At 38.1% G+C, this 144179-nt stretch overlaps 1 long non-coding RNA gene across 1 annotated transcript; it reads right to left on the bottom strand.

Moving 5' to 3' along the window:
* Positions 1 to 75985: 75985 nt before the first annotated feature.
* On the bottom strand, positions 75986 to 127594 carry LOC308063949. Its single transcript, XR_013928124.1, has 3 exons — positions 127564 to 127594; positions 98676 to 98731; positions 75986 to 98180 (listed from the first exon to the last, which is right to left on the bottom strand). It is a non-coding gene; the product is annotated as an uncharacterized lncRNA (long non-coding RNA).
* Between the last annotated feature and the right edge of the window lie 16585 nt (positions 127595 to 144179).

The following is a 144179-nucleotide window of genomic DNA, read 5'->3' as shown; positions in this document are numbered from 1 at the left end:
TTTGTATTTATAGTTAAATATGTGACGGGTGCGGTTAACCAGAAAAAGAATGACAAAAAATGTCTTTCTTAATCTAAAAGAATATACAATTCTTGATCATGTTTAACCAAAATTCTAATACTTGGGAAAATATTTTTCTAATAAGCAGGACTGTACCTCCTTCTGCTCTCAAATACACTAATTAAACCTAGTGTCCTCCATACAATCATCTGAGGAAAGGGAGACAATACTCTAGGTCCACAGACATAAACTACAGCATGCAATCCTATCTTCTGAAGTACTGAGAGCAGGAAGGCTACTTTTTCCTCTTGCTGGTGAACATGTAGATTTTACTGTGTTTGATGTCAGGCTTACTTTATACCTCTGAAGGAGAATTCTACTTAGAATATTTTAAATACCATTTAATACCTTTCGTATCTGCAAAATCAGTTTCTGAAAACTTGCTCTTAACTTGGCAAGTGGGAAATGGTTCTAAAAAACTCTAGACATGTATCTGTACAACTCTGATTTCTGCTACAGAGTGGTATTAACAGTTCTACAGAACTAGTAGTCAGTGGATTCAGAGTTTCAGTCAGAAATGCCCGATATCACTGAAGTCACCATAGTAGAATTAATACCTAGGTGCTGAAGTCAATTCCTCTATGTCCCATCAGTGGTATGCATCGCTAAAGTATTTCAAGGAATCACATTTGCTTTTTTATGCATTGTTCAGTTAAAGGCTACAATCAGCACATTTGATTTTTTAATACAGTATACTAATTCCTAATCCTATGGCAGATATGCCATTACTTGACTAAACGTCTTTCAAACTGTCACAATCACTGCCATGAAATATCTACAGTTCAGTGATAATAATTCATACTTATATAATACAATTCTTTCCAAGTATTTTATAAGACCCCTGAAATGCAACCAGTGTTACAGTGGAGAATGACATTCAAGTTATGTTTGAAAGTCACACAAAGAAAGCAGACAAGTTAATTTTTGAGAAAACCAAATGCAAACCTCTACCCTTAATAAGGACAGTGAAGACTTTGAAGTGTGGGTCAAACAGGAACTTATTTTTCAGCAGATCCACCAGAGTCCTACTTGGTAAACCATGCAGTATTAATTTACCTCTCTCTGAAAATGGAAATGCTGAGGAATTAATCAATGGTCCCAAAGAGAAAGAAAAATATTAAGTGTTTTAAATCAATGCCTTTCAACAGTATATTCAGCCAGAAATAGATATATTGTTAATCTGCCTGGTGAGACATTGGCAGGTAAAAGCCATATTTTTAAAGGTATTTATGTACCTGGAAATGCAGAAAGGTGTCCATTGGGCTTTTCGAAAGCACCTTCATAAGTACCAGATTCTTTGTAGGGGTTTGAATACTGTGGCTTTGATAGCCTCCTGAAGGCTGTGTGAATATTGTCACAGAGAAATGGGCTCTACATTCTGAAGAAAAAAAAATAACCAAACCAAAAAACCACGGGGTTCACAAATGGAGAAAAAAAAGCTACATTTTAAATCTCTACAAACTGAAGTGATAAAATAAAATCTTCTAATCTTTAAAGACGCCTAACACTTAGAGGAAGATCATTTCAATACAGAGAGTATTATTTCTCTGTCTGTGCCATCTCTGGTGATAAGCTGTCTGTAGTTTAGCTGAACCTTTTCTGAAGTCTTGCTTTCTCCTTAGGCAAAAGTGAAAAAGAAAACCAACCAGAGGGCAGGGATGACCTACCTCAGCTCTGTTTTCTATGGAACAATTGCAATCATATCACAAGGTTTTACCATTATAGGAAGTGAAATAATGGAAGAAACCCAAATCATCAAATAAAATACACAGACATTAGATATACACTAGACTTTTCCAGATGGTAAACCAAACTCTCAAGTCATTTAAATCAGCACAGATTCATTAAAGCCAACACACTTTGTTATCATACACTTTTCATCACTGGAGAGGGTTCTTGAAGAAAACAAAAATTACCTGTACTTGTTTCATAAGCCCTTGGCACTTCTGAAATGCTGTAAAGAACTTTATTAAAATGAGACCAAAGTCTTCTCTCCCTGATCCTGGAAAAGAATAACAAGGCTATTTAGCTGTCCTTCTTAAAGTAACCAAACTGTATCACAGGAAAAAAAAAAAAAAACAACTGTAAAATTTCATAGCAGAGGTGAGTAGAGCCAAATATCTTTCAAAGAACAGAAAATCATGTAAAAATTAGCTAGACTCCAAGTGTTCATGAAAACAACTCATGTCTCACAAAATCCCCTCCACCCTAGTAAGTACATTTCAGGTTTTTACTGCCTGTCAGTCCAATGCATGCTACGTAAACTTGCCTTGCACAGATTTGACTTGTTCACTCTTTTACAGAGCTAATTTAAAACCATGCCCACTCTACAAATTTTCCAGCAGGACAGTCAATAATCTACTAACCTGATATGTTGCTTTACAATTTATCACAAAAAAAGACAATGAAGTTAAATGCAGCAGAAGCATGCAGACAGTCCCAGCAGTTACGGTTCATTGGTAGCGTGTTCTACAGCCCAAACTAAAGATTTGTAGTAGATCAAATTATTTTTCTTTCATATTCTGAGAAAAGTCTACTAAATTACACATATTTTGACACCTGTAACTCAAGCATAAGAGAGACAGCTAATGAATGAAACCAGATTTTTCTTACGGCTTTCTTGGAGCTTGCCTATCAGTAAATAAGTTACCAGGGGTTTTTGCCTTTTCTATTGTATTAAGTGAATGCCTCATGCAAAGAAAATGCCAGTTTCATGCTCTCCATTTTATACTTGAAAACAAAAAAAGAATATGCAGGAGTTTTTACTGAGGCAAATGCCAGTTTGCTCATGCAGGCAAGCAGTTCAGCAATCAGACAAAGCAGACAGCTGCAGATTGGTTTATGAGGTGTGGAATGCAAGAACAGTCATCATTTCTTTGAATGGCACCTATTAACCATCTCCTAACAACTTTTTAGTCTCCATGGACAACCTCTGAGAAAAAGCAATGACTTCCAGTCTGACTGTCCAGGTTAAAATGCTAGTTTGAAAAGCAGCAGCAACCACAACCGCTGCCTTTTATTGAATGAAACGTGTCTGAAGGATCATGCTAATCTGCTAACAGATGCCTCACATGATGGATGTGGCAAACAGAGAAAGACTTTCATAAACTGCAGAGCAAGGCCATGACTATGCTCAGATGCCAAATGTAGTTTAGATATGAAGACAAAGAAATGTGGAGCCGCTAAGCATTTTTATTCTTTTTTTATTATTATAAAATTCATATAGATGTTCATGGAAGAAAGAGAACCAGCTCTGTCTATAAAATCCTCAGAATATTGTGGAATATCTAATTATTTTCCCTCAATTTGGTCTAGCTAAGAGGTGTCCTCAAAAGGGCTCTCTCCTGACACATGATCAAATGTAGGTTAGCTCAAGAGGAAAAGGTAAAAGTTAACACAAATCAGAACATAAGATCATTAGTAGTTAATCCCACAACAAACTGACATTTTAATTCATTCCTTTCGTGAGATGGCTTAATTTACTGCATACCTCAATAGTGGTTTTCTCTCAAAATCATGGGGATATGGTCTCCGTGAGATGTGGTGGTGCTGTTCTTACTGAGTATATGCTAGTGCCACTTGTCTTGTTATTCAACTGGGAAAGAAAAAGATGCAGGAAAGCAAATGTAGCTTTAGGTGAACCTTGATATAAGGACAAAAGGGCCCGTACTGCCCTGCTTCTGCTTGCTTCTGTAGAAATCATGAAAAAGAGAAGAAAATAGCAGGCAGGAGGAAAAAGGTGCTGCAACAATGAGGTCAATGATTATATTTATGATATTTACAGGTTTAGCTAAGTTAAGCTAAAGATAGCACTACATTATTTTCCAATAAAGACAACAAAGAAAGCAAACAGATGCATAAAATACAGCAATATAAAATGTTTTTAAATAAAGTAATAAACTGCTGAAAGGATCAAAGTTTTCAATATTTTTGAAGTGCTTATATTGATATTTCATTTGCAGGAGGTAACAACATTCCTTTAAATCATTGAGAGTAATTGAACTGATGTGGCTGTAGGTTGTTTGCTGTTCTGAGGATTAAATATAGGAAATGTAAGTCACCATTCTATAGTTAATGGTCCCATAAATAAATAAAGTCCTATTCTGCTTGACTTCTGTGGGTGAGTATCAGAATACAATTTTTTTTTTTTCCTAAATAAAGTGGAATCAAATAATTTAAAAGTTTATACACTTGCTAGCAAGATGTACCTCATGTCTGCTTACAAAAACTAAGTAGTTCAACGTGTCGTACTTTTACAGTACCGTTTGCAAAAATTACATTCCATTGCTGCTCTTCCTGATTGGCTATAAAAAACATGTACAGGATTTACACAACATCGGAAAGACCTTGACAACATTACTTCAGATGTCCAGATGATGTATAACAAAAATATTTACAGCTTTACTTGCAAAACCCTTCATGCAATGCTGAATATTTCTGTGCTATACTTTCTGCTAAGTGTAATTGAGAACATGCTTGCATTAATGTTGTCAGGATTCCAAAACAGAATAAAAAAACCCACAGGCTCTTTAAAATTGCATGAGTACTTAAGTATAAAACTAGATCAGGATTCTGGAAAGGAGACATAATAGGATTTCCTCTACGGATCCCTGTGAAGATGTTTTGGGAAGCAAATGGCTTTTCTCCAGAGCTTGTAAATTAGATCCCTTAAATCATATCCTAACATTTATCACTACTCCAAATTGCCACCAACTCCCAATGCCTTTCAAATCAGTAATTTTTGAAGTAATGTAAATAGAGTTAAAGAACCCAGATGAGGTGCTTGCTAGAGACAGAAAAGGGACACCACTCTCCATTCACATGCTGAAACTCATATGTAATGGTTTATCTATTCTGAATTCCTTGAATGTTCTACAGTTTGCCTATAATGCATATAGTTTCAAGGACACTGGAACTGTTCTGAAGAACAACGAGACTAGGGTAGCACATTTTAAGCAAAATGAATATTGGCTTACTAGAGTTGCAGTAACAATTTTATTCTGACTATACTTTTCTGAATGTAGCAACCTCATTCAACATTTATTGCCCCTTCAACTGCTCAGAATTACGGGAGCCAAAAAAATGCACGTGTTCACGTTTAAGCCATTTTCACCTCCTAGAAGGTGATCAGCAATAAACGCAATACAATACTGTTAACACACTGCAGAGTTCAAAGTTAATCCTTTATGCACCTGTAGATACAAAGCAGCAAAGGATGCAGAAAAATAAGTTTGCAAGAAACCCTCTTTTACTGGATAAAGAATAGATAAAAAAATAAAATTCATAGATAATAGATAATAAAAGTTAATCGATTTAATGTTTTAGTTTTCTGTGTTATCCAACACAGATAACTCCTGTACAAGGTCACTCTGGATAAATCAGACACAATCTAAACTGTCTATCATCATCTTGCCAGTCCTCAGTCTTCCTTTTTTGAATCTGAACCCTAGAAGAATTCAGTATTTTATGATTTATTTTTTTAACATAATGCTAGAGAAGCAATTATGAATGTCACTGTCACAGCTGATATCTGAAAGTCTGGCGTTTTTGGATCTTGCTGAATATACATCAAAGTTCTAGAAATTAATTCCACCTCTCTTGGGTGGTATTCCACAGCTTAACTTCTCCCAGCATTGATCTGAGTCACAGTAAGATGTTGGTCATGACTATTTTCTCAAACATATCTACAGATTTAAAGCTATATGATGTCACAGTGATCATCCTTTCAAAACAAGAAGCAAAACATGAATTCCTGAAAGGTAGGAACATCTACAGAACTGTGTGACAGCTTTGATTTTCCCTTGAACTGAGCTAACCTCATTCCTGGAGGTAAAGCAAAAGAAAACAAAGCAAAACAAAACAAAACCCAACACCCCACTCGGCTCACTGTACATGATGTTTCCCCATGTCTCTTGCAGTCTGACTGTCAGCTTTCCATTGATTCATCCCTCATAGCCTTTCCTAATCTATTCATGCCACCTCCCCTTTTCGAAAGTCTTTGAAGTTTCAGATCTCTGCTGAACCCAGGCATAGCCCTAGGAAGAGTACCCCATTCCATCCTGCACAGAGCCAGTTTGTCTCCCAATAGCCCAGCAGCCACTCATATCTGAAATTCTTTGAAGTTATATACTTTAGGCTGCCTTATCTGTGCCGTTGTTCTACCTTCTCACTCCTTTAACAACGTTGTTGCCGCTTCCCATGATTTAACTCTACACATTCAGGTTAGCAACAGCAAAACTGAATTGAGGAGTCATAGATAGTCAACACTAGATTCATAACAAATTCTCAAAGTATATATTTCCAGCTTTATAGCTTGGATAGAAGAAAATGCATCCTGCAAATGCCAATTAATACATTTTTTTCAGTTCTAAGTAGTTATTTAAATTTTAATCAAATGAAGCAGAGCAAGATTAATTTTAAATACACGATGCTTTGTGACTCAAATTTATTGACACCAATAAGATGCTTATAGCCCTTAAAATATTTTCTGGAAGCTATGAAAAGCCAGGCCTACTTAGGATGTAAATGCTTACCTCGCTTAACTGAATGGAAATCACACCAGAATTTGGGCCTCTACGTTCCCTGTATAATGCACAAGAAGACTTAGGTCTCTCAGAAGGTGACCCTGCACTATTAATAGAATGTTGCTTGGAGTACCCACCAGAAAATACCTCACCATGGAGTGCTTATCTCTGTGACTCTAGGGACGGTCCTTCCAGTTCTGGAAGCAAGGTCTCCTTGTGAGGACAAGGACATACCTTTCACACAGCTGAGGAGAACTTGTTTTCTTTCAGAACAGAGCTGCAGCACGGTGGTGTTCCTATGCATACCGATGGGTAGCTTTAAATGGCTGTGGCTGAGCCAGTTAAGTCAGGATCCCTTTCCAGCCAAGTGACAGAAGGAAATATTCGGAGGAGTTGGCTGACCTGACATTCTTTAGACAGTTATTCTTCCATAAGATGAATCACATCCTGAATGTGCTATCCATTTACTGATGAGGTAGTCGAGCTAGTTGCCACCTAAAAAGTAGGCACCTAGAGTTCAATTAAAGTAACCCCCCACCTCCGTCCTAGTGACTAGAATACTTTGTGAAGTAGAAGATCCTCTCTAGTCTGAATGGATTCAAAGCCATGCAGTGCTTCTCCAGGTGGCTGCATGCCCCCCATGCCTCCAACAGAATCTGTGCTGTTGTGTAGAAAAGCACAAAATGCAAAGGCCAGTCATCTGAAAGGCTCCAGGGAAAGCAGTTTTGTCCTATACTCTGATCTTAGCATTTGCTTTTATTTTGTTTCTCTTGTTCCTACCCTCCACCCCACCCACCTGCCCCTACTAAATATAAACACATAGCTCTATAATCAAGAATCAAACCCAGGACTCCTTTTTTCTTAAGCATCACCTACTGGGTAAGTGTATTAGTCCCAAGTCTGTAAAGTAAAAGATAGTCAGACTGCCATCACTTCTCCTCCAGAAGCTAGTTATTTAAGGAAAATAGCTAGGAAGTGATGCTGACAGGGTCCCAGTTCAGTAGCTCTGTGGTGGAATGACATTCAGCAAGAAGTTCCTCCTCCTCCTCTGCCAAGCCAAACACTTTGCCATTATTGTGTGTCACTTCTGACTTCCTAGCATAGGTGAGAACCACGTTGTCCATTCTGGCCTGTGCAAGTGACAAGACTTTATGGATCACACCTGGGGGACTATCTAGTGATGAGAAAACAGCTAGATGCCTTTTGGTTTAAGCAGTTACTGTGTGAGCAGAATTTGAATCACGACTTAGATTTAGGTGTCAGATTCCTGTCTAGAGCCCATTTTAGATAACTGTGATTTTTTTCCCTAATGTTTCCCAATGACAAACCAATATATCATAATACAGTTGAAAAGTTTTTAAAAGACTGATTAACTAAATCACAGTCTATACATCATTTAGGATAAGTTTCCTAGTAAATCTCTTCAGACAATTCTTCTAGCTTGATTTACATAAAACTGTCACATGAAAATGGTGAGGCTTGATGTGCATCAATCAAGTTATTAAACAAATATTTTCACCTATTTGTTTTACTAGTATTTTGATTATAGAACTGTAAAAGAAGGTGAAAGTTATCTGTAATAGCATTGTTAAAAGCAGAATTTGGAACAGATTTTTAACAAACTTATTAAAGTGCAAGAATCAGGTAAATTTTGCTGTTATAGTAAATTTTGGCATGAAACTTCAGAATTTTACTGTATGATTTCAACATGGCAATCTACACTAGTGAGAATGTAAGATTAATTTTTACTTTGATATTTAGACTAACCAGATTTGGGGAGCAAAAAATTCGCAAAGTGACCAAACATAAAACTCAGTATACATAAAGGAGGGAAGCCCATTTTCTAATCTGTAAGGAAAAATCAGTTAGGCATTGCCTAAGAAGTTATTTGGCAGAACTTTTCAATTTATCTTTGGTCCAAAAAGAAAAAACTCCACTTTGTTTACGTACCTCCATTGGCCATGCTTCACAAATAAATGAGACTGGTAAAAATCTTATGCCTGCCAAGAAAGAACCCCCTCTTGATTATTGGCATTTCAATGCAATTACAGAATTCAGGTTTAAAAATTAGACGGGATGATAAAAAGCACATTCTTCATAAATATTTAACCTTCTTCAGTATGACAGTAATTATAGTGTGGAGCTCAGTAGCTGCATATTCCATTTAAAAGATCTGTCATGCCTTCCATTCGAAATGCTTCTTTTCAAAGGTTTGCAATGCCAAGATAAAAAGAAAACTCCCCCAAGGTGGAAACTTGGAATAAAGTCTCAGCTTCTAAAAATTATTATTAATGGTAGATTCTGAGGATGAGAGAGTCTGTTTGAAATATAGTGAGATTTTACAAGCACTGCTTTCTTTTCCTGAGCAAAATATTTAATAACATTGGATAGTCTTTACATTCTAAAAATATCTGGGAAAAATCGCAAAATATTTTCAAAATGGAAACACTAATTTTTGTTAAATGTTTTTTGTTTTGAACTGTCCTTTGATCTTACTGGTAACATTTCATCCTTTTAAAAAGTACTTGAAGTAAAGTTGAAGTATTTGGTGTTGAATACAATTGGTTTAGATTAAATGAAATGTTTTTTTTTTTTTTGCAGAAATTCCAGATACCTTAAAAACTATTATTCACTCAGCTTTAGATCGGTATAAATACATTTTGATAGGTAAAACCATGTTTTCATATTATAGAAAGCTAGTGAATGGCTTTGAAGAAGGTTTTGATAATGCCTAACTGGAAATTCTAAGTTGTTTTATTAGGGGAAGGTAATTCATCTATTTGAAGTTTGGTGGGGATAAGGTGGGAAGAGGGAAAGTGCTAAACCTCAGCCATGCTCATGGAAATGTGGATGTGAAGATTAAGCAAAGTGAACAAGTGAAGATAACGGGTCTTGTCAGGAGATGGTGATATTTGTGGCTGTGCTGGCACCCAGGCATCTGACCGAGGCTTTCACTTGTGATAGAAGCAGGTGTGTAAGTCTCTTGCCAGGACAGAGTCTTGTTTTGGTACTCAGCAGCTGCAGTCAGAACACCTTAGGAACACTCTCCCTTTCTCGCAAGGAGGGAGTGGGAGCAGTTCCCAGGAGCTGCTTTCCCATTCTCTGCCCACACAGTGTGGATAAGAAACTAGGCTAGTTTGTGCGTGGGTGGTTGGTGGGAAGGAGGTAAAGACAGACACATATGTTTATATGGCACTTCATCGCTACTGGAGGTCAGTCAGGTTTGGAGCCAAGCTGCTGCTTATGCAGCTTTGAAAAGCTTCTTCTCTGTCCTTGAAGCTGAACTGTTATTAGAGGCAAAATTCCTCTCCAGCCTCATGGCTGTATCAGCGAAGAGTAACTGCCAATATCTCTATAAGATGTTGCATACTCCTCTTTAAGATTAGTCAAAGAAATGCAGTTGAAACTCGAGTTTCACTTCAGACTCTCTTAAGCACTGAAACATTTAATGAGAAGTTCTTTATGCTTCACTTCTTTCTTCTGCTAGGCTTTTTCTAAAAAATTAAGAACTTGGGTGTTCATAATGGTTTTAGCTCTAATTACCTGTATGCAGTCATGGACTATTTATATTCATTTACATTGCTTTGCATTTATGGCACTGTATTCCACTTCATTTTTGTCACTCTTATCAATTAGTTAGAATGAGGATTTTCTGCAATTCTTGACAGTCAGCTTCAGATTTGTCTGTTTTAAATTTAAATAATTTAAATAATTCAAAATCATATAAAAACTTTATTATTTCCCTATTCATCCCTTTTGTGGATTTTCTGAATATGCTACATAGGATATCTTAGAATATACAGTTCTATTGTCACAGCCAAGCATACACTCCTACCCTTCGTTCCATAACTTTCAAACAGTTGCTGATCTATGAGGCAGCTTTTCTTTTTTTCCTATGACAGCTTCATTTCAACAGTATTAGCCTGACCATCCTTACTGATATGCTGTTAACTTAGTAGATATGTGAAATAGGACTTCCCCCTACCCAGTGACTCTTCCTTCAGATAATATGTAACCATTTCTCTACTAACTCTAGTACACAGGGTACTCATCACTCAATATAAAGTGTATTTAACTGGTTAAGTTATAAAATTTGTATTTTTACATTACCTCTGGGAGAACCCTAAACCTTTATTTAATATAAGAAAAGATATCAGAGTCTGGGTGGTTATTCAGCTGAGTAGCCTAAAATGTGGTACAAATCTACACATTTGTCTAGTACAGAAGCCAGATTCACTGACCCTTGGTTTCTCAGGATCCTTTCTGATTCTTCTGAAGGTTTGCATTTGTATTAAGGTTGATTAAGCAATGGATGATATACCACAGTCATTGACCAAATTCACTTCACTAGGTCCTATTTCCCTTCCTAGTGCTCTAAATTTACTGCATTTCAGAGATGGAAAGAACAGCAAAACCAAGGAGTGAATAATAAAATAATAAAGGAAAGAAGTCTAGCCATTCAGAAACAGAAATAAAAATTAAGAAAAAAAAAAGGACTTAAATGGGGAAGAAGTATAAATTTTTCAAAGATACTTTTTTCCCCCAAGAGCAATATTCTACTGAAGACTGTTCTATTCCCAGCGCTGTGTAATATATAGAACTCACCTAGAAACTCACTGCTCTACTTGCAACTCCATCTTCTTTCTAGGGTTACAAAATGGAAGGTTTGAGGTACTCATGTTTCCTCTTTCGAGGAACTCATGACCAATAGGATTGTCATGCAACTTTATTTAATAACACCTATGAAAAAAAGAACTTTTAAATAAAGTAATCTTCATTCACTGTTATAAGATAGATTTTTCTCAAAAATTAGACCATAAATGACAAGGTGAGGCTTGAAGCAGGAATCTGGATGAAAAATACACTTGCAAATAAACAAGCAGGCCATAAATTCATAAATTTTAAAATATAAGGAAAAATACGTAAGCTTCCCTCAGGAAGACATGGTTATCTAAGGATGAATCTGTCATTATTGGGACAGGGCTACCTCTCTTTTATGCATTGTGCTTCTTCTTCACTAGTATGTGTCAGGTTTTAACCTCTTCACATAACCATAGTTGTCAAGTAACAAAGATGATTCCCTCACATGTGCCTTCAAACCTCATGTCTGCATTCACCTACACTCTTGCCAAATTCTTAAGAAGAGACATGAGAGTAAAAAGGTTATGGCCTAGTATTTTTTTTTAAGAAATCCTAGTCATTAGTGAACAGATAATTTTTGTGGTTTGATTTTGAGGCAGAAGACATTGATTCATTTCATTTGGCTATTATATAAACTGTTAAAATGAAGAATTCACAATAAATGAAATTTATTTTACTGAAGTTCTTCATGTTTATGTGAGCATAATCATGTATGAACATATACGAGTCCATAATTTAAGGCTTTTTGCAGTTCAATAGTCTGAGCTGCTCTATAACTCTTGCAATGAATGAACTCTCTCAGTGTCCATTATGGGATGATATTGGAAGACCATAAATACTTGATTGTCTTTGTCCTTATCCTCTTTCAGTAGTGAACACATCATCAAAGGTAAAATTTACACAACAGCTCAGGCTTAAGCACCAACAGAACTGAAAGGCTATGTGTGAATGTCAGAAGACTCTGGGTTGATACCAACCATGAGCATTCTGAGACAAAAGAATACTCTAGAAAAGGCCACCTCTTCCTTTCCGATACAGATGAAGGTATTAATTAGTTTCATTTTAATATGAGATACAAATCCAGATATGCCACTTATGCAGTAAGTTCTATCCTGTCATGTGCACTAAAATAATTTCTCTATTTCTGTAGATTGGAAGTTCTGCCCCTTTTCCTTCCAGGACAAGACAGGAATCCTGCTGCAGCAAACTCTCCAGGATCATTATTATGCAACCTACTCTCTGCATCTCACTGCTTCTGGAATAGTGATCCTTGCCTTCTCCTGAGCACAGCCTTCAAAAAACCATGAACTTGGCATGATCCACCTCTTGGACTTCACTGCTGCCATGCAGTCTGAATATGCATGGTGGTGTCCTAAGGTACCCAGGATGCATGAGCATGACATTCACCACATGTACTAGAGGGTTCAGCCACGCTAGGGGTATGTTTACAGGTATGGGTTCAACATACTGTGTTGAAAATAATGCAAACTTAAAAAATTGCTATGCCTATGTCCCACTGTCATTTAAACCTCCTGTCCTCACCTCTGCACTGCAGTTTATTCTCTCTTCGTGGACCTCCTCCATTATCCTCATATAGCATGTGCCACTAAAACTGGTTGCAGGCCTTTTCTATGGATTAGATCACTAAAATGAACTGAAATTTTTATCTCTCCTTGGAAATATTTCTTTTTTAAATCATTTTTTCTTTAAACCAAGCACATTTTCAAGGAGCAGGTGACAGTTCCATGCTCTAGATAAGACTGTCCTAGCCAAACCCTTATGGAGATACTGTTCTTGACTACCTTCAGAAAAAAAAAAATTAACACCATGATTATAATTAGCCAACTATTAATCTTTAAAGAAGGCTCAAAGAACTACAGGATTTTGACAGATAAAATGGAATTTCATAATTAAATCTCAGTTTGAAAGGCAGAAAGGGTCCACATGTAGGCAGCAAACAGAATAATATATTCTTCATTAATTTATCGCCATGTAATAAATAACAAATATACCTTCAATAACCATTTATCAGTGAAATGCCTGCCCTATTTAAAGCAAACACTTCTAACTGGATATGCATAAGTAGAAGAAAGGTACTGTCAGCAAGCTATTCTGAATCTTTGTGATAAAAATGGATGGAGAGAGGGCAGAAGGGAGGGGGCAGAAATGGAAATATTGTAAATTATTAGATGCAATTCTATATGATACATATTATCAGAATGATTCACATAGCAAGATAATAACTAGAAATAAAACTCTAATCATCCAGCAGCAAAGTAGAGAATGTTGTTGCTGTTAAGAATCCTGAAACAGAATCAAAGAAAGAGGAAAATAAAGAAAATGGAAAATTTGAATAGGAGTGCAAAAGACTGCAAACTAAAAATAGAGGTGTGATGGGTAAAACTACATCTGAAGATTGGAGAAATGAGGGAAAGACACACCCCCTCCTTTCCAAAAGACTTGCTGATTTTTTTTCAAAAACTCTGTCAGGCTAGAATAGAAATGGGAGGTTACACTTTGTGGTGAAAGCCACAGAAAAGGATACAAAATAAGAGCTCTAGTGTTAGCATACAAAGCATCTCAGCCCAAGTCTATAAAGTTTCACAAATGAGATTTCCAACTCAACATAACCAATGCCTGTGTGTCAAATTAAATATTAAATGTTGAGTCCTCTGTTATCAGGAAATAATTCGGTGCCATTGACTTCAAATAGAGATGGAGCAATTAACACCAGCACAGAACCTGGCCTGATCCATTAGTGTTTGTATTAGCAAGGGGAAGCACAATTTCCTGTTAATTGGTGACAAATTTACAATAACTCTGACTGTTGCAGCTCAGAAAGTGGAAGATGAAGCAAGAACTGCAGAGCAGCTGGAGGAAGCTCATTTTATGAGAAATGTGCTTCTTCACGCGCCTTGCAAAAGCAATACCACTGCTAATAAACTTAACCATGTTTTTACATGCATACATTGAGTATATACACACTGAGGAAGGACCAGTCCTGTCCAGATAGCTGAGAAACACAAACATATTCAGGAAGGACAAAGTTTTCTTTAAGATGTTAGTTAACACATGTTAAATATATTCCTCAAATCTCAGCTAACTTCCACTGGCTGAACACTCATGGTGACAAATGCAGTGAGTCCTGGTACCTTGAAACTCCAGATGTGAGAGGTTTAAACTCTGTTAGTCTGTTTAAGCCTGAAGGTGGCCATACACTAGGGGTTCTGTCCAAAACTTCTGCTTCTTTCATTTTGGTCTGACCAAAACAGTAACCCTGACTGAGTGTCTATCCCTGCAAATTACTGGAAAGTGAGCTGAGTTGAAGCTCTGCCCATCCCACCTACAAAACATGTTTTTCAGTGATCTTCCCATTCCTGGTAGTTAGCTAGACATTTTTCCATTGGACTGTTATACCAATGTATAAGTGTTCTACAAGAACAGAATGTGATGAGCCATTTGACAGAAGCAGGTAGGTTTCCTACAGAGGACAGCACACTTTACTGGCAGGTCACCGAGCTTCCCAGCAGTGTGCCAGACAAGCTAAACACAGCCACAAATCTGACAATTGCAGAATAAAAACTAAAGCCATGAACAGTAGGGCTTTATTGCTGCCTGCCATGGAGTTGGAAATCTTTTGCTTATGGGACTTGAGTGAAGCCAAGACTGCCATGCTAATAGAATAATAATTTCCTTTTAAACAAAATACATAAATATCCGTAATGGGAAAAAATAAGAATCTGAAAAACAGAGGATGTTAATCAACCCTTACAAATAGTTGACAAGGTATGGCCTTGGGAAAAGGAATAGACACCATAAATAAGTCAAACTAAGAAATAACAAGATAAGCTCAAGGAGAACGGAAGGGTTAATGAGACCAAACAGACAATTACTTGAACCATGTATGAACTGTCCTAATTAGCATACTACAAGGCCTGCTCTTGAGCAAAAAAAGCCCCCTACTAACAAAGCCCCCTCCCCACAGAACATGCAGGGTGAAAAGAAAGAATACTGTACCTTTAAATGGAGATGGGGCTTGTAAGAACCAGTAAGAATTGTGACCAAATGCAAGAGTAAAGCATTGTTCAAAGTGTAGAAAATATTTTACTATATATTAAGAGGTGTGCTAGCTTTGTGGATTTACCACCTGTCACCATCTCTGCAGAGACATGCAATGAACAAATATCTCAGCTTTGTGTGTGGATTAGCCCTTGCACACCGGATGAAGAACCCAGAATTGGAATAACAATGCTGGCTGGATGTGGCCAGGGATATGTAAGCCACCAGGATTGTGGTGTTTTTCAGGGAGCTTACGGAAGTTCATCAGCAGTTTCCTTTTGAGAAAACTGTATAAATGATTCTTTGTATTTTCATTTCTTCGTAAAGGCAGAAGTTCAATACATTCCTTTCTAAAAAAAAAAAAAAAGTCATTATTTTGTTCAAAAGCGGAAACATTTTTTAAACCTTCTGAATCTCCTACTGAATGGAATTACACATTGCAAAAAGCCTCAGTACATGAGCACCCAACCATATTATTAAGCATCCTGAGAATCTGTGAAGCTTCAATGTCTTTGCTGGTTTTGACCCAAAAATACCTTCAAAAAATTAATCTTTTATTGGAGAAAGTTCTACAGAAAACACAGAAAGTGCAAACAGGCAAATTATTAACCTGTAGAAGTCAATACATATATTCAACTTTGCTGTTTCAACAGGAACTTTTGTACAACAAAGGCAAAGTTCTTGGACTGGATCAAGGTGTTGGGACTGCACATGATGCAGAGCATAAACCTCTCCCATTACCACCTATGTCTGCTGTGGTCCATGGATGGTGTAGGAAGAGCAACCACTTCAAAAAAATTCCTTGAAAAAAAGAATCAAAATGCCAAACCTCTGAATAAAATAAACTTATGAAATTGAGCAAGGGTTGTTTAGAACTGTTTAGACCATTAAAGTTAGGGGGCCTACTCAGGATAGAAAATATTACATTCCAAATACATGACCTGTTCATTCTTTCTTTAATGCATGGAACAACTGTCTCATTCCAACTCCCTGGGAACTGGCATTTCATCAGTGGTTATTTCTTACAACCTCCACATGAAAATCTTCTACTTTATATAAACAATTAAATATTTATTGTACATCAGACTAAATAGTTCAGCATATAGATCACACACTTGAAAATACAGAAGGCCAAGTATTTGACTTTTTAAGAAAAAAGCTTATCCTGGAGCATAAAAATATTTTGGGAGGTGGGGAGTGGGAGAAGGGAAGTTGCTCAGAATTATACACTTCCTTCAAGAACTGTCATTGGAGCAAATTGTCAATTTCCCAGTGAGAAGGTTTGTTGCAGATATTGAAGTCATTCCACTACTAAGATCTCCATCTCACATCAGTCCAGCTAGCAGACAACTCAGGGACTTGCACCGCGAGGTTGTCACTTCCCTATTCCTTTGGTAGCTCACCAAAAGCCCAGATCTCTCTTAACTCTTGATTTACCTGCAAACTTGCCTGGGCTGCCAGGCTTCCCTGCTAGGCTACTCATGTCTTGAGTAGGAGTTGCCTGCACATGCCAGCCGCCTTACAGAGAGACCCATAATAACACTGACAGAGAGTGGTCAGAAATACATTAAGAGCTCCATGTTGGAGTTTCCTAAAATACAATATTTCAAATACTCCCACTGTACAGGAAATCTCAGACCTCTTATTTTCTGTTCAAGTTAGGAAGAACATTAAAAACCAGAGAAAGGTCCTGGGGCGGTAGACATATAATCCTCTGCACTGATTTACTTTTAAACTTCATTTCCAACTCTGAAACCCTTTCCCTACAAACAGATACTCAAGCTCTGCCATTACTTAAACAGGTCAAAAAAATGATCCACTGATGTCTTCCATTATAAACAAACCCCTTCATATTAGAAGGTATGGAAGAAGAGAATTAAGTTCTCACAGCTTACTTTTTGTCTTTGGATTCCTCTGGGGACCTAATATTAGGAAACATCTTTATAATCTAAAATTACTGTTCCTAAAGTGTGCATGATAAATGTATCAGTGATGTTTTAGAAGATATTTTACCTCATTTGCTTCTTCTAACAACAATTTGTCAAAAAACAGAGAAGAGTCTGCTGAAATGCATAGGCTTTTGGGAGCCAGAAACACCGTCTAAGAAGAAATTAGCAAATAAACTACATGACGTTAACAGGTGCTGCACACAGCACATCTACCAACAACTAGGCAAGCTGAGTGAACCCAACAGCACTGAACATGAAATCTGCACCACAGTGCAGAGATTTAACACCCATGTGAAAAAGCAGACACGGGATTGCCGATGATGATGATGTTGCATGAAGGTTTTGGCTTTGGTCAGAATTTTGAAGACAGACACCCATTTTTCAATACATTTTAATAATCTCTAGTGCTAAAACAAGAGCAGTTTCATTTAAATTATGAAGAATTCACACCAAAAAAAATAATATTTAGGAACTGTGAAGTCATGTGAGATGCCCTTGGACACAGAAGAAAGTTAATCTTCAGTACTGGGGAGTTTTCTAAAACAGCTGAAGACTAAAAAGTTCAACAATACAAGCAACTGTTCCTTTGATTGGATAACAGCATTTACAAGAAGTCTTCTAAAGCCAGTGCTCTGTATGCTGCCATATTTCCTTTGTTTAAGTTCAGTGTGATCTCTGTGCACAGTGTAAACACAACACGAACATAGTATTGATAAAAAGGAGATGTTATGTCCGGCAGCGTCACTGGATTCCCTTACAATAGCAACAATTTACTTAGAAGGCGGCCCCCACAACAACCACAACATACTCACTGTGTACCAATTCTAAATCCCATGTGCAGATACTCAGTGTCTTTGTAATTTAACCTCAATTTCACCATCATGAGTCCTGCTTGTCTTTTTTGAGTATTTATATCTGCCTGGCAAATAGCCTCACTGGAACGTTGTTTGTAAGCAAGGGAGAAACTGGGCATATGTAAAACATCTGACATCCTCAGGATGAAAAATACTTGCTTCTGAAATTGCTTTTCATAGCAAAAAGTGCCCCTCTAACAAAATAAAATAGCTGAAATGGTTTGCAACCCCTCCTTCCCTATGACTTCAGAGGAAGCAATGCACATATTTTGCTATTGGGTCACAGTGCGTCACATGAGATGTGTAAACATCCGCTGTATATTGGCGTTGTACTTTACGTAACTGTGCCCTTATCCTCAAGCAGGGTTCGGTCACCACAGCAAAATAAAAATCACAGTCATAATAACAGTAAAGCAGCTTTGCTTACTGATACTATACCGTGATGTAATTTGGGCTGTTTCTGACTGTTTGATGATGAAAATACCCTTCTGCTCCTACCATTTCAATAGCATTGAATAAGGTCATCCTTGGCAAACAGAAGGGATCTGAAATAATATTTGTAGTGAGGTATTAACTGTAGTATAATTTAGAAAAAACCACCTGAACTTTACAAAACTGCCCATGATTTATAATGATTGTATATCAAAGGATGTCAGGGGAGGGAATGCAAATGAGACTGTGAAAACTGAAACAAAGACAGAAGAATAAAGAAATAAAGATAAAAAGAGGCAACCTCACTGACAGAGTTCCTGGGGCATTAGAAGAAAAACAGCACTTGCACTTTATCAAGTGATTAAGCTCAGATACTACTCATTAGGGAGACTCCAGCTTCCTGTACAATAACATTTTGCACTTGCTAAAAGTAGAGGTGTATTTTCCATTAAGAGTTAGTACCAAGAGTGAGGATACATCCTCTTAAGACTCACTTAAAAAGCCCAAACTTGAGCACCTGTGTACATGAACTATCCCTTTTAATGTGAATGAAACTACTTAGGGTTTCAAACCTTGGCATGTACATAGTGTTGAGCTTTTGACAAGCTTGTTCATGTTTTATATTAAAATCCTGTTATCAGAAGAAAAAAAGGGATCACACCTTAGATACTTAGTTAAGAATTTATTGTCGGTCCAATTGATATTTTAGCATGTAATCAAAAGACAACATCTAGTTATATTTTGCCCAGGTAAATTATACCAATGCATACGTCTTGAATTATCTAAGTATTACAGAAGAACCCTCTTTATACTGCAGGAACTTATAGACTACCTTCCTAGTACCTACCCCTTTTCTCTAATGCTACTAGCACTCTTTTAATGCTCCTCTAGGTCCTAAAGTCAACAGCTCTGGTCTTCTGTAAGAAGGGGACAGAGGAGCCTTACTCGAAAGAACTTGAAAGCAACCTTATTTCTTTGACCCAGTTAATAGAAAAGGCTGATGTTTATTACCAACTACATCTACACACTTCTAAAACAAGGTAAAATCAGCTCAGGCTAAGACAAGCCCAGATAAGTACTAAGACCCTGCACCCCTAGGTCAATAAAAAGCCACAGGCCACAGACTAGTAAGGGCAAAAATTATTTTTACTGGGCTGCATATATCATTAATATATCTTGCTACAACAAGACGCTAGCCTACCAACTGTTACTATGAATATATGAACCCTAAATGTAATGGAATTAAAAGTGATGCATGCAAACCTGCTATCAGAGCTGTTTTGAAAATCTTTTACCACATCAGAGTGCCAAAGCATTAGTCACATTTCTTTCACATCTGACATGTGGCTGATTTCTAGAATTGCAGAACTGTGTCTGTTATTTCAGTATTGCATAAATATTTGACATCATGTTTCTAAGTATTAAGTATGTAGAATAAGATAACTACTCCTGAAATAAGATGGCTTTCTTAGTGGAAACTAATGTCCCTCTTAATTATTTAGGACTTTTGAAGAATTATCACCTGAAAGTACAAAAAGGAATGGAAAAAAAACTACTTGGATTTTTGAAAAGTCTAGGAGAAGATATTCGGGAAATTAAACTGCTTTGAGTAATGGATACAGCTTTCCCATTGTAATGTAATGACAGATTATGTGCAGAAAGGGTTAGTGATTAGCACAGCAGATGTTAACAGTGTTGGAAAGATTCAATGATGTAGTTTATTTACAAATAATCTAAGAAACAAGTAAATAACAACGCTTGCAGAAGACAAGAATCTGCATATAACTGGATTGAGACAAGTTAAAACTGAAGAAAATTTACATGGCTTTAACAAAGGTAGCCAAAAAGACACTATAGATTCAGGATCACATAACCACAAAATTTGATAGTATAATATATAATCCGTGATACTATGAAAACTCTCTTTTAATTTCCTGCTCAGATTCAGGATAAGTTTGCCCAGAGCAATATTCTATATAATTGATCTTTACAGCTCTAGAGTGTAATATTAGTCACTTAGAGAAAAGATACTTGATGATAGTGTAAACATTGCAAATATAAGAAATAAAGAAATGTTCAGAGAAAATATACCGGTTGTTAATCAATTTTAATAACTTTTTTTGTTATTAGGGAAAATGAATGGGAAATTGCCAAACAGACATAGAAGGAATTAGTGTTATACTGTCTCTTGGACTTGTCTCTTGGATGAATTTTAAATAATAAACACAAAGAGGCCAAGAATGTAGTCATAGGGCAGTTATTTAAAGAGTAGACTAGAGCAGCCATGTGAACAGGCACGATAAAAGGCTGGTGAGCTATTCTAAATGTTATTTGTACTCAAAGTTGAGCAGTAAATTCTAAGGTTGTTGACATACTGAATTTAAATATATTAGATAGGCATTCTGTAACTGAATTTATTGCTGGTAGCCAAATTCCTTGAGTTATGTCAAGACCAACTCTCAGCTTCAGGCTTGACTTAATACTTGACATTTTCAAGTCGTAACTCCTTGAGCAGTACCATAAAATACAGGGCTAAAAATGCTTGTGTGGTGTTGTAGTATCTCAGGTTTTCTATTTCAGATTGCGTCTCAAAAGTGAACTTGTTAGTGCTGTGGTCAGGAATAGAATAACATGTTGGACTGACTAACCCAGAGATTTTGGTTCAGCTATTCTTAAGTAATTGACATGAACAAAGAGATGACATTTTGTCTTGAGACTACCAACACATGAAACATGAAACACAGCCTCTCAGTTACATCAAATTTCATCTGACATTTTAAAAACACACCATCTACTTCAACTCATCTCAAATGGTCTGCAAATAGCAAGATATACCTACAGAGTAGCCACCTTGCAGTCTAGGGTTTATAAAAGATAGGGGGGGGCGTTGTTTTGTTTTGGGTTTTGTCTTGTTTTATTTTGCTTTGGGTCTATGCTGAAATAAATGTGCAGTTCATGGAAGTTTGGCTTTTTATGTTTCTGTTCTGCAACACACAACATGAACATGAAAATGGAACAAAAATTTTCCCTTGCAGAGAAGTCCAGCTGCATACCAGATTGTGTTATCAAGAATGTAGACAACAGATTATGGGAACTGACAGTTCTGACTTACTTGACACTTGTGAGACTGCATCTGCAGTACTCTGCAATCCAGTTTTAGGTTCCCTATGGTAAGAAAGATGTTGACATGCTGCAGCAGGTTGAGGAGATAAGCCACTAAGATAGACAGGGAGTTTAAGCACATGGTTTATGGGAAGAAGCTGAAAGAGCTGTGCTTGTTCATCATTAGGAAGAGAAGGCTTAGGGGAGATCTGACTGCTATGCACAAATACCTAATGCAAGGGTATAAAGAAGATGGAGGTACAGTTCCTTCACGAAGTGAAAGGACAAGAGGCAATGGACACATTCTTACCTCAGTGAGAATCTTGTATTCTCACACACTGACATAATAGCCAAAAAATGAAGACCTCTAAAATTCTGAAATGTTTTTTTATATTAAAAAAATAAATAATGAATTAGCTTACTATTTTTACTATTTTGCATTCTTCTAGAATGCTCATTCTCACACTGAGAGATGCATACCCCAGATTTTATCCCATACTCTATGTGGAGATGAAGGATTTTGAGAAGTTACAAGTGTTTAAAGATTGTTGAAGAGCATCAATTTTCAAGTGTATCAACAAGAGAAACAAGGACATAAGATCCAACAGTGTGGAAGCTGAAAACACCTCACTTGGAAGCAATAAACCTACCCCATGGGAAAACAATTTCTTTGCCAAAAGCTGCACAAATTGAGGTCTTGAGAATCAGAAGTCAAATAAGCACAGTCTTCAGTCTAATGCTAATAACCAGTTTGTATTGTTGGGGACTCAGGGAGGATGAAATCCCTTTGCTTTTATTAAAAGAACCATCTTACTGAGTGAGCATTTTATCAAGCTGTGCTTGATAATAAAAAGAAAGTATGAAAACCTGCATGCAACAACTCAATAACAATCCTTAGCTCATGGATAGCTTGCTTCATCTCATGGATTCAAAGAACTTTACAAGATAAACAGTATTATTTCTCACTTTGAAACATAAGAAACTGAAGACACCAATGGTAAATGACTTGACAAGACACCAACATATCTTGGACTTAGACCTGGCTTCTCTGAATATCAGTCCATTGCCAAAGCCACTAATGAACACTGTTTCCAACTGCCTGGCAGTATGTTCGGAGCATGCCACTATAACTGTATATATTTTGTACGTAAAATAATAAACTTTGTGGTATTTTTTTTTTTAACTTGGGGGAAAAGAAAACCCACCCTGCTATGGTCAGCTTGTGTTCTAAGATGTATGCAAATTGGCTGATGTTATTAAGTCCTTTAACATTTATATATATATAATTGTTGAGTCTCAAGACTTTTCTACTTATATAAACAGTCACTTCATTTCACAGTTTGTCCTGTCAGCTTCCTCAAGGCCTGCTTTGTATCTTGGCAAGAGTTACTATATCCCCAAAGGAACTGTTGATTACTCTTTTAAATGGAGCTGCCAGTACATTGCTGTAGATGGACTTTGTTCCCCTTTATAATTAATTTGAAATTAGAACATTCAGCAAAACTGTAAATGCAGTGTGTCTCATTTCTCAATGGGAAGGTATTTGCAGTGAGTGTACTCCATGTTTTGCCATTGTGAATGATATCAGCACTGACTGAAGGTATCAGAACCGTAATGTGTAAAACAGAGGAGACTGCCAGGTGTTACATTTGACTCCTCTTTGAAGAAATGCGCTTTAAGTCCGGATCTATCCAAATGTAAACTTAATTAGCAAAGTGCCTTGCATGGCTAGAATCACAATATTAGAATATGCTGAGTTTTATGGATTCTTGTGGGAATTAAAATATCTGAGAGAGATCTTTAAATTTCTTTTCTACAGGGAAAGACATGAGATGCAGAAGAAGAAAATTACCATCTACCTACTATAGCTAGCATTATTATAAGCAACAATAATGAAGCAACATATAGTAGATCAAAAAGCATCCTTGTCTGCACCCTGAAAGGATTAAATTCACCTTGCTGAAGAGGATAAGAACAAAGTTAATGTACCATATAATCCCCACATAAGTCCAAAAAGCTGTGTTTTTTCAGTTGCTTTTCAGTCAGGAAGGCGAGAGCAAGGATACCACTTTTGGAGCAAATAATTTATATCTTTGATTTAACATGCATGCTTAGATTCAGGGAAAGCACACAGCATTCATCCTGACAATTGTTTTGCAATGCATAATAGACCCAGACGAGACATAGAAGACCCCTTAAAAGGTTAATTTCTTCCACTTACCGTATTTCTTAAGCCCAAATAAACAGATAGCATATAGTCAGCTACGTGTGTGCTTTGCACAGTTGACAATGTCCATGCTTAAGATTATGGTGGTTTGCTTAAAACTACTTGTGAGTAAGCTTTTGCCATCAATACTGGGGTTGACCCTGAAATCCTAACTTAACGAAAATCCAACAAGTGCCACTGTGATCCAGCTGCTAAACCAGTACCCAAACTAGATGACCCATTGGTTTTGTGTGGTATATAGGGAAGAGGTGTTAGGAAAAGCCTTCCCACAGTTAGGCAGTAGGACAAGGCAGGACAACAAAGACACACACTCTGAATTCTGATAGCAAGACTGTTTAGAAATAATATGGGATGAGTTACAATCATTTCCATGCCAGGTCAAAATGGTCAGTTGGCTAGAGAGAGAGCATAGCACTCCAAGGCTCAAAAAATATTCACTCTGGTTGCTTCTCACTGGCTCTTTACAGTTTCTGCAAGGACAGACCTTTCCTAAGGAATCCAGAAAATTACTGCATCCAACATTTATGATTAATGAACCACCTGCTCTCTGCTGAGCAACCTTCATTAATACATTTTCCTGGTAAAGGAACTTCTTTAGTCTCCGTGAGTAAACTCACAGAAGATTTTGTAGCTATTCCCAGTTTTCTAGAATGTCATTTGTGACCAAATTATTGTGATTGGTTTAGCAATGTACCTGCTGTCTGTTGCTGTCCTCCCTTTACCCCAAAGAACCCTGTTTACCTAAACAACAGCTCCCTGCTTCCCTGCCCATCCTTCAAAGGCACAGGAAATACAGTAAATACAATGTTCAAAACCCACCCTCTGCTTACATTCCATTGGCAAAGACAGTTCTGACAATGTTAGAAGACAAGTAGTCCCTTCTCCATTACTTGGAAAAAAATGTCACAAGCTTTGTATAATATCTACTAGTTTAAGTCTTCTTGCTGAGCTCAAATTTGGTCTCATCCTATGCTACAGCTCAGCTGCAGTCCTCCTCAAGCACCAGCATTATAAACCACAAATTCTTAACCATTGCCTCTCTGAGGTAACAGGGACAGTATGATTTCCCAAATCCTAGTCTCCTGTTTAGGGTGGGTGGTCTGTCTGTCCCAGGCAGAACTTTTGTCTGTTCATCTGCTCACATTTATTCCTTCTCTCTCTCTTCTTTTCTCAGATTCAACCCATTTCTTATGTCTCCTTTGATGGCCAACTTTCTCTAGGAACCAAGTGACATTTTTTTCTCTCCCCGCCCCCCCCCCCCCCCCTCAAAAATATTGGGTTCTGGAGGTTTTTGGCTGAAGCAAAAAAAAAAAAAAAAAATACAAATTGGTGGGTTGGATTTTATTGTTGTTGTTGTTGTTGTAGTCTGCTGTTCCAGGAACAATGAATCTCCTCTCTGTGGCAAAAACTGAAGTATTACATGACTATTCTTACAGGTCAGTGAAAACAAGGGGAAAAAAGTAACACCTGAAAGGATAACTACTAGCAGGTGTGTATCTGCTGAAAGCCATGTGCCTGTTGCCTGATTTCTCTTTTCACTGGATTTTGAGAGCAAATACTTGGATGAGAATAATTATAGGCAATAACTCTAGGTACATTATGCCTGAGTTATCTGCCTTCTCTAGAACTGTTGAGAAATTTTAATGCCAAAAATGTGTATATTTATTAAATGCTTAAATAATTTGTTGATGTATTCACCTTCCAAAAACTTCATGAGTAACAACATTAAATGTTGTATTGAAATAGGATAGTTTTTATTGTACCATGATCAGAGGTCTGTTTCTATACTCTGCTAGTGATGTCAGCTAGAAGCAAATCCTGAATATACTGAACTTGCTGTGAGTCCTTCCTTTGATTTTATCAGTCCTGATGAAGGCCCACAGCTGGTGACAAAAGCATGGTCTCTTTCTTAGGCAGGTGTCTGTAACACACTTAAACAACTAACTGTAGCTTAAGCTACTGGTCAGAACACCCTGAAGAGTAGTTTTTCCTCTAATGCATACAATTCACAAAGCGAGTGCATGGAATACTACTGTTTAACAATGTAACTGTCAGATGATGAAACTGTTTACAGTTACGTGAAAATTAGTCCTTAGAGTTAATTTAAAATAACATAGTTCTGTGTCAATTTCTGTACAATTTTGCCAGCTAGTTATACTTTACTGTATAGTTGTACATTGATCTTTTTCAGTAGCTTGCTAAGAGAAATCCAAACAAATCTCTTCTTTTGGTTTGGGGGGTGGGGGGTTGGGTTGAGAATATGTGATAAACTGTTAGATGGTATCTTTATTCCAGACTATACACTGATTGAATAAATGACCCAAGATAATTGGGAACTTGGTGTTGATAGAGGTGCCATCTTTTAAATATAAATCAGAAATGGGGACAAAAACATAACAGATGTTAAATTTTCATAAATATTTGTGTGACAAAGGTAAAGAGAGCCATAAGGCAGGTGCATGCACAAAAACACATGCACAATTGCAGTTAGATTATGCAAGCTATTATTATGATTGCAGATGCAAATGGTAAGTCAGATGTTTAACAGTTCAGTTACTCATATAAGTACTGTTTTCCTAAGCAATGACATTCTATATATGTAAATTGAGAAGCAATCTTATTTGTTAGTGTTATACTCACTTTTCACAGGGGTAAATAACTACCAAAGATGAAAGGAAATAGAAAATCATGGTTGCAAAGTTGAATGGCATTAATTATTGGTGGCACTACAGCTCATTATATTGCAAAATCTCTTTCTGATTAGATGTACATTCAATAGGATACATGACTAGAGAGAGGGTAGGAAAGGAAAAAGGAAAGGAAAAAGGAAAGGAGAAAGGAAAGTGAAAAGGAAAGGAAAAAGGAAAGGAAAGGAAAAGAAAAAAAAGAAAAGAAAAAAAGAAAAAAGAAAAAAAGAAAAGAAAAGAAAGAAAAGAAAAAAGAAAAGAAAAGAAAAGAAAAGAGAAAAGAAAAGAAAAAAGAAAAGAAAAGAGAAAAGAAAAAAGAAAAGAAAAGAAAGAAAAGAAAAGAAAAAAGAAAAGACTGCAACAAGAAATATTTTAAGGCTTCTGCAAAGATAATAAATGTCCATTACCATGGTCTGGAATCTCTCGGACAGAAAGACCTCTTCTTGGATATAAACAGCTTCCATTACATTGCTTATTTTTCTGTCAGGAACATATGTATTGATATACAACCTGTTTCAGTAAGAGACTGCTAGTGAGATAAGAATGTCTTGCAGTCAAAGACAACATAAGTAGGGATGCCTCTTACATTTAAGATATATCTTTAAGTCAAAATACTATGCATATTCAGCCACACAAAAATCCATGCTATACTCAAATGCAGGCCCCAGTGCCTGGGGTACAAATAACTATAAAGATTTCAGTAAAATTTTCATCTCCATGTCTTTCATATGTTTCCTGAATCCCTCCATGTGCCTATCCTCTGAAAGCTTCTTCGTACTGTCACTCTGGGTGCTGCTCTGAGCTTGCCTTCTCTCAAAATGCCAAACCTAATTCAAACTCTAACCTTAACATGAATCTTAAACCTAACCCTAGAGCTGGGGATGGGGCTTGGCCTTAGCCCAGGACCCTATCCGTGGCAAGATGAAAAGATTCTCAGGAGAGAAGTCCAAAGCCCAGCAGCTTGCTCTGGCAGCCCCTTTTCAGCCCCATTCAAGTTACAGCTCCAGACTTTTTCATTCTCTCAACAATAAATACAAAATATACCCTAACTTCAGCTCAGGAGCTGCGAGAGACAGAACCTGGAGTGGCAGCTGGAATGAGACAGAGATTGGTGATATGGGCTCAAAATAAGCCAAGGTAGTGTCCTGGGTATAGTGTTAATGTGTAGTGCTAAGACTGGGGAAGAGAAAAAGAATAAAACTGCAGTAGGAGCAAGGAAGGAGTGGAAGAAGCAATGGACCGCAAAAGCAACTCTTCCCTGAGAATTATTCCTCTGTGTGGCTGGGAACCTTGGTCTCAGGCTCAGTGTGGCTCTAGGGTTAGGATTAGGGTTAGGAAAGAGTCAAAGCAAAGATCTGCTTGCAGATCCCATGCATGCAGTTGGCAATGGGCTGGAAAGGGGCTCTGAGATGAAGGTGCAGGCTCCAAAAGACTTCTCTCCTCACAACTTGTTCATATCAGACATTGGGATGACCTTTAAGAAAGGCTCTGCTCTTGTACTCACTGGTTCTGTGTTTTTGATCCTGCTTAGTGTTATGTTGAGTAGACTTTGGGGAGAAAAGAAGAGCAGTACTATAATTTTTATTCACACAATCCCAATAACAATTTCTAGTCTAGTTTAGCAAGGAATTTCAACATGAAAAGTATATAATGAGGATGAACAGGAATTATTTAGCATAATAACACTGGAAATATGTAAAGTGATGGGCTTGGGGGATATGAAGAGGGAGAAGAAACAGTGAAAAGAAAGTTTAGGCTGAGTCTTATGAAAAAAAAATTCTCACATTAAGATCCATTAATCAGCTACACATGTGGAAGTGCTCCTTATGATATTGAGTAAAAGACGGGATGCTAAAAATTAAGCATTTTACAGGGAATATTTGACATGGCTTAATAAGTCTTTCCATTAATTATGTCTCTTTAAGAAAATGCAATGTTTTCACACTCCATGTGACATTTTGAAAATAATATCTTTGGATATTTATCTAAAAACAGATACCTTTTATAGGGAATAAAATTCTTTGTCTGTTTTCCACTGCCTTTAATAGGTGCTGAAGACTACTTTCTCTGCTCAAAAATTCAGAATTTTAAATTTTCTCTGATTCCCTATTCACAATTTTTTAGGCTTTTATGGTAGTAAGGACAGTTGTCACTGATTGAACAAATCTAAAGATCGAAAAGCTTAAAATATCAGGGACTAGAAGTTCTAAACAAATTCATTTCTGAGCAGAGAAAGAAGGGATTAGTCTCAAGGGAAATTTAAGTAGAAATTTAATGCCATCAGGATTATTGGAAGTATTGTTTCCACAATTAATTTGTAAAGGAAAGAAATGCTTCCTGCCTGATTTATCATATTTCAGGTGCATTTATGGTAATAATTATGGGTGCCTGCCTTTGTATTCACATGGATTTAAATACTTGTATGCTGTTCATGATACCATCATTCAGCATTGTTTAATTTTATATGCCAAAACCTGATAAAGTTTAGTTGTTGCCTGTACTTTGTCCACCTGCTGCTTATCTGGACTCATCTGAAAAAGATTCAGTGCTGTTTCTGTAAAAGAGGCCTTACCTGGCATGCATGGAATAAATTATGTGTGTATGTAATGAGACCAAAAGACCATGATTCTTTTAGAGACCACTAAATGGCAGTTTTGGCTAAGTTCTAGTGACTCTTCAAGACAAATTGCATACTACAGGAACTGTGCAGGTGTCTGGAGTCAACACAGCCAGCAAGCTGGAGCCTAACTGCAGTCTAGTGTTTAGGTCCCTCAGCCAGGAAGAAAACTTGTCCAGTTGCCACTGGCTGAGAATCACCTCTTCTTCCTCCCTCTTCCTACCTTTTCATTATAGCTTTTTGTTCACACTGGGGCACCCACTGCTTTGCTTGCACAACCCTTAACTATTAACCAGCATCAGGCAGTTGCCCTTATCAAAGCATGCTCCAATCAATACTAACAGCATCACAAGCAGGCAAAAGGGAGTCAGTGTGTTATAATGACAACTACATAGTTACTATGGGGAAAGTCTTACATGGGAACCCTGTTGCATGTAAAGGACACCCAGGAGAGGGTGGATATCTGGGAACAGCTTCCTCTCCCTCTTTGGCTTATGCTAGATGGCCTAGGACTGAAAGGGAAGCTTTACTCTATGTCCTCTTTTACTTTTTCAGTTTTGCTTTCTTTTTCTCCCTGAAGTTATTTTCACCATTTTATTCAATGTATACCATCAGCTATAAACCCTACTAACAAATCTCTGTGCAAGAGAATCTATCTCAGCATCTTCTGTGCAACAGATTCTTTACTTGGACAGGGCCAAGTAGTGATTTATGAGGCTGAATATGCCCAGAATGGTACTGTGTGATGTCAGTCACACAATAAGGTAGTGTTCCCCACCTCCTCAACAGCTTGGAGTGGACTCCTCCTAACTTTCTTCTCTAACCCCTGAAGCTTGCTGCTTGGAGGACTGCTTGGAGTGTCAGTTCATGTACCCTGAGTTTGAGGCAGGCTCACAAGTCTCCACAAGGTGATTATACAAAAGATTCTCTGTTCTTTTTGAACTCCTAATGTTCTTAGTAACTGATGACCACAGGTTAGGAGTACCTCCTTATGGATTCAAACCTGTTTACAAGTTGCATAAGAACTTTGATGCTTAGCTCAGCCAAGACCTTGTGAGCCTGTGGACACCATCAGAAGCTTAACTGCCTGCAGTCAATTCAGTACAGGGAACAAAGGAAGGGGTTTGAGACAGTATTCTGAACCCACCATGTAAATTCTGCTTAAAATGTACATCAGGACTTGTGCCTCTTATGCCTTCCAGTAAATGGGGACTTTTCTTTCAAATCTTATTTATCTTGGCATTTTAGATTTCGCTAGAAGGCTTTTTCCTTCAATTAAGCGATTTATTGAGTGGTATCCCGTTGGAGGATGGAGCAAGGGTGTCCTAAAAGCTATTGCACTACCAATAGTAACGATAATTTATACCATTAAGTAGTTCTTAAGGCACATTATCTTCACACACAGAATTGCATTTGTGTGCTACTGAATCTGAAAAGACTTGGTTAAAAACTCTAGATATTTGTTTTTGGGAATCACACAGTTAAAAAAAAGAAGAAATATCATTCATATTCATTGTAAACCCCACACATTCAGTTACTAAGTAATTCAGGAATTGCATTTCCTAGGTTAGACTAGTCTGATTTTTCTTCTCTTCCATCACCATGGCAGAATTATATCACTGAAAGTACACAAGAGAAGAGGTTATTTCTTCTGTTGCTTTGAAGTAATTCTCTGAGTGACATGACTAATCCCAATAAAGATTCCTGATTTATAAGGCAGAATTAGAGATTACGCTTGTCATTGGAGTCCAAGGGATGTGTAAACTCCACTTTTTGTTTGTAACTCACGCAGGTCAGCCTTGCATTAATTCAGTCCTGTATTGATAGCACTGTATTTATGTAAGGTAGATTTCCACCACCAAATATTTCCCAGGGCTCCAAAAAGCATCATGATACCTATACCACCACCATAGACTTTTGCTGCAACTAGAGCTAGTTATTCCACTTCTGACACAGCTGCAACCATGTTCTCTTGTACAGCAAAACCTTTAAATATATTTTGAATATTATTGATGTGTTAGAATTATGTATGTACATCTACATGAGGAAAAATGAAGCAATGACATTAATTAACTTATCTAGTATCACAGATAGACCATAGTAGAAAAAGGTTTTAAAGCTCCAGTCTTATAAACTGAATTGTTTCACACTAATAAAATGGCATGAGGTAGAGTCAGGGCAGTAGCTTCTACAGTACTGATGAAGAATAAGAAGAATCATGAACTTAATAGCCCAGCAGCTATGTTGTTTCTTTTGATATTATGTGAGGTACATCATATAAATGAATTAATTCTTGTTCAGAAAATCCTTTTAGAACTTACAGCTCTTTGTTGTTTTCTCTTGATGCAGCTCTTTTTTTCTGAGTGCTGGCAGCAAAGTGAAATTTACTCAAATCCTGATGGCTGTGTGTAGCTGGTGCTTCAGTGAGCAGAATTTGAGTAAATTCTTTGCTGCCAGCACTTGAAGCAGAACATACAGGGTTTCCAGGGAGAATGTCACACGTGGGAATGAAAGAAAATACAGATGGCCAAAGGCAACCTAAAAGCTGAGTTATGAGAAGGAAGAATCGGAGCGGGAAGAGGAAAGAAGAAAATTGGAACCCAAAGAAAGAAAGGAGAGAAAGGCAGAAGCAGCCAGGACACAGGAAAGGGGAAGTGCAGTGAACTTCAGCCAGTGCAAGTAATGACAATTCTGCATACAATATGGTTATATTTCTATCAACTATAGCCGAGCATCCGGTTTGTAAACACAAAGGGAAGGGATAATTATTTTTAAAAGTGAATAATCCAGATTTTTAATTTATCTTGGGTCATCACTGTATCCCATTTCCTTTCTAATTCTTTTTGTAAATGTAGTAGTTGCTTTTCCTCCTGTTGACAATCTCTGAAGAAGACACAGCCAGAAGAGAGACACTTCCTTTTAAGTGAATTCTTGAAGTCTCCGTGTAGGAAAGGTACACTCAATAACTAACTACCTACATAGTAAAGCTGCTAGAACATTTTAAGAAGATGGAAAACTGACAAATCTGTTTCAACAAAGTTGTCAGCTGCAAGTTCCTGTGATCCAAGGTCTGTGAGGAGAGAACAAGACAAAACTTGACCTGCCTCATTCTAAAAAACAAAACAAAACAAAACAAAAAAAACCAATAAAACCAAACCCAAACCAAAACAAACCAAACACACAAAAAAAACCACAGAAAAGAAAAAATTATTAAAATCTATTTCCTTCTAAAAAAAATTGAAAAGTTTTGAATTGATTCTAACATGAAATTAAACCAGATTTTGAACTCTAATGAGCTGCTACAAAACAGCATTGTTGTCCCCTAGTCACCATTCACATTCTTTGGGCTAGCTTCAAAACTATTTCCACATTAGCAGGTTCACTGTATAATTTCCCTGCCCAGTATGGTGAGAAGAGGGACCCTCTCCTATCCCTTTAGTACAGAGAGGATTTCAGTTTATAAAATTAATTGTTTGCTTGAAAACATGCATCTAATCCAAATATTTGTGCAATCCAAAATAAATTCACAACTGCAACTCACTGTGTGTCACTGAGCTCTATGGCCCAATTTTAATGGAATACTTAATGAAGCTGATGTGCATATTTCCATCCCACACATACAAATTCATCATGAGAATGATTGCTTTCAGCAAACAGAATACCACATGCAACATTATAAATTTAGATATACCTTCTTGAAAGGAACAAAGTGAAGCAGGTAATAACAAGCAGAAAATCTGCCTGAAATGCAGGCCTCAGAAATGTCCTACCTTTGTAGAATTAGAATGTAAATTAAAATGAAGAGTGGAGGGGTAAAATAAAAAAAATAATAAAATTATTAAAATTATGCATCAAATAATTCAATCTGACAATCTGAAATCTTAAATCACTATTACGATCACAAAATGGTGGAGTTTTCCATTCTCAGAGAAGTAAGGAGGAGTGTCAGCAGAACTGCCACCTTGGACTTCTGGAGGGCAGACTTTGGCCTGTTTAGGGGCCTGGCTGACAGAGACCCTTGGGAGGCAGTCCTGAAGGGCAGAGGGGTCCAGCAAGGCTGGACATTCTTCACGAAGGAAATCATAAAGCCTCAGGAGGAGGGGTGGAGGAGCTCACCAAGCTGCACTCCATCATTTATCAGCAGTCCTGGCAAACTGGGGAAGCCCCAGAAGACTGGAGGTCAGCCAGTGTGACACCCATCCACAAGAAGGGCAAGAAAGTATAGAATACAGGGAAATACAGGCCTGTTAGCCTGACCTCCGTGCTAGGGAAGGTTATGGAGCAGGCCTTGAGTGGCAACGTGCAGCACGTGCAAGATAACTGGGAGGTCAGGCCCAGCCAGCATGGGCTTATGAAAGGCAGGTCCTGTTGGGCTGACCTGATTTTTTTCTGTGACAAGATGACCCGCATAGTGGATGAGGGAAAGCCTGTGCATGTTGTCTACCTGGGCTTTAGGAAACTCCTTGACATAGCATCGTCTCTTACAGCATTCTCCTGGAGAAACCGGCTGCTCATGGCTTGGATGGGTCTCTTTTACTCTGGGTGAAAAGCTGGCTGGACAGCCAAGCCCAAAGAGCTGTAGTAAATGGAATTAAAACCAGCTGATGGCCGGTCACAAGTGGTGTTCCCCAGGGCTCAGTACTGGGGACCGCTCTGTTATGTATCTTTATCAATTAGGTGGATGAGGGGACTGAGTGCACACTCAGTAAGTTGCAGGTGACACCAAACTGGGCAGGACTGTTGCCCTGCTTGAGGGCAGGAGGCTCTGCAGAGGGACCTGGACAGAATGGAGCGATGGCCCGAGGCCAAGTGTGTGCGCTTCAACAAGGCTCAGTGCCGGGGCCTGCGCTGGGGTCACACCAAGCCCACGCAGCGCTGCAGGCTGGGGGCAGAGCGGCTGCCAAGCTGCCCAGCAGAAAAGGGCCTGGGGCAGAAAACGGCCATCTGCATACGAGCCGGCAGCGTGCCCAGGTGGCCAGGAAGGCCAACGGCATCCTGGCTTGTATCCAAAACCGTGTGGCCAGCAGGACCAGGGCAGCCACCATCTCCCTGTACTTGGCACTGGTGAGGCTGCGCCTCGACTACGGTGTTCACCTGTGGGCCCCTCAGGACAAGGAAGACACAGAGGTGCTGGAGCGTGTCCAGGGGAGGGCAACGGAGCTGGTGACGGGTCCGGAGCACAATTCTTAGGAGAAGCGGCTGAGGGGACTGGGGTTGTTTAGCCTGGAGAAAAGGAGGCTCAGCGGGGACCTTCTCACTCTCCACAACTACCGGAAAGGAGGCTGTAGCAAAGCTGGTGTCGGTCTCTTGTCTCAAGCAAGAAGCAACAGGATGAGAGGAAATGGCCTCAGGTTGTGCCGGGGGAGGATGACGGTGGCTGTTGGGGAAAATTTCTTCACTGGAAGGGTGCTCAAGCATTGGAACAGGCTGCCCAGTGGAAGCGCTTGAGTCACCATCCCTGGAGGTATTTACAAGACGAGTAGAGGTGGCACTTGGGGACACGGTTTAGTGTGGACTTGGCAGTGTCGGGTTACGGCTGGACTTGTTGATCCCAAGGGTCTTTTCCAACCTAAATGATTCCATGATTCTAGGTTCCCTCCACTTGGGACCTCAGGTCCCCATCACCTCAACAAGAAGCTTGACACAGAAAGGGACTCTGGGGCACAATTCCCTCCCTCTTTTCACCTCCAGAAGGCTTTGGACGGGAGGCCCATCAGATGTACGGTCCTGCACATGCTGAACAAACAGAAACATGGCACCCATGTCGGTCTTGGTGGATATTCAGCAATGCTAAAGAAAGCTTCTGAGCTGTCTGGGTCTCAGGGCGTGCACTCGTGCAGTACAGGCCACGTTTCTGGGAAGCAAGATGCAGCACGCTGTACAGAGGGCTGTCCTGAACCATGGAAATCTCTCAGGGGAGCGGAGAGAGGCGGTCCCCGGCGTGGCCTCTCCAGCTCCTTCGCTTGCCCTTGCAGGGGGCAACTTGGTAACCAGAGACAGGAGCCGCAGGATCTTTCCCACCTGCACCAGGGACACAACTCGCATTTGGCTTAACCGTCAGTGTCTGCAGGGCTCAGTCCTGCCCCGCCAGAAGGAATCCCAGAGGAGCACAGGGAGGAGGAGTTTTGTCTCTGCCCAAGGGCTCCTAGCTCCTCTTTTCAAGACAGCTCGCAGTCAGACCACCTGGCCCAGTGCACCTCTCTACATAAGTCAGGGACATCCACCTGCAGTCCCCGTCTTCATTTCAGTTTTGGGGGTGTCAGCTCGCTTGGTCAAGAAGCCCCTGGGGACTTGCTCCCGCCAGGCTGCTTTGTTCTTGGTGCCATGCCCAGGACTCATTGAGTCGGGCGGTGGGGACGAAGGCTGGAACTTGCTGGGTGGGTGATGTTGTCCCGGCGGCTGTGACATCACCAAGGACGTGTCACAATGGGAGCTGTCTTCAGGGACATCACCAGGCAGCCCCACTGCAGTTTGACTTGGGCGCTCGGTGAGTGCAGCACGCAGGGGGAAGGCTGGGCTGGGTGGGGGACGAGGCAGATGCCCAGGGCCTTTCTAAGCCAGAGCGAGAGGCGAGCCCCTCAGGGCAGGGCACGGTACCGCCCTCGGGGCTGGGGCAGAGCTGCTGGGGGCTCCCGCTGGTGGCAGGTGCCCAGAGCGGCTTTGGGGATGTGACGGGTGCCCGTGGCTCCATGGGATGCTGTCCTGTGGCAGGGATGGGGCCTCGGGAGACTCTATGGGGACAGCCCGCGGCTCCCGTCGGTACAGTGCTCACAAACCCTGCCCTGGCTCCCTCGCACCTCCATCACCCCCTCTCCTACCGGCCCCAGCTCCAGGCGGCTCCTGCCCTGCTCCCCCAGCCCCGCGCTCCCTCCCACCCAGCCCTGCTCAGCCCCCTTTTCTCCCACCTCCTCTAGGCCATGGCTGCGGCAATCGCCCTCATCCTGGCTATACTGGCCATGCAGCCCATGCAGAAGGGCCTTCACCACGGAGATATGGCCACGGACGAGCGGATGCGGCAGCGTAAGGCGTATCTGGATGAGCAGATGACTCACATGATGCAGGAGGTTGACCGGAGCAGGGGCATGGAGGAAGCCACGATCCTTCCCGCTTTGCAGCAGTGGCCGCTTTGGATTGTTGCTGGAGCCCTGGTGCTGCTCGCTAGCGTCTGCTGGCTGGTCAGGAAAATGAAGCTTGCCTCTGGCAGCCACAGTGAGCAGGACAGAAAGGAGGATGACAGGGAGGAGGAAGACGTCCATGGTGCACACAGCGGTGTCAGCTCTATGGCTGTGTCCACCCCACCGCCAATGCAGGACCTGCCTGACACGTGCGAGGCCCTGATGGAGCTGGTGGGTGACCTCCTTAAGGCCTGCCAGATACTGTGCAAGAGGAGTTTCATGCCAGAGCTGTACACAGCCACTGGGGAGGACGGTGCCCGTGAAGCCTGGAGTGTGCACGGGAACAGCATCACCTACCGCCTGCCTGTGTTCCTGTGGCCACCCCCCGGGCACTCTTTCACCCTGGAGCCGGACACCGCGGGGCAGCTGCCAGAAGAGCAGCCCAACATCCGTGTGGGGCTGGAGTGCGTGTGCTTGAGGCAGCAGCTGCTGGGAGACACACTGTGCTTTCTCCACCACCTGGAGGACCAGCTGCCGAGATCCACCAACGGCCGGAGAGCCACACTGCTGTCAAGATGCTGCTTTGCAGGCACATGGCAAGGCGCACCCAGCAGGAAGATTCCCACCTCAGAGGTCTGCAGCTCTGCACCTGTATCCTGGTGGTCACAGGCTTTTCCACCCGTGCCTGCGACCCTGAGGATCTCCTCTCTCCTCTCAAGGGTGGGGCCCGAGGGACAACTGTGGACACTTGGCACAGAGAATCTGCTCACCCCAGAGACTGCCTGGGGAGTGCGTGCCGCAGATCTGAGCAAGCTGGGCACGGACATGACACCGCCCGAGGGGAGCTCGGCATCACCGGAGAGTGGGGAATGTCCGCCGGTCCAGCTGGAGATGCCACTGCAGCTGAGGATCCCGTTATCACCTGTAACAGCATGGGACCACCCATCCTGTTGGAAAGAGCTGATCCTCTCTGGGACCTTTGCATGATGTAAACATGACAATAAATTTAGTTTGTTTTAACCAGCCGTCTGTCTGTGAGTGTCTGTGCAACACTTTGCTGGGGCATGCGGGCGGGTAGCAGGTTGCTGCCTCCTCAGATGCAGAGGCAGCGGGGCGGCATTTTGAGGTAAGCAAGTAGCACCAAAACAGAATGCTTCCCCTGACCCCTTTTCCCTTTCTTTTTGCAGTTTTCTGCTCTGCTTCCATTTTAAGGGCAAGGTGCCTCTGTGTGTGTATGCTGGCTGAGAGGGAGCCAGACCTTTCTCAGCAGTGACCACTGACAGCACGAGAACCAGTGGGCACAAATGAAAAGGCATGAATTTCCCTCTGAACACAAGCAAGCATGTTCTGACTCTGAGGGTGCTCTAACACACAGACTGCCCAGGGAGGTTGTGGGGTCTCCAGCCTCTGAATGTCACCTGGACACAGTCCTGTGCAGCCTGCTCTAGGTGCCTGAGGGGATTGCACCAGATTGAGCAGAGGGGTTGCACCAGATGAACTTGGGACAAACCCACCCCTGAGAGCCCAACAGCATTGCCCTGGGGCCACCCCTGGGGAGGTGGACATCGCAGTCTCCAAGTGCTGAGCCCTCTGCACAGGGAACAAGCACCATGAGCGCGGAGCAGGGCTCTGGATGCTCTGCTTGCTGCACCCGTAGGAGGCCTGGGCACAAGCCAATGCAGAGCAGCAGCTTGAGAGCTGGAGGCACAGTCAGGGCAGGTGCAGGAGGGAGGAGCGTCCTGCAGCACGTCCCCTTCTGCACCCCCTCATCACCCATCACAAATGCCTCTTGTGGAACACTGATCTCTCACCAGCACAGCAAGAGCAGACGCCTGCCTTCCTGTGGAGAGGCCCTGTCCCACCACAGGGATAGACACCATCACCGTCGCCCCCCCCATCAGTGTCATGAAGGCACCATGAGCACCGTCACCTCTACAAGCACAAAGGCCAGCACCAAGGGAGCCGATCCATCTCACAGGGTGGCAAAGCAGGGCTAAACCATCCATGGGCCACGTCACCGTCTCTCATGCGTGCCAACTTTGAATTCCTTTGGGAGGCCTGCCTACAGTCACAGGCACACAGAGCGAAGAGATGTCTAGGAGGTTCCTGGAGTGTGTGGAACATGACTTCCTGACACAGCTGGTGAGAGGGCCAACTAGGGAAGGCGTTACGCTGGACCTGTTGTTTTGCGACAGAAAAGGACTTGTGGGTGACGTGATGGGTGGAGGCTGTCTTGGGCACAGGGATCATGAAATCACAGAGGTTTTGATTCTCAGAGAAGTCAGGGCAGGGGTCAGCAGAACTGCCACCTTGGACTTCTGGAGGGCAGACTTTGGCCTGTTTAGGGGCCTGGCTGACAGAGACCCTTGGGAGGCAGTCCTGAAGGGCAGAGGGGTCCAGCAAGGCTGGACATTCTTCACGAAGGAAATCATAAAGCCTCAGGAGGAGGGGTGGAGGAGCTCACCAAGCTGCACTCCATCATTTATCAGCAGTCCTGGCAAACTGGGGAAGCCCCAGAAGACTGGAGGTCAGCCAGTGTGACACCCATCCACAAGAAGGGCAAGAAAGTATAGAATACAGGGAAATACAGGCCTGTTAGCCTGACCTCCGTGCTAGGGAAGGTTATGGAGCAGGCCTTGAGTGGCAACGTGCAGCACGTGCAAGATAACTGGGAGGTCAGGCCCAGCCAGCATGGGCTTATGAAAGGCAGGTCCTGTTGGGCTGACCTGATTTTTTTCTGTGACAAGATGACCCGCATAGTGGATGAGGGAAAGCCTGTGCATGTTGTCTACCTGGGCTTTAGGAAACTCCTTGACATAGCATCGTCTCTTACAGCATTCTCCTGGAGAAACCGGCTGCTCATGGCTTGGATGGGTCTCTTTTACTCTGGGTGAAAAGCTGGCTGGACAGCCAAGCCCAAAGAGCTGTAGTAAATGGAATTAAAACCAGCTGATGGCCGGTCACAAGTGGTGTTCCCCAGGGCTCAGTACTGGGGACCGCTCTGTTATGTATCTTTATCAATTAGGTGGATGAGGGGACTGAGTGCACACTCAGTAAGTTGCAGGTGACACCAAACTGGGCAGGACTGTTGCCCTGCTTGAGGGCAGGAGGCTCTGCAGAGGGACCTGGACAGAATGGAGCGATGGCCCGAGGCCAAGTGTGTGCGCTTCAACAAGGCTCAGTGCCGGGGCCTGCGCTGGGGTCACACCAAGCCCACGCAGCGCTGCAGGCTGGGGGCAGAGCGGCTGCCAAGCTGCCCAGCAGAAAAGGGCCTGGGGCAGAAAACGGCCATCTGCATACGAGCCGGCAGCGTGCCCAGGTGGCCAGGAAGGCCAACGGCATCCTGGCTTGTATCCAAAACCGTGTGGCCAGCAGGACCAGGGAAGTGATTGTCCCCCATACTCAGTATTGGTTAGTCTGCACCTCAAACACTGTGTTCAGTTACAGGCCCCTCAAAACAAGAGGGATGTTGAGGTGCTGGAGTCCAGAGGAGGGCAACAAAGCTGGGGAAAGGTCTAGAGCAGAATTGTTATGAGAAGGAGTTGAGGGAACTGGGGTTGTTTAGCCTGAAGAAAAGGAGGCTCAGGGGGGACCTTCTCACTCTCCGCAACTACTGGAAAGGACGTTGTAGTGAGGTTGGTGTTGGTCTGTTCTCCCAAGTAACAAGTGATAGGACAAGAGGGAACAGCCTCAAGTTGCACCAGGGGAGGTTTAAATTGGATATTAGGAAAAGTGTTTTCATGGGAAGTGTTACCAAGCATTGGAACAGGCTGCCCAGGCAAGTGCTGGAGTCACCATTCCTGGAGGTATTTGAAAGATGTGTAGAGGTAGCACTTGGGGGCATGGTTTAGTGGTGGAATTTGCAGTGTTATGTTAATGGGTGGACTTGATAATCTTAAGGTTCTTTTCCAGTCTAAATGATTCTATGATTCTCTTTAGCTGGTAGACTTCTACCTAGCTAGTAAATTAATGGGGTTTAATTGTTCGCTTTTCATCCTCCTCTATCTGAAAAGTAGGATCTAATTTGCAAGCCATTTCCTTTTCAAGTTAGTTGAGGAACAATGTTTCTTAATTTTTTTCAATTTTCACTGGCCAAATATATTCCCATACATCCCTGAAAGTTTCAGCCAGCAGTGTCCTGGATGAATCTCATTCTAGAAAGGGGATTAATTTGTGCTCTTTCTCCTATCACTTTTAATTTATCACTGGATGTTTCATTTAGAGGCTTCAAGTTCCCAAAATGTTCATAGAGGTTTAAATAAGACTAGTGTCCTTCCATTGATCTCCCATGACTCAGTCATTCAACCTTTTCACCTAACTAGATATAGCTGAAATATACTTTTCGTTCATGCTGCTTTTCCAGATATTTTTTTTTTTTCTGGTGAGATTGCATACCATAGAAGCAAACACACACACAAAGAAACGGGAGAGTTTCTTATCTACAGTAAGTCAGCAAAACTTACTGAAGTTGACATATAAGGCCATTTCCAACAGCTAGAAATTTTGTACATACCAAAACATCATTTGTGAGGCAAGAAGTCAAGACTGATTCTATTTGCTGTTTCTCTCATGTCTTCATATTCTCCATTCCTACCAGCTTTTAAGGCTCACCTGTAGTATACATGATACCATTTGGGATAAGAAGTAGCATAAATAAACACTCTTCCTTTGACTTTTATCCTGGAAAGTGAATGAACTTGGAAGGAATTCCTGTTTGGTACAGCATATGCTACACAACATGCTACAACAGTCAGCCCAGCACTGCAGAGGGGCAAGCCCAGTCTCTCATCCCAGTGAAGCAGCAGCAGTTCTGTTCAGTTCCCAACCTAGAGCTGTCACCTGTGATGTGAGCAGGCCCATCAAAAAAGTAATGTCAGAGCAAACAACCCAGTCGAGCAAGGGTGCTGGGTTTTGGGGGCAGGGAGTGGGGGAAGGGGGTGCTCTTCCTTCACTTGGAGGCATTTCTAATGCATTAGTGGATGCGCAGGAATATCTGTCAGGAACAGATCCAGTCTTTATAGCATTCAAGTGATGGAAAAAACTCTCTACTCAAAATAAACCTGTGATTTATTATTCACTCTGTTAAAAAAAAAAAATCACATCATGTTTGTAGTCTGAATTTATCTCACTTTAGCGTCCAACAATTTGCTTTGTCTGCTAAATTTAAAAAAGCATCTGCTCAAAGACTTTTTATTCCTTATGTAGGTACTTTCATAGGAAGACATCTCTTGAATTCCTTGTTCCCACGTCAAACAGGGTGAGTTTTATTCTTTTATTATAAGCAGAATATTTCAGACCTTGACTAATTTGTATAGCTCTTTTCTGAACCCTTTCAGGTTTTTCAGCCTCACTTTAAAGGTGCAAATATTAACTCTGAAGACAGAGTTCCATTAATCAGTGTAGCTGGCAATGTCCTGAATCAATAATTTTCCTTTGAAGAATGCCAATTTGCTGAAATCGAACAACTATAGTAATGCATCTGGTGTGTCAAATCTTTCAGAAACTGTCTGCTTTTCCCTCAGCTAGGCTGTTTGGCTAGCTGCTGCAGAATCAGAACCTATGGGGTTCTGATACCACCACCTCAAACCTCTGCAATTTCTTAATGGCAAATTGAATTGTACCCTCAAATTCAGCAAGAAGTTCCTGCTTGGTGATAAGAAGTGAGACAACTCTGTCTCACTTCCTGGAAGGAAATAGGATTTTTAAGTTTTCTAATCTAGCTGGTCCCCACCTGGACCAAAGTAAGTGCCAGAAGTTTTCCTGGGATATGTACCTTGGTTTAAACCTGATGTATAATCAGGTTTGCCATCACTGCTGTACTAGTTGTTGGTGATTACTGAAAGATGCTTCATTCTTTTCTAGTATCTGTGATACCAGCTTTTAAAACTGCACATACCAATGGGCTGAGGAGGTGAGCAGTTTGTTCAGAAGCTGAATACCTCTTACTGATATGAATCTATCTAATCAAAGGTTACACTTACCTCAGACTTAAACAGGAAATAATTTTGAATTTCCCCCTGGTAAATAAGGAATGCATCAACTCTATGGATAGGAAAGGTGATATATCCAGTACTTCAACAGCTGGTAACAACTCCCTCTCCTGATGACAAATAAAAGTCACTTTGATAACAAAAGGTGTGGTTCCATAGGAATTTCTCCTGGTAATATCTGGTCTAGATCATTCCTTCTCACTTGCATGACTACACCATGAGCCACCAGAGTAAGCCACAAGCTATGTCACAGTGCTTTGCTGTTAATGAAAAGCTAGGACCATGCAAACTCAGCTTCAGTTTAATTTAAACTGCTCTGGAACCACATTTTCAGACTGTCTCTCAACCAGCTTTTTTCTGTAACAGTGCCTCGGCGTTAATGGTTTCACCTTTTTCCTCCTCTGATGACTTGCTTGTACCTTATCTCAGCACTGGCCACTCAGTTGTACCAGTACCTGTTTGTGCAGCTGAGCAGAGAATCAGAGAACTGGCCAGGTTAAAAATAACTCGGCAAAAAGAAAATGGTTTTCATCTGATCAGTTCCCTGATCTGGCTCACTCTGCAGTTGCCCAAAGAGTGGTAGGACCAAAACTGGGATGAGAGGGAAGAATGAGAAGAATAATCAGCCTGAAGGAGACCAGACCACTACCACTGAATGAAGTGCTGTAAACTTACAGCCTCTGTGAGAACAAATTCCTATGATGTTTCTGCAGCCATGGAACTCTGAACTTTATTCCTTCAATCAATATATATTACTAATTAAAATTACTATTTCTGACATGTATACTAATGAGGCTATTTTGCATAGGTTTCCTGTGGTTCAGGTTGTGAACGGCTCTGAGTCAAAATGTCATTGAATATTTGAAGGTAAATTCCTTCTGGGTAGGTTATCTGTTCTGTTGTCTTGGTTTCAGCTGGGATAGAGTTAATTTTCTAAACTAAGATTAGAGTTAATCCAATCTAAACCTCCCCTGGTGTAACTTGAGGCCTTTTCCTCTCATCCTGTCTCTTGTTACTTAGGAGAACAGACAGACCCCCACCTCACTACAACCTCCTGTCACATAGTTGTGAAGAGTGAGAATGTCCCCCCTGAGCCTCCTTTTCTCCACGCTAAACAACCCCAGTTCCTTCCACTGCTTCTCATAAGACTTGTGCCTCAGACTCTTCACCAGCTTTGTTGCCCTTCTGTGGACATGCTCCAGCACCTCAACAACCTTCTTGTTTTGAGGGGCCTGCAACTGAACACAGTATTTGGGGCGCAGCCTCACCAGTGCCATAGCTGGCAGTCTTTTTAAGCAAGTCCTTAGCTGGAGAGTTTGGTTCTTCTTCATTACACTTCATGCAATTTTAGACCCACTCTGAAATTAGAGGAAGTGTACTTTGTGATTTAAATGTCTACTGGATTGAGTGGATCCAGTTGAGGTCCAAAAAAATTATCGGAGGAATGAAACACCTCTCCTATGACAAAAGGCTGAGAGAGCTGGGGTTGCTCAGCCTGGAGAAAAAGGGGGCTCTGGGGAAACCTTGTTGCAGCCTTTCAGTACCTAGAGTGGGCTTGTAAGAAGGATGGGGACAAACTTTTTTGTAGAACCTGTTGCAATATGACAAGGGGTAATCATTTCAAACTAAAAGAGGGTAGATTTACATTAGGTATAAGGAAGAAATTTTTTACAGTGAGGGTGGTGAAACACTGGAGCAGGTTGCCCAGAGAGGTGGTGGATGCCCCATCCCTGGAAATGTTCAAAGTCAGATTGGATGGGACTCTGAGCAACCTGATCTAGTGGAACGTGTCCCTGAGAAGGGAGGGGGGTGGTCTAGATAGGATTTAAAGATCCCTTCCAACCCAAACCATTCTATGAATCTATGAACTTGCAGAGTTAACTCGGCTCCTGTCAAAATCAGTAGGAGTTAAGAGCACTTAGCACTTGAAGGTAGCTCATACAATCAGCCCGACTGATAGGGCATTTCCCTTTGTTACACTATTTGTGTGAGCTTTGATGCAACTAATAATTGTTACAATCACAGAATCATTCAGGTGGAAGGGATCTCAGAAGGTATCCACTCTAACCTCCTGCTCAAAGCAGGGTCAGCCATTAGATTAGATCAGATCTGATCAGATCATAATACTGAATACCAATTCAGCTGTGGTTGACATTTTCTTGTTTCTCATAGTGTTTTCCAGGATTCTTTACCAGTGGAATGTAGGGTGGCTCCATAAGCAATGCCTGGGCTGTATAACTCCATTACATAGTCTCAATATCTAATTATAACCTGAATGTATTGAGAAAATCATGCAAATCACGCATAGACTGTTTTTCTCTTGAGCATTTTGAAAATCAGGATTAATCTGCCTGACATGTGCATGATTTTCCATGAAGTTGTGTTGGAATATAAACCCAATGTAACCTAATGGCTAACAAGTCAATAGCAAGGAAAGAAAATATAGCTGAAAGCTATAAATCCCTTGGAACATGAAATCTTTCACACTTTCAATTCTTTCAGTCTCTCTTTTGCTTTCCTCCTGTCCAGTTTAAAAATAACTTTCTGGTGGGGGATAAAAAAAAGAACATTAAAAGAAGCCTAAAGAAACATTTATATTTCTCTCTTCAAAGTATCCTTTTCTGGTCTTACCTATTCAATTACACTCTTAACTCCCACATGCTTCAGTTCCCTACCTTCTTTCAATGCAGTTTCAGCAGAGATTTCTGACACTGGATTGAAAGCTACCTTGAGTTGCTCTAGCGGAGTCAAGTCTAGAGTTACATCCCTGCCAACAAATTAATTGCATGTGGGATCAATCACTACCATTAAGGCCAACTGGCACGGAACAGCCCATGTTCCTGTTACTAAACACTATTCTAAGGTGCATAATGATATCTGAACTAGCTATTGATAATGGTCCCTGACCTAGACTAACTTCTGAGTAGTTGGTTCATGGTAAATATTTGAGTGCATAAAGGTTGAGCTGGGCCAAAAGCTTGCCAGGGGATGTTTTGGCAATATAACAGTACATACATTTAGACTGTGTTTCTGGGAACAGAACTTGGGCATGTCTATGTTATTAAACAGTGCCAAGGAAATGTCAAAACAGCAAATAAAAGGGCTGAGGAGTATACTTCTGTTCATGTTCCTGTTTACTGCTTTTGAGTTTTGGCTGAAAATTGGCTGCTACACTTAGGAAAAGTTGAACTCAGTACAGACCTGGTAGCTTCGGCTGTAGTGCACTCAGGCCTTGTCACACCTTACCTATCCAGACACCATGAGCCTGAACTAAGACCTACAATAAGTATGAGGAGAGGCTGAGAGGACTGGGTTTGTTCAGCTTTGAGAAGGCTAAAGAGAGCTTTTAACTGCCAACAAATATTGAACAGGAGGATGCAGAAAGGATAGAGCCATATTCTTCTCTAAGTACGCAGTGATGGGAAAAGATACAAAGGAGACAGGTTGGAAAACAAGAAATTCTATTTACGTGTAAGGAAGAACTTCTCCACCAGAAGTGTGGCCAAATACTGGACCAGGTTACCCACAGAGGATGCATAATCTCCATCCTTGGAAATGCTCAGAAAATGGATGGACAAGCTTTGAGAAGTTTGACTTAGATCAATCTGCTTCGAACAGCTAGATGACTGTCAGAGTCCCTTTCAGCCTGAATAATTCACTTATTCTACAACTAAAGAAGAGAAACAAGTCTTTCCAGGTCCTTTCATAAGGAAGACCTGGAGTCTGGGAGAAAGTAGCTGTTAGCATGTGCTTGAAGTTTTATAATATGGTGTTCTGTTTTGAGAGCGAGCAAGAAAGCATAGTCCCATACTTTAAATGGCTTGGCTGGTAGGCCAGTGTTTTGGGTTTGGAGGCATTTTTTTCTCCCACGAAAGCACAATGAAGACAACATAAAACTAAACTGCAACCAGTGCAAACCTACGCGCTAACTGTGATACAGCCGATGCATGAAAAAGTTCTATGTTGTTTTACTGAAAGGGATTTTTTTTCTTTATCTTTTAACTTGTGGTTTTAGTTTTCTTCTTCTATAAGATTTCACTTCTGTGTATATAAGCTTAGTCTTCTCTGTTGTTTGGACTGTTAGAACTCTCTAATGCTCCTTTTGGGATTAGAGCTCTACCATGTACATCATATTTCCAAGCTAGCCTTCATATATTTCCATCTCACCAACTCTCCAGCTATTTCCAAATCTCATTTAGAATGAGGCATCTTTCCTTCTTTAAATCTTCATTCTTTTCCCTGCCTGCACTCACTGATATTTGGGATACAGGTTTTTGTTTGCTTGTTTATTCCCTGTGGTAGCCTCTAAAATAAAGCATTGATTCTGTGGTTCATGAAATTGCCTCAATAATAGTCCCAGTGGGCCCTTTTTAGCAAAAGCAATAGTCTACAGAATGAATCCTATTGTATGTATCCCAGCACCCAGCCCTCTTCAAAGCCCTCCCTCAAAAAGTCCTGATTTGGAGCTTATTCCTTTCAGGACATTCTTAACTTCCACTGCCATGAAACTGGCATCAAATCAGAATTTAGATTTTAAGCCATGAAGTCTGATAAACACTAAGTCTTCACTCACTTTTTTTCATGGGCATTCATTAAAAATATTTTTAAGATGCCACTACTGAAATATACTCCCCACTTGCAGATATTGCAGTAATTATGCAGCACTCTGGTGCCAGTATACACAACAGAGGCCCTCCCTCAGGTCTATGTTTTGTGCCATTTACCAGTACATTTTTCATTATCATTTATTTTTACTAGCAAACCCATCCCTGACTGCCAGTCAGCTTGCATGTAGACAATGTGCTGCTCCCCCAGACAAGAAAGTTAGATGAAGAATTTTAAATAAGGTGTTCTAAAAGTCTTTACCATTTAACCTGCTTCCCAAAGTGGTATTGTGGGTAGTTGGAGTGCATCTACCTACCTGATTTTCTACCTGGGACTGAATTTCAACCAAGCACAAGTATCTCTCCAGTGGTGATAAACAGCCTTGCCATTCATTTACATGCATTCTTTATTCATTCAGATCCACGCAACAGATTTTTTTTGTCTCCAGTTTGGAACATGGTTTGACTGAAAAAGCTTTGTTCATCTTAATCTCTAAACATCTGTTCAAGTTTTTTCTCATTCTTGGTCCCCATCTATTAGAAATTCTATGGGCACTCTATGGAAAATTTATTGTATCTTTATCAAATAGGAGAGGGAAAAAAACCCCAAAAACCAACAAACAAAACTACGAAAAAACCAAAAAACCCTACCAACTTTCTTTGCATCAGGCAAATTCAGTTCCATATAACAGAATCAACTTGAGGCCAGTTGAATCAAATGCTGATTAAGTCTGGAAAGACACAGTTTAAGATGAATACAGGTGGTGTTCAGGCCTCAGTGCAAAAGTGAGCATCATCTATTATGAATATTTGTCTTGAATCATTATGAAGTTTGTCTATTAGTAACAGATCTAGGTCAAATGTTCCCAAGAGCTGGGCTGCTAATGAAACAGGTTGAAATCTAGTTTTGTTTTCATTATACATTTCCATACATTTTTTATGAAAGCTTGTGCATCATCAGTAGAAAACCTAGCTCAGCCTTTATAGTAGAAGTCCTCATCAAAATGAGATTTAAATGTAGGATTAAGTTTATTTGGCTTTAATATATCAACAAACTTTTTGGTTTTGTTGATTTTTTCCCCCTGTGGGGAGTGGCATCAAGTGGCATAAAACTTATATGCATAAATACCTAAATACTGTGTGAAGGACTGAGCCAAGAGAGGTTGGTGAACTGGCTATGTGGGAAGAACTGAGCCAAGAGAGGTTGGTGAACTTGCTATTGGTGGCTAGCCAAGGGACCCCTGCTACTTCATCTTCCTATTTCACAGTGGAACTCGGAGACAAGTTGGGAGCTTTGGGAGCTATTATCATGCTTTTCCCTCTGTTTTCTGAAATGTGTAGTATCTATTTTATGGTTTTAATCATATAATGATTCTGGTATTCAGCTATTGCTACTGTTTCAGTTAGCACTGTTCCTATTTATGTAAGGGATATTGTTTTTATAAACTGAGTGCTCCAAAACAGAACCATATATGCAACAGGAAAAATGAGAGCCCATGCTACCATGGCAAAACCTAGTGGTAGACAAAACCCATTAATTAGCTTTTTGCAATAAGTGCCCAAGGTATGACATTTCAGAAGAAATGATGGGGAGGAGGGGAAGTGTACTAAGTACAGTTGGTCCATATGTGAAATCTGGCAAGTTGCGTGATACCATAATACAGGACAAGATAAGCTATTGAAAAGAGGACAGCAAGGTGAGTCACAGAAAGAAGCGATGTTTTCTGCCACCTGGCCCCCACTCCTCACCCCCAATAGTGAGATTTCCTGTTTCCTACATACCTTTCCTTCAACCAAGAGAGAATTTCTTTACAATCTTGGAAATTGGTGTTATTTTGGAAAGCCTGTTCAAATGAATGAAATTTGAACTTGCTATTAGCATTAGAAAATGCTTTCTTTGCCTTCTGTTTCTTTTCAGTTACTGCTATGATCATATCTGTGTCCATTGGCCTCTACTTGGTAACTCATCTGGCTTGGATGTTGCTATGGTAGCCAATACTATTTTCATGAAAGTACATGACTTTTTCAGCATGTTTCACAGATATTTCCCAAAGCATTACCTGAGCCAAACATAAAACTCTTTCGTAACTGATAAAAATAAAGCACATCTTAGTCTGCTCAAGCAGCAACTGATAGATACATGTGATGTGCACCCGTTATACTAATTTGCTAACTCTGGCCAGTATAGATCTCTTTCTCATTCTGTGGAGGTATTCCCACATGCCGGGAGAAAAAAAAATTGAGAGATAATCCAGTCTTTGAGAGACCTGACAGTTCTTCCAAAAGCATGGAATTCTCCCCTGGATGGAGGTAAGACTAACTTCAAAGCCACCTCACCACAGAAAAAAAGTGAAATTAAAGAATCCAGTATTACAGTATACTGTTCATTGCATACAGCATTGAGGACTTGCTTCATAATGAGCAAGGAATTAAGTGAAAGAATATGAAACACTCAAAAGGAAAGCATACAAGTATAACAAAGCTGCTCACAAATATTCAATGTGTCAAAAATGTTCTTTCTCTGGCCCCCATAAAACATAGAAAGTTCTAGACTGCTTTCAGGGATATGAGAAGAAAGCCATCAAACAGAAAATAAAGTCACCAGCAAACCCCTCAAGTACAATGATCCAAATGTCATTTTTTAATTTTTTATTGAGTTTAATTTATCTAGCTTTTTTTTTTTTTTTTTCACCCATTAAGCACTGTGCTAGGTAAAAAGACTGGACCACAGAGTCTCCTTCTCTTTTAAAGGAGCCACAATAGCTTTTGATAACACAGTTTTGACCTTATCTGATTTTTACAGCCTATTTGCTATTTCTAAAGTATTATTCATTGCCCATTATTATACTAATAAAGTTTATTATCTTTTATAAAGCCGCCAATGGTTACATGCTTGAATGGCCCTCAAAAAAGAAAGTTATAATGACAGAACAAGGTAAACATAATAAACCATTCTTTGTTCTCAAAGTGTATTTGTGATAATGGGCCATTACCTTTTATTTATTATTCACATAAATGTATGATGGGATTTGTACCTTCTCTGGTATGAACTGTCTCATCTTGTAGGGACCATCCAAGTTTTTTTGTAAACTGTGCTTTGAATTTTGGGTCTCTTTACTAAGAAGATAAAGAATGCTGAAAAAAAATCCTAAATTTTTCTTTACTATCATTTTTGTAGCCTCAGCAATTGTATGTATGTACAGTCATCTGCATGCTAAACTCACTTTTCCTAGTTCACATCGAGCGAATACAATACTACCAGCTTAAGTCACTTAGACATATAATAAACAGGCAGAAGATTTTAGAAGGTGAAGAATGGTACTGGTTTTTTAAATATTTTCTTAAGTACTGCTGAAATTTAGTGAAATGTCACCAGATCCATAGTTCTGTACCAGAAGCCAATATTAGACCTTGTATGCATGCAACACGGGGGATGGAGAAGAAGTATAACTAAAAAAAAAGAAAATAAACATACACGGTGCATGTAGTTCCCATATCATAATGTCAACTTCTGTCTTGATACATAGAATGATGGAATCATAGAGTGGTTTGGGTTGGAAGGAACCCTAAACGTCATCTAGTTCCAACCTCCCTGCCATGGGCAGGGACACCTTACACTAGATAAGGTTGCTCAAAGCCCCATCCAGCCTGGCCTTGAACATTTCCAGGGATGGGGCATCCATAACTTCTCTGGGCAACCTGTTCCAGTGCCTCACCACCCTCACAGTAAAGAATTTGTTCCTAATATCTAATCTACCCTCTTTCAGTTTAAAACCATTACCTGTTGTCCTATCATACATCCCCTACTATGTCTATATACATGTCTATGTACAATTTATTAGCTTCCTCTAAGTGTTTTTTGTATAGCTATATAGCAACAGACAACCTCATTCTTTGTCATATAAGTTCTTACAATCTTTATTTTAGTTATGTTAAGGTCTTTTTCCACTGAAGTGTCTTAAGTATCTGTATTAGCAACTTCTAAACTGTTTCTTCAACTGAGTCAAACAGATATGAAACACTGGACTGAAGTTCCATCCAAACCACAAGATCTTCCCCCTTCCAGTTCCACTGGTGAAAAAAACCCCAAAACTAAACCAAACCAAAACAAATCCACAATAACAAAATAATTCAAACTAGACACACAGCTCAAAAGAGACTTTGTATTTCATAAAGGTCTTTTTCTCAGTAGTATGAAAAATCAGAAAGTAGATTTTTAATCCAAAATCTAAGTCAAACCTGTAAAAAACACCTGAGAAAAGTCAAAGCTATCACACTAGACATATGCTTGGGCTGTTTCTCAGCAAACTGAGATCTTCCCTAACATCAATAGACCCCAGGAGACATCACAAATGCAATAAAACTCAGCTCCACAGTGTATATAATCACATTTACCCTGACCTTCTTTACTCCTAAACCTCTTCATGTTTCCCATGTTCAAGTAGTGGTGCAGGATGGACTTGTGAATAAGCAAGTAATGGCTCAGAACAACTCTATGCTAAGTACATTTTGCCATTGAGCTCACCGTTATCAGCTTTTTCTGACACCAGCATCTTAACACCATTTTCATCGGCTGTCATACTGAAAACCAGTGTTAAAGACAGGTAAGTCACATCCTAATTTGAACAAACACTTTTCAGCAGCATTTTGTACAACACAGGCCCAAGTGCTAAAGACCTCTGATGTAAATTTATATGGAACACTCATCAAATGCAAGACAATAATTTTTTACAATCAGAATATTGATACAACAAAAGTGTACTCAGAACATAACTTCATATAGTATACATTAGTCAGCCAAGAAACACATTGTAAATTATTCTTGGCCTAAGCTTCTAAAAATCTTGTGAAGGTTCAGACTGCCTTCCTTTGAAAAGCACATGGTATTTCTCTGGCTAAAGTAGCATCTGTTAGCTGGAAAGAACTTGGAGGGGGTTATGATGTTCCGGTAATATTTTCTTATTCATGTTAACTGCATGTGTGCTTGTTCTCCCTTTAGAGGTAGCCATGGGAGATACCTCATCATACAATTAATTTCTATTTAACATTGCGGTAGTACATTTATTTTTCACTAGTATTTTTGATGCATAGTACGGAGGATAGAAGGCAATATATTGTCTACCTGATCAGACAGCATGACACACCCCACAGAACTTCAGATATTCTCTCTTTGGATCTGATTGTGCCACAGAACACATTTTAGAGTATCTTTCTATTTTCTATGTCTTGGAATAACAGACTATCTGCTTCATAATCTTGTAAATTGTTCCAGTAGTTAAGTACCCTAACTATTAAAAGTTCACCCCCTAGACACAATCATCACAGTCAAATTCTACCCTAAGTAGGTAGATAATCTAAATTAAACACTTCAGTCTCTCACTATTATTTTCCTTTTAGATGCGCATCAGTGTTCCTCTTAATTATTGTAAGCTAGTCTCCCATATGCTAAGTAGCCTCTAACAGGATCTGAGACACACATAAATCTGCTCATTATTATAGAAAACCAATATTATTTTAAAATGTTTCAGGCTAGTAAGGACAGAATAGCTTTGCATTGTTCTTATCCAGGGAACCCAAAATAGAAATGTATATTATGAAATCAATATTCTTTGAAACAACATGGCTCTGCTTCTCACTCCACTGTAATTACAGGTAGACAGCAGGGAACACATAGCTGCTCTGCCATTTTTTGTCAGTAACTGCTTACCCAAATGATGGTACAGTCTCATAATTTGCACATGAATTATTTATGTTTCCATTATTATGCCAGTTCTGCAAATATTCAAAAAGGGACGCTGACTGGCAAGGTTCTCATAGATGCTAAATTTCTTTGTCAAAGGCCAAAAAAACTGCCAACATTTATTAAAAAAACCCAATAATTTAAAGACAAATAGTTGTCAGCATTCATAAACTATTTCATATAAAATCCCTATTCATCACAATCAATCCTAACTGTAATATAATTTTAAAAAAGAAAAAATAAATTAAAGCAACTTACCAAAGCTGTAAGTTCAGCGTGGGACTACACCTGACTGCATCCTCAGCTCCTTACAGGTCCTTTCTAACACCACAAAATTCTGCTTAGGAAATTTGTTAGGAAATCACAATCAGTAAGTTTCAGTTTCTCAGACTGAAGGTCTTATTCTGATTCTAAGCAGTAATGGTGAAGAACTGTGTGAGCCGAACAGCTCACAACACTGATGGTTTCCATTTATAGAGCTATAATCAACATCCTTTGGGGAAAATGCCATTGGAATCCCAGAACCATCCAGGCTGGAAAGGGCCCTGGGATGCGCTGTTCAAAGGAAGATAAAACACTGAATTCAGACCAGGCTCAAGGCTTTTTCTAGTCTGGTTCTGAAATGTTGTATCCAATGTACAGCATTTCCAGGCCATGTGTTCCAATTCTTCATTATTTTTATGGGGATTTTTTTTCTTTAGATCTGGTTTGAACCTCCCCTGATTCAATGTGTGACCATTGTCTCTTGTTCCCCTGCTGTGCACCTCCTTAAAGATCCTGGCTCTGTCTTCTCAGTAACACACACCCTCAAGCATATGAACTGCATCCTCTGTTTTGGTGTCACTTGCAAACTTGATGGGGCTCCATACTATTTCCAGGTCACTTATGAAGATGTTAAGTTAGGTCCCAGAATAGACCCTGTGGAAATTATAGCCAGCCTTCCGGTAACATAGAAACTATTGACTACTAGCTTTTGAGCCCAGTTTTTAACCCATTCATTCTTTGTAGCCTTTTATTTTGCAGAATGCTAACCGAGGTCAGTTTTAATATTATTTAACTCAAAAGAAAAATCTCTGTGGCTGTCAATGGGGAGTTTATTTCCTCCAAATGACTACATGCTAATTTACAATGCAGACTCAACTGCTGCCTGGCTGCTCCAAGGACTGAATAAGTATGAAAATGACCCTAAGAAGACCTAAATTCATCAAATAAATGTTTAGGAAAGTGAAGGTTTCTGATTTTTCATCAGCTTATGACTTCAAATTATTTTTCCTATCATTTAGCCAAATGCAGCATGCAAAGATCTGAATCCAACAGATCATACATGCAGAGTATGTAAAAAACTTTGGGGTTCCCTGTCCAAATAGACAGAGTACCTTGAAACTGAGTCAATAAGGCTGAAGAAAAAACATTGAAAGGAGTGAAACAAGTGAGCTGGACTTTGCATACATGCTGAAGGTTGCATACCAGTTTTGGACAGCTTAACCTCTCCTGCAATAGCAGAAGTGTATGAATTAATTAGTGTTAATTGCCTTGACCAGCCTCACCTGAGACTCCCACCCACACACTCCTTGCCTGTTAGCTCAGAATCCTCATATATGCTGAGGATTGGACACCTACTCCTTACCTGAAGATATGCTGTAGGTAAACATGCCTTCTACTGCTGCTGAGCTTCCTTAGTGACTGAACTGACTTACCATCTTGCTTTTGTTAGGTGATCCTTGAACTGTTCAAAACCTGCTGCTGTCATTAGTCCTGCTCCCTGCTTGGAGATGTGGAACTGTTCCTTAATTAGTGATGCTATAGTCCCTGGCCAGGTTGCCCTGCTGTGACCCCTGGCTGATCTTCCCTTCTGAAGCAGCCCCACTCTCCTTGCTCTGTGACAAAGAGTAAAGCCAATGCTCTGGTGGTCTACACAGTGTGACCACTGTACATAAGAGTAAGAGGGAGTTAACAGTAGAAACTTATTCGTCTTCTGACAGCTGTGTGGAGCTGGTGCTTCAATGAGAAAAAATAGCGTAAATTCTTCTTTGCTGCTAATACCTGTGGAGTAGAGCATACAGAATTTCCACAGATACGTTTGGGAATGCAAGAGAATTCAGATGGATGAAGGCAAGCTAGAAGATAAGCTATGAGGTGCAAGAAGGGGAGTGGAAAGAAAAAAAAAAAAGAGAGGAATTAGGATCTAGAGAAAGGAGGGAAACAAGACCAACACCGATGGCATTCAGGAAAGGTGAAGTGTCGTGAACTTCAGCCACTTTCCCAGACTTTTTCTCCTATCTGCAAGTTAATCACTGCAATATCTTTCTTCCCCCACAACCACCCCCACCCCCCACCCCGGCCTCCAGTTTCTCTCTCGCTGTGGAAACTCCTATATTTTGGCTCTTGCTGCCACTATGTAATTTCGGATTTTTCTTGAGAATCAACACAGCTCCAGCTGATGGGTTGGACCCAGCATATGCTTGACAAAGACTACTTTCCAGGGCGAAAACATGCATTGTGACTTCAAGTATTTCACTCTGCATTGTCTTGGAGGGTAGCTCTAAGAAGACCAATTTTCCATCAGCTTTATGCCCAGCACTCCTGCACAGCAAAGTTTATGGAATCAAGCTTTCAGGATAGCAATAGAGACATTCTCTTCTGCCCAGATTAGTAGTGCTGTTTAGGTTCTTTTTCTAGGCCAATGTGCTGAATGCCTGACAGATCCACTGAACTAACATTTGCTTTTACGTTCTATCAACACAGGCAGAATAATCAAGAGAGGGAAAACTGAGGAATAGAAGTCCCTTAAAATATCTCCACTTTTGGAGAGTATACAGCATTCCATCTCACATCTAACAATCTAATAATGGGAAGAAAAAATTAATTTTGAATAGCACATCAGCAAGTCCAGGAAATCCTATCCCAAACCCAAGAAATAAAGAGATTCCATGGGCCACTCAGGACTTCACTTATGTGAAAGACAATGCCAATGCCTATCTAAAAGAACAGTTTCCAGAGGGGCTTGCAAGCAAATTTTGTTCTAACTTGCTAGCAGTGGTGTAGTGGTATCATACCCTGCTTGCATGGTACAGTGGTGTTTAGTAATTTACTTCTCCGAGAATAGCTGGGAATCATTCAGAAGGGGTCTTCTGGCCAGGGCCAAGCCTTTCTTCTAGGTCACTGACTGAAGGGCCTCAAACTGGCTATTGGGGGAAGCCTTAGGCTTTGCTAATAAAGGCAGACATGTAGAGTGATTTCACACAGTTATTCATAATTCACTGTGATGAATGACAGCCTGAAAGCTGGAGAGAGACGTATAAACCCCATGTTTTTTACTAACACATTTTTCATCGCAACTAAAATCAAATTAGTTCAACACTGACCCAAAAGTGCATATTCTCTGATACTAGCCAGAACTTCATCTTTATTCCAAGCAGGATGGTGACAGGCTTCCTTGTTTCTGCGTATGCCTAAGAATTTGCTTTCCAATAAGAATTCTAAGTTCAAATAACAGTATGACACACACAGACCTTGGTGCAGAATATTTGCTTTCCATTTAACAGGTTTTTCACTAGAAAATATGTAACCTTATCCTATCACTATGGCAGTGAGAGAGTATGAGTCTTATCTATTCTCCACATGCATTGCAGGATGAAATAAAGCCAAGCAGGAAACCACCTCTTGTGGTTTAGGCTTTCTTTGCTCTGCATTCTGGTCACAGAAGAACCATACCAGCTCCTAAACACCACACCCAGAGCAGCAAATCAACACCCACGAAACAGCACAGAAATACACACAAATCTTTCAGTGCCATCTAAAACCAGAAGCAACCAAGAAGTCCTTACATGTGGGAAAATACTCACCTGTCTGTCAATGCTAATAGATTAATATATCTCCAGCTTTCTATTAAAACAAGGGAGAAGACATGCTTGGATCTTCATTTATCCCTCCACGTTGTCTTGCTATGAGATGTCTTGGAGGAACATTTAGTAATCAATACACACAGTTTCTCTCCTCATTTCCTTTTAGTGCACTTATTATGAAAGAAAAAAAAAATTGGTTTTTGTTTCACTTTGCTATGCTATGTGAAATGAAGAGGACACAGAAGTCTGCTTGTAAAGATTCATGCAAACCTGTAAGTAAACTCAAGACCAGGAACTCAGTAGGTAAGCAAAGGGTGACCCTATCCAAACAAGTAGATGTGAAATCTGGTGGTCAAGGGAATAACGCTGGGTTTGTACTCATCATTTATATGTCTCCAGAAACATGTATTTACCTATCTCTGGAACATTTTTAGTGTTTTCTCCATGGTATTTAAAGCAATATATAACTCTCTGGAAATGGAGGGTAAGTACCCCTTATATCTGAAGCAATGTAATACCACTCTCACTCAGCCACCCACTCTCCCTGTAGTTCAAGTCATCTGAGGGACAGTTCTTATCTCTATGCAACATCCTTGGCCCTTCCTCAGTTTGCTGGTGAGCTCCATCCTGCTCCTGTTACCATGTCACATTGAGAACTACCACCAACAGTATGTAGGTGCCATAAAGCAGTCACCAGAAGACAGCTTTTAGGTAGAGAAACAATGTCTTTGAGAACCACTTCAGAAGGAAGCATCTGTCAAAGGTAAGCTTACTCTTTCCTGCTTTCCATGACACTTGTTTGACTTTAAGTAGGTTTCCACTGCTTTGGCAGATGGTGCAAGCATAACAGCAGCACAGAGAAAAATCAGCTGCTCAGTCTCAGAAGCTGCACATATGCCAGCACATACTTTACACAGAGTCAAGTGGACAGGTCTTCCCCTTCGAGGTGAAGTATTTTTCACTTGGCTGCAAGTGAATTCTGTCTTAAAATCCAGTCAGGTGAGACAACTAGTTTAATAATGTAGCACACATACATGCTTGTGTCAGCAAGACTTAAAAGAGCAAGACGAATTATTTCTGCTACATGAAAACTGCACGACAAAGGCCATGCAATGCCAGGATGCAAGAAGAGAGGTGAGGGGTTTGGGGTTTTTTTATTACTGTTATTATTATTTTTAATGACTCAGAAAAATAAACAGAAAATGTAATGGACATTTTCTAAGTAGAGCTCGTTCTTGTTACATTGTTCGCCGAGAGTGTGGTAGTGTTAAAAAGCTATTCACAGCTGCTTCACATTCACACTATGCTGTCATTGAGCACCGTTACTGGGCTTCTGGGAACTCCTGCAGATAATGACACATGCTTCCATTTTAGATAGAATAGTCTGCATGTTAGAATAATCTGTATGTTCTTGAAATACACAAGAGAGTACATCAATTAACATATCCCAGATATTAATCCATAAAACATGCTTGTATTCTAGGGGTCGATTCATTGTTTTTAAACACTTATTCATTCTGCTTGCATTAAATCATTGCTTATTTAATAAAAGATTAGCTGGTTTATTTAAAATACAAAAATCAAAGAGGGAGAACTTCCAAAACTCCTGAGAAACAGAGGAATTTTTACTGGGGAGACAGGAAAGTGAGAAGGTAGAGGTTTTGCACAGCTTCCATTTAAATATGCTGTACAGAGTGGAGATGTGACAAATTTTTTTCTTTAATCATCAGATACTAAATTCTTTGATAATTTGTCAGATACTACATATGAATGACAGTAAAAAATGCATCTTACTTGTACAGAATGGTATTTTCAGCATGTGTTTCTGAATTCAAGGGGTTTTGACACACTACATCACCCCACAAGGGCCAAATTGTACTTGGGTCCTAAAGAGAATAAAGGAAATGGAAGTTGAAGAAACCTTTCCCCATATACCTCTGTGTCCTTCTAGTCCTTTTGCTAGGGATGGATGGGTACAAACTAGTATCAATAGTGGCACCACAAGTCTAAGTAATTCTGGTATTGTGATTGTAGCTCTCCAGTTCATCTCCTCTCTGTCAAACAGTATCAGAACTTCCATTACAACAGAAATATCTTCCACCCTCCCAAAAAGGAGGGCCATGGCACAACCCTTAGAAATATCCCCTGCAATTTCTACCTTTCACAGATAAAAGCATTTTAGGAACTAACAGATGCAGTGGACATTCATCTTCACTAAAGATATTGAGATTAGTCATACTCAGTCCTAAAGCTGAGAGAAACCAAGTGCTGCAAAAAGCTGACTTAATAGGTCATTTTACAGGATTCTGCAAACCTTTTGGAAAGCTTTCTTGGATTTAGGGTGAATTTCTGATCAGAAGAAATAAGACCAGTAGCCTGACAAGCAGAACTCTTACCTAGAAAGAGAGAGGTTGATGCTCATGACCTTGCTCTGATTGGATAAGACTAAGCTACAGGTTATGGTAGTGGTATGTGGGTAACATATATCCACTAAAGAGGCTCAGACATTCTTGGCTTTGACGTAGTATAGAACTGGGGAAAATATATATATTTAAAATATTTCATAATTAGAACATCTTTTTAACTACTGAACAAGAGTTGAATAGAATAGAAGAAAAGTTTAGTTCATAAGTTTGAAGTTTGGGGTTTTTTTTCTACAAGATAAATATAAATTGTATTGTAAGTATAACAGCTAGCTTTGAAAGTGCCCACATAGCATTTTAAAAACAAGATTGTGATATTTCAATTACATTCTTAAAATTGCATCAACATCTCTTGAGAGAAAGCTGAGAATTATATGTATTAGCCATTATAAAAAATAATTTAAGGCAAAACCAATGACAATGTACAAAAGACTTTCTGCATTTCCTTGCAGCAGTTTGTCAGGTGTAACATCTTCAGTACAATTAAGAGGGCTTTAAAAAGGAAGAATCATTCACACAGGGGCAGGTTGCCAGCACACGAAATCTTATTTTTATGCTAATACCACTAGCTACTAGGGTCTTTAGACCTTCTGACCAAAGACTCAGTGAAATGCAAAGTTCACGCAGCTGAAAATTCTGATGAAAAAGTTCAAAACATCTTCATTCAACTTTTCATTGTAACCATACCATAGGATTGTAGAGGCTCTAGCTGAATATTTTTAAAGGCTCTATAAAATGTACTAGATAATTTCCAGATAAGGTCCAAACAATCTCAGGATATTTTTTTCCAATAGCTGTGTGTTCCGTGCCTCCTTCAGTAGGATTTTAGTCTGATTCTGCAGGTCCTACCTGCCAAAGCGATGTAAATACTGCAGACAGAGGTCCTTCATTTTGGATGCCTCTGAGAAGAAATAATGAGAAAAGGAGAAGAACAAGGGTGTCTTTTGGAATACCAAAGTCATCCTGGAATACTTGGGTAAGCACCTACAGTCCTTCTATAAGAAATGCTTTCATGTTAGTTATTGTACTTCGGACTCAGAAAAGCATTTTCAGTTTTAAATAATCACACCGTCTCTACACCAAGGTGTTGGAATGAATGTGAAAAATGAGTATATATTGGCAATAGGGTATGAAATGGAATAATACTGACATAATGAATTTTTTTCTGGGAAAGGGCTCAAAACCCCAGACTTACCCCAGTCATAATGACATAAAATTGTGATGCAGGGAAAAGAATTTACAGCTTCAAATTCACAGCCTAATGATTCTCCTATTAGAAAGATATCTCTTATTACTGAAACCAGGAACACACAAAATGAAGAAAAAACAGAGGGAAGCTCATGAATCTATAAGACTTCTCAAAAATCATTCTAAAAATCTACAGAATTTAACAGAAGGTAATAACTATGCCATTATTTTTGAAAATGTGCCATAAAATTCTACTCAAAATATTAAAAGGCTCTTAAAATTTAATTGATTATTTAAAAAGTCTGAAGAGTGTTTGTCATCCTTGATTATATCCAATGAAAGTTTTCTACAAGTGTATCTAAAGTGTACAGATTGAGAAAGCTGGACTAATATATCAGTTTACCTTTGATCCAGGAAACCACAGAAATGGGTGGAAAATAGACTGAAAGATAAACATTGATTCAAATTCATCAAAATCTAGACACTGGCCATTCATTATTAAGGAATTTATTTTAGTTCATTAGGTCCTCAGCCTAGTTATTTTCAAGATTTAGAGGATTGCCTGGAGAGTCCGTTCAGGATCATGATTCACCAGTGTTCTCAAATATATAGACAACATGCAAAGCATGTGATGCAGCCCTCTGATGACTTACTAGTTTAGGACCTATGCCGTTTTGGTCAAAAATGATTTAAAATTAATTCCTTTTAAAATTTTCTTCAGCCAAAGCTTTTTTATTTACAGAATTGTATAAAGCAGCACAATTACCAATGATAAGGTACAGGATGTCCACAGTCACTAGGCATTCTAAATCACAGAGTTACTAGGATTTACTCTGTGAATACCCTATATCCTCCAAGCATCTAAGCAGCAATTCCAGTCTAAAACTCTTGTGCTACCTACTCAATGCTTATAACACTGTAAGGAGTAATAGACATCTTGCTCTCTCTTGAACATCTGGTGTGTCTCTGTTCCATCCTTATTTGGGGGGAGATAATTTTCACTTCTCATGAATTGCTACTGAGTGCTTCAGAGGTCTCTGGTGTGTCCAAAAGCTGGTTCAGCCTCCATCTAAATCTCAAAGATGCCACTGACTGATTCTTTCAACTTGCAAATGGTTACCAGGCTGGGAAAAATTAAGCATACTGTAGCTCAGCAAGTCTTGTCTTTCTCTTTCACCAAAAGGATAATTCTGTGGTCCCTAGAGAGTGACTAAGGTAGATCTCATAAAATTAAGGGTAACTGTTATGGCAATTATTATACCCTGCAACCATATTTTTCATGTGGTGAATGTTGGTAGTGCAGTAGTGTGGAAACCAACTGTGACCTGATTAGCACTGGTGTAAAATGGGAACAGATTTAGTCACCCTGATGAAAATATGCCAGAGCGTACCTAATGTTAATGACATCAGCAACAGGCTTGTGACAAATGGCATGTTGTTATGCCATCAGCCCTCTTCCCCCCACCCCAATCAGTAGGTGCACTCCAGAAGTACAGCAATGACAGGAAAAAAGCACCAACTCATGAGATTTGTTGAAAGACCTTAAGCCACATTCTTACAGTGTTTTCATGTGTTCGCATTTGATATTATTAAATAATATCATGACATGGACACAGGTCTAAAGCTCAGCTTGTACTACATTTTATTACCTTATTATTATATGGTAGGTCAGTACACATAAAACGGACTGTAAACTTTAAACAACCCATTTAATCATTCTGGATTTATTGTGACAACCACCTGCGAGACAGAGATGCCCAGTGATGGCACCTAAACTGACCATAGTGTTGCCTGAAATCAGACTGTAGCTAAGGCAATAATTTGTAATTCAATCAACTGTATGAAACAGTGAAATGGATTTATGATGGTGTTCTGTGAGAGAAATGAAGGTCAGGTTTCAGCAGTGAAGGTTCTGTTGACTGTAGAAGTATGGGATGAAATTATATATAAGTCTGTGTCGTCCTTTAAAAGCAGAAAAGAAGCTGAATGAACTTCTATTGCTGTGTGGTTTAAAAGATTCCCTCTCCCTCCCCACAAGACAAGCTGGATGATAATACCAGGGAGAGTATTACGTTATTATTCATCTTACCTCAGCTAAAAATAAAAACATCATGCCTGGCTGAATCTAATTTTGGGAGGATATTTCATAAATTAGATTTTTCTAGCATTTCACCAATAAAATTAATAATAAGCTTAAAAAATAAAACACATTTTCTCATAGATATCTTCAGCACAGATGGACAGATTCTTGCCAATGTTTTTTTTTTTTTTCCAGACTACTGCAAAAACTGAGGCATTTTGGAACTAAAAGTTGTCAGAGTCCTGTGAGGGGAGAGCCTACTGCCTAATATATAAATATTTTTCATTTTTCATTATCCTTTCATTTTCTATGTTATTTCTTATTATGTTAAGTATGTAACTATGATAGGAGCATCTCAACACCTTGTTTCACCTAGCTGCCTGCTAGGATCTTATCTGCAGATGCTCACCTGCATAAATATCTCTAAAGCTGTCAGTATAAATACAGACAAATCTACAACAGATGCACCAGTGCACCTTGGGAAGAATTCTTTATGGACACAAACCTAACAACTCTCCCCTTCTCATCATATTTTTTTCTTTTTGATCTTGAGGTGCACATCTGTGCCATCTTCACTTTAATATTGTGCTTCACCTTTATATAAAGGTCCCCATCCTACCTCATCTCCACCTTCTGGCTATAACTGTGAAAACTGTTTTGCACAGATTGTAAATTGTGCTTCTTTTTAAAACATACATAAAAAAAATATCGAAATGTATATAAAATTTTAAGGGTGGGATGGGAGAGAAAGGTAAAAAGGTGTATCTTTGAATCAGCTAACCATATTAGCATGGAACTTAATTTATTCGATTTTTTTAAAAAATCTTGGGACTAGGACGATACATAAAGAAAAAAAAAATTGAAAGTCTCCCAACGCAGACCCCACCCCCCCGAAATTCCATGGAAATTCTGCTAGCAATTGAACATTTAATATAGCAAAATTTCAGAACTATTAATTCCAGTAACACTGAATTTTGCCACAAAGATAGTCCAAACATTAGCTGGGAAGTTTGTCTGCGGTCCTACCAACTAAGCTCTTAAAGCACACACTATAATGAAGGCTCAGACCCATCAAAGATTCAAGGATCAATTGTTATCAGAATAAGAGAAGCTGAGGTGCTTAGCAATTTACAGGATTGTTGGAAAGAAGTATGACGTATTCATTTGATTATGGTATGATAAAGTATGTGGGCTGAATCAAATAAATGGTGTCTTTGTATTTAGTCCTTGATTGACTACACTCCAGACACGTTGAAAGCATAAATTAATCAAAATGGTCTACAGCTGAAAGGAAAAAGGTCTGATTCCTTTGCTAATCACTAGCCTAGGAACAGAGCACTGTATAATGCAGCAACAATTTTGAACATGTCTACTTACGCAATTGTACTGTGTTCTACAACAAATGCAAGCACCAGCTATACTCTCTTGTTAATCTGTTTGGACAAAAGTCTGTAGTTCAAGACAATCTTGCATTGGAAGATGAGTTTGTATTTTAGAAAACTAGATCAGAAAGGTGTCATGTTGCTTAACAGACTTACAGAACCTTAGACACCCCAGACAGACCACTGGTGTAACTGCTTGCTGGGGATGCTATTCACTCCCTGCAGTGGGAAAAGTTTTTCCTGATTTCAACAGAAGAGTAAGAGTTTGCACACAGAGGATCTAAATAGCCAGCACCACTTGAAAGGAAAAGTCTTCACAGTGATTTTAAATTTATGAAGGTGTAAGGAGTTCTGCAGAAGAGTCCAGGTTCATTTTATAGAAGTTCAACAATAATATGAAATGTATTTGTAACTAGACAAGTTTTAGTAAGCTGTTGAGTGTTGACAAGAGGGTTTACAATTAAAATTGATTTGAAATCCAAAACCCATAGATAATGCATGTAGCTCTGAATTTTTTGTCTTATTTTTCATTCTTAATTAAATCTTAACCTGTTGTAGAAATTGTGTTACCTACACATTACGTCTAGAACTGCTGTTTGTATGTGCAGAAGTGCAGTTACTTCTACAACCATCTCCATAGGTAAGGAGTCTGCCTTGCAAACAGTCTTGCTTACTGGATGGATTTCACATAAGGGCTATAGCCCTCCCTTCGTGACTGTGTCCAATGCTGCAGCACCCTAATTGCAGCTGTGGGTCAGCAGTTGTCCATGAATTCTTGTCTTCTATCTCACAGTACAACCAAGTGTCAGTGATGCTGATGGTCACTTAAAGGAAGGACCAGCGAGTGCCTTTGCTTTGTTCTCCTCCTGGGAGCAGGGTAACAATGGGTATCTCTTTGCCTAAATAATATAAGTAAACATCAATATAAATATTTATACCGTCCTGGCTACTGCAGACTCATTATGTGCTCGTATAACTATAGATAGAGGTGTATCATATGGCACCTTGACTATGCTCCCAATCAGATGCATTGCTGCTTTATATCATTTGTTTGAAGACACATGCATCAGAAGAACAGCGTTACTGTGTTAGAACTAATTACAAATTCTTTTCCCCATTCTCCACTACCAAAAAAAGAGGGGTGAAGAGGATGGAATGGTGGACTACAAGAAGCTGAGGAAGCCACCTACCTGTTTTCCTTTGCTTCTGATCAAGCTAAAGTGACAGTGGTTTTGGGGCAAATGCACAGAAATCTTTTTATTTCTTAATGTAATGCAGAAAAATGCCTGCAGGTGAATCATAACAGAGCATGCAGAATATGGTTAGGAAAGAACAGGTGTCTCTGTGTAAGTGGTCTAGTTATGCTGACCTTGATAAAGTGATTAAACCACGCATCATTATGCTCCACAGTAAACTTACATTTAGTTCAAAACAGTTTGAGAAAAACTCTAGGAAAATGCACAAAATGCCAAAGGAGAAGTGAGGTCTGGGCATTACTGACTGTTACTTTTAAGCTTACATGCTTCCTTTGATGCAAGCTTATAAATCCAATTAACATTAATGAAAAAAGTGTTGTGCCCATATGCAAACCATGAGCTGAGATCCCCTACTGCTCCTCAAAGATTTCGTGTATGATTCAAATATTTAACTGTTATATTTAAAGCATATTTTGACTTGAAAAGTTTCAAAGTTTTATGCTTATTCTGCCTTAATAAAAATGAATAGCAACAAAATATAATTGCTTCAGCAGTGTTTTACAAAAACATTAAGGTCTTTTATGTTTCTGCAGTTTGAAAAAATGCACAAATAATATCAATGTATTTTGCACATATCACATAACCTACATTGTATAAATCACAAAGTGATGACAGTTCTGTAAATATTGTTTTGTAAGGTGTTCAAGTCAGATTTCTAAAGAGACAACTAATGAATCAAACAGGGTGGGGCAGGGGAGGGGGATCCTTGATTTAAAGGACAAAATTAACCATAGCTTATATCTGCAAAAAAAACCTATTCCTGGTTTCAAGACAGTATTCTTCAAAGAAACAAAAATCTTCAAAATGGAAGGAAAGACTTCAATTGTTTCCTGAAACAGATTTTAAAATGAGGAAAGTAAGGCATCTGTATTATTAATCAGAAAAACACATCCTACGAATTTTAATACTGTATTTGTTATTTTCTACTGAACACAGCCTTCCTCGCAACCTGACAAGGTGATGATCCCAGAACCAAAACAGATGGTCTTTAAAAAGATCTACAGATCTTCTCTCCTAATGAATATCAAGAATTCTACAGGATTTATAATAAAGCTATTCATACATATAAAAAGAAATTTACTCCTTCAGTAGCTTCCTTAACAATATTTCTATGAAATCAATTACTTATGTCTGCTGGGGTTTATGTTTAACTTAAAAGACATCTCCTTGCTGTTCCACAATTGGTGCTGCAATGATATATTCTAAGCTTTAATTATTATTCTTCCCTTCCGGATTGGGGTTTGCACATATGTTTTCTCTTATCCCCAGTTTTGCTCTGTCAGAAACTTCAAATTCAGTCAGCTTTTTACTTTCCCTATTAGCCTTTCCATGACTTTCCCATTCTACCCTCTTGGCATGGATAAAGGTCACCACCAATTTCTCAAGCTACCATTGGGCTCTTTCTCCCTATCACTGCGGTGAGTCAACAGTTCACTCCTCTTGTATTAATTAGACAAATGCTGACCTGTGACTTCTGCATTTCTGCTAATCTCTGCTTCTTTTAACTTCATCTCCTCATCCCAGAACACTGTCTATTTTGTTCTACCTGTTACATCCTGGAAACCAATTATATTCTATACCTCAGAAAGAGAAGGGTTTTTTTGTAATATGTCTGTATAATGAACCCTTGAGTTCTATTCCTTCAGTCAGTCTCAGCAACGCAGGTTATGATGGAATGACTACACCAGTGGACAAGGGAAGAGCTATAGATGTCTGGATATCTGGACTTTCGTAAGGCAATATAGTATAGGCAATATTTGATATAGTGCCCCACAACATCCTTCTTTTTAAATTGGAGAGATAATGGATTTGATGGATGGACTCTTTGGTGGATAAGAAATTGGTTGGATGGTTGCATCCAAAGTAGTGGTCAATATCTCAATGTCCAGATGGAAATCAGTGATGAGTGATGTCCCTCAGGTGTCTGTTTTGGGACCAGTACTGTTTAATATCTTCATCAATGACATAGACACTCGGATCAAGTGCACCCTCAGCCAGTTTGCAGATGACACCAAGCTGAGTGGTGCGGTTGACATGCCTGAGGAACAGAATGCCATCCAGAGGGACCTGGACAACCTCAAGGAGCGGGCCTGTGTGAACCTCATGAGGTTCAACAAGGCCAAGTGCATGGTCCTGCAACTGGGACAGGGCAACCCCGGTATCAATATGGGCTGGGAGATGAAGCGGTTGACACCATCCCTGCCAAGAAGGACTCAGGGGTACTGGTGGATGAAAAGCTGAACATGAGCTGGCAATGTGTGCTCACAGCGCAGAAAGCCAACCATATCCTGGACTGCATCAAAAGAAGCATGGCCAGCAGCTCAAGGGAAATGGTTCTACCCCTCCACTCTGCTCTGGTGAGACCCCATCTGGAGTACTGTGTTCAGCTCTGGAATCTTCAGTACAGTAAATACATGGACCTGTCGGGGTGGGTTCAGAGAAGGGACATGAAAATGATCAGTGGGGTGGAACACCATTCCTGTGAAGAAAGATTGAGAGAGTTGGGGTTGTTCATCCTGGAGAAGAGAAGGCTCTAGGGAGACCTTATCACAGACTTTCAGTGTTATAAGGGGGCTTATGAGAAAGATGGGGCCAATATTTTAGTAGGACCTGTTGCAAAGAGAAAGAGGTAATGGTTTTAAACTAAAAGAGGGTAGCTTTAGACTAGATGTAAGGAAGAAATTTTTTACAGTGAGGGTAGTGAAACATTGGAACAGAATGCCCATCCTGGAAATATTCAAGGTCACATTGGATGGGATTCTGAGCAACCTGATCTAGTTGAAGATGTCCCTGAGCAGGTGGATTGGACTAGATGACCTTTAAAGGTCCCTTCCAACCCAAACCATTCTGTGATTCTATGATATTAGGCAGTAACACTACTTAAAATACACATAGTTTGTACATTGTCAGAGATAGATAATGAAAAAAAGTCTTAAACTATAGTAACCATCTTATAAATTTATTTATAATATTCAATCAGTGCTCTAACAGATGTCTACCTGCAGACAACTCACACTTTCTGGAAAGTGTTCCTTCAAGAGTTAAGCATTCCCTGGCCTAGACCGTTACCACACTCAAACAATGGGACTTCTAATTGCTTCAGGTTCTTCTGACTGACTAGAAAGGAAAATAGGACAAAATATGTAAATTGCATTTCAGAGATTTTATCCAGGCATCCCCATGCTTTTCTCACCATCATGATGTTCATTATTCTGAGTCCAAACACAGACAAAACCCCAGTGAAATTCTTAATTGCAAGTTTCAGCTTCCTTCCCACTGAACTAATAAAATACTTCAAAACTATAAAACAACTCCAATTCCTGAAGAAATTATAGCCCAATGGAAATCAATAGTGGAATAGATTTATTAAATCATATAACCTAGCACACTGACAGTATGGTTATCTATCCCTACAGTTTTTGGTGCCTTATCCAATCTTGTTTTCAAAGTCCTGCATAACCATTGTGAAAACATTTCAATGTTTCTTCAATATTACCAAATAAAATATAGTTATGAGTAGAAAATGGATACTTTCTGAGCTTTTTTGCAGAGCATATAACTCATTTGAGACACTGTAATGGATCTTTTGCTGCCAGAAAAAGGTTCACAACATTTAAACTATATTTTGGTGGTGGTGCTTTTTCTTTATCTAATGGCTCCTATACATACTCCCTCTGCCCTACACAGAAATAATTTTCTACTTCTGAAGCCCTTCAGATAACTGTAAAAAACAATCATGCAATCCTACAATCCCCTTTTACTGAATTAGCATATATTTGGCTCTTTTAATCCTCCTTCAATCCTTCCTCTCTAACCTCTGTTGTTTGTTGCTGGTGCTCACTGTACTCTCTCTTCTTTGTGGTAATGTGATGGTGTTTGTAATTTTCCATAGGAATCTCTTCCAAGGATTAGATTTTTAATAAAATTTTAAATCAGTGTATTTTACATGGTCTGAGGTCATTATAGAAATGATGTGAAGCTCCAATGTACGCCCTGTCATAGCCCTCAGCTAGTAGAAATTCTCTTGTTGTTCAAGTGGAAGAGGCCTATGATTTCAGAGAAGAAAGTTGTAATTTCCTCTTCATTCATCCATTCAGTTAGCTGGTAAATGTGATTTCTGAGTACACAAGCATCCATGAATGGCTTTATAATGATCCTGCAGCAAATTAATGTGATTTAAACTGAAGAGACTTGAAGGCAGCAGCTGTATCAGATGATGTTGCCCTCCTCCTGAAATATAACAGTAGTTTTGGTGGCATATCAGGAAAGCTATCTTTTGCAGAGGAACAAATGGAAAAAAGACAGACAAAAAAATAAAAATCTAAGGCCATCATTTCAGCTACCTTACTAACAGTAGAACTGATGATGAGAGAGCATAGTTTCAAAAAGAAAAGAGATGGGCAAGTAGAACTGAAGGGAGGAAAATGTAGCCAGGAGGAAAATACAGCTGTTGAGTTAGAACTTGTGCTGTGAAATATTAAGAAGCAGAGAGCCCTTGTGAAATGTAGCTGAATGAAACCTGCAGGGCATAGACATGGCTATGAAATAAAAGCCTGGACAATCCATTCACTCATAAACACTGCAGATTTTCTTGAAGGTAGAACAAGACAGGAAAAAAAGGATGAAGAAATCAAAATTCAGAGAAGCTACTAGTAATGCAACCTTAGAAAAGCGTAGATAAAGGTATGTATATTTACTTTCTGGAAAGGTAAGAAGTTACACACGGAACCTGTCACATAGTCCCTCCAACTCACTTTTTTACTTTGTGTCCCTCAAGGACTGACTGCTTTGGTCTCCTGCCTTGACAGAGATGACTCCGTTCTTCATGAATCCTCTCTTATTGATCTCCTTATAGCAGACCTATGAACTAGCTACCAGGAAAAAGCCATTGTCCCAGTCACTGTAAAAGAAATGAGGAGAGGTCATGTTGCATCTCCTGCCACACCAGGTAGCAAAAAGAGAAAATAATTACTTTCTCATTTCCATTAGCAGTCAGAGTAAGTGGGGATCCTGTTAAAGAGCTCTGGGTTCCGATTCAGCCTTCATACAAACTCTAGTAAGGGATTAAGCACTCAGACTTCTGAGATATCATCTGTACTAACCCATTTTACCAAAACCCTCTTGTGCACGTACAGATTTTTCTTTGCAAGCTATGAATGATGAAACACCCACACATTTCTAAAAATGTAGTAGTACATACTAATATCATATATTACTGAGTTGCTACAGATAGAAATCAATACCTAGTGAAATCAATGATTAGAAAAATGCAGAGTGGGAGAGGTTAAAAATAGTATCCAGTTAAAGCTGATGCAGTTTTAAGTGAAAGATATTCTTAAAGATGTTTTCCAATGAATTACAAATATCAGTGAAATTGAATATATTTATTTTTAATTTGTTGCAGAGAAAACTTTTCTTTCATAACTCACTGTCTATTAAAATATTGTAATGCACTTAAAGCACTTAGCACCTTTTGTGAAGTTCACGTCTTCAGACATACAGAGTATTTTGAAAATTAAAGAATGCTTATTTTGTTACCTTATATCTATTTGGCTAAGCACTGTTTTATTTATAAAAATATACTGGAAGGTCAGGTGGAACTCAAGGTTACAACAAAGGAGATGAATGATGGGAAGATCTTGTGAGACTCAGAAAGCAAACTCAGGAGCGAAATGCAGAAAGATCAAGAGGAATTAAAGTGTGATAAAATCAAGTCTGCACAGCAGAAAATTTTGAGGCCAGCATGGGATGGGACAAGGTGGGATGAAATGGGTTGGGATGAGATGGGAAAGGATAGAAAAGAATGATGAGAAAAGAATACTTAAAGTACAATAGAGCAAAATTAGGTGATATTCAGATAATTTATGTTCAAAATGATAGCAATTATGAAAGCCAAGAAAGCTTAAAATGCCCCCTGGGTCATGAGCTGTCTGAAGAAACCCAACATTTTGGAGAATTATAGTATTGAACATAATTCTGAATTTTGAATTGCATACACATGTGAGTGGCATATACATATTTTGAGGTGAATATGGTACGAGTTAGTAAAAAAAAAAGCTATGAATTGATGTATTGTGTTTATGTGGCAAGGTTTGCAGGGAGAGGGGGAGAGAGATGCAGGGGATGCTGCTATGAGAAGATACCAGAGCTTGCCCTCATGTTGGATCGATCCCATTCCAGCCAGCTCCAAAACAGATCTATCACTGGCCAAAGCTGAGCCCATCAGTGACGCTGGTGGAGCTTCTGTGAAAATATATTTAAGAAAGGGCAAAAAATTCTGTGCAGTAGCTGTGGGAGGGAAGAGTAAGAACAATGTGAGAGAAACAGCCCAGCAGACACCAAGGTCAGTGAAGAAGGAGGGGGAGTAGGTGCACTGGAGCAGATAGTCCCCTGCAGTCCATGGTAAAGACCATGGTGACACAGGGTGCCCCCATGCAGTCCATGGAGGACCACAGTGGAGAAGATATCCACACTGCAGCCCATGGAAGACCACATGCCACAGCAGGTGGAGATGCCCTGAAGGGAGATGCAGCCTATGGAGAGGAGTCCACACAGGAGCAGGTTTTCTGACAGGACCTGTGGTCCATGGGGGTTGCACACTGGAAAAGTCCATTCCTGAAGGTCTGTGCCCCACGGAAGGGAGCTATGCTGAAGGAGGGGAAGAGTGTGAGGAGGCAGAAGTGGCATAGACAAAGTGTTATGAGCTGGCTGCACCTCCCATTTCCCAGTGCCCCTGCACCTCTTGGAACAGGGGAGGTAAAGGAATCAGGAGCGAAGAAGAGAAGGATCCTGAGAAGAATAGGGGGTAAATAGGTGCAGGGAAGGCATTTTCAGTTTGGTTTTTGTTTCTCACTATCCTACTCTGTTTTTAAGTGGCAATAAATTACATTAATCTTCCCAAAGTCAAGTCTGTTTTGCCCATGACAGTAATTGGTAAGCCATCTCCCTATCCTTATCTTAACCCATGATTTTTTTTTCATCTTCTTTTATCCCCCAGTCCTTCTGAGGAGGAGTGAGAGACCAGAGTGATAGGCACCAGACACCCAGCCAAGGTTAACCTACCACAACTGAGCATAAGGAAGAGAACTTGAATTTGGTAGCAAAAAAAAATTCATATTAAGATTTATACTCATATATGAGATTCAAGGTTTAAGGTGGAACAAAGTTTGCCATCGTAGCGTACGCACATTAAAGTACTACACTGCAGGAAGTGAATTTCCTACATGAAAAATCTGTTCAAGTGAACTGTCACCCTCCGCTGCCATAGTACTTCACACTTCCGTCAACAGTAAGACGTTAATGTTAAAATAAAGAAATGCTGAAGGTGAAATTAGATGGATTTGTAAAGAACAATATTATGCTGGCTCCATGCCAGGTATCAGGAACACTCACAGGATACACCCCCTTCAGGGCTCTTCCTAAAAGGAAAGAAAGTTTGGGTGGAGTTTGGCAAAGCTTAAACCAGAAACCCTAGGCATATCCGTGAAGGGGTGAAATGCTTAAATTAAAAGCAAATTTGCTCCTTCCAGGAGGTGAGTATTAGATCAGTAACACTGAGACTTGGCTAACAAATCAATAAACAGACAGGAGGACAGAGTGTTACCCAGTAGTTGTAATTTTCCTCCTAGAAGGGAGGAAAGAAACTATTTTTTGTTAGGAACTAATTTAAGAGGAATTTTTGTACTTATTCCTGTGTATATATATGTATATACACATTTACGTAGTGGAAATACATTTATCTACTAAAGTATGATGAACAGATCTCAAAAAAATAACAACTAACATAGATACTAGAAGATTACATTTCTCAAATCCTAACAATGTGCCCAGATGAGTGCTACTTGGGACCAAGTGCTTAATATTTTTGGTTGCCGTGGAATGTGATCTTCTTTGAGTAAGAACACTAACAAGTAGCCAGAAGGGACAGAGTGCAAAATATTTGCAGGGAATAATCTGAGTCTCAGATGTCTTCATTATGCTCAGGAAGCAGAACATCAAAATGTGTGCATACACAGGTCGGCATAAAACAGATATAAATGTCTATGTGCAAAAAAATCTGTGTGCCATTCTCTCTCTCACTGCAGGGATACCTGATAGCTATTCTCATTGTTATGCACTTTAGAAACATCTTTCTTATTTTAGAGACCTAACAGACGGCTAAAAGGCAATAAAAGTAACATTTTGTATCTTTAACTACAAAGGTTTTAGAAAATTGTGATTAAGCCAACACTGAACCCATTTTAGAATCGTGTCTCACAAGTGCTTCTGTATAGAGAATACAGTAAGTGGGCTGAAATGTATCATCTGGGGCTTCACTCAGCCCTTGATTTCATGAAAATAACACCTGAATAAGGACTTTAAAATCACAATCATAAAACTCAGCAGTGTTTTCCAAGGAGATAGTGGATTTCAAGAATTAATAGTTCTAGGGATTTCCTCTATTCAATAAATCCTGTAAAACTTAATCTCATAGAAGCCAAAGACAACCTGCTTGTTGCCTTCTAGTCACCATGGAATAGATCTTTTGTCATTGATCGTCTTGTAAGGAACACAAGGCTCTGTTCATTGATGCAAATGATACATTCAAAATAAACTCTCATTGTAAGACTAATTGCTATTATATGATAACGCAAACGACAAGCTTATTTTCTAATATGCGTGTTTCAGATGATAAGCTGAATGCAGCGTGCTAATGTGTTGCATTGAGGTATACTGAATTACTGAAGGTCAATTCAGACAAGCTATTTAGCAATGACAGTATATAATGACATTCACTAGGAACAAAGAAAGTCGTCTTCTTTTTAGATGAAGAGTGAAGTACATTTTCTTTCTGTGCCTATATATTATTCAGCACACTGTGAGACTAAAAGAGAGGGTGGTATGTCCAGGATGTTGTTGAGTTGTTTCTTTGGTCCTATTGGACTCTGAAAGTTGTAGTAGTGACTCCTTCATTAACTTCTTAGGCAAGAAAGTAATTTGAACTCTTGCATATCTTTAACTCAATAGGAATTTGCTGCAAGCCTCATCTGAGCTGAACTTGCAGTTTACTGTTTTGAAAAACAACTGCAGTTGTTTTTGAAGGAGTTTCTCGTGAAGTTTAACTGTTGAGATTTTTTTTAATTTCTTTATTTTTGCAGGGCAATTTAGCTCAGTATCTGTCTTATAAGCAGTATGCAGCAACTTTAGCTAATGAAGGAAGAAGCAAAAGTAAATCTGCTATAAATTCGTTATTGCTTCTACTCCAAAGTGCCAGGTTTTCTATGATGCTGTTAAGGACAGCAAAACACAGAGACAAATATAAATAAAAAGAATTTGACAGGACCTATTTTTAAAAAGTGTATCTGTTCTGGAGAACTGACAGAATCTAGAGGGCCAGTTGATGGAGGTTGTCCAATTCAACCACTTTTAATATATGCAAATTAGAAATAAACATCTAAAATTGGTTTATTATAGTAGACACTATGAACAAGCTTTGCAGGAGAGTCAGCTGTGGATTTCTGCATGTAAGAAAACAGAATTAACTATTTCTACGTAAGCCTGTTCGGGTTTCTTTGGGTGGAGTTTTTTACAAAACAGAATGTGTGGAATATGTGATGCGTTCCCTGGGATCCCACAAGCTAGTTTTTCCAGGTCAAAGCAAAACACATACTCATTATCATGTATCACATGTAGTGTATACTACAGCCACAAGGAACCACTCCAATCACAGATCTCACAATAACATAAGCCAGAGAATTCCACTCCCATTCACTAACTTCTCCATCATGCTGGGTACCTTCCGGCCAAACAAGAAAATACATCCATCTCTTTAAGGCCCACCTTGTTAAAAGATTTCAGTTGTTGATAAATTCACACCTTTCCTTGGCTGATTGTAGTAGTAACTAAATAAAGGTGTATTTCAGTTCCTGCTTGAATTTGTTTAATCTTAACACAAAATGCTTCAAATTTACAAGAACAATGAATTTTGAAAGCATTATTGTTTCATAACTTGTCTACTTTTAAGTGTCACTGGAAGGGCAGATTTTGCTTCAGTGCACTGGTAATTACACTGGATTGAGAGAAGGATGGTTACATGCATTGAGGGGAAGAGCCTTTGCAATTCCCTCTTTTGACGAAATCAAGCACCTTAAAACTGTGCTATTACTAACAGCAAAACTGTTATATATAGAACTAATACAAAATCCAAAGTATATTTTTGGTAACACTTTGAGACTTTATTTTTCTTGATTCCTTTTAGGGATCATCACAAATTAGATATTGAAACACAAACCTCTGCAAATTCAGACCCAGGATATTTAAATCAGATTAAATCCTACACCACGATTTTTTGGAAATTAACTCTAAAACTGGATCTTCCTTTTGGCTCCAATTCAGGAGAAGTAGAAACCCCACATCACAAGTAACATCATTAACTATTTCAGTCCGACATGGCCACTCTCTCATAACATTAAGAGGAGTCAAATGTATAGAGATAGTCCATCATGAAGAATGTATCTAGGAATTTGTGTAGCTGGAGGAATTATTTGTTCCAGAAAATTAAAATTAATTTAATTTTCACAAAGCATTACATAAAAAATAGGTGCTGGTATTTTTTGAAAATATGGTAACATTAATTTGACCTGATTTTAATTATTTTCTTAGCCTCTGGTGCTTCCTACTGCAAGATTGGAAATATGTTGGGTACCCTCTAGTGGACAAAATAACGTATTACTGCTTATAGCCAAAAATAATAATTCGTGCGTGTATTTCAAGCCAGTGAAATAGAATGGTTTCAAGTTTAGAAAGAATATGAAATTTTCTCAGGCATCTATGATCCAAAAAAGATGTAATTAAAGAAAAAAAAGATATTTAACATTTCATTTTGTTTCTAGAGTAAGCCATGCGACCAAAGCCACATAATAGGTTTATTTTCTCTCTCACTAGCTGGAATGACCCACTCCGGTTTCATGATGCTGACCTGATTGCTTAGTCCCGAGGTAATGGTTGTGTTTTTTTCAGAGTTCTGTGAATAAAGGCACAGAAGTCCCTTTAAAATGCAAGCTAAGCAAAAACTCAGCCTAGGAAACTATAATCTATTTTTTGAAATATACTTTATAAGAAAGTACAAAGTGAGGTTACTATTTAATAATTCTATTTATTTAAATTTTTTTTGACAAAGAAGCAAGAGTCCCCAGCTTCTGCTGAGCTCAGATTCGTACACACACAGCCATTCAATGTCAGCAGATAAGGATCAGACATTGTAGATTTTATGGGTTTTCTCTAAAGAGAAGCGGTTAAAACTTCACAGATTGAATTGAGGATTATCATGGCCCCTATATGCTGCAAATATTTTTTTCTTATAACAGACATTAGAAGGCATCGTTGGATGAACCATTAGCACCACTACCTGGAGCAAGCAGAAATCAGATATGGTATATTGACTTTTTTTTTTTTTTTTTTAATTTGTTCTTATATCTTGTCTGTTGACTTCTTTGAGGAACGTGAAATTGGTTTTGGCGGTTTTTAATGGTCACTACATGATTTACACTGACTAATTTATCTTCCTCCATGTAACTGACTGGCATCACTGGTTTGACATATCAATTAACATGTTGTCACTCTTTTCTTCCCACATTACTCATTACTAGGTCACCTTCACTTATATACCATCATTATATCATTTCATTGCATAACTATTTTCATCACTAATTTGACATGTGTATTATTAGTGCTTCTGTTTTCTGGATGCAAATTAGATGAAATATAATTTGACTTAGAATTCAAGAATGTTTCTCTTCTCAAGTGTTAGAAAATTTCATAATACATATTTCATGTTCTCTTTGTCTTAGTACTTCCTTTTTTATTATCAGATACCTAAGTCTGCACATGATAAGGGATTTATGTGTTTAAAATTAATACAGCAGCAAAATTATGTTTTTGAAAAAGCAGTAGAGCTTCCCAAGGCGTGGACTTGGGTATGTCAGAATGGGATCCAAAATAGCTAGCGCACAGAGTAAAGACAGATCCGCTGTCAGCCAGTAAGGATTCTTTGACAGAAGGATAACCAAAATCATCCCTTATCAGAGCAAAGATTCAGAGACTACCTCTATTCATAGCGTGACTCATAGACTAAAGCCCTCCCCTCCATTTCCCCACTTAATTCTTCCATTTCAGAGGCGTGAGCCAAGATCACATCTGGAGCCTAGCTGGGGACAGTTGCAGTGCTGTCCACTTAAGTGGCATGGCAGGCAGGCCTTATCTAGGACAGGAAAAGCCAGACTTTCAACTTTCCTGTCAGATTCAGATGTTTAAAATTCTATGGTTTAACCTGCTGGGAGGCTGCCTTAATCAACAAGTAAACATGCCTGTCTGAGCAGAGCATATGCCTTTCTGCTGAAGTTGCACCAACATTTACCAAAGGACGTGTAGGTGGTGAGCAGAGCAGGGTACTGCAGCTGTGAAGCAGAGACCTGTGTTCCTTGCCTCTGTGCAGCTACTGTTCCTATTTGAATTTTGTATTAAACAGTTATTGGTTACAATGAACAGGAGACAGACACAAGATATGCTGTTACTGTGATTAATATAGTTGTCGGGGGTTTTTTCGGAAAAATAAGCCATTCTGCTTATCTGAAGGAAAGAGTAAAGTTATCCACATGCCATATTAAAATATCCTGGGGAGCATTCTGCTTTGTCTCTTATTGTCTTTCCCTCTCTGGTCCATGTGACTAAACTTCTCTCATGTGAGAGCAGAGAAAAAACCTTCCATTACCTTGGAAAGAAAGACCCTTGTGAGGGGACAGTGAAGTTTTAGGACAATCACCTTGCAGCCACAAAAATAGCTAGAGGTATCCCACTAATAGCGACTTAAGATCAGATTACAAAACTACTTTTCCAAGGCTTATGCAATCTCCATATTTCAGACAAACTCTCCTGTTAGTCTTTACATTGGAAGAAAAATAAGTAAAACTTCCCTAGCTCATGTAGCTTTTTTCTCAGATGTTATGATATTCATATTTATAGGAGAGTTTACATGTATACTATACCCCAGGGAGTTTCTCTCCACTCTAAAACACTGATTAGTATTTCCTTCATGCCTGAATCAAGTTCAAAATGATAGCAACTAGAAGCAAGGGAGGGGAATCCAAATCTTTTTCTCTCACAAATCCCTTGAACCTTACAAGAGCTTAAAAGATAAGGTGAAAAAAACCTTTCATGTAGAGCAATTGTTTTACTATTTTTCTCAATCAGATGACACCAATTGTTTTTAAAATCAAAATCAAACTGCTTGTACTAACCCACAGAAATAACCCGATTTTGAAAACCAGCTTAATCTGGCTATTTCTATGGTTAATCAATCTTTCTCTAGCGTAATGTGTTCTATAGATATCCCATTTTTATGTAGCTCCTCTGTTTTGCTTTCTATAGATATATTTTTAACACATGATATGTTTAGGAGATTGGGATAAATAAAGCCTCTTCCTCAGTCTAGAAGACTAGTGGTAACTGTATTTTTGAGAAGAGCTTAAAAAGCTTGGCTTAAATTTTAATCCAAACATTTTGTAAAACCAAGCAGATGGCTGCTGGTACTGTAGCATTATCTAACTGAAACAAGTGCTAGAAACTCTAAACACTTGTACATGCAATGAAAATATTACTGAATTTAAATCATCAAAACAACAAGCTCTTTTCAAAATTAGCACATCCTTTGGTGACACGGGAGGCATACACATACACCAAGGAAGGAAGACTGCTTATTTTAAGGTGGTAAACTGTACGTATTGCAATAATAATGGCTTAATACTTCTAAAAGGAAGGACACTTTAAAAGTGACAAGACATATAAATATGATTGATAAGATGATAACAAGATGATTTTCAAGTGAGTAGTTTAGAAGTAATCTAGGTCTGCTACATAGCTGCCCTGTTCATTTTTTGTTTCCTACCCACATTGGCAGCAGAAGGCAGAGTTACTAAGGGGGTTATGCATTCTGTTCCTTTAATATAAGTGTTCTGATTTAGTCATTACTGAATTGATCACAGCAAAGAGACCATTTCCAGTTTCTTTAAGCAAAGTGCTTGTCTTAGCCTCTGAACACATTTCTAGCCAGTGTCACCACTTATCTGGTAAGGCCACTCCCAGGAAAGGGTTTTCTCACATCACGTCCCTGGAACTGCCTGCACTGTATCCCTGGAAAAGGCTCAAAGAAGGAAGGAAGCTGATGTAATAAAGGGCAGAGGCATGATATCACCCTCTCCTTATGCTGCAAAGGCACATGAACCTTTGTAACAGACTTCCTCCTGCCACTGTCAAACACAAGAGTAATTACTGTCAGAGAAACGAGTTTCTAAAGGGGGCTGCCTTGCAGGGTTCATCCTGGCAAGGTGGCAATACTTCTCAGTTCAAGCTCCCCTCTTAATGTAACCGATCCAAACCTAAATCAAAAGTGGGCTCAAAATGAGTACCTTCCCTTGGCCATAGGTAAACTTCTGAAACCTCTGCAATGAATCTATAAACTACTGCAGCGTTCACCTGTAGTTCTCTATACTGATACCCTACTTTCTCTCCAGGCTACATTTCATGATCTTGTTGCCTCCTCCATTCCCCTGTAGTCTGAAAGTCCCTGACACTCGGGACTGCAGGACATCTCAAACTGTGAGACGATGTAGTAAGACTGGGTAGAGTGGGAAGACTGCAAGTAGAGGTCCACCGGTCCAGCTCTGCATCATTTCCAGCCCTGCCTCACTTCTTCCTGCAGGCCTTTCTGGGCCAATGCTCCTAAGCCAGGCTTTCTCTGCAGTTTCCCACCTCTCCTTCACCCTGCCCCAGCAATGTCCTCCCTGAGTTTCTTGCTCTGCTTCCAAAAGTCCTCCCAAAATGTTCCCCAAATCCCTAGCTCCTCACGTGCATTATGCACTCTTTGTCTGTAGTCACTACCCCTTGTTTGGGTAATTATGCTGCGGGAGACAAGCACCAGTTGGCTGCTGGTATTATAAATATTATAAATCACTGGAATTTCCACTAATTTCGAACACTGGAAGTCATTCTGTTCTCAGATTCTCATTGAATCAATGATAATTTTTTTTTTCTGAATGTGTATTGTGTCATAGTGGTCTCCATATATATTTTGCTTTTTTATAAACAGAATTTTGATTTTCTTATTTTTTTTATCAAGAGTATGAATTTGTAAAAATTAATGATCTGCAATCCTCTATGGACAACATTTCAAAAGAAATACAGGTGGGCAACATACGTTTTCTTCTTGCCAATCAAGCTAATCTAATGGCTTCTGATAATACCTAGCAAAGTCCTCACGGTCCACAGGCTGCAGGTACTACTGCTTATGGAATTTGACATTTCCTATGTGAGTCATGGTTTCTTCTCCCCAGCTGGCTTGTCTTATCTCTAAATGAGCCAGAAAGAATCACTGAAGTTTTTCAGTTCTCCAAGAAAACGTGGGAAAAGTTAAAGGCCATCTAGGATCTTACAGATGACCCTAAATATTTTCCACCCCTCTTTTGCTAAAGATGGCTGCTTTTTGCTATATTTAGGGACCCTAGGCTTAGACTCCCTAAAACATGCAGTAGATGATTTTACTGTCTTGAAGATAGTCAACCTACTTTATTGTCTTATTTATGACACTACCCATGCATACATCTAGATGTAAATCCTCCTGGTTTCCTCCTGTGAAAAGTGAATGGAATTAGCTCTGCAGCCACAAATTTCTCTTGTCATGTTGTTTCTCAGCAGATTCTGTGACTCTGTGTGTCCTCTGACCAGGAATGCTGTCACTGTACTGTCACCTCACTGGCAATGACCAAAAAAAAATGGTATCTTTCACAGATCAATCCTAGGAAAAAAACATGTGGTTGGGGCTAGCCTTGAGGGTTTTAGGGTTGATTCCTCCCACCCCCCAGTAAAATAAAAACACTTTGGCTTGGAATCTGTTACACAATTTCTTCCAGACCACCCATATTACAAGGATCCATAATCTTGCAATCATGCACTGAATACAGAAGAGTAATCTCTTGTATCATATGTCAAGGACTGAATAAACAGTGGTGTTTTTTCCTCTGTATATGTTCAGTGAACATTCCCTACTGCAGACAGACTGGGAATTCACACAAACTAGCATGCCCATCTTTTACACAGCCCCTTTTTAAATTCAGGTGGATGACTTGGCAAGATACTATGGGACTCCTTGATGTACAGATGCTCTGAAGTGTAACAGATTTGATTAGAACACTAGGCAGCTTGATTTCTTGTACAAGATTATCTCATGGTTTCTCCCTCATGTGCCACAGCAATAAATGAATGATAGCTCTGAAGTTAACTGGATGCTATTCAACTTAGATGATGTTTGCTTTCAAGTCAGAAGTAATACAGACACAAATACAGGAAAAGGAATCTAGACAACACTGTGTGCCGGTCTGACCCACATACTGAACTTGAACAACCTAAAAGAACTACAAAAATCAGATAGATAATATTTTAAATACTATTTGAAAGCTTCTTTCTCCTATTCCTCAGACTTTAAATCCTGCCTTCCAACACTGCACAGACATTTTCACTTCAGCAGATGTTTCCCCTTTGAGCTTTTCCTATTTAATATATTTCAAACTGAAGTCTCAAGCTGCTTGCTCACCTCTCTCTACTTCAATGGATCAGTTGACATGGAAGGAGAAAAATAGCTCAAGCAGATGTTTCAGAAGCTAGAAATGTTAGGAAAAAAAAGTGCAACTTGCTAATGTAGATTTTATATTTGTGTATGGCAGCATTAACAGATGCTCACAGACTAATAACTACTTCTATCATTTTCTATGGAAACTGATAGCAAATTTGAATTTTAAAAAGTTGCTTTGAAAAGCTCACATAGAGTAATATGATTTATTACATACAGTGAAAGACAATGAAATTTTTCTGGAGAAGCATTTATTGTATTTCAAACAAATGAAAATGACAGATCCTTGCCCCAAGGAATTTAGCAGGTTGTGGCTTCCCTGTGTGTGGGTGTACAAAAAGCTGAGAAGGAGAAATTAGCCTCTCTGCACTGAGCTTCACAAGACCCAGGCAGTCACAGGCCTACACTCCTTTTTGTCCCTTTTGCTCTTACTACAATAAAAGTAATACAAAGACACCTCTAGTATATCTTGGTTGCTGTGACTATGCCTCTTAAATAAGAACAAGCAGGGTTAGTGCACGTATTTGTACACACTCTCCTGATTTGATTGGCTAATGGCAGCTTCAAAAATGTGAAATACGTTGAGCACCACCAAAAGGTTTACAAACTATTGAAGGCTACCCAGACCTTTCTATAAGTGATGCTTTGGTGGGTGTTAAAAGACAAAGAATTTCCAACAACTTATATCCTAGAGCTCAAGTCTAAAGAGGGTGTACAAACTATGGGAAAAGCCAAGCCTGTTAATGTATTTGTTAATACTCATCTTCCTAGTCTCTTTTTGAACTTAGGTTTCCAGGCTGAGGACCAGAGTAGAGATAGTTCTAGGGAGCAACAGGAGCTGGCTCAATGGAAAGGACTATCTCTGACAAAGACAAGCTACGGGAAACAGAAGCCATTAGGAGCACTATTTTAGGGTATCTTTTGCAGTCAAAGAAGGCTGGTTGGTGGAACAGTGAGAGTTTACACAGGATAGAATTCCACAAACAAGTTCAAGTTTGGCACCTGATTGGATTAGTTACTGCTCATACAAATAGTATGGAAACTATTCCAATTTAAATATATTCAATGAGGCGGTGGAACTAGATGATCTGCCCAAGGTGAGATAGCAAACTGTGGCAGAACTGAAAACAACAAAATCCCACTCCTCTTAGATACTCGTCTGTCCTATTCTAAGTCTCAGCCATGGACTTTAACTGTGGGAGAGTTCTGCCTTGCAACAAAACCTTATAGAATCATAGAATCATTTAGGAAGCCTACAGAAAACATCAATCCATTTCCCCTTCACATCCATGGCTGTCCAAAAATTCTTTGGTTTCAGCAAGATCTGAAGTGGTCTTTTACAAGTGAAAAATTAAGGAACTAGATTTCTTTTCCCTTCAGTTTTCAGTGATAGACATTTTCACACTACATAATGGTGTAAAAATGTTAGTCATATGCTAAAAGCAGCATATGCTGATGTGCTACAATGGTTTTTTTTAACGCATTTTTATAACATGCTTTATGTTTTCTATACTGAGAGATGGAAGAAGCTTGAAGCACCTGAGACAATAAGAATGCACAAAGCTGCAGGGAACACACTTCAGACAATAGTCATTACATAAGCAGCAGCAAATTATATTTTAGCATGTCTAGTTATTTGTGAACAAAAACCTGAGTTTTGTTTGTAGACTAGAAATAAATCTTTACACAGGAGAAGAACAGATTGTTATGGCAGCTGAAAATTGCAATGGTATGGCAAAAAATACTACACATTTAAATTTAGACCTATAGACATAGTTAGCACGGTGGGAGGTTTGTATTCTCTTCCCATATTTTTGAATATATTTTTGATACAGTGTTTGAAGCATAGTTAACATAGAATAGGAAGTAAATACTCTCTTCCTCCCTTATTTACCTTCCTTTTCTTCCAATTATACTTTGGGTCAGAACTTATATCAGCTGAAGTGAACTGCATATAATTCCTTAACTTTACATATGGAGGACTGGGGGAATATTTTATACTTTTCTCCCCAGAATTCTCTTCTCAGCCAGTTTTCTAAGAAGTAAAAAGGGAGTAACACTGGTCACTGTATTCAGCAAAGTTACCTGAGCACCACATGATTTTTTTTTACACAATAGTCTTTTGCTCCATAATTTCAAATAAAAGGTGCATAAAGTTGTTCTTAAGTGAAATTGTGAGAATTCCTGAGCTAAATCCGTAGCAAATTTATTTTACATTTTCTTTTCTATATTTTACTGAATGGGTATCACTTAATGAAAAAATCAGCAAGATATATGCACACTGTTGTTTAGGTTAGTCAAACAGATGCTCTTAATTCTGAAGATACGTTTAGAATGCTGGGTTTAGATACAGTGCCATTTGACACTGGTTTATTGATCAGAATATACCTACCCATTTTTCATTAAAGGTATAACACATGTTGCAAGCCTATGCCCCAAGCTGGGCCCACTCTGAGGCGGGGTTTGACTACATTATTATCATTGGTCCCTTAATGCTTATACTGCTCTGTGATTCCCTGCTCAAGACTGGTATGAAAGCCATTTTTAGCAATTAATTTTCTATTTATTTTTCAGTTATTAGTGTTTGGAAGCATACGATAAAAAAAAAAAAAGAGTATACTTTTAATAATTTAATGTAGAAACATTTGCATTATCCATTCTAGACATTTGCCTAAGTGATCCACTCTTTAATCCTATGATCTTGAGATCTTATCATTCTATGGAAAAAAAAAAAAGTTAGAAAATGAGTGCTGGGTTTTTACTTAGAGAGGAATAAAAATATTCTTATTTTCAGAGGTGAGTTCATGCATTTTCATTGGTACTAAAAATGTTTTCGACTGTGTGTACTTTCAGTATTAATTCATTCATTGAAATAGTATTAAAATAATATAAAGGAACTGCTTTTAAATTCACCTTAAAAAAATGTCTAAATTCTTGATCAAGTGAAATATGCACAGAGCTGTGCTTACACAATATATAGTGGTTTTCCTCTGGAATACAGTATGACAGTCTTCTCAATATAGCATTTGGGTGGGAAAAAAATGACTAAAATTATGTAATTTGACTTAGATAATATAATTTCCAAAATTTGTAATATTTATGCTTTAAGCATCTAAAACAATAATTTAAAGATAAATTAGTAAAATACTTTAAAGAAACATAATTATGTACATAACTACATAAATAAAAAAATAAAACCACAGATAAGTAAATCTGTATCACTAAAAATAACTTTATATTAAAAAAAGGATCCAGAAATAAGTTCACTTTCAAATTGCATATTAGTCTACTCTTTGATTCCATTAAAAAAAAAAAAAGTGTAATGCAAAAACTTTTAGTGAGGTAAATACTTATGAAGTATTGATTGACAACACTCCCAAATTAATTCCCCTACTCACAAACCAAAGGAAAAGTATCTGTCTAGTTTCTCTACCTCAGACAAGTTTCTCTTCCTGATAGGCATACCTTTTCTCCTCCTGGTCATTCTTCCACCTCTGACAGGCATTGCTGATAAGGAACCAGGCAGTACCTGCCTCTTCAGGAGTAAAAGCTTGCCTCATTCTTGCCTACACTTCTGTGAATTAGTTACATGAAAGCAGGATGTTCAGTGATCACCTAGAGCCAGAGCATCTGACAGACATCATAGTATCATTCAATAATTTAGATCAGAAAGGATCTCTGGAAGTTCTCTCATCCAACATCCTGCTCAAAACAGGGCTGGCTTTGAAGTTAGATCAGGTCATTCAGAGTCAAATCCATTTGAGGTTCAGGTACCTCCAAGGTCAGAAATTCCACAGCTTCTTTGTGCAAGCCGGTCTGATGTTTCACCACCATCACTGTGAATTTTTTTCCCTTAGATTCTATTGGAATTTCTCTTGAAACTTGTGTCTTGCATCTTACACTGCCATTGTGCACTTCTCAGAAAAGTGGCTCTGTCTTCTCTATAACTACTCATTAAAGGAAGTTAAGAGAGCATTTAAGTCTCTTCTATATTTGCTTATGTATCCATAAGTTGATTTTACTCAGCTGGATAGTACTTCACTTCCTCAGACTCTGCCAGTTGCACAGGAACCAGGAAAGAGCTGTGAGAAGTACCTTATTTATACAGCTAGCCTTCTGCCACACTTGCCTGATTCCTGCATGTTGGAACAGCCCATTCTTGTGCTTTGAGGAGCCTGACCTAGAGTTTTCCTTCTCTGACCTTGGTGTTCCCTTTGCTGTTTCTCATTCTTTTTTCCCATCCCTCCTCTTCTTCGTTCTGTCTGATGTTTTCTGCCTTTAGTTAAATATGTTTATCCAGAGACATCACAAATGTCACCAATGGGCTCAGCTGTGTCCTGCAGAGGATCTGTTGTGGAGCCAGCTGGGTCCAGCATGGGGCAGTCCCTAACATCTTCCCACACAGGCCAGCCCTGCAGCTCTCCCACTACCAAAACTTTGCCACCTACACCTAATACAATACTATATTTCCATGTAGTTCTGAAAGTGTGGCAATCGTTGTGCTTACTCCTGAAGACACCCTGAGACTCTGGGGAAGCATACACCTGCATTTTCTGAACTATGATAAATGCTTTAAAATGCTTTAACAGCTTATGCTGATGTGACTTTAGATACCTGCCATTAAGTATTAGATTTAAATCAAGATTTGCAGCATGTGACTCACTGGATGGTAATGCATGCTATGCAAAGTTAAAATGGTTTCTGTTAACTTTTGCTCTAATTTTGCAATCTGTAACCTAAGATCTTAGTCATTGGTCTCTTGCACCACAGTGAATTGGTTTAATTTGATTTACTTAAGTATAATTCTTTGCAATTTATACTAATTTACTATCACCTTCAGTTTACTTCCAACTCTATATATCACTTCCATTCAAATCTGTAGAGATGAATGCTTTTGTTCTTTTGAGACATCACTTAAACGGGTAAGGACATTTTCACTCAAGATAGTTTTTTGCCAGCACAGAGTTGCAGAAACAGCAAAATATTAACAACACATTTCTTTCAAATGTACTGATTTAGGATTTTGTAAAGTAAAAGGCATGCGGAATTTCAAAATACTAGTTGAAAATATATTTATTTATTTATTTAGTGTAATAATATGGGACCTATGTTGATAAAGGGAGGAATGTGAGTGAGTGGGTGAGCTGTTTGATATTTTTTACTTGGACTCCAAAGCCCAATAAAGGTCAACTAAAAAGGTAGCTACAGAAAAATATTTTCTTTTGTATAAGAAGTGTTCTGATTTTGTTTTCTGTTTTTACACAGGGTATTTACAGTGTATAACTGTTAATTTTGATTTCTTTGTGTCCTGCTGTGGCATAGAATTATGGTAGCAGGTCAACAACAGTTAATGGTTTCCTACATTTCTATTGCTTATTAAATGATTGTTCCATTGTATTCCCTTTTTTTTTTTTTAATTTCTCCAAATATAAGCTAATATTTAGATCAACTAAACTGTTCCAGATTGTATAACAATATTGAAATTGTGAGTTCTTTAGCCTCCAAAATAATCCCACAATATTTCTTTCTGGTGCCAAAATTTTACTTATTATTGCCCCACCAGGGCCAAGGAGCTAGAGCTACACAAATACTGGCTCCTCTGTGCTGCAAAGCTAATGCAATCCAGCTGTAAAGGGAAGCTGAGTGAGCATGAGATTCTACGGAGCAGTGCAAAGACACAGACTGGCTGTGAGAATCGGATCCAGAACATGTTTCCTTTGATATAGGTTTTTTCTGTCTAAATGCATACACTTATTTCTCTGCAGTATCTCTATTCATATCCCCAGGTCATATCTTGTGACATGTGCTTTATCCTTTCAATCTCATAAATGTTTTAGTTGTATGCCTTTGAATACGCCTTTACCCTGTCTTGCTTGTTGTTCTTGTGAACCACTCCTTTCACATCCATGATCTCATTTCTGACACAGTTTCATTTCCCTTTCCCCACTACTTTATCCAAACAACAGACCAGAAATAACATCACTCAGAAGGTATATTTGATTCTCACCCCCACCACCAAATGTTGACATATAATGAAGCTAACACATTTTCTTTGCATCTTCATTCCTTTAATAATGTAATGTCTGTTTAACCTAAGTGGCCAAAAATGGAAAGAGGATTCTTGGAATAAAAGCAAGGCTTTTGTAAGACACAGAGTGAACACTTTCTTTTAACAGGAAAAGCAACAAATAAAATGACAGGGTGGCTACTCCACCTCAGGAAAGGTTTCCTAATACCTCTGTCCTTCAGTCTTTTCTTGTGTCTCTAGGCAATAAAAAGGGAGTAGCAAAGAGCATAGAAGCAAGAAAATAGGTCATTCCTTGTTTAAAAGTTCATGCTGCACAGCGGTTCCTGTCCTCAAAAGCTATTTTATTTCAGAAAAGCAGCAGGCTGAGTGCAACACATTGTGCAAAAGTTATTCAGTACAGTCTTTTGGGGGTTAAAAAGCCCAAACAGACAACAAAATAAAATGGAAAAAACCACAAACCACTGAAGACCAAAACACAGAATAGTTGCCATAGTAAAATAAGAACCTGTGTTTTACTAGAAGAAAGCCAACATTGCATAATGCAGTCCTGATCAACTCTTTTCTTGATATAACATTTTGCTCTCAAGGGAAGCGTTTAAATAGATCCATAGATTTTACCTTGATTTGACTTGGACAGAACTACACTCTGGAAGATGCAGAACTTGACCGACTCAGTAAGCATGCACATTAACTGTCTTCTGTCCTCTTGTTTGGTCCTTGCTTATAGATATTGCTGACAAATGGGATACGTTCCTCCTTGCCTACAGCATTTATACAATACAGGTGTGGTTGACATTAGTCACAAACAGAATAATCAACATTTGAAATAATTTTCTGGAGTTCTCAATTATTTTTATGGTGGTTGGCATTGTACTTCTCATTTCATTACACTGAAGCCATTTTTATCAAGATGCTCAGCAGATTGCAATGCCTTCCCAATCAAAGCTCTAAAGTACTGGCTACGTCTGCATTACATCGCCTTTCCTGGTAATTTGATACTGTTAACCAGTCTCCTTGAGTGCAGTACCTAAGTTCTACAGAACTTCTCTTTGACCTTGCTGGTTCAGTTTCAGAGAGACCTAACTCACAGTGCTCCTTGATAAAATTCACTGATAGCTGTATTTACCCTACAGGGTACACCAACTTTCTCAGTAATTCACCTGTTGCTATTCAAGTTTCAGCAGTAAAGTTAGCTGATGAACACAGGCTGATGCACTTCAAAGAACTACTTACCGTTCAATCTTCCTCTTTTCTGCAGAGATGCTTTTGTCTAGTAAGGGGAAATGCACAGCAGTGAAGTTAATACGCTCATGAGAGTCAGATTACATTGAATGGGACAGGACAGGGAGAAAGGAAAAATATCAACAGGACGTAGATATTCAATGTGAATCTAAAAGGCAAATGCATTACTATGGATTTGTGTGATTCCTAGACTAAGCAGAAATAATGGCTACGCAAAGGTGCACAAGCTGCATCCACACATAAGCCTGAGATCACCATGACACAACTATAGCATATCTTCCACCAGCTGCTGAATGTTCCATGACCTGTGCTGCACATACTATACGTACAGAGTCATAAACGTGCAATGACTGCTCCCCTTCTTTAGTCAAGATCTTACTAGACCTTAGGTAATCAAATACGAAGATCAGTAAGCAATTGTACCTGGTACCCATACATTAAGAATCACATAAATGTATTACACTGTATAAAAAGACAAGGTTGAGGCAAGTGTCAGATAGACAAGAATAAGCAAGCAGAACACAAGGCAGTGGCAGATGCAAATACCAATATTAAAAACTCTTATCAAATAGTTTTATTTAGCTCTCAACATGAGTGCAGATTATTTTTGAACATCAAGGACAAGTAGCACAAGTAACATGGGGAAACACACTAATACAGGGAAATAGAGTAGCTGCTACTAGTAGCAAGATAAATTGAGGAAAAACCTCCTGCATCCTCTTCTATTGGTGTCAAAAATGTGGTGAGTTTTCTAGTCACATTTCTGTACTTTTTTTTGGTGATCCTACTGTAACAGCAGACAAGGAAAGTTGTTCATTTCCATCTGCAGTGTCTCCAACTCAGGAGTCAGAAAATCTGGACAAAAATTAGGTTGAAAAACAGACCCTAGAGTAAAACCTAATAAAAGTTCATTAATACGCTATGGAAAAGAAGTCTGAAAATGCCCTCCAGTCTACTAGTCCTTCTAGCTCTTCAGGATCCTCTTCAGCTCTTCTGTTAAAAAAGCCGCACTTTTTACAATGCATATCAAGACACAGGCCTAATTTGCTATATCATGTCTTCATTCATGTTCCTTCACACACATCCCACGGTCTGCCATCTTCATGTGCCAGTTTTTCTTTTGTTCTGCACCTCCCTTCATATGATCCTATTTTCTTTTTCATTACTATGCCTAAAATTGGAGCATCTTTTGAGCCATTTCAACCTCTTCTAATTTTCTACTTACCCAAATCCAGCACACACCATTACTTCTGCTCTGTTATTGGATGCTCCAATCAATATATTATGGCTCAGGCAGAATGCAAAATTATCTTAGAAATGCACATGCAAATAAAAAATAATTACATACTAAGAAAGTGAAATTGCACCTTTCATGCATTACACAAGAAGAAAAAATATAAAGGGAGCGGGGAAAGGAATTAAAGTGATCTCATAATTTTAAGAAAGCAAATGTCCTTAGAAGCCACTTCTACAATAAATGTCACCTAAACCAAAATGAGGAGAACCAGCACTTCATAAAATTATTTCATAAGTAAAAGTTCAAGTTTTACAAAGAACCGTACAGCCCTGCTTTGAAATTCCAGCCTTACAATTAAGACAAAGGCAATTTTAAGGATCAAGAAGAGCATAATAATCATAAAGATTGATGAATATGATGATTAAAAGTCTCTTAAGTTAATTACTTTGAGATAACGATGGAATCCAAACTTGTATCTTAATGGAAGATGATAATCTAATTGCAAAGCTGCTCCAGATGTGACTATACCAGAGGGAGGTACAAGACAGTATCAGAGTTCAGGTTTATTTTGCTGCAAGAAGGAACATAAGGATTTTTCTATGAACTACACAAGATATATACATTTGGCTTAGGTGGTGAATTGCAAAGCACCCCATCAATACTGCTATTAGAAAAGTTCAGAGCCTAGCAACATCTAAGAAAAATACATTTATGGAAGAAAGGCGCCTTTCCAGATCTTCCCTAGAATCCCTCCCCATGTCACCAAATAGCTTTCTTCTCCCCTCCATCAATCCAAAAACATTAGGTTATTGGAAAATCCTTACTCCCTTAGGACCTCTTCAGATTTGTGACGTATGTCCTGAGCTGCATATTACAGCAAGGGGCTATTTTGGCTTACATTCTAACAGAAAACAAATAAAAATCACGTGCAACAGAATAAAAATGTATCTCAATACAAGTCATCCTTCCACACAACCGAGCTCAAATATCCAGTTCTCATTAGACTTATCATGACATTAATAAGAAGCATAAGTCTCATGCAACTTTTGTCTTTCTAAGCCGTTTAGTACAGTATTTCACTGCCAAAGTTTTCCTCAGAGACTTATCTTCAAAAGGTAATTATAAGGAAATTCCAGGGTCACAAAGGTTCAGGTTCCCCAACACTCCATGTCTTTCTCCCTCAAAAGTTACTACTTTTCTGTCTAATCCCAGACAGCTTAATTTTGGCAAGAAAAGGAAAACATGGGCAGAAATACTGCCATTGTCACAGGCACAATTAAGAAATAAATGTGACAAATGAAAAGCTGAAAGATAGGAACTTCTGCATACTAAAAATATAGTTATTTAATGAAATCTTGCAGTCCCAAAGCTAGACTGTCCTAGTGCTGACAACGAAAACAAGGAGCAGCAGGCAAACACCACGTCGAGTCTGTTTTGCCTGTTACGGTAACTGGTGAGTGATCTCTCCCTGTCCATATCTCACCGCACGAGCCTTTCGTTATATTTTATCTCCCCTGTCATCCAACCAGCACCAACCCACTACACTATTGTCTCTCTGGTTTAGATCACATCCTGTTTTATCAACTCACAATTTATTTAAAAACCAGAAAATCTAAACTCACTCAGATACCTTTTTTTTTTTTAAATATTGAACTTCTGTACATATTGAGATAGTCTTTATTTTGGAAAACGTTTAGTATTCTCAAACGTTTACCTTTTACATTGAAACACGCTGTACTGCCTTCACATATTTAGTAAAATATATTTTAAGTTAGATCTTAACACGTTTCTGAGGGAAGCAAAAGTATTTTCCCACTTTCTTTCTAGCATAAGAGAACTGGACTAATGGAGTGGGGGGAAAAAAGCAGATTTTTTTTTCCAACTGTTTTGAAATACAAAACACTTGAAAAAAGTTATCTGAGTAAACCCCTTTCAATGGTGCAATTGCTCTTGGGAAATGTTTGAGGGAAAAAACAGTGCTTCTTACAGATCTTCTGGAGACATCCAACTGCCTTTCTAGTCTGAGAGACAGATTATTTAGACTGTGCATAAAGCAAGAAAATACTCCAAATGCTGTGTGTAAGCCACCTCCCAGAGCTACTGGAAGGACATGGTTGCCTTTCAAAAAAACAGTGCAAATACTTACCAGATTTTGTTGGGTTTGTTTTTTTTTCCCTAGGAGTTTGAGTCTTAATGTTGTTAAAGAAAAAGACAAATTCCATCTGATCACCAGCTTTCAAAAAGGGACACAGCAAGTTAATATAAATTGTTTTTTAAAATTGGAAAATCTTGCAAAAAACAATTAAAAACCCCAACAGAACACTGCAGCAAACCACATCAAATGAGACTAAACCTACAGAGTAATGTCCCATTTTTGCCAAGACTCACAGTTGCTTACTTTTATATTTGTCAATTTTGTTAATTTCAGTGAATAAAACTATATACAAGTCTTTCCAGAATTAAGATCTAATTTATTAATTGGAGAAAGCAGTAGTGAAAATGTAAATGAGTTAAGATATCTAAACTTCATTTTGAACTCTACAACAAAAAGATGGCAGAGTTCTCCTGACTATAGCAGAAACTTCATGAAAAGTAATTTCTTTATTCTGTCTTGTCTTTACTATTTGGAATGATAAAACTCCCCACATTAGACAAGCTTTTTAGGGTATGCAAGTATACCACAGAAATAAATCTGCATTTCAGACTAGAATTTGTGCTAAAACACTATTTCCCATCCTAGTTTACAAAGATCAGTTCCAGGTGTTCTCTAATTAACAGACTAGCAGGCTTTGCAGTTGCCATTCACATTATCTGTGTTCACAGATGTACATTGCTTCTTAATCCATCAAAGGCATTTTTTAAAATATAAAGGGAAAAGCAGATTATGAACTCTGAAAGATCATTGTAACCTATGTCAACTCAGCCTTTCTTACAGAAGCTTTATCCCTTTCTCCCTTAGAAACATCAAAACTCACCTGTTTTTTAGCAATGAACAAAAATTCCTGTTTAAAAAATTGGTGTCACATACATCTGTTTCTCCTGCCAAAAACTGTCACCACTTCCTTTCCTTGTGCAAACTATTAATGTAACTATTAATGTTAGACCAATTCTGCAATATTCAGAAAATAGGAAGTAGTACCTTTCTTCATAATTCCTTCCTCCATCCAAGGATTCAGAACAAGGGGCAACAGGCACAAACTGCCACACAAGAGGTTCCACTTGAATATGAGGAAAAGCTTCTTTACTTTGATGATGACAGAGCACTGGAACAGGCTGCCCAGAGAGGTCCTGGAGTCTCCTTCTCTGGAAACAGTCAAAACCCACCTGAAAGCAATTCTGTGCAACCTACTCTAGGTAAACCTGCTTTAGCAGGGGGTTGAACTGGATGATCTTCAGAGGTCCCTTCCAACCCTCACCATTGTGTGATTCTGTGACTCAGGGAACTCAGGTGAACAAGAATGAGTTAAATTAGAGGTCATAAACCATCGGGGGTGGGGGTGGGGTGTGGGAAAGCAACTGTTTTCTGTGATAGCAGAAGACAACATAACACTAATAGTAGGCTCTTTACAATGTATTTAATCACCTGTATATATTAGTAACCTCTTCTGTCACATGCAGTCATGCCACCCTCGCACAGATTTGGTCTGCTGGGTTTTTTAACCTCTATTACATTAACTAATTCACTCACACTGGCACTCATCTGCAATTGGACTCTGAGTGGTAAAATAAAGCTGTCATTAATTTACTGCAAACATATTCCTGCTCTAGATACTTAATTTACTTATGTCATCTTCAAAAAAAGAACTGTTGTAACAAAATATTAATATTGCTCTTTTTTTACCACCCATTTTTATAGTGTTTTCAACCACTGATCTCAAGACAGTCTTTAAAAGAAGTTAACTATAATTGCTTTCACTTTTGCTCTAGACAATCAATTAAATACAGTTTTTGTGAGCTGGTTATCAGTGAATCCATTTGAGTTTTCTAAACATGAGCATGTAATTAAATATATGCTAACTGGGAAACTCATGTGATGTAAAACCAAAGGTGTTAAGTCCGCAAATTTATGATACTTTTCCTGTAGGCTGAGTACTCAGGAAATATTTGAAAGAAAGGTGAGGTACAATATCATCTTTCTTTTATTAATTCAGTTCGTACCCCAAATCAGTGCACTTATCATCATTTTGGTATTTCCTTTACCACTGATTAACTCAGAATTTCATCTTCATAAACTAAAAATTAGAACTATTAAGGTCAATGTAGTTACATTGCTATAAAGTCTGGGTTAGTTATCAGTTTTAAATATTTCCAGATCATTAGCCAAGTGAAGGCTGATGTTTCAGCATGCAATTAAAGGCTGGGAATGTATCGGGCCACATGCAAATAACACCTGACATGATACACAATTTCTACTGTTGCCTCAGAGATTCTACAGTGACTTCCTAAAATGTTTGCCATGTTACCTTTTCTTTTACTATGAAGGGGAATGCTATCTCTTTATCTTATGCTGGCATTGCTAATTTACCAAGATATTCTCTGGAGCTATAATTCATCAAAGTGAAAGCCAAATAAATGCTACACTGGTGTATACAAGTGTTGCGCAGTTGAGCTTGTATCACTACAAATCACCTCACCAGACATCGGCGTTATCCCTTTTCTAAGTCTCAGTGGGCCATTTCTACCTCCAGGTAAACATGTTTGCAGGTAATTTTTGCACCCAGTTGGCTGATTTGGAGTTCTTGTGCAGTGTGAAGACCAGAGTTCAGATTGCAGCCTCAGGCTTTCACTGAGGACAATGGAAGCCATGAGAAAAAGCCCTAGCTTTTGAAAGACAAGGGGTGCCCATAAGTTAGAGGGGTAATACATGGGTTCAATAAGCTAAAATCCTTTCAAGGAAAGCTGGATTGTTTTCATCATCTTAGTGTTACGTTATCATTCACATATGAAAAAAAAAAACAATGAAGACAAATAGAAGTAGATGTATGCCCATTTAAAGCTAGGTAGTGACATGAAACAATGAAGAGATAAATGCATCACATAAAAGCAACTTTCTTTTCAGATCTTTTTTCACTGTAGGCTTTAAAGGAGCATTCATACCCAGAGCATGCAGCATATTGAAATTTGCATTTATAGTGCATGAACCAAATACCCATTTCATTAGTATAGTTCAGGAGAATAACAGAATTCAGCACAGTATAAGAATTTATTTACTGAACTGCACTAATGATTAAACTTGACAAAGAAATGAGTAAATGAAATTTGCTGTTTTAGTTGTACTTGCTAGCCAAAATATTTATGGACATAAAGACATATGATAAACACATTTGAAAAAGTAAAAAAAAAAATCAGAAAGTGGGGAAGAAAGGTAAAGGATTGTTGACTGCAGTAACACTTCCTCAGCAAAACTAGTTCTATCCAGCACTATAACTTCTAAAAAAAGAATCAGATCCAAACTCTGTGATATATGTTTGCATGCAATGTGAATGTAAATTGTATAGTATAACCTCTGCTCTAGGCCTTTTTACAAAAAAAAACCAATCTAGAATGCACTTAATCAAGTGCTCAGTATTAGTAAAATAGAGAATCCTTTTCATTTTATTTATTTGATTCATTTAATTGAGCAATTCAGATCTTTCAGTATTTGCAGGAAAGGCTGGAGCCTTAAACAGTATTGGCTGGTTTTGAGTCTGGATTCCAAATTATTTAAATCATCAAATATTCTAAATTATTGTAAAATGCTGAAAATGTTCAGTGTGTTCTGGATTTCACCTTTCTTTGATGAATCTGACAACAGTATTTGTGTGGCCATATGCCATGGGCTCTTACAGATTAAGAGTGCTCAGGTATCTTTACCCATAAAACCTAAATCATCAGATCATCAAAATTACTTATTGCACATAGCTGCGATATATGACTTCTTTGCTGCTGTTTTTTGACTTTAGGAAAATGAAAAATCCAAATCATTTTATGGGTATTTCTCATAGGAACAAATTAGGAACTTTCCAGAGAAAGATTTCAGCTACGTTAGTTGGGAAAAGAAACTTGGCCTTGGCCATCTGTGGATTAAAAAAATTGAGCTTCCTGGTGCCATGAAACCAAGCCTTGAAGCATAAAGCCTCTTACAAAACTCTGTATATCTTTGTTAATGCTTCAATGTAAGGATATAATAATATTTGATTATTTGATGCTGTAATTATTATGGTGCCTATATATTTCAAATGATTGATAAAGTTAACAGTTTATTAGAAGGCTAGTAAAGTTTGAATAAGACTAAACAGGTGTGGAGCGCATGTTCTTATGAAGAAATAAGTATTTACAGCTGTTGCAAGTAAGCCTAAAATAATTATGAAAATCATTAATCAGAGCCAATTGAACAAATTGTGTTTAAATTTCATGCAACCAGGGGCTCTTGGCTTAAAACAAAACTGTGTTTTCTTTGCTTCTCTCATACTTTCCTTGCTGTTCTCTCTCAAATTGTTGATCTTTTTATATTCTTGTATTCTTTCAGGCAGACAGAGGTATTCTCAGCTAAGCAGGAGATCTGTGAATGTTTATTTAACCAGCTTCAAGACTGAATCTGCAGTTACATTATTTGTATGGTTATTCCTACAACCTCCAGTGGAGATGGCTGTGTAATATTTTGCAAGTATTGTCTTACAAGTCTTACTTTTCTCTAGCGTTCACAGAATTCAGGACATGCCTTTATGTACAAAGATTAGGAAGTCTTGTAAAACAAAAGAATTTCTTGCTTCAAAACAGTAAGAATTATAGGTATAGGAAAGATGTCTCAGGTGGCTGGATAGAAGTGAAATATCTGAGTCCTTATCTTAAACAAATGCTTTGTCAAGTACCTTATTTCCTAACCTAATTCAAATGGACCTAAAAAAGGAAAGCTAATGAACATGACATGAAGTTCCACTGATTAAGACTCTGACATGGGGACAGTCACACTTCTATTCTCAGCCTTACTTTTGCTTTCTGTGTTAACAACTATTGGCTAACTGTAGAAACAGTCTTACAAAGAAGGAGTATGAACATTAAACTCGTTATTATGTAAACAACCTGACTGCAAAACCAGAGGTGGGGTGGTCCTTGGCTAATGGCTGGTTCAAGGGCAGCCTTGCAGAACATAAGGGTCTGAACTTCCTAAGGGAGCTGGTAAATCCAAGGTCTCAGTTTTATTCTATTAAGGCTGGGAGCATCAGTCTCAGCAGGAATTTTTTTGATAGAATCTGCACTGTCAGTATTATGTGTATTCCAAGAAAAGCTGTCAGTTTTAGGCCTTTCAAAGAATTTAGGCTCAGGCCTGGCTGAGCTGTAAATTTCAGACAGGTGTAGGAGAGAGACAAGTAACGAGCACACAACACTGCTGTGAGGGTAGCAGTTCTTTGCTTGCAAAGAGGAAATGAAGGCCCCTAGGAAATTGGTTTGGTAAAATTGAGTCTAATGTACAGTTTTACATGTATAAATAAGACAGGAATTTTGTGGATTTTTTAGCCACTTAAATTTTGCTGATTTGGTACACGATGACAGTTGCTTATGAACGTTATCAACAAATAAACCTTGGGCTATAAATAATTTGGGAAAAAATTGCTTCCTGCATAGTTATCTAGCTGTAGATAAACTTGAATAGTTTCTAATTCTCTGGTAATTTGTATAGTTCAAACATCACAAGTTGAGTTGTTAAAATGTACATAATTTCTCATCAAAAACAGATATAAAATTTTGAGTATCAGTAAAGAAATGTATCTATTATGAAAACAGTCAATGAATAAATTCAAATTTGGTTCTCAAAATTCTAGTAAAACTAATATGTACACGTAAGATTGTGCATTTGAACAGCATATTAAGCTATTTTAGCAGCAGAGATGACAGTTCGATTCAGGTGTACCAGAATGTTCTGAAGGAAAGTCAATGGAATGTTGTGTTTCACTGCCTCTATTATGTTCCTTCGTAGTCCATTTGAAGAAACAAGAATGTACAGATAAAAATACTACACATTTTTTGGCCTATAGTATTTAGTTCCCCTACACCAACTTCCTGACCAATTACATGTCATCATACTTGTGTAGTAATCCACCAAATACAGAAGTTCACATGGTTTTCCAGTTTTATTACAGGAGCTCCAATTGAAAAAAAAATCTATCAAATTGAACCCAGAGAAAGCTCAACCTTTCCTCTGATGCTAATTCATGTCTTGTTGAGGCAGAGATTACTCCCATACGAACAACCTGAGAACAGCTGGAGAAAAAAAAATAAGGAATGCATTAGGTTACATATAGCATCTATCTGCACAAACTCTTCCAGGCAAAATATCTATACACTTCTATTTATCCCAGGTTTCCTCACCTTTATCAAGACAGTATTTAACTGTATAATAATCAAGAGCACATTATGATTCTGATATTTTAATATCTTAAATCCTCCTTTCTATTAAACATAGACCTATGCATGAGTAGGTATTATGTCATGCAAGCATTTTCCTATATCATGGACATTAATCTTAGCATATTCCTTAGGAACAACCTTCCTTACTGGAAGAGCAAAGAGTATTCAAAACAAAAACTTGGCATTAAAAAAAGTGGCTATTTTTCTTTTTCTGTATTACTTTAACACATAAAACTGATTTTGTTATTGGCAGTTGTCAAACACCAGTTGTTAATTAAATTCATGACATTAGAATCAGCTACGTTCTTTCTTATATATCGTAACTGGTAGCAAAAATGAAACTGGTACCTGTACTAGGTTTTTTGTAAAATTTTCATAACTTTAAGGAATCATAGAATTTTGTCCTGCATTGCATAAAAACAAAAGAACAGATGTTCAAATGAAAACAGGCATTCAAATTAAAATATGTAGGTATTTATCTCATCTCCAGCAATGGCAAACAAACAAATGCTTAGGAAAAGAGTATAAAACCAGCAGTATTATCCAGAATATACTTTTTATTAGTCCCTTGAAATAGTTTCCAAACATAAAATTCTCATAAGATTCAGATTCAATAAGGAAGATGAAGAATGCTAGTCTTTTGCAAGGTCAAATAAATTACTCTGGATCTTCATCCTGCCTCCTGGGACCAAGATCTGACTAGCAGACATTAACAAACCTGATTTACCCTGATGAGGTCTGATAATCCCAAGAACTCGTTTATTCTTTCTTCAAATAGATTCCTTGTTGATAGTGGTATGGAAAAAGAATGTCTTCATTCTTCTTGCTTCAGTACAAGAGGCTGCATATTTTTCACTACTTGAGACGGTAACATTTCCCAACTCAGCTTTTGGAGTTTGTGCACCTCAGACTCAAAACTTTGTATGAATCAGGCTCTTTGATCCACTTTTGTAAGTCAAAATCTCGTTTTTCAATGCATAGTCTCAATAACTTCTGAACCTCTTCTGTTTTCACCATGAAATTCTATTTTAAAATGATAAAATTGCACTAATCAAATTGGATGTGCTAAAGACTGTTATAGACCTCTTAAACCACTGTAGAGATAGAAAAGGAAGCAGTTGGATTTTCAGTAAATACCTAGAATGTATCAGCATACAGAAAAAAATCAATATTTTTACAGAAAGTAGAATAAAAGATGAAAAATGATGAATCATATGGAAGCCCATAATCTTATGAGCATCATATCAGCCTGGCAGGCATTCATTGTGGATAAGTAATCTTAATATCACAGAATAAAGATTATATAAAGGAATTGACAATATTTTGTTATGGAAATGAGAATATTCAGGGTTAAAATAGAGCTGAGCGATTTCTTTTCATCAGCAAGTGAGAAGATCAGCAAAAACTCACATGGAGCATCTTTCTGCATCTCTGTGGGAATTCTGCTTCTTGTGATCTGCTGCTGCCAGATTTAATGTGCTGAATTTATTATACACAAAGTTGTCTGACTCGCAAGTCCTTTTTATTTCCTCAGCATAGATATTGCTTTATGTTGTTCAACAGCATAAAACGGTTAACTAGAACACAGTTTTGCACTACATACCCTCCAATACAATGAAAGAGGACATGGGCTATCAAATATATTAAATATGTACTAAAATTACGTGTCTGTACCACCTGCATGTTATTTGTAAAACAGCCTCTAATTCCTTCTCCAGGTTCCTTATTAAAATTCACATTCATTATATGTGATTCTCATTGTTGATCTCTGACCACATCAGCTGTCACCCCTCAGGAAAGCATTAGTCTGTTCAGGACAAGAAGTCATTTTTTTCTAGTTTTTGATAAAATACTTGAACAATTAATAACATTAACATTTTTGTTCCATTTTCTTAGTTGAACCACAATGAAGCAGAGACCCTTTCTTATCAGGATTAGTGATATCACTGCACAATGGTGGGACTATGCATAACTGTGCTGCACAGTCACTTTTATTTGGGCATCTTTTAACTTGCACACATATGTACACAATTTAAGATTACTCAGATATCACTTATTGGGTAACGTAGTCGATAGCGAGGACTAACATAAAAGCAGCATAAGCATTAATATGCTTTCCAGTGCCCCAAGGGGGACACATAGAGCTGATGAGCCTTTCCCAGCCAGATAACTGTCAGCTAGCGGGGAAGGGTTGGATTTGTTACTTCTTGGAACTGACTGATTCTTGATGTTACTGAGTTGTTGTCTTCTAATGTTCTGCTTTGTCTTGTTTGTTTTACACTCTTTCATACCAGCATTTTTCCTCTTCTATCCTTGAGGTGCTGACTACTATTATCTCAGGTACTGCACTTCTGTTGGTGTTTTTAGTTTTGTTATCTTGCATACCTTCAATTTACATACTTTCTTATTTCTTAATAACAATTTTCTCAGGAAAACTAAGCCTTAGTCACAAAACTGTCATGCACCTAACTAGGTGTTGTGGTTTAACCCCAGCCAGCAACCAAGTACTACACCGCCGCTTGCTCACTCCCCTTCACCCAGAGGGATGGGGAGAAGAATCAGAAAGGAGTGTAAAACTCAAAGGTTGAGATAAGAACAATTCAATAGGCAAAGCAAAAGCTGCACATGCAAGCAAAGCAAAGCAAATCAAGGAATTCATTCACCACTTCCCATGGGCAGGCAGGTTCATCCACCCCCAGAAGAGCAGGGCTCCATCATGCATAACAGTCACTCAGGAAGACAAATGCCATAATGCCAAATGTTCCCCCCTTTCCTCCTTCTTCCCCCAGTTTATATATTCAGCATGACTTCATATAGTACGGAATAACTCTTTGGCTAGTTTGGGTCACCCCTCCTGGCTGTGTCCCCTCCCAATTTCCCATGCCCCTCCATCTCTCTTGCTGGCAGGGCCCACAAAACCAAAAAAATCTTGATTTAGTATAAATATTATGCAGCAACAACAAAAAACGTCAGCACGCTATCATCACTGTTTTCACTTCATACCCAAAACACAGCACTGCACCAGCTACTAAGAATAAAGTTAATGCTATCCCAGCTGAAACCAGGACACTAGGCCTGGATCACATTCAGCTGAATGCTTAGCCTGTGGGTTACAAGAACAGCAGCATTCACAGCTGAACACATTTACTCAATGTTAGTGGTGAGCCTAGATTATACTCTGGCCATCCCTGCTGAGCTCAATGCCTTATCTACTAGGCCACATTGCCTGCGTTCAGGAACAGCACATACATAGTGCCATTTCCCAAACCACTGCACTAAAGAACACCATTAAGATTGCAAAGTCATTATTCAACATTTGCAGATGCTGTAATTGGGTGAGTGATATCACCTAATTCACTGCCTTTTCTACTTACACGTTCTGACATAGACTAATCATATGATCACCTACTCTTTTAAATAAGAGCCCTGCATTATTAGCCCTCATTTAGGAAGGAGCTATTCAACACTGTTGCTTTCTACTTCCAGTGCCTTATTTGTTGCATATGATTAAAGACAATTATTAATTCCTTATGGTATTCACTATGAAGTTCATCCACAGTTAACTACAAAGTTTAACCACAAATTTTGGCTGTGCCATTCAGACTAGTTGGGACCTTGCTTCCAGACCAGACTTTTATATAACACTTAATTATTGTTTCCACTCATGCCATTAAAATACAAAGCTCTATCATCAAACAATCTTCAATAATAACGTGGTTTGTTCTTGTAACAATAGTAGCTGATGGTCCGGGATTAACAGTCTACTACCCCTTTTCCTTCAGTTTTTGATTGTCATGAAAACTAAAGGCAGTCAGAGTCAGGAAATACCTCAGGTCTGTAGGAAGTCATCTAAAATAATAAGTCTATAAAAACAGGGCCTGCAGTATTAATATAAGGATTTAACTGTTGTGCATTCTGCTTTTGCAGGGATTCTCAAATCTCTTTCTATGCCTGTGCAAGGATTCAGGAGGAAAGAAAGATTAATTGAGAAATATTGAGGGAAATCTATCCATAACAGTTTAAGTCACTGTCTGTTAATCAAAATCACAGAGCTTTAGGTAAGAGCAATTTCCACAACTGACATTCTGTTCAGACTTCTGGTCAGAATTTGGGGCCTAGCTACTTTGAGACCCCGAATATGTTTTTTCTATCTGTACAGCTAGGTCCAGTCTCAAGTCCAGTCTCTGAATTCTTGGAAAGTGAACCAAAGCACTGAACATGTATTTTGTGTAAGCAAGTGATGTTTATCCAACAGACAACTACATGTTCTTTAGTTAAGAATAAAGCCTTTATTGTGCAAATCACTAAGACAATGTAAAAAACCTGGGCTGGAAAGGAACACTTTGTATCTGAACCAACACAATAAAAAGGAGGTGTCTAAGTCTCTCATGTAACTACAGTTCAAATAGGTGTATTTGGTGTCCATCAGTGCTCATTTCCTAGTGTCTTCTTTCTTGTCTCCAGGATCCACGTAAACAACATATGCCCACCCAGGTCCGGAAATTCTGGATAAAAGGAACTAAAACTCTCATTTTATAAGACAGAAGTGAACAGGCATCAGTTATCTGCAGAATAGTTTATTTTTGCCTTATACCTTTCGCCAAAAATCAGGTGTTTCCTTAAATATTAACTTTTATTGTGTATGCGATCAGCATATCAATTGCCTAGCAGCCTGGACTAGTATTTTATTTTTGTTATATGTTAGTATTTCCAAAATCCTTGTGCTTATTCCTGTCAACCTACATAAATCATATTGCCATAATGTACCAATATAACTATGTCCATGGAAACCCAAGTACAAATAGTGTTCTAGCTAAAATAATATGTATATTTTATTTTCTTTCCCATATATAATGAGCTATACAGACAAAAAATAAGCTCACAGAACAGACTGTTATATTGTTTCAGTAGGAAATCAAATCCTCTACTAGGTCACAGTCCCATTAGATCTGACTTTCCCATTTATAATGAAATTTTATTTCTGTGATTTATTTAAGAATTTAGAAAGCAAGCTTTTTGCAGTACAGACTCTCAACTAATTGTGTCCAATTAATAATGGTATAATTTGGGGATCTATTAATTAGTAATGAAAGGCTGTACTTCCCACAAATATACTGACAATTTTTCACTTTAAAGATTATGGAGCTTTCACACTTACACCACCTTTTTTTCAGCAAAAAGCAACATGAGCCAGATCTGTTGCTTTCTATTTGAAGAAACTCCCTATAGTAACATGTAACTTAAAAAATAAGTATGCCTGAAGTTTCTTAAGTAAGGACTATTGACTATACTTTCCCTCTTGTGCAGCACAACTTCAGTGTCTTTCATATGCTGTACTGCATATATGAGGTATTATCTGATACAGAGTCCTGATTTTTTAATAAGAATTTTATGTTTTGGCAGTCAGTGAGACTGTCTCAGATAATTTATGAACTCCTTTGCTCATGAATTAAAACTTCAGTTCTGGAGAAATCCATGGACAATATTTTGTGTGTGACAGCATGATGCATGTTTTCCATGATGAAGTGATACTCTCCTAACCCCTCATCTTTCTGTAGATATTAAGCACTGATAGTCTCCACTTTGATGAAAAAGACTTCTCTGATTTATAACACTCATGCTTACTAATATAACTATGAAGGCCAATTAGCTGACTGAAGTACTCAAATTGGTCAGTGGTAAAACAGCCATTGCAGCAGGGACTTACCTACTTTCAATGTAAATAATTTTTCCCTTTTAATAAGACAAAAAAATTAATATCAGCTGACCATTGCCTATGTCTTGTTCACTGTTTCAGGTTCACAAGAAACTTGTCTAAGGGGCAATTAAAGTTATGTTTTCTGGAATTTATTTCTACAAAATTTAGCAGGAAACAGTAGGTGGAGAAAGTAGAAAGAATACAGAGGTTTAGAGTAACTGAGCACAGTCTTCGCAGTGAACTCAAAAACTTTAATAATGAACAATTACTTTTATGTAGCAAGCCACCAGAAGACAAACTACAAATATAATCCCGTAATAAAATTTAGCATAGAAATTAAGATTACCTTGCCAATTTTCTAACTGGTATGAGCATTGTAAAGGCATGAGCTTTCACAGAGCTGGGGTGGTTGGGGTTTTTTGCTTCTTTGTTGTTTGGGTTTGTTTGTTTTTTTTTTTGGGGGGGGGGTTATACTGCTTTACCTCTTCTTTAGTAGGTTAGACATTTTGCAGATTTGAAGAGTTTACCGACAGTACTGGGTGTGTTACCATTTATTATTGGAGCAACTCACTACTTAGAGACACTTGATGGCTTATAGTTTGCTCCTTCCCTTGCCCTCTGCAGTCCTAGTGATGTAATGAGCCAAGGTTCCCTTGCATCAACATCCCCTACCATCAACAATGGTACCCAGCTCATTAGAGTTTACACCTTCTTGTATGTCTTAACCTTGCAATTTGAGGGGGTGAGAGAACTATCTGCCAATTGGATACATATATTTTGTTAGGTAGCCAAATTTATACAGGTCTGTATAAGCAAATTAAAAAAATTTAAGGCAGCTTATTTGGCTGAGTTCTCCACATCCATTCTGAGTATATATGCTCTTTCTAAAGTACTGTGAATCTAACTGTCCTCTAAATCACCTTGGATACTTATTTTCTGTCAAACAGAATAGGATTAAAGCTATGAAGAGCACCCAAAGTATGTGTTTTTCTAAAAATCATAATACTGGTTTTATGTTTATGACAATGTAAAAGAATTATTGATTTATCCAAAGGCAGCAAAGAGACTTTCTGAAAGTATTGAAAAGGATTCTGAATTAGAATGATGAAGTGCCTAATGGTTGATATTCTATGGCAGAAAGCAGGTCTCTGTCATTAAAATATATGCAACGGTCAGGTTTTTGCTAAAATGTGTTTAGCTATAGAATGTATTATTTATTAAATAAACTTGACTTTCATTTGCCTTTTTCACTTTCTCTTCCATTTTCTGTTATTCTAGGATATTTTATATCTATTTGTATTTTAAACAGATGTTAAGATTGTAGAGCATTTCCTGCTAGATGAGTGATTTAAGAAGTCCAAACAAATGTATAGCAAATGGCAACAAATACCTGGTGAAGACTTCCTGGTTGCTTTCCCTAGCAAAGTTGTATGATTTTGTAAGCCTAGTACTTCATTAAGTAAATGTCTTAAATTTTAAGGTGCCGTTACCTCACTATTTAATTTGGATACTTCTAATGTTACAGAAAAGAATTTTATGTTGCAGCTACAGAAAACAGCTTAGCTATCTAGCTTTCAAATCACTATTTTAATACTTTGAAGTAGAACCATAACAGAATCACTTCATCCTCCTGTAAAAATCCAGGAGTGAAGCTAAAAGAAAGCAATATGATCATCCAGGATCGTTAACAATGGTAAGGAGTGACCAGACTGAGAAAAGGACAAAACATCTTGGGATATAACTCTAGAAGGAAATGGTAAGGAAAAAAGCAAACACCATGGAGCACTAGGAAATCTAAGCTCTAGGGGGAAATTTTACAATGGAGGTCAAAATTCCATTTCCACAAACAATACTAAACAGGATATTTAATATTGTTGGAACAAGAATCTTTGCTATTGAACTAGAGACACTCAAAGAAAAAGAACATCTGCTTGAGCCTTTGAAAGCCAACTAGAGTCTTTATCTATACAACTCCCAGTAACTGCATGGCTCAGGCTGTTTTTTCAGGGGGTTGGTTTTGGGATTAGTTGGTTGTTGTTTGGGGTTGGGGTTTTTTGTTAACTTTATACAGCTTAACCACATCCTTGTCTCAGTCCTACTTAAAGCCACATAGAAACCTCAAAGCCATTCCTAGCTGCTTCTTCATAGGTCTAAAAGATAATGAAGTTCTTTTCTTCTAGTATCTCCTTCTTGCTGAGTGCCAGTCTTGACTAAAAAGGAAGGAAACAGCCTAATAATATACACAGTGGTGTGTACTTAGGTATTCACAGCTCATAATGTCTTTCAGAGAAGACAGATTTAGTGGCCCAAAATACTAGGCCAAATTCAAATTCTCTTCCTTCCCTTCAATGCACTAAAGAACAACACGTGTACACATACACACACAGAGTGGTTGGAGAAGGGTAACCTTTACCCTGGAGAAAAGTTGTATAAAATTTTAGACAAAAACTTAGAAAATAGTTGCCCCGGGGACAAGTATGGTTTCCTGGTTTCGAAAACCAAATTGGGTGGATGCCTTTACAAGGACATAACTATCACATGGGTTTCCACTTAGTGATAGAAAGATGGGAAAAATGAACTGAATGTACTCACAGCTGCACAAAACCACAGAAACAAAGGTAGCTTTAGTTTTCTGCACCAAAGACTTAACTCTGTATGTATTCAATCAAGATTGTATTCTTCTATTTGGTAATTAGGCTGTAGATAAAATGTACTTTCTTCTCACATTTCTGCTTTTTTTCCATAGAAGTAAAATTGCTGTCCTCTGCTACACTTCCTCTGTAGTTCTTACTTAGATTTATAAGGCTTAATGAACAATTTATTATAGAGTAAGTTACTCTATGCTGCATTTCATGGAAAATCTTAATATGAAAGCTGAATTCCAGTGTATTATTTTGCAAATTTTATTTTTTTTTAAATCAGGAAACTATCTCAAATGAAATTAATTATGACAAACCATGTAAAAAAGAAGCAATACAAAACAAACAACAAACCCACTCCCTCCACAAGTACAGAAGCACATCTAGGCAACAACAGCAACAGCATGGACTGCCAGCTCTGTGACAGTGCATATCTATGCTCTTGTCCCACATTTGCACAGCAGTGTCACCACTCCGTACCCTCAATACATGCATGATCCTCTTTATCTCTCCTTCTGAGAAGCAGAACCCAGTCTTGTCACTGCCTACCTTCATCCCCCAAGTACTCTGCCTGGGTTCTCCCACTTCATCATCTTTGTCCTTGCTATGTCAACATTAGCTTAACAATACCTCCATATCCAGAATGGAAAGTACACATCTTCTGCAAGTGAAGCAAGCTGGGAAACAAGCAAGATACATACATAGAGCAGCAGTTTATGAGCAAATATAGCTGGTTGTATGTAGAAGTTTATCTTACAGACCAAATGAGAATTTCTGTACAGGAGATGTCACTGCTATCACTTTAAAGCGATGACTTTCTCTTATTGGTACATGCATCACAGACTTGTAACAAGTACTAGAGTCACACTGAAATCTCCTAAAATAAAGAATGAGATGAAAAAATACAACCAGCAGTCCGAAACATCTTATCTACAGTGTATTAACAATGCACTTCAGAAAGATTACTACAAAGGACCTACCACCAATTCACAAGTCTTTACAAATTATCAGCACCACATGTTTAAAGAAAAGTCATCATTTAAGACCAGGTACCTATTTTGCATATGATAAAAGACCATTTTGTAACTGTAGCTTCTCAGTGGGAGATGGGACAAAACCAATGTTGTTTACCCAAATTCAGAAAAGATAACACTTAAGAAAAGTTTTAAGAAAAAGATTACCAAGATCTGAGGACCACAGAAAGACTCATCAGGCTACTTGGTTTCAATCAGCAGTTTACAGACCACTGGCAGTTCATAAATTACTTTTAAGAGAGTAGTGAATTTATCTCTGAAAAAAAAGGTGATATTTTCAGTAGGCTTCAGCGTGCCAGAAAGGTTTCAGACATTCATGGAAAAAGAGCTCTTGAACTACATGAAAAACACTGGAAAATCTCCTTAATGGAAGCAATTAGACAGTCTGCAGCAACAGAAGCCCCAGTTCATCAAGGTGCACAACGAAAAGCATGAACATAAGGAGGCTGACTGCATCTTTTTTGATGTGGTCTAAAATCCAGTTCCCTAGTGCTAGAAACAGGTATCAGGTAGGGATAACACATTAACATAGTTTTAAATAACGTTGCAAGTGCAGTGAGAAACAGAACACTCTTGGCATAAGAATGTTTGTTGAGGAGTGGTATGTTCTGTGAGTGTGTTACAGGAGATCATTTCAGCTGCAGAGAGAAACTAAGACTGGCAAGCTAAATAGTCTTGAAATTCTTGTGTGTGGGCAGCGTGCATTCTGCTACAGCCTTTATCATTGGAAATCCCCAACAGCCCTGGCTGCCAGCCAACATTCACAATCCCTTGAAACAGAACAGTAGGCAGAAGACCCATTTCTTGGGCCATTTCCACTTTTTTTGGCTAGTAGTAAAATTTGCACTTCAACCAGCTGGACAGCATCTCTAAATGCTCTTAAAATTTACATAGATACTCAATGTAACTGAAAGATCAAAAAGCCTACAAATGCCATTTATTCAAAAACAAAGTTTTTCCCCCAACTATCTGCATTTCTTGCTACTTCCATTATGTTGATTTCATATGTTTTTAACAATGAAGATCTAATTCTGAGCCTAGTACAGTTTCCTGTGAAACAATGAAAGCATCACATATATCCAATAGCAGAGCTTAGTTGTAAAAGAATAGGTTATTGGATTGGAGGAAGTTTCATATCTTATTTCTGTAGACTTAGATAAAAGGATAATTTGAAGTGTATTGTTGTATAACATTGAGCTTTTGATTTCATGGACATGTTATACAGTAAAAACAAAGAATATTTCATTTCAGATTATGGTATTAGCATAAGAAAACAATCTTAGTAATGGAAAGGGAAAGACATCTGTCCGTATTCTTAGGGACAGAGCTTTTGACAATGTTTACCAACAAAGTTGTCCAAATTTCCCAAGCAAAGACCTGTTTCTTACTTGCTTTTGTCATCATGAACTTTGAATTCATTTAGACTGGAATTCTCTGTGCTCCAGACACCTATGTCAAGAGATTTGTATGTGCACGTATGAGGAATGCTTCAGCCCAAACAAGATCAAAGTAAAAGCTGGTCTTGACAAGCTGACCAAAATCAAAGAATTACCCATTTAAGGCTGACAGACTATATGCTTTGTTGCAGAGAGTTGCAAGACTTATTTTGCATATTCTTTTCACACACACAGGGATCATTGGAACAGATTTAATTGATTCTCTTTTAACTACATTTTACCTCTTCACAGTGTGCTATAGACTACCGCAGGAAGAGTCAGAAGCTCCATCTACTTGCTAGATGCATATAATCATTAGAATCCTACTGGATTTGGGTAGCTTAATTATCTGCAAAGTGTGGCTGTAGCTGTCAAGGCTTTTCTATGAATTCCCATTTCCTTACTGCTTTAGACCATACTGTGTACAGGCTCTAGACCCAAAAGGAGCACAGAAACAAGATCTGTCCAGAGTTTGCAGTGTCTCTGTCTAAATGAGATCAAAAAACAGATAGTGATCTTCATCAGCTGTAAAGAAACATAACATAACAGATGTGACAAAACAGAGGACAAGGATCCTGGGTGAGAGATTGGGACTGAAGCTATGAGAACTACTAATGAGGGAGAGGACGTGGTACACGTAATTAATGGCACTGACTGGGGCCAAAATACATAACAGACAATAATATACGACCCTGTAACGATGCATATACAACCATAAAACCCAGAAAGTCACACTTCAATATATTAAGATAGGCCCAAACAACTTGTGTCATTCTCTGATCTTGGGGTATTTCTCATCAATTTTAGTATTATTTTTCCTGTTTCTTTTTTTCCTACCCCAGCAATATTCTGTGTATGTCCATGTACCCACATGAAAAAGACAATAAAGTGAGTTAGTAACTGTGACATTTGGTATGACTGAATTATATTCTCTACTCAAAGCAGTGATTCAGCCCTTTTGTTAGGCTGTGTCCCCAAAATAGTCAGCTTTCATTTTCAGGACCAGAATGGAGTTGGTGAAGTTAAGTCTATCTTTTGACTAGTTTTCCGAAAAGACCCTTTCTCCAAGTTTCATTTTTCCCTCTAGTGATGTCATTAACAACCACAAGTTTAACTTCTATTGGAAATCTTACATTCAGGTTTAATTGATTACTTTAGACTGTAATTAAGTGAAGCTGTTAACAATTTATTGCTCATCTTATAATGCTATAAAAGGCTCAACAATTATATTAAAAAGGAGACTGAAAGGAGACCCAGCTACTCACAGGCTTTTTTCTACTCATAATTTGCATCAGCAAGTTTGTTGTGATAATTCAGTGTAACGTGGCAGAGTCCGGAGACATGCCAAGAGTCATTATCAGTAGCTTACTTCTCCCATTTGCCACTCTGGGTTTTGGGCTGCATGTTACTATGAATGCTGTTGTTCAGAACTTGTAATCATACTTTTATAGCTGATGCATTTCAAAGACACAACAGCAGCAGGAACACAAGAAGAAGAAGGGCTCTGGAAGACATATTTAATCTTGTAATAAAAAAGGTTGTTTGTTTTTGAGAAGGATTTAAGGATGTTATTCCATTAGCAATAGCTCAAGTTAACATTTCCTTGGGATTTAATTTAAGATTAGTGGTTATTTACGAAATCCACTGTTTTGTAGGAAATAATGTCCCACAAAATATTATATTCACATATAATTAAATCTGGTAACATACAGAGAACATGAAAAGAATAATTTTCCCATAATCAGGTTGTGTTAGCCCTGGGAATCTAGACTTATGTTTAAATTTCAAAGTAGTCCATGAACTCCAGAAAAATCTTAAGCAAAAGCTATGTAAAATGTACAGAAATTAACGGATTTAACATATCCTAATGATGTACATCTACACTAAGATTTTATTCAGTCTATTCCTCACATCATTTTAACTACAAATTTCCCAAGTTTCTATGTTCATTTCAGGGATAACTGACGTTCAACCACTATTTTTCATCTTAAATTAACGTCAAAGTAGGTTGAGCTAAACAGCAGTATTTTTTGACTCAAAATAGATAGTGCAATTTGACTTTGTCTTTAGATTAAGATTATAAATTAGAAATCAGTTTTCTAAGTTTCTTTACTGTTCCAATAGAAATAAGTAGAAATTAGTTTTTAAAAAGAAAAAAAAAAGTACAGTCTCAGACTTCCACATGTGAACATGAAGGAACAGTAAAGTTAATATTTATCAAGCAAGCATTGCACAAGAAAAAACATTTTTTTTTTACAGATATTGGTAAGAGTAAATTTTATGTCCATCTTACCTTTTATAGTCCTTATCCAAATATTTCTTTCCACCCTGTTTGGAATGGCCCATCTCATTTTCTTTTAGAAATATTTAAAAAAAAAAAAACCAGTAAATAAAACATTGCAACAGCTGGATGATAATATAAGGTTGAAAAAGAAATAGATTTCTGTTTGATGTTAGCAACTCTACGGAGTGTGAGGACAATTCTGCTCATCCTAGGAGTATTCACAGCATTAATTAGGGAAAAGCTAAACTTTAATGTCAGTATGATTTTCAGCTTTTTAATATTTTAATGGTGTTTCTCAACTAGAATTTTTACATAAAGATTATTTATACTGCAAGTAGGAGTATTATTTAAAATTGGCTCTTCCCACTTTGTTTGCACAACTGCCAGAGGAACTGAACTAATCTAGAGAGAAAAAAAGAGAAAACTCAAACCCTGTCAAAAATCAAATGCCAGAACAGTTTCTTCAGTTAGAAAGATTCAGAGGTTACTTAGCAAACAAAATGAACATAACCTCAGATTTCTAACAGTTTATAAGATACCTAGAGATACAGCCTTAAAACAGCAACAAGCTTAATGCACTGCACATCACTAACTATAACAGACCACACACAGAGCCCCCCAAAGCCTCTCAATGTTATTTTTATTCATCATATGTCAAGAACTGCCATCTGCCTTAAACTGCATGCATTCTTTCATTTGGTAAAAATCAAAACAGTGCAGCAAAATGTTAGCTCAGAGTCCCCCTCTCTACTGCTTTCTACAGCCGCTCCCCAAGGACCTTTAAACTTAATAGTTAGAAACAGCCAAATAAATAAATAACATACTTTCCATGGTTTAACCATTCTTAGTCATACATGTGAGAAAACACTATACTTTTCAGCTATACAGAAAAAAGAGCTAAATGAACTACCACTATCCCCTTCATCTATCATCCAAGGTCAAAGACAGTATATATTCATTCCTCTTAATCCGAATTAATTGACTCCAGGTGCCCCTCTGCAGGAGTGGTGTTAGGAAGAATCACTGATTTAAGGGTTTTGACAGGTCTTATATAGTACCACAGTGTTCAACAGCTTCTAACGTGTATTAGCATTAGCAGTTTACTCTTCAAGGTGGTTTTGCCAGATGAAGTACTGAAAGACACTTTTCATTTTTGAGAGTAAAAATGGGGCAACTATTTTCTTTGGGGAAATATATCAGAAGAGCCAGAAAGGTCAAATTTCAACAAGAATCAGCTTGTGGAATCCTAAGGCTGTCTGCATGGGAAAACTGCCAGTGTGTTAGAGGGATAAATAAGACACAGAGAATAAATCCCTCTACATATATCCAGTGGATTCATGCTTCCAGTTACTACATTTGTGTTTCACCACATATACAAGCTTTTAGAGAAGTGCAGGCTGATTTTAGGTTATGGCAATGTAATAGCAAATTGCAATGTTGCAAATGTGACTTACGACTTCCTTTGTAAAATACATAGTTACCTAGAAGTTCAAGTTTTAGGGAAAGCTCTTTTGAATGTATAAACAGGAATTACTGACATAAATCATGCATGTATTTTTTTATATGTTGATATATATGACAAATTATCATTATGTGACTGACTCAATGTAAAAACTGACCATGCATATTTTTGAAACTGCTATTCATGGTAGAAATACTGCAGTATCAATATACCATTTCCTACACTGCAAGGAGAGAATAAACCTTTAGAACATGTGCACTCATTTCTAGCCTGCAACTAAATATCCTACCCCAATCCAGATACATTTTAGATGAGGTACTAATAAAATTCAGAACTAAATTTGGGAGTATCTAGACCATACATAGAACCTTTTTTGGCAACTATTTGTAGTTTCAGACTGCAGTTCTGCTGGTAGGCTAGAGATCTAGAGATTCAGGCCTGTCAAAGCACCTCCTTCTGTTCAAAATTTACTCCATTTAATTTTAAACAGACGGAGATTAGAAAAAAACAATTAACACTCATAACCATGGCTAGCATAGAACAGATTGGAGTGACATGGCCAGATGAGTCTGCTACTTAGAGATGAAGACGTTTTTTCCTGACTGTAGCTCAAGTAACATTCAAACCTAAAAAGGTGAGCAAATTATGCAAACCAAACAAGTGCAAGCCCCTCTCTACAACCCTCAGGGCTCTGGTCCATTGTTCCCACATCTCATCTATGACCATAACAAACCCAAATAATCAGGGAAATGGAAAAAAAATTATTAAAGAAACCCAAACAAACTGAAAATGCATAATACATCTTGACAATTTGTAGCTTCTACAGTTGTCCACACCAAAGCATGCAACAGATTCCCTAGTTATTTATTTTGCACACATTGAAATGATGCATCTAGGTCTGTTTTACAGCAATAGCTCTGCCTAAGACAACTAAAGCAGAGTAGCAAATACAAGCAGAATATATGTGTGGTAGCTTCTTAGCCCTTAGAGCCTACAACCACTTTCCATACTTTTGAAAAAGTATTCTCAAATCTCATCTATTATATTACAGTAATAAAGAAATCATGAAGGAGAATTTTTGAACTTTGAAAATAGTCTTGAGAACATATTTTTAAAAATCTTTCAAACTGATAATACTTAAAATGTGTTGTGAAGAGCCAAGAATACACCATTGCCATGGGAAATTTCAGGAAAAAAATCTGCTGTATAAAGATAGCCTGATAACAGAAACCTGGAAAGCTAATCTTAAAAAAAAAAATGACCACTTTTCCCATGTTATGATGCCATGCTACAACATAAAAAGGAAAAGAATAAAACAGTTCCAGTCTCTCTAGAACAGCTACCAAAATCTTTCAGTTACAAATCCCTGACTAATTCAAATAAAATAATTCATTATTTAAAAGGCAAGGTAATAAACCGGATTTTATAACAGGAGTGCAACCTAATCAAGGAGATGTTGGATGCTGATAATGAGACTTTACCAGGAAATCTGGAGATTGGTTTATTACCTACTTATATGTTATTTGAGTTCAGATCCTGTTTATAAATTCAGGCACATTCTCTGCTAGGTCATTCCAATTACATGGTATATAATTCAGCTCCTGAATCAATTTTATCAAGGTGAAGATGATGCACTTGATGAGATCCTATTTGCTGAACAATGGTGGATAGAAGCTTCATTAATAAAAGAAATAATAAAAAAAAACCCAACCATGAGTATGTAAGACGAAGTGGAAAGTCACTCTAAAAATGCAGGCCTGTGTTCTGTGGCACAATGAGTCACAGCCTAGTATTTACACAGTGGAATGTTACTTGCAGATGCAACTATCAGAATCAGGTTTTCATTACACAGGTTGACAAAAGCAGTCCTCATGGGAGAAACCTAATCTCTAATTTCAACATTGGTGTCTGTACTTTTATAAAATGATCCAGAGGACTGGAAGGTGAAAGATTCACTGCCTGTTCATTTCAGTTTCCTCTACTTCCCTCTAATTACTACTTGCTTTAGAAGGCTTCACACCTTATCACTATATTTGTCAGCCATGGCCAAATAGCAAGGGAGATGGGGAAGAGATAGAAATGTTCATAACTTAAAATGTTTCTCCCTCCTATGTACAGCTGAATTCTACTATTTCTGGTCTGTACCATAGTGCCCAGCTGGTGGAACATAGCAAAGAGTACAAACAAGATCTGCCAGACCTATACCAGCTTGGTCCAGCTCAGGTCTATGATTTTTTTATCTACTGTGAGTTCATGCACATCTTCTGATCCTCCTGTACATTTGGAAGATGTGACTAAAGGGACTGCATTGCAGTTATCTTTTCCTCATTTCCTTGATTCTTTGCTATGGAATCAGCTTTCTCGGTGATTCTTTGCTTATCCCACAACAAACACATCTTACCACAATCTCATAGCCTTTTTTTCTTTTTTTTTTCTTTTTTTTTTTTTTTTGTTTTGTTTTGTTTTGTTTTACCACCTGCTTACATTGCAATAAGAAATCCTGTCCCAGTCAGGCATTTGTCCACAATATTCTTAAAACATAGCACCCTTAACCTCTTGGGCTGTGATCCCCTTTGACTATGGTGGTTTTAGTGGCTCAGAAACAAGCTAAAGATGTTGGGAAGGAGGTCAAATTAGTGGCTGAAAGACAAGAAGTGCATCTAAGCTCCAGTTTCTGTACCAAAGTTGCTACATTGGACAGTAGATGCCAGCAAAGCTGAAGAAGAGGCAGGAAGAGTAACTGCTGGAAAGTGGCAAAGAGGTCACTACAGTGAACCACAGATTCATTATCTCATATTAAGTTTTCTTTCAGAAATGATTGAGAACTTCTGTTTTCCAGGATAAAATATCTAAAACAAGGTAGAATCCTCTTAAACTTTTCCTTTTCTACAAAGAGGTTTCTATGCTTATATGGCCAAATACTTGTTTTTCTCACCTACAACAGAATTCACACAAGCACCTGTATATATCCATTGAGTTACATATCCCTTTGCAAGGGAAATCTCTTTCCATCCAGCAAGGCAGCTTGGTCCAGAGACTAGCACACAGGCATACTGTCATGGAAAAACCAGCAGCACAACATTCTGCTCCAATTCCCACTTTCATCTTGGCCATTTAATTCACTTTCACTGTGCCCTCAGGTCAAAAATTTTGTTATTTAATACATTATTAATTATAACATTTATTTATAAATATTTCCTCCTAACAGTGTCTCTGTGGATAAAGATGAAAGGAGGTATCTGCTTCATACTATGCTTTAGAAAATGAGGAGATTTGCAGTTAGACAGCAAAGCCTATGCAAGGAACTTTTATTTGTTATATAAAACACAACTAATACTTTCTGTTCCATAACACAAAAAATCGGCAAAGATTACACAAAGCACAGAATCATAGAACCATAGAATGGTTTGGGTTGGAATGGAGGGACCTTTAAAGATCTAGTTCCAACCACCCTGCCATGGGCAGGGACAATAACTGGCTACTAGTCTCTAAAACTGTTTTATCCTGTAAAACCCACAACTGGAGACATAAAGTATATATCTATTTACAAAAATAGATTGTTTTAGTATAGTTTCATTCATAAATTACCACTCCTTATCTAGTATTCCACTTTTTCAGTGGCAATGCAAAAAAACTTTCTTAAATAATGTCATGAAGATTTGCATTTTAGATATAAGAATCTAATGGGAAATGCATATGTACATTACAGGATCAAACTTTCTTAAACCCTGTGCACGAGCCCATTTTTCACTCTTGTCATCCACATGGAGGAAGAAAGTAGGCTATAAGGAGTTACAGAAAAGGAAAATAAAGAAAGCATAAAGATTCCATTAAAGCAGGAATTAAAACAATTGCCAAGATATGATAGCACACTTATATGATATTGGGAAAGGATACCCTCTCTTCCTTGGTCTCATCCTTAAAATTACTGGTGGCTTGAAACACCTTTCTTATTATAGCCTAATATCCAGTACACTGAACAAACTTGGCAATAGCATTACTACATTTTTATGAAGCTTGATGTTTCCATAATATATTTTTTTATTATTATTATTACCTATCTTAATAGATTTATAAGACATGATTACATTGGTATTCTGGCATAATCTATTCCATTTCCCAATCAGGAACAAATCCTGTTTCTTAACAACGGGAAGAACATACACAGGTACAGTTTACAAATTCTGGTTAATAATGAAGTTACTGTACCGTTAACTGTTTCAATGGTGGGTCCTTGAATCAAATCCTAACGTATAACCCACCAAATCTGGAAGAAGCTACAGCTCAGAAGAAGTCAGTGTCTGCACTATTTGTACACTTAAAAGTTGTTTCAGGCAAGGGAAATCAGATTTGGTTAAAGCGGTGGTCAGTGGCCAAGAAGAGTGAAAAATCCCCCAAACAAAATAACCATTTGAACCTAGCAGACATTATTAATGCCTCTGAAGACAGGTGCACACAGGTGAATTTGGCCCCTATTGGATAATTTTATTTCAGCATTAGCAGCTGTTCGAGACAGCATCAAAGGAAGGAAAGTTAATTTTCTTCTACCTGTGAATATATCTAAACTTATCTGAAAACTGGTTTCAAGGTTACAGTTTCTCTGGGATAGGAAGAGTGGAGGTTTCCTGCTGTATTTTGAGAGTGCTGAGACTACTTGTATTCACAGCACTCAGTGAGAAAGCAAATGATGAAATCTGATGGGTTTATAAAACTACTCTTTTCTTATTTCCTTGCCACAAGCTACTTCTGATGATCCAACTGCACTAACCTACTTCAGAAGCTACTCTTGACAGTGACTGAATGGCTCACAGAAGAATCAGGGGCAATGAGCAACAGTTCTTGTTTTGCATACTTACAAACTTGTCCCCAAAGGTGTAAGCATTTTTTTCATTTAACACTTTGGGATAAGCAAGCTTTGGCAAAGACATGTAGATTTGACCTTTTCTGGCTAGCATGGCTCCACTGGGGGAGTCAGCCCTGTTGTATGACAATAAGAAAGAGACAAGTGTTTCAGGAAGAATCACATAACACCAAGATATATAAGCTAAAGAAGCCAGCATTCTCTTCAAAGCTAATTGCTGCCTTTCTTCTTCAACCCATAGCCTTTGCTCACAAACTTTCTTACACCTCCACACCCTAGCTTCCTGCTGCAATTTTAAGGAAAACATATATAGCTCAGAAACTCCAGACAGGCAGGTAGCCACCTCCTTTGTGAGTCTTCCGTCACAAACATGAAGTTTGAATTTGCTGCTAGGGCTCCATATCAAGACATCCTGCTGTCAGAGGCTTTAAAGCACTATCCAGCCAGAGTGTCATCCTTCCTACCTTGTTCACCTTCTGATTTCCACACTTCTGCCCATGTGCATCTTACCAACATCTGTGATGATGAGAAATAAGCATAACATTCAAGAGAAATAAAAGGTTGAAAGTTAGGGTAATCATACTTAAATGATTATAAATTGAGAAGATGGAGTACAGACCCACTCATATCCATAAGGAACAATGAAGATTACACTGTGAACAGTACTTAATGCTGTCTTCATTTGCTGTTGTTCAGCATGAGTTCACTTCTCAGATAGCTCCTCTGTGTCTGTGGGAGTGTGTGCAAACTTCAGTACTGGTATTTGTAGAAACAAACAGATGTTTGCTTGTCAAGTCAGTTATAATATCCATAATAACTAGTTTGCACAAACCAACATGTGCTTGTGTGAGGTAAACAGATGGCATCACATTTTCCCACCTGATGCAAACACTTTTTAAAAGCTTTTAGAAATATTGCTTCAGGAGAGTTAACAGTGTCAAATACAAACATATGTAGCACCTGTCTTCAGTTCTAATTCAAGGTATTGGTGCATTTGGTCTTCATCTATATCCATATGCCTTGAGACATATCCATCAGATATGATGCTTGATTGTAATTGGGCAGCCTTCAGTTCAGAAGGAATTTTGTAACCATTGATGTAACTGGTAAGAAGGTTACTTCTCCATAAAAGCTTTTTATTTTAACAGTAAGTTTTCTCCATATTTCAAAATCCTGCCACAGCAGTTGAGATCTTCCAAGTACACAGTATGCCATACTTTGACCTCTGGCATGGTTCATGTGATTAAGAAGGAAGCATGTGCCTAAGTTCTTTTAGGATTAGGGGTTATAAAATAGCTCTGATCCAGACATGCCAAACAGACATATTATCTTAGGTTTTGCTGCTTAAAGCTCTGTTTGGTTAGAAGCAAAGTACCTCATGCCTCATGTAGGACAACACAGATGAATATACTTCCTGCTCAGTAGCAAATGAGTGTCTGGATCTCCAGCTATCCACTAGCGTCTGTATCCAACTCAGACATGAAACATGGCAAAGTGAGTCTATTGTAACTGCAGTCCATGCAAGAACTGCAATGCCTGTTACAGGGAGCAGTATGCAGATGTTCCTTTGTGCCTGAAACAGAAGTTTTATCACACTTCAGAATGTCTTAGCTCTCATGAAAGGGCAACAAAGGAAATCCCACTGTGAACAAAACCTCAGAGTTTTGTCAACCTCTTGCAAATTCCATGTGCTTAGATCTTAGATTGATGTTTCCTACAAGTCTTGGATTAAATTAAACATAAAAAATCTAATTAAAGAGTTATTTCTCTGGACAGGAAACAACTTCATTTAGTTCCCTAAATGGCAGCTAAGTGTTATTTACTGACCTTGTCTCAGGATACAAGTCATGGTCATTTTCATACCTCCTGCCCCTTTCATTTCATTTTCTTGGCACAAAAGGGTGATCTCTGCTTGATCACATACTAGCCTGTGTCAGAACCAGCGGTTCAATGTGCAGGACCACATGTACAACACAAAAAATAACCAGCTGACAGATCTGATAGGATTCACCTCACTTAATTCTGACTTCATCTGAGCTAGCTTGCTAGCCTTGCTTTACCTTAATAAGTAGAAACAGGCATTGCTGGACAAACAGCTCACGTTACTTTATTTAGATTTACTTTCATCTGAAAAAAAACCACTACGTTGATTATATTGATTATAAAGGGTTACTAGGAAAATTAACTCCTCATGTGGAACCAGCTCTCTAGTCAAGAGCACTTACTACTTAAAGTGGGAGGTAAGATACAATAAGTCACTACTGCAAACCCACAGACAATTGATGTAGATACTTTCACAGAGAGCTCAAAAAGGCAACCACAGACAATTTTGACCCAACTGCTTTGAGCTATTGATATGGATAATGACAAATAAGTCAAGTACTCATTAATAATACAAGTCAGTGCAAGTTCTTACACTAGTACGTTTGTTGTTTCATGGCTTGTTGTTTTTTTTTTTTGCATCAGACTTAGGCTGAAAGGAAATTGGAGGCAGTGGTTTACACCAATATATAACTGATGTTAAGCAAACTGCAACCAGACACATCTAAATTAGGAGATAAAGTTTCTTTTGAAACTGCCATGTAATTCAAATCAAAATAATAATACTGAAATTAATAAATATTTCCAGAACCCTGTAGAATCTAATTCTTGGGAACTTTGGCTCTAGCCTTTATCTCCTCACAGAAGAGACTCAGTAAGAGAGAGGGAGGTCGCATGTAAGACACCTTTGTGATCTGGTGATCCTGCAGCTTAATCTAAAGAAATGTATGGACTATATCTCCTTCATCAGACATCTATGCCTCCCTGCCAGCTGCTGGAAAGAATTCCTCCCCCTACAGAATTCTTCCAACCCCCAGAAAATCTCTTACTCTCCCATTCTCTTTCAGTAGCTGTGGTGTCAATGCAGAATTGCTGACAGTCCCCACACTCCATCCCCAAATCCACTGTTTTTTTCATATGTCCAAGAAGACAAACATTAAATGGAAGACAAGAGCGCAACTGGGAGATTGAACCACTGAAGGTCATTCTTGTTTTGAAAATCACTCTTACACTATTATTTGTAGGACTTCAAGGGGAAAAAAGAAATTTGTTTCATAAAAAACAGAAAGATTTTAACAGTTGTTCTCAACTTTCATCAATAAAATCCAAGACATTTTTAATTTCTCTCAAAGGGAAGGTGGCAGAGTCAGTTTCAAATCTCTCTTCCCACGAAGGAGAGCAGAAACTACAGGCTTGTCCTATGCAACCCATGCGAGAACGTGAAGGGGCCTCTCATTTCTGTGTCCCAAGTCTAGAAAGTATTTCCAAATTTGGTCATCAGAATAATAACTTTTCTACAGGGTTTTTTGGTTTAAACAGCCAAATGTTTGATCACTTTTTCTTTCTGATTTTGTTTTTAATCTACTTCAGTTATTACAAATTGTCAAAGTAGCAGAGAGAGAGGATGCTGCAGTGCTGATGCATGACTCTATAGACATTGTGTTTGCTTGGAAATAAAAAATAATTTAATAAAACAAATTTGTTCTAAACTCACATTAAGAAAGACAGAGTAAAACTATAGTACCACCATCAGGAAACAGGAAGCTTGCAATGCTGCACCATCACAACGTCCATATCATATTTCCATCCAGTTCTCTCGCTGCTCCATGAGTAGTACGAAGTAAATCAGTCAGTTAATGAATAGTATGAAATAAAGCAGAAGAACAACAGTCCAGGGCCCAGTATCTGATGTCATGTCCTGACACAGTGTTCATCTGCAAACCACAGTGCTCTATTTGCATTCTCACTTTCCCTGGCTTCCTTTAACAAACAAACAAAAAAAAAAAAATCAAATGCAGAACAAAGCAAGGCAGAAAAGAAAAAGTATTTACAAGCAGAAATGATGCATTTAGAGGAACACAAGGTCTCTGATGTAAGAAACAAAATGCTCAGAGTTCAATAAATACACAAATCTGGTCAAATAAAGAGTGTAAAATAATGTGATTAAAAGATACAAACAGCTAGACTGCTGCTGAATCAATTTATTTCTTAAAATGTGATTAAGATTTAATCTCTCTTTTATTGTAGTAGGAAAAAAAAAAATTAAAAAGAAAGACATTCAGACAGCAGATTAAAAAAATTGGGAGAACACCGAAAGCACAATGACAATGTTTATGCTCTTCATTAAATTTATAACTGAGCAGTCATTGGCAGTAACAAATGCTGTATATTTCTATGAGCACATACTGTAGTGCTGCTCAATTCTGACAAAACTTCAGTAATTAAAGTTTCAGACATTTCAGTCTCACAGCATTAGCATTCAGGACAGTAATAAAAGGGAAGTCAGGAACAAGAGCAAGAAAAACATGAATATTAGCAGAAAGTTATTGTGAAGGACAGGAGGACAACCTCACTACAGAAGGAAAATAGCTGGTAATTTCTGTACCTGGTTCAATGAACAGGTACAAGTTGTACAAGAGTTTCTTGACATCAAGTCCTGTGTAACTGAACTTAGCATGGAACTGTATCATGAATTTGCAGTTATTCTATGTTTGGTGATTAACTACTGACAGTAATTAAAAAAACCAACAACAACAAAACAAACTTAACAGCTTCTATTTCCAAGGTATGCCAATACATTTGCATATTTTTATAGAATCCATATTTTATGACATACTATTAATACAAGTCTTTCTTTTAGAGGAGATCAAAGTCTTTCCCAAATTCAGATCCTTTAGATATTTCTGAAATATAGGATGCTTTTATTTAGATTATATCTACTTTTATTTAGACCTAGACACCCATGTATAAAAGTAGATCTGTATCTCAATTAGAACATATCTTCCAAGATCACATCAGAAAGCCCTGAAAAACTCTCCACAAGCTGACGATTGGTTATTTTAATTCAGAAAGCCATGAGTCCCATATGCTGAGCCTTAGGACACCAAAATAGAGCATCTGTTCTACTGCACCACATTGCACATTTAGATGACTGTGAAAAACTGACTTCTTCTAAATGGCTCAAAGCAAGTGGGAAACCTATTTCATATAAATCAACACACACAAAGACTCCAAAACCTTTAAGCTGTTTTCCAAATTAAGCCACAACTCAACTTCTCGCTCACTTTTTCTAAAACCATATGTTACTTTTCCTTTTTATTGTTTAATATACTATTTAAACCTCTCATGTCCTCCTTATCCCATCAATGGTTATCACTGCCCTTCATCTTGGTGACGCTCTGCTTAGCTTTTCCCAACTTGTATAATCAGATAAAGGAAGAAATTCCTTCATGCCTGTTCATTCTGGATAGTTAATCGTACTGTGATTCTTGTTTCCATGTCATGGTAACAAGAACAGCAGTGAAGGATTCAAATACACCTAATTAACTGACATAATATCACAGATAACTTTTTTCCTTTTTTTTTTTTTTTTTTTGATAAGGGGAAAAAACACTGACAAGATTTATCCCAAGTTTATGTGGTACATATAAACATGTCTTACAGCAGACAGTTTTTAAAGCTAATGAAAATAACTCTTTATTGGTGTTCTACTTGACATGTCAAGTTATGTAACATTTATCTTTCATGTATTTCTTATTTTGAACTATCATTATGGCAAAGAGCAAAATTCAGGTAATACATATAACTAACTTTTGGTTTATGTGATCACATATGTAGGTGGGCTAGGATCCCTTGTGCTATCTCTCACATTTCAGCCATGAGATAACTAGAATCACCTTAAACATCCTTCAAATACATATGTAAATAGGCCTTGGAGATGAAGCAGTGTAACTACTGATGTTCTGGTTTGGAGAGACAAGAGGAAACTATAGGTATTAATGTTTCAAAAACCTGAACAGTTTTAAAAACTTCAGTTTCAATTCAAATATTCAACTACTCCATCTCGTTAACTGCTAATTTCTTATTAGATACAACATAACAAATATGTATAAGTATTCCCTTTGTCTTCTAGCGTGTGCTTGATTTTTACTGAAAATGCTTAATCTGTGTAAAAAAATAAGTAACCATAAAATCATACACCCAAAACCACTGCCAGAACCATCCAGTTTTGAAACAAGTCAGGACATATAATTTCAAATTCCATACAAAGCTGAGTTATCCTCAGTTCTTCATCAAAGAAATGTGCAACAACAGACTTCATCCACCTACCCAGAAATGCTGTGAAGGGCACAGAATGGATATACTAGAAAATGTGTGAAACCCTTAAATAATCAGCGTACTGTCAATCATTAATCTACACCATCCCTCGATTGGCACCTATATACAATTATCTGTGATACAAAAATTGAAAATTAGAATATTATTTAGGCATTCAAGAGATTTTTTTAGAAAGTTATATTTCTGTGATTAAAAAATAATATTGATAATAAATATTGATAGCAAATTCCTTTAAAATGTATAACTGAATAAATGCATCAGAGTCTAGTAGCAAACTTTCTGCACCTTTCAGAAAACCAGAAATGGCAGCCACTGTCTCAAAAGATACCCATTTTGCTATTATAGTAACATATACAAACTCCCTTTAGTAAAACAGGTGGACTGAAACACAATGGGAAAATTCCCAGCCGACATAGCACTGATCCTGAAAAGCAAGGAAAGAGGTAAGAGATAAGACTACAAGACTAGACCAAGAACTGAGAGGGGAAAGGGCCACGCATATATTAGACTGTTTGGTCATCTCAACATGGAAATGACAAACATCTACCGACAATTGTTTATTTCAGAAAGGAATAGAACAGCCAGCTTAATGCTGGACTTTTAAATGCTTTTGCTGAGTAGAAATTAATCAAGCACTTGACTTTGTAACATTTGACTTCTACATTTACAGTATTATGGGTGTTATTCACATCAGTTCCCTGAAAAAAGACAAACTTACAAAGATTATATGAAATAATTCTGAAAAAAGATTATCATGGAACTGTAAATACGTAATGGAGAGGAGAAAAAAGAATATTTCAGGACTACTAGGTAAAAAGATTGCTTACAAACAAATAAATACAGAATAATGATGTAATCTCAGTCTTTCAGGCAAGCATTAATTATAAAACACAGTGAAAAGAACTGCAATGAATCATAGATTCATGGAATAGTTGGGGTTGGAAGGGATCTATTGAGATCATCTAAGGCCAACCCCTCTACTCAAGCCGGGGCACCTACAGACAGTTGCTCAGAAACGTGTTCAGTTGCCCCCTGAGCAACCTGCACCAGTGCCTAGTCACCCGCAGAATAAAAAAGTGCTTTCTTGTGTTAAGATGGAATTTCATATTTGTTCATTTGTTCCCACTGCTTCTTACTCTCTCAGTGGCCACTACTGAGGAGAGCCTGGCTCTCTTCATTCCTTCCCATCAGGAGGGAATAACCACTGATAAGGTCTCCTCCCGAGCCTCCTCTTCTCCAGGCTGAACATTCACATCTCTCTCAGCCTCTCCACATACAAAAGATGCTTCGATCCCTTACAATTATCTTTGTGGCCCTTTGCTGGACCACTTTAGTAAGCCCATATCACCATGTGCTGGTAATACCAGTAAGTCCAAATAAGCTCAAATAAGTTTGTGTACTTTCTACAATGTTGTAGAAAAAATAAAAAAAAACACAAAACCTATTGCAAAGTAGAAGAAAATCTACATGAGGATTTTGCATGTCACACCAGCTCATTTTTTGTACTTGTATTTGATTCTCTTTCAGATCAATGACTTAGTAGACACTTAAAACAGAGGGACACTTGCTGCAACATGCAAAAAAAGGAGTGAAATCCATCAGTGAAGAAAAAGAAAAACCAAGTAAATTTCACAGTTCATGTCTGATTTGTTTCCTACAGATGTATGACACAAAAGCAAGCAGTGAGGCAGTGCTACAGTAGCAGTAGTTGACAGTTAACAAAAAGCACAGTCCAAGGCACCCTTGTAAAAAAGAGGAAATCAGGAAAGCCACTTACAGCAACAATTTGTGGGAATATTAATCAAAGTATGCTGAATGGATATTCTGGAGTGAGTATGCACAAGGAAAAATAAGCTAGAAAGCTGTTCAAACCTTACCTGACTACTCATTTTACGGTTTTCTCACATAATGCTAATTTTCTCATTGTTCTGTTCTGGCCTTCTGTGATTGAAATGATCATGCATACATATTGAGTCTAACCATGTGTGCTCTGGCTCTTTTCTGTGATGTGCTGGATACTCTTCTGCTGATACAGGCACTGAAGATGCCTGCAGGCCCAGATCCACTTGCTTTAATTTGTCAGCAAACCCCAGATGTGCCCAGAAGCTGCCTTCTGGATCCCACTGTTCCTCAGCGTACCTCTGCCTTATTTTGGCCTTCAAACCCAATCACAGCATGCTGACAGTCCTACCCAGCGGTTTTATGCAAATGTTGTCCTTAGGCCAGCATTCATTGGAGACAACATACCATGAGCCCTGCCATTCCTGAGATTGTGATTTTGTGAGTAGTATTTGTATAGCCTAAAGGTCTCAAACTCTGTCTCTTCTGACTGCATCCCTCTGTAAGAAAGTATACAACAGAATGGCTGGCATCTCAGCCACAACCTCTTCTCAGTACCACTCCTCACATTCACACCAAATTCAGAGGCTCAAAGATGCTGTCATGGAGAATCTTGCACCTTTTGCAGCATATGAGGCAAAAGCTATGGAGCACATCTTCTCTACCCAAGACACAGAAACAGCAAAACCCTTAAGTGACTTCTTTTATTTTTAATTCATTAATTTCTTTTCCTCTCACAATTTATGATAGATTTAATACCATTGTTTTCTTCCTGGGGATAGAGTTCAGGAAGGATAACTACAAAAATTGGTATAAATTGTATAAATCAGTCCGCTGATATTTGTAGTAATTTATACCTATTAAGGATCAATATCAGAAGTCTGCTGTGTTTCTCCCATCTTCAATTATTTTAAATTATGCTTTCAGTTACAACTTTGTCTTCCCGTCCTTTTCCTTTTTTTGTCAGACATCCACAACCCAATACTTTTGCTCCTCTCTGCAAAATACAAAGAGCAAAACTGCTCTCAAGCAGCAAATCCACCAACAACCTCACTCTGATGTTACTACAATTTTCCATCTCATATGTTTGTTTATTTTCTCACTTGCAGGAATTTTGAATTTCTCAACCAGACACATTGGCACAATTATTTTTACCTTATTTTATGCACCCTGCTGTGTATGTCTACAGGCTCACAGTCAAACGTCTGCTTCCTCAGCAGCTGATAATCTTCCAAGCTCTGTGGGACTTGTTTACTAGTCTGTGCCAAAGGGGCACAATGTTCTTTCAGTGGCTGTAGTAGAGAGCTGTTGAATTTTTTACCAAGAGGAAAATCAATGGTAAGCAAAAGCAAGTGAATTTTCTTTCACTTAATTAACTCAAAAAAGTACATTTTCAAAGAGGGTCCCATTTACTCAAGTCTGCTATAGTAAATAAATTAACTTCCTAATTATTTGGGCTGATTTTTTTACTAAAGTATAAACGTTTAATCCGAACCTGATCTAAATAAATTAGAATGGGATTTTTTGTTTTGTTTTGTTTCTTGAAATATCTAGGTTAAAATACTGGCAGATGATGTCAGATTTACAACATCAGTATATAAACCCACCATGTAGTCTAGGTAAGTGTTTAATCATGCCAGACTTAGAGTTGTTTTATATCCAGTATGTGCTGTCAAATCAGACCATCACCTTTTTTAAGCAACCACCTACCCTATGACATAAATAAGATGAAACAAATAGGATTTTTCCCCCTGCACTCTACTGTGCAAGGAAGACAGCACTGCCCGCTTGACAACAGAACCTAATTTTATTTCATGCATTTACATGTCCCTTCCTGATTCAGCCTCTGGATGTGCTGGACAAGTCATTTCACTTCTGCTTTTCCTGCAAAGGAGTAATAATAATAACATTGACCTCCACTGTAAATTGCTTTCAGATTTAATGATAGAAACAAAATAGAGAAGACAGGAATTATCATTATAAGATGATAATCAATTAATTGTTCCCACATCAGAAAAGCTAAAATCAAAAGGTAGTGCAATAGCCTTAAAACAGTATGAAAATTCAACTTTTGAACACTGCTCTGCTGGGCATTTACTAAACAGTATATGATGGTTCCCAACATTCATTTATCAAGAAGAAACCATTACTTGGCCCCTAGAGGTATAGTAATTATCAGCAGCTTCACTGATAAGCAATAACTTAAGATAGATAATTGAATTATTTCTTCCGTGAAAACTGAGCATTTGTTTTAATATATTTGGGTATTTTTAGCATACTTAGATTTTCCTTTCCTACTCAATGGAATAGCTATTAACTAGTTCTGTTAAGCTATCAAGTGACTGGATAAGCTTCGTGCAAAATCTAACACAAATTTCAGTAAAAGTTAGAGAGAGCTGCAACAACATCCCTCTGAGATGCATTCCCTTATGGGGGCAAATGGAGAAATGGCCTGCTTCATCTTTATCATCTGAAAGTTCCCAGTCTTGTAAGATTTTTCTAGAGTCTTGCTATCAGAATCTTACTAAACATAATCCTCAGAAAATCCTTCTGGTTTTAGCATCATTCCTTTAAACAGCTTGCATTATTTGAGATAGCAAGATTAAAAATTATGTGTGCTAAATAGCAGGAGTCAGCATCAGATTCTGCAGTTCTTCATAATGTCATGATAGTTACAGTCGGACTTTCATACCATGATATCAGGGTATGTTTTCACATTTGTTTTCCCCAAAATAAAAATAAACAGAGGCCCCTCACATTCACCTATTCAGTTTAGCACCTTTGGTAAGTACAGTTTTAGGAATAAAGTGCAAAAGCTGTGCTATTGGAATGCATGCATTTTCTGACTAAAAGAAACATTTTGTGTGTAGTTTTTTGTTGTTAACTGCCTTACTAGCTCGATGCTGAAATATGATGAAGTGGTTATGACTATAACAACTACATGAGATATAGCTGTATGTTTATCTTGACAGTGTTACAGCACACAACAGACTGATACAGCAGTCTAAGAAACAAATATAATGTTTTTTTCTAATATTCTAACCAATGTCTTCTATCCCGGTAGGAGTCTGGGAAAATAAAAAAAAGACATGTACCAAGTGAAATTATGTGACTGCTTTTCTCCAAGGGCCCTCACAAGAACAAAGGCATGGATATCAGGTGGCATTCAGCCATCATTTGACAGGAAAAATAAAATAAATGCATCGGCCTCAAGAAAGACGAAAGCAATAAAGGTTTGAGTACTAGGTCAAATTTCAGGAATCTGGCTGAGGTAATTGTCAAATTTCCTTTGTCATGTGTTACAGACTCACCAGGTGAGACAAATTGTTATGTAACAGTTGAAAAACTTTGCTAATATTCAGCTCTAATAACTTTTTCTCCTTTACATAACATTCAACTCAAGTATTAGAATTACAGAATAATATAGGAAGCTAAAGCACAAATTATAGATATAGTCATTAGATTAGAAATGGGAAAAATCTTCTGCAGATTGAATATCTAAGAGCAGACTGAAATATACAAAGTAAAACAAACATCCATAACAGAACAAAGATGGGATGAGGTAATAGGGGATTGCTAATTAATTTTGAAAATATTTATTTTGTTCTTTTCTATTTGACATTCACCAGCTTTTTAAATTATTAATACTGTAATTGGGTAGTATTGGTAATGAGCTGTGTACTTTGGTTTGATCTGAATATATTGCCATTAAGATTTAGCAACCTAGTAAAATAAGAATAAATAATATTTTCAATGTCAAAGCATCTCTTGTATGTAATATCGCTATATTACAGTATGTTTTGTAAGCTTTCTGTATCTACACAAAGTACTAGGCTTACATGGAATGCAGATAAACTACTTTTATAATGAAAACTACTAATTATTCTGTAGCTTTGAAAGTCGGGCCATATGGGAGACATTCAGATGTTTTCCTTTAGGGAATCTGTATTTCAGAAGGAAGATAGAAATACATTTGGGGGCACATTCTACTATAATCTAGTATACAAGACTTTTGAAAGCATACTACAGATACTGCTATACAGTCCAGAAATCCCATATTTTAAGCAACCATATCTTAAAAATTTGTTTAGAAAATTCATATCAAGTAATGAACTTCTAGCTTCCTTGACTCAGAGATGAAGTTCCATACAGCAAGAATGGGGATTCTTTTTGCACTGGTCTGTCACTTCTCCGAGACAGCTAAACCTAACTTCTTGCAGAAATTCTCTGCATTAACAAATCAAATTATCAGTTGTTCACACAGACATTGACCCTTCAATTATTTAGGGGCAGTTAGGATGCATTTCTTTACATTCACAAGCAGAGCTACTGTTGTCAGGTATACTAACACAAATAAATGATTCGCTACTTACAAAGTTCAATGCCAAAAATTCCAGTATCACAACCTATAAAATTAAGCAGTGGCTCCAAGAAACCTGAACTCAGTTCACTGGCCCACAAAACCATTTTAGCAATAGGGAAGTTTAGCATGCTCAGGGCAGAGACAATGCAATGAGTGGCCTATAGATGTCCCAGGTGGGTGGTGGTGCTCATTACTGGTGATCACAACTCAAAGGAAGTGGTAGGTGAATTCATCTGTGGGTTCTGATGGGAAGGTTGACTAAGCTCTGCAGAGAGGAATTTCTGGAACACTAAACTATTTTTAGCTTGATTCTTAGAGTTATGCTGAAAATCACCCACATACTTAACATTTGAACCTTTAGGAAGGACACACACACCTTGGGAGCAATTATTGTTAGAATGATTAGTGGTTTAGTATAACACTTCTTTTCTTTGTTCTTCAAGTCCACATCAATTTTGGGAAAATAAAATCTGCAATACCATATTTAAAAATTGTAAGCAAAACAGTTACCCATATAATGTTTTATTTCTTAACATGTTTTCTGTAAAATGTTAGTATATTTTTGCAAATCTGCTACAAATAACAAATTTACAGGAAAAAAGCAGTAAGCCAAATTAAATCTAGGTGCAATTCTACTGTAAATCTATGGTATTACTCTCGGGATGCACTTGGCCATTGTTTTGTGCCAAGACAGCACATTCACACCTCAAAAAAGCTAAATGGGTTTAGGTAAATCCTTTTCATCTCTGAACTGGAACCTTTTTCCTACTGTATTTGAATCAAATGCATTAACGCACTGAGGCCCACAGAACAAACTGTATGTCTGTGCCTGGAAACTTCTGTTACCTCCCATTTAATGGAGTAAAAACTCCTTTGAGGGTGGGGTGTCAACTGCATCTGGACTTTACTGTGAAGCAAAGGGTGTCATTTATAAAAAGTTCCCTTCCCAATATGAAAGAAAGGATTTTACTTTTGTCTCTGATCTGCTTGTAAATTAAGATGGGTGAATCTCCGTGACACTGCTAACTTTCTCAGTTGATTTCAGATCCAAACAATGATCCACATCCTTGTTCAATTCAGTTGCAAGGGTATGAATTGGAAATAAAGCACATTAGAAACTTCTGTCTCAAGATCAAACAGTTCTGTGTATCTCATGTTATTAAACCCAAGTATTTCCTTTAACAGAAAAAAAGAAAAAACACACAAGAAAGACACATTCTATGTTTGATGTCATGATGTATCTCTGATCTTTATTGCATCAGGTATAGAAAAACCTACACTCAGCGCACCAAGTGCTTCCCAGTCAACTGAGGATAGTCACAATTCAGTCAGCATGCCTAGTCTGACTGGTCAAAGGCATGGTCTCAGACTCTGACCATGGACTGGGCTTTTTGTTCAGCTTGTAAAACTCTGCAGTGCACTTGATTTAGGTCCTGTAATCAATGCCTAGACAGCCTAAGCCCACACTCCTCTTCATCAAAGTATCATATAGTCTTTCCCTAGTTATTCTTTAGCTTCTCTGGATTTCTTATTAAGCCTTCTTTTAGAGGAATAGAGTAGAAAACAAGAGAACACAAACTCATCCATGCTAAGCCAGGCTTAACCAAGGAAAACATTGTCCTTGCCCTTTAAAAGCATTGCAGAATTGAGATGATAATCTGTTCCTCTGTTGAGAAAAGCAGTCCTTGCTTTCTGCCATGCAGACAAGCTGAATATTTACAGCAGCTCAAGCTGCTGCTGAGGAGACAGTCCACTGTTATGAGGAGCTGGACCAGCAGTTCTGAAGCAGACAAAGATGGTCCTTAACTGCTGTATCATGCTTTCCCTGTCACAAAGCCCTTCAGAATTTGTCACAAACCTGCTGTGGAATGCATCATAGCAGATTTGCCTGGGCAAGCTTAGACACATACCAAGCACTAACCACAAAATGCAGGTCAGGCTGAAACAAGTGCATCCCGTGTGTCACAGCTTCCTGCCGCCATTCCATCTTCAGTTTAGAAATAAAACTGAATCACTGGTCATTAGCAGTCCCTGAAGATACCATGTGATTTCTTTTCATTATGTTATCACTGTTGTCCTGGCCTGATTCTGAACAGGTTATTGTATTCTACTTGCCTCATGATCCTTGTTATCCTTAAATTTGATTGGATATTCTCTCTCACATCCCTTCCTAAACAGATAAATATTTGCGAACAAGTTTACATTTTGCTACTTTTAACTGACCAAAGCAATTCCTGCAATTATTTGACCTTCTTGAAATTTTTATAATAAATCTGCTAAACTACTAAAAAAACCTACTGAAACAGTGCTGTTGTTCTTTCCTAGTATTCACTGTATCCACTGAAACCTATAAAAGTGCAAATCAACATATCACATACCCACACTTACTATAAATAGAGAAACAATTTATCAGTCCAGTTCTTTCTAAAAAATCTGCCTCCAGTGAAAATGTATTAAATGAAATTACAAAGCAAAGGAATTAGCATGTGGTACCAATTGGATAACATAATCTTATTTAACTATAGCAATCGTGGCATTGGTTATTTAGGATTAGGGACACAGCATGAGGTACCTTCATAAAACTGTACAGTTTATAACTGACAATAATCAAAACAATATATGAAACTGAAAATAGCCTCCAGATTATCCTTTTTTTTGGCAAATATGTATGAACTTATTGAAGAAAGGAAAGGTTTGGTTATTTTACCTCATTGGCTTCTTTATCACTTGTTGTCATTCATGAATGATACAAATGATTAACTTCATGAATGATAACTACTCTATATTCTGTCACTATATTCCCCACTTCGCTCCCAGTCTGTGACCTTTCAATATGACAGGATTCTGTTTTCAGCAAAACACACCAAAAGTATGCAGTAGGCGGATACAGATTCTTTGTGCTCCATCAACCTGGATACTAAAACTAGTGTCCAAAAATTTAAGAGGCATCTACCCAAGTTCCATAACCTGCTTTCTCACATCATATGTTCTAGGAGTGCATGTGTTTGACAGATAGTTCAGAAAATCCATGGATAAAATAATGCATGGATAAAATAAAACGAGTGACAGAACTAAAATTATACCATTTGCATAGCTCTCTATGACTATAGAATTTTATCATAAATTCACCTAAAGCCAACTTTTTAAATGGTTCCCAGTCCCTCAGATCTTCAATTCTAATGGTTCTCATTTTCCTTCCAAAGTGCAGTCTCCTCAAATCCCCACATCTGTCCTTCAAAAGCCTCTGTCTTTCCAATGGTTAATCTTCTAAGGAGACAGGTATTCAGTCCTATACACCTCTTAACAAGTGGCCCCTGTTGTCAGGAATGAAGACATGCCAGAGTTTTATCATATTGTCTTATGGGGAAACACATTTGAACTGGCCATTAGAAGCAGTCTACAAGGCAATTTCTTTGGGAGACCTAGGAAGATCCACAGTTCCTTTACAACCTTTCCATTCTGGAGGATTCAGCAAGTTTTAATCCCTTAGTTCAAGTTCTAAGAATAAAATAAAATCTAGTAGAAATTTATGATCTTACAGATACTTTCACCAGGTCAGCACCCTCATGATTTAAAACATTGTATCTGGGAGTCCTTCCTTAAATTTCATCAAGAGAGGATTAAAATGATGGAGCATCTTTCAGCTCCAACCATATAATCAAAACAAAATTGGTTATCCACTAAATCCATTTGCTGATGTGACTAATGGGAATCATTGATCTAGTAAGTGAACCTTAATTACAGCTTTGATTTGACCATATTTTTGTTCTATTTGTAATAGATGTAATAGTAAAAGCCCAGTAATAAATTATACATAAGAAAGAACAACTTATTCCATCAGAAAGTTGAGCCAGCAATGTAAAAAAAAAAAAAAAAAAAAAAGTATACAAATGGATTGGATCCCAAATCATCCACACCGTATCACTTTTAGACAATGACTTTGCTTTGGTTCACTCCAACTAGCTCTTTCCAAGACAGGTCTTCTATAGAGAGAACAAGTCCTAAGACTCAGACACAAACCAGACATTGGCATTTATACTGAGGACTAATGGTCAGTTCTCGCTCCTCCTTTACTTAGTAGTATGGATACAGCCCAAAGAAGCCACAAACCCTGACAGCTCCAGAGATTTCAGGAAAGCAATTTAGAGACCACAGGATTCTTAAATTAGAGACCTCAAATTAAACCAAATCCATTCACATCATTGCATAGGACTACATCATATTCTTATAGACTAATATGGCAATTGAAAAGCTGCACATATACCCAGCCCAGCATTTTAATAAGTTGTTTTAAACAGGTTTATGTCTTTTTGAGAAGACAATAAAGATGTGGTCTGAGTACAGTCCTGCAACACGCAAGGTTTAAACAGCTATAGAACGCATATTTAGATGTGAAATACTTCCATGTAAAGTGACAACTGAAATTACAAGACATGATATAAACTATGAAATGTTCAGTGCTCAGTAACAGAAATAGTGACCTTTAAAAAATGACAGACTGAATTTGAGGATCCATGGCACTACCACTTCCCTAAAACTGTAAGATTTACATGGAGATGGATGTAACAGGATATGCCATTACTTTAATCTAACAGCACAGTTACTGATTTCAGTAAACAGCAGATCTCTTCCTGGACTTTACCTTTCATGTGTGACAATGAAAACTTGGTTGAAAATCCCAGGCTGTCAAGAATAGGTAACACTAGTGACAGCGTTCAGATTCCTCTAATCCAAATACTAATGTGCAGTACTGGAGCTGAAGAGCCATTCAGCTCCTAGTAGCCAAAGACTTTTGAGTAGCACAAAACCAATATCATTTGGAGGGAAAGTCATGGCAAAGAAAGGAAGGAAATGCACCTTTGAAAATTAGTGTTTGTTTTGAATAAGTACTGTACTGATGATTTGCATGTGGCTGGTTGCAGACCTCACATAACAGAATACATTAGGTCTGCACAGGAATATCCAAGCGTACTAAATTCTTTAAAAGCCCCACTTTGATACAGTATCTATCCTTTCTGACTCTGTCACCTTCCCTCTCCAGCTCTGCTTTGCACTCCTTTTTAGTTTATTTGTTCATTTTCCTCTTTACAATAAGTACCAGTCCATGTCTGGAAATTTTTTTCTGTACTGCAGCAGCTTCTGCTTTACAGATTTCGAGGGGTTTGAGGGTTTGCTTAGTTTTGGGGTTTAACCTTCTCTTTATTGTTTTTTCTTCTTTTTCTCCTTTCCTTTGCCTTGCTATTTTTGCTACTCAACACTCCCAGACCATAATTTCTGCTCCATCAAACGCTCATCTTACCTGCATCTTTATCCTGCCCCAATTCTCACCTTTTTAAGGTACTCTTTTTTTGGTATTTTGCTTACATTTTTCACCTGTGGCTTAAACCCACACCCTTTCTGTTCCTTTGGTAATACCTCTCTGCCTTTCTCCCACCTGGTCTCCACTCTACTTTCCAGCCATTAAATAGGAACTCCATTCACTGCTGCCAGATTGACACTTCTCAACATCTTTGAGGCTTCCCGTTCTACTTAAGAGCTAAAGTAAAAGACACATCAGGCACAATATGAAGAGGAGCCTCATTAAAGACAGTACTATTAGGATTTTCTTACTTTTTCTTAATGCTATGAATGTATAATTGCTGTGATTTTAATATATCCATTTGAATACATTAGCCTTTGCTAACACAGGGAATATCCTAGAAAATTTTTTGGGACTATTCTGTAGTTTCATGAGGTCATTTAGAAGGAGAGATTTTACCCATAGAACACCAAACAGATGCAATTATGCTATTCTAAACATTTTAATCTCCATATGGAAAGAGGTATAAATTGTGTGAACTCCGGGCAGTGTTACATTAGATTAAACATATCCCTAAGGAGGTTTTTCAGTGCTATGACTGCAGTTAATATATTACAACTTCTGTGTATAGATAAGACCTCAGATGATTTAGATAGCCCTTAGGCTTGACCATTACAACTGAATGCAGTCATTTAGATGATTTGTTATATTTTCCTAACTCAGCTTAAGGACAACAGAGCTATGTGGTATATAACTTTCTTTACTGTTAAAAAATTATGACATATTTTTCTCTTTGTTTCCAGTAGCTCTTTACACCTTGCAGCTAATAAATTGGTGACAGCATCTGGATTTTTTTTAATGTCATAATTAAAAAAAAGAAGTATAAATTTTAGGTCAGGCATTAGGAAGAATATAAGTACAATATAGATATTTTTCTGCTGTTTATAGTTGATTTTAAATTTACTTTGATTTTTGGATCTCTTACTCAGGTTACTTTCAATAGTGTCATTAAGGCATAGTTGCATGTACTTGGGTGCAAATTTGAATTTTATGTGCAGTAAAAAAACCTCAGATCTCTTGTTCTAAACCAATGTCTCAATATAGAAAAAGACAAAGCCTTTTACATAAAGTAGACCTTTTTCGTTGTCCATTTTCAGTAGGAGCACCATGAAAATTCAGAGGATTGTTTCAACTTCTTAAAGTATATGCCTATGACACTTCAGCTAGAGGCAAGATTTTCCATCAGACAAACAATGGACACAAAGTCAGCTTTTACTACAGGGCTGAATACTGCTAGCCACAATGATTTACTAACAAGTCTGCTTTGTCTTCTGGCAAAGCAGAAGCACTGAGAGGTACAACATTTTTCACACCACTTCTGATAGACAGCTAAAAAAAATCAGAGGGCACATAGTGTGTTTTCTGACATAACAGATTAAAGATTACTGTTGTAACTTCTTTCACTGTCTAACCAAACCTGCTGCATGCAGAAATGTACTCACCATTACAGAGGTAACGTCTCCTACTGCTTTTCCTCCTCACCTGTCTGCATTTATCTTGTCATAATCCTACAAGAGAAGGGGAAAGGCAGAGAAAGAAGATATACTTCATTTGTTTACAAAGTAGGGCCTTTTTTCATAACTAGTATGACACTCTGGAAATATATACATCAGCCTCGTGTTTTATCTAACATGTATGTATTTCTTCACTGCCACATTGAGTATTTCAGACTCTTTAATAATTCCAGTTCTCCAAAGTACTGTTATCTATACTGCAAAAGGACTCAGTCACCAGACTTGACAAAATCACTGCTAGCTGTATCACTGCTTAAAAAATAACATTTACTTTGACATTTACATCATTCTTCCTTTTGCTTCTGCATCCATTTCTCTCCATCTCCTAAGCATACTTTTCATGACAGCATTTACTCTCAGTGAACTGTATCAGTTATGTTTAGTACATGCAGGACCATGGCAGGTTCTAATAGTTCAGTACCTGCACCAAAATCAGGATTATGAAACAAAATATATAACTATTGGCATAGTAGTTGCATTGACTGTATCAGAGTTACTAATGAGGGTAATATAGCTGTGAGCTCTACACACTCAATACAACTACATCAGCTATATGTCAGCATATATAAATTCTGAAAACTATCAGGGCTATAAGCTACATTCTGTAATTTTAGCTCGTGAGTGACTGTCCCAGACAGACAACAGAAGGACTTCAAAAATCCATAAATCCATACTTTCTTCCATACTTTTAAGTTAAAACATACCAAAACTTGTGTGTCATGCATTCTTAGTCTGGACAAGGCTGAGCAAATCAGCACCTGTTTCACATGAAAGTCCTACTCATGTCCACAATCTAGGGCCTTCTTTCTTCATTTTGAAATTGCCACTGACATTCACTGTCTCCTCTTAAGGAGGTACCAATTATACCTAGTTCTCCTGTCTCTACTCTTTCTATTGCACAATGCCAACATGTCACTATCATGCCCTTTTCCCATCTATGCAAGAGAAAATAGTCTTTTAAATATAGCTTTTGCTTATGTGGGAGTTTTTTTCCCAATGATATCTTCCTCAACACAGTTCTTAGTTTGTAATTTAAATACATATAGTTCACATATAAAGTATGGATTGGATATATAGATCAGACAATATACAGGCAAATCAAGAAAGCATGCACACCAAGAAAGGGACATCCTAACCAAGTGGCACTGCAACACACTTGCAATTACTAGGTGTATTTTTCATCTTAATTTTACTTGGAGGTCATGAAATGTAAACATTACCAAATAAGTGTTGCACACATTGAAGTTTTTTTCTGGCTCTGCTTCAGCGGTTTGTGACAAGGGTGCATTGCCCCTCTAAATACATGTGATGAAATTATTCCCTTCCTCAAATACTATCTCCAAAGCAGAGGTACAATTAGTCTGGAATCAGCATAAAGCAGATTTTTCAGAGTACTATCTAAGACAATCACATTCTGATTTTTTAATTATTATTTTTAGCAGGCATATTGCACATAAAATCTTTGATGAGAGAGAAAAAATAAACAACAAATAAAATGAGTAAATGGAGTTAATAAAATCACATAGATTAAAATAAAATATATTAATAGAATGAAAAAAATATTAGAAGGAATAAAATCAGCTTTAAAACTAGCTCTTAAAACTCCGAGGTGCTAGACCAAAACCTCTCAAAGCAAAGATACAAAACCTCTTGGGGTCATACAAATTATTAGTAAAGCCATGAACTTGATGGAAATTATATTGCAAAAGGGGCTTTTGCAGTCAGAAATGTTGATGCCTGATATAAGCTGGGAAACAACAGCTGCCAGAGAAACCTGGCTCTCAGACTAACAACTTCACTTAAAATCATAAAGTCACAATACAATGATATAGTGCATTGCAGATAAAACACAAGTAATATACATACAAAAGCAGTGTAAAATCTGACCGTGTGGATAATAAATGAAAAATAAATGTTTGTACTCAAAACTTCAAATATTAACTTGCATATCACTAATGAATATTTGTTTCACTGGAAAGGCAGCTAATTTCAGTTTAGAGACACAGTTTCAAAGATCCAGGAGACTGAATCCAATGGAAACCGGAGCCTGTTCCTGTATGTAAGTTTAGTGCAAGGTAAATACCATTTTAAAGCACAGAACTTCCTTATAATCCTGTCTGTAATACAGAATTATCTTCTTACTCTGCAGGAGGTAAGTGAATATTACCATATTATTCTCAACTACATAAGACAAATAAATAGATCCATTATTAAATTTTATTTTATGTTTAAAAACAAAACTATTGGTCTATTTGAGTCTAGCTGCCTTTCAATTTTAGCTCATGAAAAGCCCTGAATCATTTGTTTTTTCTGATTTTTCTTCCTGACAACAGTTCCTACTCATCTTATTTCCTATTCACATAACTAAAGCCAAACTGGGGCTGTATTATGCTGTGCTAAGCTTTTACCTATATTTATTTAAGCTTTTTTTAAGATTATTTGGGACTATCAAATGAATTAAGGCTTGATGACAGATGTCAGAAATAAGGTCAAGAGTCTGGAAATAAGGTCCCTTTGTGAAGGCATTTAAAAACGCTGTGGAGAATGAAAAGCTGTTTACATTGACAACTAGGGTAAAGAGCATTCTCAAAGCTGCTTTGTCTACATGGGGTAGTAAGCTCATATGCTAATAGGAGCTCCAAAATGAAAGAACTTCCTACCCTTGTCTAGATGAATAAAAAGAAAGACAGCTTCACTGACACATGTTTTCTACTCAGATATCTTCCAAAGATACTTTGTCAACCACCATATCTTAGCATGAACTCAGCATTAGTTAACAGTTAAACTCACTTAGGCAAGAATAACTTCCATCTTAAAAACAGGAATTTAGCTTTGGCAACAGAAATTTTGCTTAAGAGTCTCAGATATGTTAGTTCTCTGCTTGAGTGTCACATGGACTGTATGGTTCAGCATAGGAACTAACAGAGGATGATGTGGAGATAATTTTCTGGAAGACTGCTGTGCAAAGAGAATATTTGTTGAAGCCCCAGAGGACAGCAGCACAAATGAGCAATCTGTGCTTTCCTAGTCAGCAGCTATGCAATTTTGAAATCACTAAATTCAAATGAGATGCGGGAAGTATAAGGGCTGGGCCTGACATCACTTACTGAGGCAATGCTGTTCACAGGCATATCAAAGTTCTAGAGCTGTCATACTTTCTGAAAACAAACTGTAAGTGGGATTCATGGGACAAGAGAATGGAAATTATAGTGGAAAGAACAGTTTGCCTCTTGTAGACATATGTGGCTAAGCGAAGAATCACTTAACAGCTTCCTGCCAACCTTGTTATGTTCCCTTTTTCTTTTGTTGAAGTGTCACACTCTCTACTCAATTCGTACTTTATTTCTTTTCCTTCTTTCTCCTCTTCCTCCCCACTACCTCTGATCTCTCTGCTTCAATTTTCAACTTGCACAATCCAACAATCCAAGCAACCAAAGTAAGAATTTCTATGCTGGGTCAGATAAAACATCCATCCACAGCATGTGTTGTATCTGCCTGTCTCCCAGTTTCTAACACTAACAAAACAGCTTAAGCCCTGAAGTATAATGTTGGATATCTTTTCAAAATAAGGGCTGTAATACTTTTTTACACTGATGGGTACTCCTTCCTGTCAATATGTCCCTTCCTTTAAAAAAATTGCTAATATCTTAATGCGTGATACTGAATTTGAGTCTTAGACACACAAGGGAAAAGGGTGAGTAAGGGTGAGAATTTTATCATTCTGCACAGAGATTCTCTTGATTTACTTCAATCTCATTTTGCTCTTGTGTTGTCCTGTTTGCCCTGTCTGCACAATATGCCAGATTTAAGAAAGTCCATTCATGCTTCACTGTCATTTTTCTTTAAACATTATTGGAGCACTGATATTTAGAAATTCCAATTTAGTTAAAGGTGAAGGTTTGGGGCTTTTTAAGTATCTATCTTTAGAAATCAGATGCTTAAGCAGAAACATTAAGATATCAAAGACTGGCTGAATGTCACATTTTGGATTATTGGTCTTCATCTGAACTTTTGACATCTGGCATTTTACTTGACTCCCTAAAGAATATGCTTCCTAAGTAATATTACTGTCGAGAACATGACACAAGCTAATTAGCACTAACAGATGAAGTGTTGATTTATCACCAGAAGTGAAACCTGCTATAGGAAGGAAAAGAAAATTATTGGTAAATGTAAATAAATGCTGGCAATTAGCATTTATAATCTTGGTACAAAAAATATGGAAGGAGGTTTGCACAGAAAGCCTATACGAAAATAATTGCAGCTGTACTGAGGGAGAGGGAAGAAACACGAGGTAGCAGATGGAGTAGCCACATTGCCTATTCACCTTTGCTTTCAAATAAGTGCTTTCTGTCACCAGTTCTATAGCCCAGATCAGAAGGCGTGGCAAGTATGGGCTACATGAGAGGCCAGAATATGTAGGTTCCAAATAACAAGAATGCTGTCAGCCTCTATAATGGAAAGGATTTGACTGTGCTTTCAGCACAGATTAGAATAACAGCCAGAAAGGAAGCTCTATAATTACCAGATAAGTCCTGTTGATGGATGCTGACTGACGCTAACCATGAAATCCTCACTGGGTTGCCTTCTAGACTCACAAAAAGTGAAAAACCTTGAACTGTTGTAGCCCAATCCTTACACTAGACATCTAGATTTCAGAGAACAAAGGACTGGGGAAATATATCCCATTCTTAGCCTAAATTAGCTATCTGCGCTCCTCTGTAGTAAATGAAGAGAGATGGACACTTGCAAAGGTAATTCATCTCATCCATCTTGAGACGAAATTAATAGCTCTCTAGAGACAGCTATTTCTCTCCACTGACTAGGGGGTGTGTCTAGATGACTAGCTCAGTTTAGAGATGTATTTTTTTGATGGCTAAAATAAAATAAGATGAATCCAGGTAAAGATGACTAGAACTTCTAGAAACCCATTTATTTTTCTTTCATCTGAGGTTACTTGCAATCACTGGGAACAGTACAGATGAGTACATTTTCCCTGCTCATTAATTTTAATTCAATAACATTCCTTGCTTAGCCTACTATAAATTTCTTCAAAGATGCCATATTCTGTTCCAGTCTAATAAATTTCTACTAACCCTTCAACTCTGTTTAATTTTTGAAATAGATTATTTTAACCCTACAACATAAATTATGCAGTATTTCAGTTTATTTAAAATGTGAACGGTGGCCCTTAAGATGTAAAATCTCTGTTCATTATTTCTGTCACTTTTCCATTTTATCCTCTTACTGTTAATAGCTATTTAAAAGACAAATCTATAGGCACTATCATATTGGAAAGCTAGCATTAAGTAATTAGTAAAAAAAAATTATTTTACTCCAACAGAAAGATTTTGGCAGCTTGCATTTCTTTGTTGGAATAACTTTCCTTTTTAGTTTAGTACATATTTGGCCTGGGCCTGTGCTTCTTGCTTTGACAAAGGAAGATATAACACACACACACTCTGCCCCCCCCTAACTTGCACAGGGTAGCTTTTGATCCAAAGGTAGGTAGATAGGAATCACTCCATATTCTTTCTGCTCAATTATCTCTCTTTTCTTCTCCAGGGCAAATGCAAAGATGTGAAGAATGCGTTGGACCTTGCTTGTATGTTTAGCAGACCACTCCACACAACTGAACTAATGCCAACCAGCAGCACATTAACAGTCCATGGAGCTGGACAGAATTTGTATGAATAGTATCTCAGGAGAATGCTTGCATAGAAGACCACTTAGAACAAGTAATAAGTGAGGAAACCTGAATCCTGGGCTGGTCAACAATTAAAGAGAATAAATCTATCCCTCAGTTATTAGTTGCTAACAACAGATGTTAAAAAATAAATAAATAAAACCACCAAGTTTGGCTACCTCTAATACTTTTGAGTGAATGATACCAAATATAATTGTAAATAACACTAGTGATTGGACTATGGATCCCTTTCTGATGACCAAAACTCAAGAATATTCTGCAGATTTCCTTATTTATGGCAATATTTTGTAATCCCAGATTCTTAATAAATTTTTGTATATGTTGTTCATCTCCAGGAAAAAGAAAAAAAAAGAAAAAAACCCCCCAACTGTCAAATATGTTCTATTCATCAAATCCAGAATTATCAGTGACATCTTTCTGCTTAGGGGACACACAATGCCACCTATGTGATAACACAGCGGTAACAAATAGTATAAAACTGGGCAAGTTAAAAGAACAGTTTGCTACATGATTTGAGAATAACTTGTTTAAACTCTTCTTTGAGAACAAAGAAAAAGGCAGTTATTTCTCTGTTGGTGAGCCGCAGTTTGTGGTTCTCAAGAGTGTAATTAGCAGCAGCTGCAGACCACAGAGGAAGGCTGGGCCTGAGCTGGTTTGTCAAATGACACTGTGCTGCATTTCCACCTCATGCTCACTTAGTCTGGACTAGATTTAATCAGGACTGCTTTCATACTGTGGGATGGCAGGGTGCGGGGGGACCACTGCGGGACAGGCCAGGCTTGGGTCACTGCTGAGTGCCACAGCCTGGGGCCTGTGAGCAGGGGCGGCCACTGGGGGCACAGGTTGAACGGGGTGGCCATTGGCAGGGCAGGGTGCCAGGCCGCTGCCTGTGGTCAGTTCTGGCAGTGTGTGCAGCAGCTCAGGACTGAGCTGGACAGGGCTTGGAGCAACCCAATCGGTCTAGCCCTGTCTGAGCAGGGGGGTGGATTAAGATGGCCTCTGGGGGTCCTTTTCTACCCAAATTATGATTCTGTAACATTACTGAGTGCTGAGAATCTGTGGTGCTGCTCAGCCATAAGGAAGAAAAAGTTGAGCTACAGTGTTAGCATGATCCTCAGACACTAGTGCAGGCAAGGCTCGTGGCGGTGATGGCTAGCTATGCATTCCATCCCCGTTATCTTATTGTTGTCACCATGAATTGATTCTCTTCTTCTGGTGAAGTTAGGTTAGTCGTATATCTGTAACTTTATATTAATGACTGTGTCCTTGAAGGAGAACTACAAGCCTGAGAATGTGAACATCCTACCTCAGGAGGTGCCAACAGCTGGTTAATTGCGACAAAAACAAGAAGTCAGCAGAACGAGACTGTAACTAGGGGAAAGGTGAAGGCAGCAGTGGGAGATCGCAACCACCAATTGAATTCAGGATTAAGAGACACACACACACACACACCCCGCCTCCCTCAGACATGCATAGTAAATTAAAAATACACTAACT

Source organism: Falco punctatus (genome assembly GCF_963210335.1).
Source record: "Falco punctatus genome assembly, chromosome: 1".
NCBI classification, from domain to species: domain Eukaryota; kingdom Metazoa; phylum Chordata; class Aves; order Falconiformes; family Falconidae; genus Falco; species Falco punctatus.
This window is presented reverse-complemented; position numbering and strand designations above follow the sequence as displayed.